At 35.0% G+C, this 144,179-nt stretch overlaps 10 protein-coding genes and 1 long non-coding RNA gene across 11 annotated transcripts; 7 read left to right on the forward strand and 4 right to left on the reverse strand.

The window, feature by feature from the left end:
* Positions 1-2,155: 2,155 nt before the first annotated feature.
* Positions 2,156-3,112, forward strand: LOC104892033 (pEARLI1-like lipid transfer protein 1). Its single transcript, XM_010677846.4, has one exon. The coding sequence runs from the start codon at positions 2,353-2,355 to the stop codon at positions 2,836-2,838; it is 486 nt and encodes a 161-aa protein (XP_010676148.1). The 5' UTR covers positions 2,156-2,352; the 3' UTR covers positions 2,839-3,112.
* A 3,584-nt stretch (positions 3,113-6,696) lies between these two features.
* On the forward strand, positions 6,697-7,484 carry LOC104892034 (14 kDa proline-rich protein DC2.15). Its single transcript, XM_010677848.3, has one exon. It carries the CDS (start codon positions 6,757-6,759, stop codon positions 7,207-7,209), a length of 453 nt encoding a protein of 150 aa, XP_010676150.1. The 5' UTR covers positions 6,697-6,756; the 3' UTR covers positions 7,210-7,484.
* A 9,698-nt stretch (positions 7,485-17,182) lies between these two features.
* LOC109134850 (putative lipid-binding protein AIR1B) lies at positions 17,183-17,551 on the reverse strand. Its single transcript, XM_019249215.2, has one exon. The coding sequence runs from the start codon at positions 17,549-17,551 to the stop codon at positions 17,183-17,185; it is 369 nt and encodes a 122-aa protein (XP_019104760.2).
* Positions 17,552-21,065: 3,514 nt separating this feature from the next.
* Positions 21,066-21,434, forward strand: LOC109134851 (putative lipid-binding protein AIR1). Its single transcript, XM_019249216.2, has one exon. It carries the CDS (start codon positions 21,066-21,068, stop codon positions 21,432-21,434), a length of 369 nt encoding a protein of 122 aa, XP_019104761.2.
* A 2,765-nt stretch (positions 21,435-24,199) lies between these two features.
* On the reverse strand, positions 24,200-24,568 carry LOC109134852 (putative lipid-binding protein AIR1). The gene has a single exon (XM_019249217.1). It carries the CDS (start codon positions 24,566-24,568, stop codon positions 24,200-24,202), a length of 369 nt encoding a protein of 122 aa, XP_019104762.1.
* Positions 24,569-26,988: 2,420 nt separating this feature from the next.
* LOC125497650 (uncharacterized) lies at positions 26,989-29,609 on the forward strand. Its single transcript, XR_007274675.2, has 2 exons — positions 26,989-27,952; positions 28,074-29,609. It is a non-coding gene; the product is annotated as an uncharacterized LOC125497650 (long non-coding RNA).
* A 5,857-nt stretch (positions 29,610-35,466) lies between these two features.
* LOC125497963 (putative lipid-binding protein AIR1) lies at positions 35,467-35,835 on the reverse strand. Its single transcript, XM_048645701.1, has one exon. It carries the CDS (start codon positions 35,833-35,835, stop codon positions 35,467-35,469), a length of 369 nt encoding a protein of 122 aa, XP_048501658.1.
* A 3,575-nt stretch (positions 35,836-39,410) lies between these two features.
* Positions 39,411-39,779, forward strand: LOC104892110 (putative lipid-binding protein AIR1). The gene has a single exon (XM_010677943.2). The coding sequence runs from the start codon at positions 39,411-39,413 to the stop codon at positions 39,777-39,779; it is 369 nt and encodes a 122-aa protein (XP_010676245.2).
* A 13,293-nt stretch (positions 39,780-53,072) lies between these two features.
* On the forward strand, positions 53,073-53,408 carry LOC104892112 (putative lipid-binding protein AIR1). The gene has a single exon (XM_010677944.2). The coding sequence runs from the start codon at positions 53,073-53,075 to the stop codon at positions 53,406-53,408; it is 336 nt and encodes a 111-aa protein (XP_010676246.2).
* Positions 53,409-107,976: 54,568 nt separating this feature from the next.
* On the reverse strand, positions 107,977-108,963 carry LOC104892036 (putative lipid-binding protein AIR1B). Its single transcript, XM_010677849.4, has one exon. It carries the CDS (start codon positions 108,904-108,906, stop codon positions 108,511-108,513), a length of 396 nt encoding a protein of 131 aa, XP_010676151.2. The 5' UTR covers positions 108,907-108,963; the 3' UTR covers positions 107,977-108,510.
* An 11,389-nt stretch (positions 108,964-120,352) lies between these two features.
* LOC104892038 (14 kDa proline-rich protein DC2.15) lies at positions 120,353-121,264 on the forward strand. The gene has a single exon (XM_010677850.3). It carries the CDS (start codon positions 120,428-120,430, stop codon positions 120,866-120,868), a length of 441 nt encoding a protein of 146 aa, XP_010676152.2. The 5' UTR covers positions 120,353-120,427; the 3' UTR covers positions 120,869-121,264.
* Positions 121,265-144,179: the final 22,915 nt, after the last annotated feature.

The following is a 144,179-nucleotide window of genomic DNA, read 5'->3' on the forward strand; positions in this document are numbered from 1 at the left end:
GCCCGGGAAAGTCCAAAATCGTGTATTATAACCTTCAATTTTGGCTGTTTTTGGAACATTTTTGGACTTCTCCGGGACTGGTCATATATTCTCCCGAAAACGTTACTAGGAAAGCCGATGTGACTTGTATTGTTACGCGGCTGCTTGACACCATTTGGTGTTGCATCGAAAAGCCTCTAAACACCCTATTTGTTCATTTCTTGCAAAATCCAAAATTGTCTCGAAATGAACATAAACGCATCCACATATTCGTTCTAAGTCACATCACTCCTTTCCTATGACGTCCCATGTCCCTAGGAGACATCCTGTGGCATTCAGAGCTCGATCCTTGGGAGAGTACGAAAGCGGGTATTATAACCTTTTAATTTTGGCTGATTTTGGGACATTTTTGGACTTCCGGACCTGTTCATATTTTCTCCAGAAGCATTCCGAGGAGTGCCAACGTGACTTGTAATGTTGCGCGGGAACTTGGCACCATTTGCATTGCTTTGAAAAGTCTGTGAACACCCCATTTGTTCATTTCTCGTGAAACCCAAATTTGCCTCGAAATGAACGTAAAAGCATCCACATATTTGTTCCAAGCCACATGACTCCTTTCCAATGACCTCCTATGTCCCTAGGAGGCATCCCGTGGCGTCTGTAGCTTAGGCCCTGGGAAACTCCGAAAGCGTGTATTATAACTTTCAATTTTGGCTGTTTTTGGGACATTTTTGGACTTCTCTGGACATGGTCATATTTTCTCCCGATATGTTCCTAGGAAAGTTGACGTGACTTGTAACTTTGTGCGGGTGTTTGGTACCATTTGTGTTGCCTTGAAAAGCCTCTGAACACCTCATTTGTTCATTTCTCGTAAAATCTAAAATTGTCTCGAAATGAGCATAAAGCCATCCTCATATTCGTTCCAAGCTACATGACTCCTTTTCAATAAGCTCCCATGTCCCTCGGATGCATGCTGTGGCGTCCGTAGCTCATGCACCGGGAAAGTCCGAAAACATGTATTATAACCTTCAATTTTAGTCCCACCACCCCACTCGGGTTTCTCTTCCTTGTTCGATCGTTTCTTCTTCCTCTGTGCGTCGACGCCTCAATTCTCAGTCCCAGTCGTCCTTTACTGTGGATTTGTCGGTCCCTCATCCGTAGTCCCCAGTCGGTTCCTTATTCCCTAGTCAGAGCCCCTGAGTGTCGAGTTTTACCCTCCCTTTTCCCCTCGTGGTGTTAGCTTTAGGCGGTTCCCTTCCCCTTCCTCACTTACGTGAGTTTTTTGTCTAGTTCGGTCTCACCTTTTCCTCTCGCCCCTGTTAGTATCGGGCTTTCCCCTTGGTTGTTGGGCGTTTAAACTAGTTATGTTTGATGTTAGTATGTTTGGGTTTTCTCTAAAAATGTGTGTTTACTCTCCGAATAATAGGAGTGCGTTGTTTTCGAGTTGTTAAAGATGTCTATGGTCGGTTGTGGCCATTGATAAGTGTTTGTAAGTTGGGTCGGGATTGGTGGTTCAAGGTTGTAATAGTAGATCATCATGTCAGTTTTTTGGAATTTATGCTGAGGGAAAAAGTGACTGATGAAGTTTGTGAGTATGGACGAGGCGACGATAATTCTTTATGGTTGGGACGTATGTTTTGGTTTTACTTATCTTTCTTTTAGATGGAATACACGAGCTCATAAAGGGATGCATATTATAAAAAATGAAGCATATACTATAAATATTATTTTGGTAAAATGGGGTTGTTTATCTCAAAGGAAAAAAAAACTCTCTCTTCGTCTACTTGCTTCCTTTTTAAAAAAAAAAAATATACTTTTACCCGATGAAATAAGTGAAACATTTTAAAAAAATAAAAAATAGAGAAGCGTTTTTTTCTTACTTGAAAACGTAAAGTATATAAAAGTACTATGTTAAGAATTTCATATCCCCTTAAGGAAAAGGGATGCATATTGATCAAAAGTAGATTTAAAAATGTTAATAGTGTTATCATATTAGAAGAGGATCCCTGCTCTGTTGATATACCTGTATTGCAGGGTACGAAAGGCTGATGGATGACTTAATTAAATTCAAGAACTTGTGACCAATTTGCTACATACTTCCAACCATGTCTCACAAAAGAACAAAAGTTTTGCCCACTTTTAGATATATATGTTCTGCCAGCTAAATTTTTCCAAGTTCACACATGGTAGAGATGCAACTCTCTCTTTTTATAACTTGAAATGAATAAACCTATTACAATACATTGTCCTTCCCTCTCATGCAAGCGAAGTATAAAATCCCACCTCATTATACCATTTTCTCCATCTCAAAATACTCCTAATCATACACATCTCTACTCTTGAACTACAATTAGTAGAGATTAAACAAAATAAATGGCAACTACCTTCTCCAAATCCCTAGTCCTTTTCCTCGTCCTCAACCTTCTCTTTTTCTCCCTCGTTTCAGCATGCGGCGAGTGCGGAAGTGGTGGTAAGCCAACGCCCAAACCCAGGCACAGCACACCGTATCCTGGAAGTGGATCCCCCCGTGGTGGTTACCCGGGTTCCGGAAGCACCCCCTCGACTGGAGGTACCCCTTCCACCGGAGGCTCATCATCCGGGGCTTGCCCAATTGATGCCCTTAAATTCGGTGTGTGTGCCAATGTGCTCACTGATTTGCTCAACCTTAACCTCGGTACTCCACCAAAGACACCTTGCTGCCCCCTCATTGCAGGGCTTGTCGATCTTGAGGCTGCGGTGTGCCTTTGCACTGCCATTAAGGCTAACATCTTGGGTATTAACTTGAACATCCCACTCTCTCTTAGCTTGCTTGTTAACTACTGTGGTACAAAAGTCCCTCGTGGATTCCAGTGTGCCTAAGCCATATTTTCGCAGACCAATATATTCTTGATTTGCGCACGTTTAGCTTGATGGACCGACTAGTTGACGTCAAAAAATAAGTGTGCGCGGCATATGGTGAACAACTTGTTTCCTGTTGCCATAATGTTTTTTTAATTGGACGTTTATATTATGTACTAGTATGAATTGTTTTGATGAGTGAATCTTTTCCTGCCTGACGCTATTTAATTAATTGGTGTTCTATGTAACGTGAGTTTTATAGACAATGTTACTTACCTTACATCAGCTTGGTTTTTATTAATTGGTGTTCTAAGATTGTGTTCGAATATTCACTTTTATTGATTTTAACGCTGTTAAGGCTGATCAATCGCATGGAATTTGAGGTTACTTTAAGTCATTCTCTTTTGTTTTATTTTATTTTCTATCTAGAACAAAGAGTTTTACTTGACGGAAACAAAAAGTTATTGATGATTCTTCGTTTCAACTTTTTATCATTCGTCGGCCCCGATTTCTCTACCATATATACAATAGACCTATTAGTTTTACTCCAAAGAAAACATGAACTTGTTAATGATAGTTTTTAGAGTAGAGAGGAGATTGAATAAAATATGGAGAAGTTTTGCATTAAACTTTCTCAATTAATCTCAATACAATATAAGTGCCTTTTATAGGCTTACAATAAAAAGTAACTAACCTAAAAGTTAGCCACACTACTAAGTAGTGGAAAACATGTCCTATACCATATCCTCCATAACTACTATTCACTAATCACATTTTAATTATAAAATAAATTACCCACTAACTTACTATTAGCCACTAATCCAAATTGTTAGGAAAATCATTTGACTACTTTTGGAGCATAATCCAACACCCCTTTGCTCCAAAAGTTGTAGCAGCCATTTGTAACATCCTATTTTGCCTCATATCGAACCCACTTTGTCAACATTTCAATATGTTGATGCGCATTATCACCAACATTTTTACTTTTTTTTGTTGATGCACATTATCGCCAACTTCACAGTTTTGATGCACTTCTCACCAACGTCACATTTTCGGAGCACTTCTCTCACCACGACCTTGTGAAGCACTTCTCTTCACCACGACTTTGTGAAGCGCTTCTCTTCACCACGACCTTGTGAAGCACTTCTCTTCACCACGACTTTGTGAAGCACTTCTCTTCACCACGACTTTGTGAAGCACTTCTCTTCACCACTTTGCATAGAATCACAAATATATTTTTTTTTTCAACCACTCTTGCCATGGTGGTTTGCCTTAAATTTTTTTTTCACTCATAAAACAGAAGATGGCCTGCAGTGGCTTACTTCTTACTCTCTCTCTTTTTTTTTTTTTTTGTTTTTTTTTTGCTTCATCTCTTTCCCTTTTCCGGATCTAACCTGGAGCTCTGATACCATGATAGTTTTTAGAGTAGAGAGGAGATTGAATAAAATATGGAGAAGTTTTGCATTAAACTTTCTCAATTAATCTCAATACAATAAGTGCCTTTTATAGGCTTACAATAAAAAGTAACTAACCTAAAAGTTAGCCACACTACTAAGTAGTGGAAAACATGTCCTATACCATATCCTCCATAACTACTATTCACTAATCACATTTTAATTATAAAATAAATTACCCACTAACTTACTACTAGCCACTAATCCAAATTGTTAGGAAAATCATTTGACTACTTTTGGAGCATAATCCAACAGTTAATAGTAAGGAGATAGTAGTTACTTTAGTCTCTTTTTATTTTCTTCTCTAACTATGAAGACATTCATGATAATATATATACAAAGCAGCGAACCTGCTAAGTACTCCGAATTTTGATGCATCTCTTAGTGACTTGTTTAATTTGGTAGGGAATTGGGGTGAGCAAAGTTAGATACTTATTTTCGTTTTACAAAAACAAGAACAAATATCCGATATATTCCAATAATAACAAAAATATAATTAGTTTGCTGTTTGACTTTTCAGAAATATGATTTTAAGTAGGGATGTTCAGAAAATTCGATCCGATTAATTCGATATGTGATCCGGTCTATCCGATCCTATTGAGGTTTTGGACTTTTCGGATTGGATATTCGAAAAAATGGGACTCCATATAGATTAGAATTTTTTTATTTAGGATATCCAAAACTTTTTAAATTATTAAATTTTGTTTTCTTAAAGTTTAAAAAACTATAACTTTTGGTATCCTCAACAACAACTTAACTATTCAACCACTTTCCGCTCTTCAGCAACCACTTTCACACAGACAGCCATCAATAAGTCCACAATATATCACCGGCCACCAAAGCACTGCCTAACATGGCCAGAGAGTATAATTAATTCATCTTAATATTCGGTATCGAATCATTCAATAAATAGTCGCATCAATTGATAGAACTAATGCGAAAGCGTAGTAACAAGACAACAATTCCTCCAAAATAAAATAAACGCAACAAATAAATATTTATACCTTACAAATAATACCCATTTATTACACTTATTATGTCACGTAGGAAGTCTAAATAAATCTAAAGAGCAAACATTAAAGTAAAGACAAGTGCGTATTTAACGTGGAAAAATCTTTCCCTAATAACAGAAGGGTCAACCACCAAAGTTTCACTAATCTTCAAATGAATGTTAGCAAACCCCAAACTGTAAAAAAAAAAAAAAAAAAAAAAAAACGAAAAAACATGCAAAACCCCAAGGAGGCGGGTTTCACCCACGAGCATAAACTTGCTAATTCGTCTAATTTTTTTCTCGAACTAACACCCTTTTAGTAAAGCTAACAAGAGCCAGCCACATATGGTATGTCAAGTACTGTACGTAGGGGTGTCAAAAAAAACCCGGCCCATGAGTCCATCTGTATCCAATCTGTTCCGATCCAATTTAATCAAATTTCCCAGCCTATCCATTCCCATCCGGAATCAACCCAACCTAGTTATATTCGAGCATATCAAAATTCAGACCAATCTGTTTCCGACCCAAACTTAATCCAAACCCATTTAGGTCCGTGCCAAAATATGAACTCAATTTGCATCCGAACTAAAGTCAGCCCGAATTTAAGTGGATCCGAGAAAATACATTTAGACCCAACCCATTGTAACTCGGCCCATGTCAATCCAGCCCATTACAGACGCGACATTGTCAATCAAATATGTTTTGGTCATAACTTTATTTTATGTTCTTATAAATACTTCTATATAAGATAATATTAAAAAATTATTATTAATAAAATCTCTTGACATATTTGATAATATGAATATATCGATATCGATAATGACTTGCAACGAACGGACTCAAACATGTATTGGATCATTCCAACTCCGTCCGAATCCAACTTGAGCTATCCCAAGTCCATCCGAACACGACCTGAGCCGACCTAAGTTAATCCGAATCCAACATGATCTGCACAAATCCATTTAGAACCTGACTTATGTCCACCTAAAATCAATTTGAGCCGAGTCGAAATGGTCTGACCCATACCCAATCCGCACCCGAGTATACGTTGGTCGGTCTTAAACCGACCTAAGTGGCTCCGACCCAACCCACACTCGATCCAAGAAAAGATTGGATCAGATACGATTTGACCCAAACACATTCGACCCACCTCGGGCCAACCCAAACCTACCCGATAACCCAAATGGACACCCATGTACGTTGGGCTCATAGACTCACAGGCTATCCATGACTCTAATTGAGCAATTTGTTCAATAATTCACCCGATACCCAAAAAGGTCCAAAAGTTTGCCATATCTAGACATGACCGCCAGCTAAAAATCTCAAGTTTACACATGGAGTACATTCATGCATGTCTCGAAAACTACTAATATGGACATTATCCTGTCCTTCCCATGTGACCATGCAACCTATAAAAACTCATCCCGATTTCACTTTCTTTTCATCTTCAATTCTTTCAAAACTCTTATACTACGTACTACTAGAGTTCCAAGCATGGCTTCGAAGCTGTTCAAGTCCCTTGCACTCTTCCTAGTCCTAAACCTTTTCTTTGTTTCACTTGTCTCCGCATGCGGAGAATGTGGAAGTGGTACTAGCCCAAACCCCAAGCCAAAACCCAAGCCTAAGCCTAGGCCTACCCCTGGATATTCAGGCTCCCCCTCAACCGGAGGTTCGACCTCATCTTCAGGAACTTGCCCCATTGATGCCCTTAAGTTAGGGGTTTGTGCAAATGTCCTAAATGGTTTGCTCGACCTTACCATCGGTACTCCTCCTAAGAGCCCTTGCTGCCCCCTCATCCAAGGCCTCATCGACGCCGAGGCTGCTGTCTGCCTTTGTACTGCCATTAAGGCTAATGTTTTAGGCATTAACTTGGAGATCCCGCTCTCTATTAGCTTACTCGTTAACTACTGTGGATGCCAACTCCCCCATGGGTTCCAGTGTCCCTAAACCATGGCAGTGCAGCATGTCAACTTTTTTTTTTTCTCTTGATTCTTGATTTTCTTTATATTCAGCTATGAGATGGTCAACTTATTGTTTAATTTTGTCAATTTGTCATATTGATTTTTAAGTGCATTATTGTTCTTCTTGTTTACTAACTAAAAGGATTATTTCTCAGAAAAGTCTCGGGTAGGAGGCTTGTTAATAATCGTGTTCCATGAAGTTTGGTTGTGGCCTATTTATTGATTATGTGAAATGAATATTTACTTGTCTTTAAATTGTTACTCAACTTTCGTTCAAACTATTGTAAGATTTTCTGCTATGAAACGAGCAAGATTAGTGATAATTTTTCTTTTCAAGGGACATGGTTGCATAGAAGTGATCTCTTAGGCTATGTTTGAGGACATAAGTTGAAATAGAGCTGAAACTGATAGCTGAAAGGAGCTGAACTGATAAGTTAGCTGAATTTCAGCACCTGTATTTGACATGCTATATTTGATAGCAACTCAATTTTAGTCAATTTTTCAACTTAAATTCTAGTTAATCTCTTATCCCAAATATGACTATATATTTTAGGTGATTTAAATTTTTTACACCTACTCATAGTGACTCAAATGTATTGCCCAAAAGTTAGTGTGTATAATTATTAATAGCTAGCACTAGTGCCTTTTCATGATCGTCAATTTCAGCCATTTTGAACCATTATATCATTGTGTATTAACAGATTTATAAAATCCAATAATTTCAAGATACACGATGAAGCAAATTTGACAAGGTACATAAGGAAAAACACACACATACATGCATGCATACATACATACATACATGTATAATAATTACTATTATCGTTACTGTTATTGTTATTATTATTATTATTATTAAAAAAAATTAAATACGCCCAGAATCCAAAGGCTTTCATTAAAGTTCTCGTGAATGTCATGAATGAAAAACGTCATATATCTTAATTATGTATTTCTATCAGTGCCTCGAAATCAACAGTTTTTTGGGATTTTGTTATGTACATTCATTTGAAAATGTATATTAAAAATATATTAACTTTTTATTGTATATATATAGTACTTATGTAAGAATTAAGGTTTTCCTAGTTGGTTTGGAAAACTTCCCTTCACTTTTTTTCAGAATTTGGAGAAAAGGGGAATTTCATTTTGCAAAGAGCAAAAATCGAACTCCTTTAATTTCACATGAATAAATAAATAAATATATATATATATATATATATATATGAGAACGTATTGTGTCGGACTCGTCCGACCATAATCTTTGGTCGGACGACTTTCAGGTGGTTCCAATTTTTTTTCAGTTAGTCTTAATTTTTTTCAGGTAGTCTTAATTTTTTTTCAGGTAGTCTTCATTTTTTTTCAGGTAGTCTTCATTTTGTTTTCAGTTAGTCTTCTTTTTTTTCAGTTGGTTTTTGTACTTCAGTTAGACTTACTTTGGGTTTCAGTTGGTCTTTATTCTTTTTCAGGTAGTCTTCATTTTTTTTCAGGTAGTCTTCATTCTTTTTCAGGTAGTCTTCGTTTTTTTTTCAGGTAGTCCAACTGAAAAAAAACAAAGTCCAACTGAAACAAAACAAAGTCCAACTGAAAGAAAACAAAGTCCAACTGAAAGAAAATAAAGTCCAACTGAAACAAAACAAAGTCCAACTGAAAGAAAACAAAGTCCAACTAAAGAAAACAAAGTCCAACTGAAAAGAAAACAAAACACTAACCTCTGCTTTCTCTCACTTTCTCCTTCTTCTTCATTCCTCTTCTTACCCCTAAATTGCAGAAGAGATGTTGTATTAATAATGACAACAAAATCAATTCATCACCATTTACGATCATCATCACCAATTCATCGTCATCAATCTCATTATCATATATTCATATGGATTAAATCTCTTCTTAAAACTCCAATGTTTTGCGCACCTTTCACTTCTCTTTCTCTTCCTTTGTTCTTCAATCTCAATCTGGTTACCAATGACCTTCAACATCCATGGTAGATACTTGAAAGCCATTGTTAGAGGCTACAGATCTAGATGTCCCATTTTCGCGAGTAGTTGTGTTGGACGCGAACACTTGAACTCCATGGTTCCCAAAATCTGACAGTTGAGCAACTGAGAAATTTGCATCAATTTATGGTGTTATGGTGTTTACGGTGTTATGGTGTTCCATTTCTTTTAGGAACTGAGTTGGGTTATGATGTTTATGGCAGAGCAAAAGTGTAAACCAATAAGTGGATTATGTAAAGAAAGCTGAACAAGAGTTTTTTGTTGGAATGGAAGAAGGAGAGGAGAGAGAAATGAAGGTTGATGATGAGAAATCAGAATAGTTAGAGAGAGGTAGGAAAGGGGAAGGGATGAACAGAAAGAGAGGAGTGGTCGTCCGACAAATGTATTGTGTCAGACGGTCTGACACAATACTTTCACTATATTATAATATATATATATTATATATATATATATATATATATATATATATATATAATAATGCAGAAGTTGTATTTTGTAGATTGTGTAGAAAGCAGATCGCAAATTGTATTATTGTGCCCAGAAAATATTAGTATTTTTTTAAAAAGAACAATAATCAAAATTAAAAATAAAATACTGATCGGAGTGCATACACAACATGGGACGTATGAGGAAATTGTCTTGGGACATAGCCCATGCTTGGGCACTTTTTTTAAATTGAAACTAGTTTGAAAGCCCATGCTATTCCCCGATTATCTATAACTTTCATTAATTAATATTTTACTTTAAAATGGTATCACAAAATATCATTTGGTTTAGTTGTTAACACTTTAGTATATAAACTTGACGCCACAGGATCAAATCCTATACAATGCATTTATTGTTTTTTTTGTTGTATACTCCCTCCGTGTGTCCTAAAGATCTTCCCTCTTTCCATTTAAGTGCGTTTCCAAAAGATCTTCCCTCTTTTACTTTATTCCTTATTTGGAATTTTTTTCCCTTTTTACCCTCTCATGTCCCTATCATATGGTCCACCATTACATTATTAATTCAATTTTACTTCTTCTCTCTCCTACTTTAACCAGTGGCGTATCCAGGATTCGAACCCTATGGGTTCGGAGCCGGTAAAAAAAAAATACATTCAATCAGATGATTTTTGTGACTTGTTTCCCGCGCGATCCTATGGGTTCTTGTATGGGTTCTTGTATTGGGTTCTTATATTGGATTTAGAGGTTCTCTTGAACTAGGAGAAGAACAAGCGGATGATTTTTGTGACTTGTTTCCCGCACGATCTTTCCGAAAAAATTCTAAACCCTTCATAGTCACAATACAATCTACACAATAACACAAGTAAGAAATTTCAACTCCATGACTCTAGACACTACAAAGTTCAATCACATTAATCATTCATTTATCCACAATCCACAATCCACATTCCACAATCCACATTCATTCATTGAAAATTTATTCAACATTCACAAATCACAATCCAAACTCCAAAGTCCACAATCCACATTCATTCATTCAACATTTAAATCTTAAATTCATAAAGCAACAAATTCATTCTATGAGTAAAAGACTAAACACTAAAATCTGAAATAGACAAATACATATTTCTAATTTTTAATCATCTAATGTGTAAAAGACTAAAATCTGAAATAGTAAAATTCATATTTAAAATTGAAGAATTGGGTTTGGGCTTTACCTTTCGGCTTTCAAACGGCCGGAAAAGTTGCTGCCGCCTGCCTTCTGGTTCGCCGTCGGCCGTCGCGGTGGGGAAGAAGGTCTCACGCCGTCACGGTGGCCTATGGCCGTCGCAGCGTCGCTAGCTTTGGCTCGTTGCTAGGGAGTTAGTAGTTAGGGTTTTGGTTTGGGAGAAAACCGAAAAATGTTGGCTGGGTTGTGGGGGAAAAGAAATGAGAAGGTTTAAAAAAAAAAAACAGGTTTATGAGGTTTCGAACCCCAGACCTTCTGGTCCCGCGGCCCGCGCACATGTGTAGAGATACAAAATCACTGGGACACATGCTTGTTTAATGTTTTATTTTGCATACATATAGTATATATCTGATATTTAAAATATTTTAAATTTTTTTTTAAAAAAAACCGGGCAATTTTTTTTCAAAAATCACTGGGTTCACCTGAACCCAGTGAACCCATAGTAAATCCGCCCCTGACTTTAACCCCTTTTTATTTGATTATTTATCTTAACCCCTTTCTCTCTTCCACTTTACCCATCCCACACCCCGGCTACACAAATGGATCCTCCTTGGTATATGTAGGAACGGTAACAAGGAAGTTTTTTAGAAAAAGGAGGGAGTATGGATCAAGTATACTAAAACACTCAAAGGAGAGCGTCATGTAGCGATGTTACTTGGATAATAACACCTTTTAATATATTAGTATAAATGTTTTTTATGATCTCCGTTCAAAAGAGCTGGCCACCTTGACCATATGTCCATATTAGTCAACCTTTTAGATTTATATTTTATTCATTATATCCTTGTAAAAGTTGCTAAAACACAATCTTAAGAGGATATGATATTATGAATCTAACAATATTATTTTCACACTTTACAAGTTACGACTATTCTAAATAATTTTTTTTTTATTAAATGCGTGTGGTGAAATAATTGATATTGCAACTAAATTGAAATTTGCTTTTGCAATGGATTCATTTTTCAGAATCTTAATTATCGTCACTTACGCTTTAAAGGGTTACGAAAAAAGAAAACAGCTGTAAAATATAAAACAACTAAGAGATTAATAACTAAGTCACATTTGCTCTAAACAACAGTCAAATGATGAGAGATTAATAAAAATAACCAACGCCATATGTGTCCATAGTCTAATAACATATGGAGTCGTACTTCCTCCGTCTTTTTACCCGTTTTGACTTTTAACACTATTCACATATATAACTTTGACTACTTTTGTGATTTGTACTTTAGAAAAATATAGTCATGTGAGATCTTATTAAATTTGTCTCAACGTATATTTTCATAATATCAACTTTTTGTAATTTTTGCTTATTGGTAATTAGAAATATAAAGGTTTAAAATAATGCACTATCATGTGTTGCCAAGAGAAACGGACTAATTAGAAAAACTATATTATTACCAATAATTTCCAACAACTACACTAAATACAAACGAGGAAGCTAAGTAAAATGGTAAATAAAATTTAGAGCTTGTTTGGTAACCGGTATTAAATGATGATAAGATAACATTTCAAGAAGTAATATTATGAACAAAATCTCATATCATAATATTTGGCAATCCTTGTCCATCACCTAATAAACCTCCTTATCACAATTTTCATTTTTGTCTATTACCACTCAATTCATAACATGCATTATGGACTCTAGAGTGGTAATAGAAAAATACGAAGTAAATTTTAATGTTTGGATATGAAGTTATATTATCGGGTTTCATTTTAAATGCAACAAAAGGATATTTTTGTGAGATATAAAATATTTCTTTGTTGTATTTAAAACGAAACAGAGAAAGTATAAACGAATTATGTTGTCATTATCATGCATATCTATTACCGATCACCAAGCAGGTCATTTGTGATTTACCTTCATGGAAAGAGTAAGAATAAAGAAGAACAATAATGCAAGAAGAAGAAATGATTTAGGGAGGGCTTTAAGGGCATTCAAAGCCACGAGGGAGCTTGTATCCACAATAGTTAACAAGAGCTGTAAGATTAACATCGAGGCTTAGGGCAAGATAGCCTAGAATGTCGGTATGAATAGCGGTGCAAATGCACGCAGCAGCATCAAGCTTAAGGAGGTTACGTACAAGGCTGCAGCACGACGATTTTTTTGGAGATCCAACGCGAAGATGAACAAGATCAAGCACATCCGCGCACACATTTAACTTAAGGGCATCTGGGGGGCATGTTTCAAGAGGTCGGGCTACATACGAAGTGAAGACGAGGTTAAATAAAACAAGGTTTAAAACAAGAAAGAGAGCAACTGTGGCTGTGTTTTTTTGGGCCATTTCTAATAACCTTGATTATTTAGCTCAAAACAATTGATTATGTAATTGTTAGTGGTGTATACTGGAAAGTTACGTTATTTATAGCTAGATTGCAAGGTCGTATAATATTCTGAGACACTGAGCTGGATGTGTTAGATTTAGGAACAACTTGGAAGGGTCATATAAGGTTCAGCACATTGCGGGTTCGCACATGGTTGGAACGTTGAACCATCGAGATCCCAAATCCAATAAATTTGTATATTCTGCATGAGAGATACACATCTCAAGCAAATAGCAATAATCAATGGCCTTATCTGCATGTTGTCATTAACAATCAACTTAAAAGGTGACAACTGAACATTGTCATTATGATGAGTATGTAAGTTAATGTATGGTACACAGCTCTAGTTTAAAACAATTTACAAGTTTTTGTGTTAGTTCCAACGTAATATTTTCTTTTTAAAGTATGAAATTTACCATAGTTGTTTAATATTATTACATTATTCATAATAAGGTGCGCATTCAGTGTGAAAATGATATGCTGATAATTGGGAATTCAAAACTATTTCTTGCTAATAACATTGACTAGTGCTTAAGTTAGTGGTGTATAGTCAAAGAAGTCAACACAAGTAATAAAGTTATTGTTTGTGTTAGATACTTAGATGCTATACTCTCACTGAATATGTCATCTATTATTGGTCTGTTCGGAAAGGTTTATTTAATAATATGGTTGATCATTAGCTGTTGGAGATAGCCAACGGGACTATTTTTATTGGGTGTAAGTCTTATTGACAATTAAATTTAATCTACTTGTTTTTTAATTATTCATTTACCTTCACACTAGCAATTTACAATTTTTTTTACCATTTATATCTTTTATTACCAATTACTGAATTTTTTTTCAAAAAGTTAATACTACAAAAATATACATTTAGAAATACAAATAATCAAATAACATATTTTAATTAAATGTCTTTGGTGAAAAATAAGGTCAAAGTGAGATTTGCAAATAGTGCAAATATTACAATGGAGCAACTTAATAAAAACGAAAAGTCTTTAAAAAGGAAAATTATATATCTATCTGTGATAAAAAGTTACAGAACAACTAAATAAAAAGAGAACATATTGAAAATATGGCATGTGTAATTTTTTTTTTTTTTTTTGAGATTTAGAGAGAAATCATACACCAATTTGCACTAGGCTACAATGAGACCTTTGAGAGGGATCAATAATGGCGTACACACAAGACATTGGCGTATGAAGCTACATTCAATATAATCATACGCCTTTTTAAGATCGAATTTTAATGCATATCGTCCCACTTCCCTTTTTTCTTATGTATAGAGTAAAGGACGCATTGACCTCTATTATAATAATTAATGGAAGGAAATCTGATAAGTTAAATCATTCAAGGGGTTTGCATCAGGGTAATTCCATGTCATCTTACCTTTCAACATATGTTTGTAAGCTCTCTGTTGTCAAATGATCCACAAGGAATGTGGGGACACTCTTTTTGGGTTGGATGGAAAAAAGTTCATGTGTCACACCTTATATTTGCAGATGACCTTATTGTTTTTTTATCGAATTGCTGAATCTACAACCTTCTCGGTAAGACAACCCATGGAGAAGTTTTGTGCTATGTTTGCCAAAAGAATGATGAAAGTAAGAGTAAGTTAACCTTTTCGCACAATACCCCGATATACCTTCGTGCTCTTTTTCAGGATACCCTAAATGTTAAGAAAGTGAGGATTTAGGTTATACTTATGTTTACCCATATCCTATAAGAGGCCTACGAGAACTCAAGTGCAATTTGTAGTGTTAAAAGATTGGGCGAGATTACAATTTTTTTTTCGATTTTGAAAAACTTGCTATATAAAAAACTTCATATTTTTCCAAGGCAGGTTGATTGTGCTTAAAAAATTCTACCCTCTCTTCAAAGAGACTATGTTTCTCCCTAAGAATCATGGAGGTATAGGCATCCATGATCAAGGTAGAATGAACATGGGTTATATGGCAAAGTTAGGATGGAGAATGTTTCAAGATTCGTCCAATCTTGGTCAGGACTGTATCAGATTGAAGTATATCCAAATTGACCCTGTCAAACTGATAAAAAAAAATGGGTCTGTCACGTGACAAAATATTCGAAAAGGGTTGGACCTACTACAGAAAAATTGCAATTGGAACATGAAAAATAGGAAATTTGTTATGGTCTGGTATGATAATTGGTTAATGAGTCACTCACCCTTCACCAGGCTATTGAGGCCCCTTCGACTTCGGAGGAGGAAAAGCTTGTGGTAGCAGCCCTAGTCACCTTTGATACTTGGGATCTTTTGCGTTTATCCTTTAATTTTACTCAAACAACATGTGATAAAAGGTTTGCCCTCTCCTTGCCTACCAAGCGCAGCTCCCCGCCGTGGACACTTTGCCTAACCTCGAGTGAATTTGGAGAGGATGCATGTATGGAACCAAAAAATTAAGTTCTTTATGTTTTGCTCTTTTGGCATGATAGACTCCCGCAAGCTCCTCACTCAAAGGCACCTCACTAACTCTAGCCTCAACCCTAGATGTTCGGCCTAAGAAGAAGATTTGACCTATATAATCAGATTTTGCCCGTACTCCATGCGTATATGGACTCTGGTGGACATCCCTCCATTGATTCACCTTGGCTTTATCCCTTGGGTTCAGGACAACCTAACCTCGAACGTAGAGTTTAGAGGACTTAGATGGCGAGAGCTATGTTCATATTTATGTCATGAGATCTAAAAATAACGAAATGAGTGTGTGTTTCATAGCAGTGCTCCAATCCCTCTTGCTTCTAGTATTGCCAAAGCTCGCTTTCTAACGAGTATCCTATGTAATGAGTCAGGAAAGACTTTGACCAAAAACCAACCCACCAGAGGTACTAGTCTGGTTTGCAAATCACTCGCATTCCAACCATTTGACTTTTTCTTTTACAACTTAATTACATGTTCTTGTGGATTTTGTAATGAATGTTTATTCTTAATACAATGTTAAGATGATTAGCAAAAATTAGATGACCTTTAGTTGGAAAAAATGGCAAGTATAATTAAAACTTCAAATGGGCATCACTTTGCGCATAAATTTTTAGATATGCGCAAATTTTGATTGAGCATAACTTGATGCACTTCTTGGATCATAAATATCTTTAATAGCGTACAAGTAAAAATTATACAAAATTGATATTTGAAAAATATACATTGAGATGAATCTAACAAGAAACCCACTTAACTTTTTTTTTTATTATATATAAAAGTGAGTTAATAGATTCAAAATTAGCTAGTGAATAGTGTTATCACTTAACGTGTAACACTTATCTAAAAACGAAGATAGTATATTAAAAGAAAATTCCAAAAATTATAGAATTGTACGAGAAAGAGTAGTAGAACATAACAAGTGAAGGAATGTTTATTATAAGGGTAAAAACTGAAGTTCAATAAATATTTAATGTTAAATACACTAATTTAGGACAACGTTTAGCAACCCACTATATAAAACAAACAACTAAGGCCTCGTTCATTATCATTTTTCCTATTCAGTTTTCAAGTTCTTTTAAAAAAACCAAAAACAAAATATGGAAACCAGAAAAACTAGTTTTCTATTTTCAAAATTGTAATGTTTAATATAAGTATGACTAATTTTAAGATTATTATGATATCATATAACTTTTGTATTCATAAAACCAAAAACTGAAAACTAACAGTAATGCTGAACGGACCCTAGCTGAGTGAATTTGCTCCGACAATAAGAGAACTTATTGCTAGGTGTACGGAGTACAATGAGAACTTATCAAGAGTAACCAATGCAATGTCTAGTGGAATACAAGCTAAGTATACAACAAGACAATGGTATATTAAATTTTTATTATGAACGTGGTATTACTACACAATCAAATACAGTTTATAAAGAATTGAAACATGAATGAAATGAACTCAACACCGAAAGCGTGCATGACCGAGGAAAAACAGGATTGGAAAGCGCAAAACAATAATGCACAAAATCAAGCACATATAAATTAAGCACGGCGTGGAGGGCATTGGAAGCCAGCGGGGAGTTCACATCCACATTGATTGACAAGAGCAGTAAGATCAACATTGACGTTGAGGTTAAGAAGGCCTAAGATATCGACATGAACCGCGGTGCAGAGGCAAGCGGCGGCGTCAAGGTTGATGAGGTTACCTATAAGGCTGCAGCACTGCTGTTTTTTAGGAGATCCAACGCGAAGATGAACAAGATCAAGCACATCCGCGCACACATTTAACTTAAGAGTATCAGGAGGGCATGTCTTAAGAGGACGGGCTACATATGAAGAGAAGGCAAGGTTGAACAACACAAGGTTCAATGCAAGAAAGAGAGCAATTGAGGCTGTGTTTTTTGGGGCCATTGCTAATTATAACTTATCACTAATGCTTAATTTCTGTGATATATGTTGAAAGCTATCAACACAAGTAATTTAGTAGATGGATTGTGTTTGATGGTGAAAAGTAACACGAAGGTTGAGCTATTTATAGGTCGCAAGCATGTTGATGATATGAAAAAATATCCTGAGACATTTAGCTGGATGAACATGAATTATGAAATGATTAGATAATAATGTTCAGCACATGGTTGGTATATGGAGTTAGTAGTTTGCGAGATCGGAAATCTAAATATATCATTGTTTTGCTTGATCATTGTAAATAAATTTTTTGTCATATAATGCAAATGGGAGCTATACTATCATGGTTTTATGAAAATGATAATAAAAGCATTTAGCTTTCATATGATTTTCCAAGTCAATAAGCTGCAAGTAGAAATGGTAATCAGTTGGGTTTAGTGTGGTCCATTAAGACCTAAAACAAGCTAAGACTTGTATCTTTTGAAGTGGAACTAAACGCAACCCATACCACTGGATCTAGAAATTTTGAACCTTGCCCAGATCCGCTTGGTCTAGGAGGTCCTCAATCCTTAAGATACTTTTCTTTTTTTTACCATCCATTGATCCTTAATGTATACGTTTTTTCCTTCTAAATTTATGAACATATAACAAAGTTAACCTGGAGCACAACTACTACTAAGTGAATGAATGAATAAAAGTACTTCATCTCTAGAAAAAAACTATTTAAAGTTCAATTTAAAAGTTTAGTTCACAAGACTATTAATATCCATAGTACGAAATGCTTACCTAAGTATATCATATACTTCATTACATAATAAGAATATTAAAAAAATTCATTTGATCGTTCTCTTCCAATTCTTCATTGATTTTATTTATTTTAGAGAATTAATTAAGACTACTGGTGGGCATGTAAGTTATATTAATTACGAAATTTCAATATATTTATTTCTGAAAAAAAAAATTATAAATGGGTTCATGGGTCGAATTTTGAGATTCTCTGGTACCAAAATCATTGAAACACGTACCCTGATACGACAAAAGAACTTTTACATCTAGATTCAACCTAGATTTATTAAGTTTGAAAAGCATATGTTGACCTCGACCCTTATAAACGGGTGGGTCTAATAGGATCTGGATATGTTATTAGGATTTGAAACATCATTAGATATTGGTTTAGCTGATTGTTAAGAATTTCGATTGTCGTCATTTTTAATGTCAAAACCGCACGATTACACGGAGTGTCATGATCGGATTATTAGGGATGTCCTAAATAATAGGAAGAAATTATTCGAATTATAAAAGGCATATGAAAAGTAGTTTGGGGACCCTAAAATTTTGTGAATTCTATAATGTCACCCATATTAGACATGCTACATGTCGCCTGTGGTCGAGACTACGCATCCAACAGTTTGTGTTAAGGTTGTGTTTGGCAACACATTTAAGTAACTTTAAATGAGTAGGTGCTAAAAGTTTAAGTCAACTAAAATAAACAGTTGTGTTTATTTAAACTCAAAATTGACTGAAATTGAATTGCTATAAAATATAACATCTCAATGTAAGGTGTTGAAATTTTCAACTATCTTATAATTTCAGCTCTATTTCAACTTATGTTCTCAAACATAACGTGAGTTGCTTATTTTTCACTTGCAATTATAAGTTGACCATGCATAATTCATCGATGATTCATGAGATCCCGCCTATGCCGGGATCATCCCTACTATTTTACTTTTTTTAGTATGGCGAGAGATGACTTTGGGGTGATGATTTCATGCACGACACATTTTTTAACTTTCTGCGTGCACCGCCTGCTTCATATTGTATGACGAGGATGATCCACTACTATTAAATTTGGGTATAGTCATCAATGCACTACTTGATCTCTACGACACAAAACATTCTACCTAGTATTTTTTTTTTATTACCCACATTATAGTCCCTTCCTTTGACACCGTAATAATGCAGTCAATGCACCAAAATGTTAATAATGTAGAACAGCTCATTTTGGAAGGTAAGAGAATCTTAAAATCTTTGAAACTATATATTCTTCCTCCGTCCTATAATATAGTACTTACATTTTAGTTTGGGTGTCCTAAGATATTGTGCCTAATTCATTTTTTATCATTTTGATTTAAGTAAATTATCCTCAATTTTTACACAAACTATCCAAAATGTTCATATACTTCTTTCAAAATATGCTCTTGTGAAAAGAAAGAAATAAGCACTATATTATGGGACGGAAGGAGTATGATACAAAAGCCTAAAATGATTGGTCCAAGTTAGCATGTAAATTAAAAACTTATACTTCTGTGTTCTTCTATTACTTGCATCTTTTATCATTTTTGGCGATTCTCTATTATTTGCATTGTTTCCATTTTTTGACAATATATTCTCTCGTTTTCTCTCCTGACATATGGTGTTCCTTTTTTTTTATCTTTCTCTATCTGTCTCCTCAACTTGTTCCATGTGCAAAAGAAAATGATGCAAATAATAAAAAATTTGAAGAAGTATTTCAACAATTTAATTTGAAACCTATGGTTTTCATATCGTAAATCGGGCGGATTTGAATTTGCAAATTAAAACCCGGAAAACTCATGTTGGCTTTACAAGTTCAATTAGACTTATTACAATTCAAGCAAACACTTTTTTTTTAAGATTCAAACAGACACTTAGGCCTTAGCAGTAGTCTTTTAAACCAATCACTATCAAATGCCTAATTTTCTTTGGCTTTATAGTTTATACTATCTAATTTTGTATATTACGGCATGGTTAATTCTTTCATCAAAATTATGCACACAAGAAATTTAGTAATTTCATAACACTTCATCATTATGTATTTATGTCATATGGCCGAGTCAATGAAAGTTGTAGTGTGCTGGTTATAACCACCTGCTTTCTCAATTTAGAGTTCTTATTTCTGTTTCTCACGGCCTCTCTTCACTCAATCTTGTACTCTTGTGTCATCGTCCATGAGAGCTTCATACGTCTCCATATAAGAATTTCACATATAGTTCCATTATGCTGTAGTATAATGTTACAAGTTATAACTAATCAATACAATGCATTTCAGATGAATTTAATGCTACTTAACGATTAGAGTATACTTGATCACATAATACAACACTAGTTTTTGGGCTAAGCATATAAATCTACCTTTTTTTTTTTTTTACCATACAATCAATCAAAGCTCCCATTTGCTATATATGCATAAATATATATAGATGTCATACTTTATGACTTGTTAAGATTTGAGATCTTGCAGGCCGCCAGCTAGCTCAACCTACCAGCCATGTGCTTGACATTATTAGTTAATTATTTCATAATTCATATTCATCCGGGTAAGATAAATGTATCGACATATGATTCCTTCATATCATCAACATCCTTGCAACCTATAAATAGCTCAATCTTCCTGTTACTTTTCACCATCAAACACAGACCATTTATTGAATTCTCTGTATGTGTTGAGCTCTTTTTGCATATAACACAGCAATTAAGCATTACTTAAAAAAAATTATCAGCAATGGCCCCAAAAAACACAGCCTCAGTTGCTCTCTTTCTTGCATTGAACCTTGTTTTATTTAACCTCGCCTTCTCTTCATATGTAGCCCGACCTCTTAAGACATGCCCTCCTGATACCCTTAAGTTGAATGTGTGCGCGGATGTGCTTGATCTTGTTCATCTTCGCATTGGATCTCCTAAAAAACAGCAGTGCTGCAGCCTTATAGGTAACCTCATTAACCTTGATGCTGCCGCTTGCCTTTGCACCGCGGTTCATGCCAATATTCTAGGCCTTCTTAACCTCAACCTCAATGTTGATCTTACTGCTCTTGTCAATCAATGTGGATGCGAACTCCCCGCTGGCTTCCAATGCCCTCCACGCCGTGCTTAATTTTACCTTCTTATCTGATAACTGTTGTATCATTTGATATACGTATTATCTCCATGTATGGTTCATTTAACTCCTGTTTTAAAATTCTTTCTATTCTCTGTATTTGGTTATATTGTGCGAGATTGATAATAAAATAACATGTTTTTGTTTAATGGCAATATCTTTATACGGAGTTGATCAATTTCTCATCATTAGTTTCACTTGCGATTGTAAGTTGACCATGCATAATTCGTCCATGATTCATGAGAAATCACCTATGCTGGGATCATCACTACTATTATTACTTTCTTAGTATGGCGAGAGATGACTTTCGCGTGATAACTTCATGCACGACACGTATCCTTAATTTCTGCACCGCTTGTTGGGTCAGATCATTGGTGGAGCCAGGATTATCAATTAGGGATAGCATTAAAAACTACTAAATAGTGGTTCATGATACCAAAACATAATTCACGTTAAACACTTATAACCCTCTTTTGAAAAAAATGGTACGACACTATAATCTATTATAGAAAATTATTTCCGATTACTTGAATTTGGTCCATTTACAACTTTGACACCCCATATTTAACATTTTACTGATGATATCGTAAATACCATGAACTAGTTATTAATAAGGGTTAGCTTATGTTAATTAATGTCATTAGCAGCACCCAACAAGGGAAAAAAACTACAATATAATTGATATCCTATCTAAACTACTACTCCCTCCGTTTCATTTTGATCTACACATTACACTTTTCACGCATGCCTATGCAAAACTTTGACATATATCTTAAGTTTTGTATTTGTAAAAATTAGAAAAAGTACATATTAATAAAATACATGTTATGATGAATCTAACAAGATCTCACATGACTATATTTTCATCCGCGTATAAATCACAAATGATGGTCAAAGTAAAATTTGTGAATAGTGTAAAATATCAAAGTGCAACAATTAAAATGAAACGGAGGGAATATAAATTTCCTCCATGTTTAATTCCTACCCTCATATTTTATACTAGTAATGGGTAAAAAAAAAGAACAACAAGAACTAGAGACACACTTGCTACGCGAAATAGTCGAACCTAGAGTGTTGCAATTCAATAAATACATCTTGTACAAGAAACCCACCACTGCGCCACGCGAATTGCTCAAGCACTATAGTGGAAAAAAAAGCTCTTTTGCTACATTACAAATGCTACAGTGTTAATAAAAACGAATCATTTTGAATTATAAAAATAACGAAATTAAAAAAAAACGTAAAATGAGCCAAATTCTCCTGTTAACCGTGTAGCATTTGAGTCATTTAACCGATTGAAATAAAAACCCAAAAGATAATGAATCCGAATTTGAAACTGGATTTATCTCTAAATCACTCATTCTCTTCTCTTCATTGTTGATTCCAGTTTTCTCTTCGTCGAACCTCCCCCCAAAGACAACTCTAATTTCGTCGAAAAAAACACCAAATTCGAGATGTAATAGGGGTTTTTACACACGCGATTGAGAAGGAAAAAAGAATCGAAAATAAAAATGCAGGAAATAAATGAGAAGAATGATTGAGGGTCGTATTGATGAGGAGAGAAAATGTAAGGAGGAGTTGGAGAGAAGGGATGTGAGTTATTAGGGATTTGAGGGTTTTCAATGGGTGAAGAACAGTTGCGAGAGAGGGTTGATTTAAGAAGAGAGTATGTGGGATGCGGGGGAGTTTGGAAGAATACCCGGCCTAGGGGCTAGGGGTTGCTTTTTATTTCAAGCTGTTAAATGACTCAAATGATATGGTTAACTAGAGCATTTAACTCATTTTACATTTTTTTAAATTTTGTATTTTTATAATTCCAAGTACTCCGTTTTTATTAAAACCATAGAATTTATAATGTAGCAAAAGAGTTTTTTCCACTAGTGCTCGTGTAGTTCGTGTCTCGCAATGGTGGGTTTCTTTTACAAGATGTATTTATTGAATTGCAACTGCCTAGGTTCGATTATTCCGCGTAGTAAGTTTATCGCTAGTTCTTGTTGTTATTTTTTATTTATCCATTACTACTATAAAATATAAGGGTAGCAATTAAACATGGAGGAAATTAATAGTAATTTAGATAGGATATCAATTTTAGTTTTTTTCCTTTGTTGATTGCTGCTAATGACATTAGTTAACATAACCTAGCCCTTATTAATAAATGATTCATGGTAGTTACGATGTCATCAGTAAAATGTTAATATGGAGTGTCAAAGCTGTAAATGGACCAAATTCAAGTCATCGAAAATAATTTTCTTTAATAGTTTATAGAGTGTCGCACCATTTTTTTGAAAGAGGGTTATAAGTGTTCAACATGAATTATGTTTCTATATCATGAATAGCTATTTAGTAGTTTTTAATGCTATCCCTAATTGATAATCCTGACTCCGCCACTAATCTGAACCAGCAAGAGGTGCAGAATTTAAGGATACATGTCGTGCATGAAATTATCACCCGAAAGTCATCTCTCGCCACACTAAGAAAGTAATAATAGTAGTGATGATCCCAGCATAGGTGATATCTCATGAATCATCGACGAATTATGCATGGTCAACTTACAATCGCAAGTGAAAACTTCCGATGAGAAATTGATCAACTCCGTATAAAGATATTGCCATTAAACAAAAACATGTTATTTTATTATCAATCTCGCACAACATAACCAAATACAGAGCATAGAAAGAATTTCAAACAGGCGTTAAATGAGCCATACATGGAGATAATACGTATATCAAATAATACAACAGTTATCAGATAAGAAGGTAAAATTAAGCACGGCGTGGAGGGCATTGGAACCCAGTAGGTAGCGTGCATCCACATTGATTGACAAGAGCAGTAAGATCAACATTGAGGTTGAGGTTAAGAAGGCCTAGAATATTGGCATGAACCGCGGTGCAAAGGCAAGCGGCAGCATCAAGGTTAATGAGGTTACCTATAAGGCTGCAGCACTGCTGTTTTTTAGGAGATCCAATGCGAAGATGAACAAGATCAAGCACATCCGCGCACACATTCAACTTAAGGGTATCAGGAGGGCATGTCTTAAGAGGTCGGGCTACATATGAAGAGAAGGCGAGGTTAAACAAAACAAGGTTCAATGCAAGAAAGAGAGCAACTGAGGCTGTGTTTTTTGGGGCCATTGCTAGTTATAACTTATCACTAATGCTTAATTTCTGTGATATATTCTAAAAGAGACCAACACAAATAAATCAGTAAGTGTATGTTTGTGTTTGATGGTGAAAAGTACAGGAAGTTTGAGCTATTTATAGGTTGCAAGGATGTGATAATGTGAAGGAATATCCTGCGATATTTAGCTGGATGAACATGAATGATGATATTATTAACTAATAATGCTCAGCACATGGTTGGTATATTGAGCTAGCAGCCCGCGGGATCCGAATTGAAAGCAAAATAAACCATTGTTTTGCTTGATAAATGTATAGATTTTTTCAGTCATATATGCAAATGGGAGCTATGCTATCATTTTTTTATGAAAATGATAACAAAAGCATTTAGTTTTTATATGATATTCCAAGTCAATCAATTTGCGTTTGTAAGATTTCAACCAAGATGCATGGAAACTCTACTCTATATAATATCTAAGAGCTTGTTCGTTATTGTTTTATATTTTCATTTTTCAGTTTTTTTTAAACTAAAAACCAAAAACAGGAAATTAGAAAAAGTGGTTTTTACTTTTCAGTTATCAGTTTTGAAAATCATCATATTCCCAATAAATTAGATTTTTTTTTTCATTATTGGATATATATATGATGATTTTGAAAATCAAAAAACCAAAAAATAAAAAACCACAGTAATACCGAACGGGCCCTAAGCTGCTCATTTCCACAAAAAAAAAAAAAAACATCTTGACCCATAGCAAGCTGCAAGTAGGGATGGTAATCTGTATGGTTCATTGTGATCCAGCAAGATTTTATAAACCAAGACCGAATTTTTTTGTAGTAGAACAAAACCAACCCCATATCACTTAGTTTGCGGTAGCGGATCCAGGAATTTGTGTATGGTTGGTCACAGTGACACAAATCCGCAATACAACCAATGACCAATACAATAAAGAAAACCTTGATAGAAGTTCAATTTTAAAGCAGTAACTATTATATTACAAACATGACCATGATATTAAACAAATCAATTTTTAAAACTATGATATTAGAGAAATGATAATTATTCAATCAATTTTCAAATCATATAACATGCTAGTTGCTCTCTAAACCAAATTTCTCCAATTTTCATTCCAATATTTATTCATTCAAATCAATCATTCATAGCCAAGCTTTTAAGCTGCTTTTATAAATGAAAAGTTATTATAATTGTTAGTTCAAATTAAAATTTTTACATTTATCTTGGCATTACTGAGCTTAATAATAGAACTATGATTGAAACAAAATTAAATTTTTAACTGATGCCTTGAAACTACAAAACAGCCCCTATCATTTCTTCTTCTTAAGAAAAAAGACATAGAGAACTTCAAGAACTCTCTAAGATTTTCGATTAGAACCACAAACTAATTAAGTTACTTAGTTTCACTTGCGATTATAAGTTGACCATGCATAATTCATTGATGATTCATGAGATCCCGCCAATGCCGGGATCATCACAACTATTATTACTATTTTAGTATGGCGAGAGATGACTTTTGGGTGATGATTTCATGCACGACACATATTCTAACTTTCTGCGTGCACCGCCTGCTTCAGATTGTATGACGACGAATTAAGATTTGCTCTTTAGCATTGATCCACTATATTAAATTTGGGGTACAAGTCATTAATGCACAACTTGATCACTACGACACAAACCATTCTACTTATTTTTTTGATTACTCGCAGTTTAGTCTCTTCCTTTGACACCGTAATAATACAGTCAATGCACCAAAATATTAATAATGTACGACAGCACATTTTGGAAGGTAGGAGAATCTTAAAATCTTTGAGAATACATATGATACAAAAGCCTAAAATGATTGATCCAAGTTATGCATGTAAAACTTATACTTCCGTGGTATTTTATTTCTCGCATCTTTTACCAATTTTGGCAATTCCTTATTATTTGCATTTTTTCTATTTTTGACAATATATTCTCTCGTTCTCTCTTCTAGCAGATGGGGTCTCTTTTTTAATCTCTCTATCTGTCTCCTCAACTTGATTCTTGTGCAAAAGAAAACTATGTAAATAATAAATGAACTAAAAAAGTATTTCAAAAGTTTTATTTGAAACCTAAAGGTTTTCATATCGTAAATCATCTAGAAGACTTGAATTTGTAAAACGCGGAAAACTCATGTTGGCTTGATAGGCCAATGTAGACTTATTACAATTCAAACAAACAATTAGCAGTAGTCCTTCAAACCAATCACTATCAAATGCAACAATGCAGGAAGATATAGCATTTCAAGGTGTCAATCAGAACAACAAATTAGAGTTGATTCGGGTCCCCCATTATTTTTAGATAGAATTTATTTGAAGACGTTGTAGATGTGGCCATGTCACGCTTTGTCCCCCAGTTCTTTGTATTGTTTGAGGTCTTATCTCTCATTTTGCAACAACATAAAATACTTAATTTTCTTTGGCTTTATAGTTTATAATACTATCAAATTTTGTATATTACGGCATGGTTAATTCTTTCATCAAAATTATGCACACAAGCAATTTAGTGATTTCATAACACTTCATTATTATGTCATATAGTCAATGAAAGATATAGCGTGCTCTCCATAATCACCTGCTTTCTCAATCTAGAGTTCTTACTTTCTTTCTGACGACCCCTCTTCACTCAAAGGCATCTTGTGCCAAGTTCCATGAGAGCTTCATATGTCTCCATATAAGAATTTCACATATAGTTCCATCAGGGCCGGCCAATGGCCTGCGCAAACAGACCATTAGCACAGGGCCCCAAATATTTGAGGACCCAATTCTCAAATATTGCAGCCCAGCTTTTAAAAAAAAAAATCTTACAGTTCTCTGTCTTCCTTCTTCCATCTCGGCGTGTAAACTGCAAACATGAAATAAACCACGTTCTTCTCTAACTTTCCCTAATTTCTCTTTCCAATTTTCAGAAATTGGTTATCTTTTAAAAATCTTCTAAATTCTTAAATTCTCAATTTCTCTTAACAACTTTCCAAAATTCCCTAACTCATTCCTTATTAACCGTAACCTGTGAAAATATCAATTCTAATTTCTCCATTTAATCTTCAATTAACAACTTTTTTTTTTTACTCTTTATATATTTCTAACTCATTTATATTGTTTCATTAATTATCAATTAGTTATGAGACAAAAGAAATTGAAATTCATACCTTCAAAATTTTGTTATTTTTTGATTTCTAGAAATTTGGGAAGGAGAAGAAACCAGATTCGTGAAGTCGTAATTTGTGAAGAACTGAATATACCTTTTGTTTCTAAATATTCGTGAAATTTGAGGTCGAACTGAAGAACTGAAGATTCGTGAAATTTGCGGTCGACCGTCGAACTTCGAAGAAATTGAAGCAGAGAGATAAAAGTATGAGACAGGTAAATCCTAAATTCTAAATATCTACACTAATTATCATTCACTAGGTATTCGATTGTTTTTATCAATTATCAATTTTTTGTGTTTAATTTTTGGTTTGAAATGGTTAGAATTTTCTTACAGTAACTCATGGACATTTGCTTCATATGAACTTGTTGAAGGAAGAACACGATTAGTACTGTTACTACTGTACAGCTGTACTAGTCTACTAGATGTGGCTCCCCTCAAAAATAAAAATAAAAAAGTCTGCTAGATGTGGCATGTGGCATAGTGGCAGCACCGTAGCAGTTATGACCATATGAATTGTTACTCACATAGTGTCTTAGTGGCTTTATAGTTTTATATTTTCAGTATATGTTATTTGTACTATAAGAGTAGAAGTAGTATTATAATTTGCTTCAAAAAGCATTAGAACAATAGCTTCTTTTATGTAGGAGGTTAATAATAGTTTTAAGTTGTATTGAGATTTTATTTACAAGGTTAATAAAGTAGTTTAAGTTTTCGTGGATTCAATTTGTAAAAATATAATCGTATTTTGATAATTTTTTTAATACATATTTTTTTATTAAGAAAATAAAAATTTTCTAAATATAAGGGGCCCAATTTTTAAGATTAGAACAGGGCCTCTAAAATGTTTAAGACGGTCCTAAGTTCCATTATGATGTACTATATATTATGTTATAATTAATCAATATCGATGCATTTCAGACGAAGCTAATGCTTAGAGTATATTTGATCGATCACATAATAAAACACTACTATTTGGGCTAAACTTAATTATAGATGTACCAAATTCTTTTACCTTACAATCAATCAAAGCTCCCATTTACTTATTTAGATTTGAGATCTTGCCGGCCGCAAGCTAGCTCAACCTACCGGCCATGTGCTGGACAGTATTACTTAATCATTTCATAATTCATATTCATCCAGCTAAATGTCTCAACATAGAATTATTCCTTCACATCATCAACATGCTTGCAACCTATAAATATCTCAATCTTCCTGTTACTTTTCACCATCAAACACAAACTATTAATTGAATTCTCTGTGTTGAGCTCTTTTTGCATATAACACAGAAATTAAGCATTACTAAAAACAAATTATCAGCAATGGCCCCAAAAAACACAGCCTCAGTTGCTCTCTTTCTTGCATTGAACCTTGTTTTGTTTAACCTTGCCTTCTCTTCATATGTAGCCCGACCTCTTAAGACATGCCCTCCTGATACCCTTAAGTTGAATGTGTGTGCGGATGTGCTTGATCTTGTTCATCTTCGCATTGGATCTCCTAAAAAACAGCAGTGCTGCAGCCTTATAGGTAACCTCATTAACCTTGATGCTGCCGCTTGCCTTTGCACCGCGGTTCATGCCAATATTCTAGGCCTTCTTAACCTCAACCTCAATGTTGATCTTACTGCTCTTGTCAATCAATGTGGATGCACGCTACCTACTGGGTTCCAATGCCCTCCACGCCGTGCTTAATTTTACCTTAGCTTCTTATCTGATAACTGTTGTATTATTTGATATATGGGCTTCCGGTTCCTTTTATTCGCGTATTATCTCCATGTATGGTTCATTTAACTCCAGTTTTAAAATTTTTTCTATTTTCTGTATTTGTTTATGTTGTGCGAGATTGATAATAAAATTACTTGTTTTTGTTTAATGGCAATATCTTTATACGGAGTTGATCAATTTCTCATCGTTAGTTTTCACTTGCGATTGTAAGTTGACCATGCATAATTCGTCGATGATTCATGAGATATCATCTATGCTGGGATCATCACTACTATTATTACTTTCTTATAGTGTGGCGAGAGATGACTTTCGGGTGATAATTTCATGCACGACATGTATCCTTAATTTCTGCACCTCTTGCTGGTTCAGATTAGTGGTGGAGTCAGAATTATTAATTAGGGATAGCATTAAAAACTACTAAATAACGATTCATGATACTGAAACATAATTCACGTTAAACACTTATAACCCTCTTTTAAAAAATTGGTGCGACACTCTATAAACTATTATAGAAAATTATTTCCGATGACTTAAATTTGGTCCATTTACAACTTTGACATCCCATATTTAACATTTTACTGATGACATTGTAACTACCATGAACCATTTTTTAATAAGGGTTAGGTTATGTTAACTAATTTCATTAGCAGCAACCAACAAGGGAAACAAAACTAAAATTAATATCCTATCTAAACTACTATAATTTCCTCCATGTTTAATTGTTACCCGTATATTTTATAGTAGTAATAATGGATAAATAAAAAAGTACAACAAGAACTAGCAATAAACTTGCTACGCGGAATAATCGAACCTAGGCTGCTGCAACTCAATAAATACATCTTGTAAAATAAACCCACCACTGCGACACAAGAACTGCACGAGCACTAGTGAAAAAAAAACTCTTTTGCTACATTTCAAATGCTACGGTTTAAATAAAAACGGAGTACTTGGAATTATAAAAATAACAAAATTTAAAAAAATGTAAAATGAGTCAAATGCTCCAGTTAACCATAGCATTTGAGTCATTTAACAACTTGAAATAAAAAGCAACCCCTAGCCCCTGGGCCGGCTATTCTTCCAAACTTCCCCGCATCCCCAAATTTCTCTCTTCTTAAATCGACCCTCTCTCTCAACCGTTCTTCACCCACTGAAAACCCTCAAATCCCTAATATCTCACCTCCCTTCTCTCCAACGGCTCGCTTACATTTTCTCTCCTCAATACGACTCTCAATCATTCTTCTCATTTATTTCCTGCATTTTTATTTTCGATTCTTTTTTCCTTCTCAATCGCATGCGTAAAAACCCCTATTTTTCATCTCGCATTTGGTGTTTTTTTTTCGATGAAATTAGAGTGTTAATGGCTTACATTTGTGCTGCTGATTGTGACAAATTTGTGGAAAATGTGTGCAAGAATCAAAATGTGGAGCTTTGGAAATATGTCATTTGCTCGGAGACTCACTTTGAAAAATTCAGTGTTAATGGCTTTGCAAACCTATTGGGATGATTTTACCCAAAAGTGTTTTCAAGAAGATAAATAGTATATGACCCACGACATTTGATGCACGGGTCCCGTGGACGTCTAAAATCGTGACATATAGCCTTCAATTTTGACCGTTTTAGCGCTACTCTGGGCCCGATCATATTTTTTGCCGAAAACCTTCCTATTGGGTGGGGGAGGCCTTATAATGCATCCCGAGTTTTTCGCACCATCTGAATTGCGCCGGAATGCCACCAAACGACCCATTTATTATTTTGTCGTGCAACCATGGAATGACCCCGAAACGGTGGTAAAATACGTTTTTCTGCCCGTTCAAAGCCGTGGGAGTCCTTAATATATCACATGTCCCCTTGAGGCATCCCACGACATTTGGTGCACGGGTCTCGTGGACGTCTAATAGCGTGACTTATAGCATTCAGTATTGACTGTTTTAAGGCTCCTCCCGGACCGGTCATATTTTTCGCCAAAAACCTTCATATGGGGTGCGGCACGACTTATCATGCATTTTGGCTGTTTCACACCATCTGAATTACCCCAGAATGCCACCAAGCGACCCATTTATTATTTTGTCGTGCAACCACGAAATGACCCAAAAATGGTCGTAAAAGTTATTTTTATTCTCGTTCCTAGACGTAGTAGTCCTTAACATACCATCCCATGTCCCATCAAGGCATCCCACAAAATTTGGTGCACGGGTCCCGTTGACGTCTAAAAGCGTGACTTATAGCATTTAATTTTGACCGTTTGAGGCCTCCTCCGGACCCGATAATATTTTTCTTTGATAACCTTCCTATGGGGGTGCGACATGACTTATAATTCATCCCGGGTGCTTCACATATCTGAAATCCGCCAGAATGTCATCAAATCACCCATTTATGCCCTTTCAAAGTCATGAAAATCCTTAATAGAACATCCAATGTCTCCTCGAGGCATCCCACGGCATTCGGTGCACAAGTCTTGGAGACGTCTAAAAGCGTGATTTATAGCCTTCAATTTTGACCGTTTTAGTGCTCCTCCAGGCCCGGTCATATTTTTCTCCGAAAACCTTCTTATTGGGTGAGGCACGACTTATAATGCATCTCAGGCGCTTTGCAACATCTGAATTGCCTCAAAAAGCCACTAAACGACCCATTTATTGTTTTGTTGTACAGCCACGGAATAACTCCGAAGCGGTCGTAAAAGTTGCACTTATGCCCATTAAAACCGTGGGAGTCCTTAATATATCATCCCATGTCCTATCGAGTTATCCCACGGCATTTGGTGCACGGGTCCCGTGGACGTCTAAAAGCGTAACTTATAGCCTTCAATTTTGATCGTTTTAGGGCTTCTCTAGGACCGTTCATATTTTTCGCCGAAAACCTTACAATGGGTTGGAGCACGACTTATAATGCATCCAGGGTTTTTGGAACCACCTGAATTGCACCGGAATGCTACCAAAAACGACCCATTTATTATTTTGTCGTGCACTCACATAATGACTCTGAAACGGTCGTAAAAAAATGTATTCTTATGCCCGTTCAAAGCCATGGGAATCCTAAATATATACTAGCTCATGTCCCCTCGAGGCATCCCATGACATTCAACGCATGGGTCCCGTGGATGTCTAAAAGCGTGCTTCATCGCCTTCAATTTTGATTGTTTTAGGGCTCCTTTGGTCCCGGTCATATTTGTCGCCGAAAACCTTCCTGTGGGATGCGGCATGACTTATAATGCATCTTGGGGGCTTTGCACCATTTAAATTTTCCCAGAATGCCATCAAACATCCCATTTATGATTTTGTTGTGCAGCCACGGAATGACGCCGAAACGGTCGTCGACGTTGTTGTTATGCCCTTTCAAAGGCATGGAAGTTTTTATTATACCATTCAATGTTTTCTCAAGGCATCCCACGGCATTTGGTGCACGGGTCCCGGGGACGTCTAAAAACGTGACTTATAGCCTTCAGTTTTGACCGTTTTAGTGCTTCTCGGGTCCGGTCATATATTTCACCCAAAGTGCTTTGCACCATCTGAATTGCTCAGAATGCCACCAAAGGAATCATTTATTATTTTTTCCTCCAGCCACGGAATGACCCCGAAACGGTAGTAAAAGTTGTTCTCATGCCCGTTCAAAGTCGAGGGAGTCCTAAATATACCATCCTATGTCCCGCGAGACATCTCACGACTTTCAGTGCACGGGTCCCGTGGACGTCGAAAAGCCTTACTTATATAGCCTTCGATTTTGACTGTTTTAGGACTCCTTCGGGTCTGGTCATATTTTCCCCCAAAAACCTTTCTATGGGGTGCAACATGACTTTTAATGCATCGCGGGTGCTTTGCACCATCTGAATTGCCTCCAAATGCCACAAAACAACTCATTTATTATTTTGTCTTAAAGCCATGGAATGACCTCAAAACGGTCGTAAAATTTGTTCCAATACTCGTTCAAAGCCGTGGAAGTCCTTAATATACCGTCCCATGTCCCCTCGAGACATCCCACGTAATGCAAGAGATTCTTATAGAGTGGCAGGGCTGATTCAGGTTGTCCTGGGAAGGTGGCTTGTAAGGAAATTTGCAAGTCTAAAAAAGAGGGAGGGATTGGCATTAATAATCTTCAAATGTGAAACATGGCTGCCATGCAAAAGCATGTATGTATGATAGCTACAAAAAAAGAGAATTTGCGGGTTAAATGGATTCACTCCATCTATTTGAAGGACCATAATTGGTGGGATTACTGACCAAAAAGTGGAGATAGTTGGTATTAGAGAGCCATTTGCAAGGTGAAAGAGATAATAAAAAACATGGCCCAATATGCAATCAAACTTAGCTACAGAAGCTTAGTTAATGCTAACAGAGGGCAAAGGTTGTTTTGTGTAGACTAGGAATACCCAAACACAGATTCATACTCTAGTTGGCTGTTTGGGAGAGATTGAATACAAAGGAAAGATTGTTGAAAATAGGTACTTCCCAAGATGTTAAGTGTCTGCTTTGTGGTATGGAAAAGGAAAGCGCCAACACCTATTTTTCAACTGTCATTTCAGCAAGAGATGTATTGAGAGGGTGTCTAACTCGCTGGACATGGATAAGAATCCAAAGACCATTTCAGAGATGACGAGAAGTTTACAGAGGAAGCAAACAAGAAAATTCAAAAGGGGTGTTCATTATACAACCTTATTGTGTATAGTATACCATATATGGCATGAAAGAAATATTTTTTTTTGGAACTATCAAGGAGATGTATAGATCGAGTCACATGTAGTATAAAACATGTATATAATAGAGTATGTAGCATCGTTTCTACAAGTATAAGTCATAGTGATCATAGCTGGTTTGTAAATCTCAAAGAGAGATAGGTGTATTTGGCTACTACTAACTCGTTTGTTTCTGATGTGTTCTGGCTTTGGTTTCAAAGCTTGAACTCCAGTGGTTCTGTTTTTTTGATGCAATAGTATCTTACCTTGTCTATCAAAAAAATATGACTTTACTTTTATAAACAAAGTGAGAAACTAATCAACTCACTCTTATATACGAATAGGATTACTCTTATAATTAAATACATGTGGTTAATTTTGTGAATAATAAGGGATACTTGTGTGATTAAATGAAGTTACTGGTATGAATAAATGAGGTTTTTTTTTATGATTGACATTACTCATATAATTAAACAATTGTACTCCATAAAATAATTAAAGGGTTACTCTAAAAAAAATAGGGTAAATTACTCGATCATATAATATTTTAAGGTTAGGCAAAACTATAAATGGGGTTCTCTTATAAACAAAATGAGGTTAATTTTATAAACAAAGTTAGAAGCTAATCAATTCACTTTTATGAATACATGCAGTTAATTTTTTGAACAATTTGAGTTACTTGTAAAATAAACGAGGTTATTATGATATGAAAAAATGAGGTTTTTCTAATGTTTAGATAGAATTACTCATAAGATTAAACATGGTTACTCATATGATTAAACAAGATTACTCATATGAGGACTATTATTGTATACCTTAATAGTGATTCTAATTCTAAGAATACTCACATGTGAGGAGGAGTGCTGAACCCATATTTGTTGTGCACATGTAAGTTGTCCCGCATTGGAGAAAGAAAAAAGAAAGTACCACAATATAAGCTAGAAGAGTTACTCTGAACTCTCCTCCTTATTTGATTGCCCAAACCCATTTTCACTTCTACTAGATTTAGAGAAACCGTGATCATGGAGGAGGGGCATGGTGGTTGGGAGTTTGGCAAGAAGAGAGAGAAATAATGTTCGATGATGAGGAATTTACGCCTGGATTTTAATTTATAGGTGTGGCAGGAATATACAAGAGTTTGCGTAAATCCAACGAAAAATTGATAAAATTTCGGTGTAACAATAGTGGCAAACAAAAACACGTTATTTTATTTTCAATCTCGTACAACATAACCAAATACTGAGAATAGAAAGAATTTTAAAACAGGAGTTAAATGAACCATACATGGAGATAATACGTATATCAAATAATACAACAGTTATCAGATAAGAAGGTAAAATTAAGCACGGCGTGGAGGGCATTGGAACCCAGTAGGTAGCGTGCATCCACATTGATTGACAAGAGCAGTAAGATCAACATTGAGGTTGAGGTTAAGAAGGCCTAGAATATTGGCATGAACCGCGGTGCAAAGGCAAGCGGCAGCATCAAGGTTAATGAGGTTACCTATAAGGCTGCAGCACTGCTGTTTTTTAGGAGATCCAATGCGAAGATGAACAAGATCAAGCACATCCGCGCACACATTCAACTTAAGGGTATCAGGAGGACATGTCTTAAGAGGTCGGGCTACATATGAAGAGAAGGCGAGGTTAAACAAAACAAGGTTCAATGCAAGAAAGAGAGCAACTGAGGCTGTGTTTTTTGGGGCCATTGCTGATAATTTGTTTTTAGTAATGCTTAATTTCTGTGTTATATGCAAAAAGAGCTTAACACAGAGAATTCAATAAATAGTTTGTGTTTGATGGTGAAAAGTAACAGGAAGATTGAGATATTTATAGGTTGCAAGCATGTTGATGATGTGAAGGAATAATTCTATGTTGTGACATTTAGCTGGATGAATATGAATTATGAAATGATTAACTAATACTGTCCAGCACATGGCCGGTAGGTTCAGCTAGCTTGCGGCCGGCAAGATCTCAAATCTAAATAAGTAAATGTGAGCTTGGATTGATTGTAAGGTAAAAGAATTTGGTACATCTATAATTAAGTTTAGCCCAAATACTAGTGTTTTATTATGTGATCGATCAAATATACTCTAAGCATTAGCCTCGTCTGAAATGCATTGATATTGATTAATTATAACATAATATATAGTACGTCATAATGGAACTATATGTGAAATTCTTATATGGAGACATATGAAGCTCTCATGGAACTTGGCACAAGATGCCTTTGAGTGAAGAGGGGTCGTCAGAAAGAAAGTAAGAACTCTAGATTGAGAAAGCAGGTGATTATGGAGAGCACGCTATAACTTTCATTGACTATATGACATAGTAATGAAGTGTTATGAAATCACTAAATTCCTTGTGTGCATAAATTTTGATGAAAGAATTAACCATGCCGTAATACACAAAATGACGCAGTCGGAAACTATGGAGATTAGCAAGCACTAATCTCGAATTAAGAACAAGCAGATTCACAAGCGATGAATCTGTAAAAACTCCGGAATCCACCAGAAAGAGTATAAACTCTGTGATATTATTAAAAGTCAAAAACTGCCTCCAAACATTGACCTAATAATGTTTAAATACGTTAAGCAAAACCCTAAAACGAAATTAAGGAAATAATTAAATTCGAAAATAATTAAAAAGCTGATTTCGGGCCTTAAACGGACCCGGATGGCCTAAAACGCCTGTACATCACAGCATAGCAACGAGTTTGACTCGTTGGGCCGTTCCGCTTCCGAAAAGGTATTATAATAGTCAATCGGACTCCGTCGGCCCATTTTCCGCAAAACAGTTCAGGCCTTTTTCCGCAAATCCTTTTCGAACTTTTCCGCTAGTCTGCCTACGTCACAAAATTTGATAGTATTATAAACTATAAGGGCAAAGAAAACAAAGTATTTTATGTTGTTGCAAAATGAGAGATAAGACCTCAGACAAGACAAAGAACTGGGGGACAAAGCGTGACATGGCCACATTTACAACGTCTTCAAATAAATTCTACCTAAAAATAATGGGGGACTCGAATCAACTCTAATTTGTTGTTCTGATTGACACCTTGAGATGCTACGATCTTCCAGCATTGTTGCATTTGATAGTGATTGGTTTGAAGGACTACTGCTGAGTGTTTGTTTGAATTGTAATATGTCTACATTGGCCTATCAAGCCAACATGAGTTTTCCGCATTTTAGAAATTCAAGTCTTCTAGATGATTTACGATATGAAAACCTTTAGGTTTCAAATAAAACTTTTGAAATACTTTTTTAGTTCTTTTATTATTTACATAGTTTTCTTTTGCACAAGAATCAATTTGAGGAGACGGATAGAGAGATTAAAAAAGAGACCCGATCTGCTAGAAGAGAGAACGAGAGAATATATTGTCAAAAATAGAAAAATTGCAAATAATAAGGAATTGCCAAAATTGGTAAAAGATGCGAGTAATAAATTACCACGGAAGTATAAGTTTTACATGCATAAACTTGGATCGATCATTTTAGGCTTCTGTATCATATGTATTTTCAAAAAATTTAAGATTCTCCTACCTTCCAAAATGTGCTGTCGTACATTATTAATATTTTGGTGCATTGACTGTATTATTACGGTGTCAAAGGAAGAGACTAAACTGCGAGTAAGCAAAAAAATAAATAGAATGTTTTGTGTCGTAGTGATCAAGTTGTGCATTAATGACTTGTACCCCACATTTAATATAGTGGATCAATGCTAAAGAGAAATCTTAATTCGTCGTCATACAATCTGAAGCAGGCGGTGCACGCATAAAGTTAGAATATGTGTCGTGCATGAAATCATCACCAAAATGTCATCTCTCGCCATACTAAAATAGTAATAATAGTTGTGATGATCCCGGCATAGGCGGGATCTCATGAATCATCAATGAATTATGCATGGTCAACTTATAATCGCAAGTGAAAACTAAGAAATTTAATTAGTTTGTGGTTCTAATCGAAAATCTTAGAGAGTTCTTGAAGTTCTCTATGTCTTTTTTCTTAAGAAGAAGAAATGATAGGGGCTGTTTTGTAGTTTCAAGGCATCAGTTAAAAATTTAATGTTGTTTCCAATCATAGTTCTATTATTAAGCTCAGTAATGCCAAGATAAATGTAAAATTTTAATTTGAAGTAACAATCATAATAACTTTTCATTTATAAAAGCAGCTTAAAATCTTGGCTATGAATGATCGATTTGAGTGAATGAATATTGTAATGAAAATTGGAGAAACTTGGTTTGGAGTGCAACTAGCATGTTATATGATTTGAAAATTGATTGAATAATTATCATTTCTCTAATATTACAAACATAATATTTACTGCTTTAAAATTGAACTTCTATCAAGGTTTTCTTTATTGTATTGGTCATTGGTTGTATTGCAGATTTGTGTCACTGTGACCAACCATACACAAATTCCTGGATCCGCTACCGCAAACTAAGTTATATGGGGTTGGTTTTGTTCCACTTCAAAAAAATTCAGTCTTGGTTTATTAAATCTTGCTGGATCACAATACACCACACAGATTACCATCCCTAGCTACTTGCAGCTTGCTATGGGTCAAGATGTTTTTTTTGGTGGAAATGAGCAGCTTACGGCCCGTTCGGTATTACTGTGATTTTCTATTTTTTGGTTTTTTGATTTTCAAAGTCATATAATATATGTCCAATAAATAAAAAAAAATTAATCAAATTTATTGGGAATATGATTATTTTTAAAACTAATAACTGAAAAGTGAAAACCATTTTTTAAATTTCCTGTTTTTGGTTTTTAGTTTAAAAAAAACTGAAAAATGAAAATAAAAAACAATAACGAACGGGCCCTTAGATATTATATAGAGTAGAGTTTCCATGCATCTTGGTCGAAATGTTACAAACGCAAATTGATTGACTTGGAATATCATATCAAAACTGAATGCTTTTGTTATCATTTTTGAAAATGATAACATAGCTCCCATTTGCATGTATGACTAAAAAAATCTATACATTTATCAAGCAAAACAATGGTTTATTTCGATTTCAATTCGGATCCCGCGGGCTGCTAGCTCAATATACCAACCATGTGCTGAGCATTATTAGTTAATAATATCATAATTCATGTTCATCCAGCTAAATATCGCAGGATATTCCTTCACATTATCACATCCTTGCAACCTATAAATAGCTCAAACTTCCTGTACTTTTCACCATCAAACCCAAACATACATTTACTGATTTATTTGTGTTGGTTTCTTGTAGAATATATCACAGAAATTAAGCATTAGTGATAAGTTATAACTAGCAATGGCCCCAAAAAACACAGCCTCAGTTGCTCTCTTTCTTGCATTGAACCTTGTTTTGTTTAACCTCGCCTTCTCTTCATATGTAGCCCGACCTCTTAAGACATGCCCCTCTGATACCCTTAAGTTGAATGTGTGCGCGGATGTGCTTGATCTTGTTCATCTTCGCATTGGATCTCCTAAAAAACAGCAGTGCTGCAGCCTTATAGGTAACCTCATTAACCTTGATGCTGCCGCTTGCCTTTGCACCGCGGTTCATGCCAATATTCTAGGCCTTCTTAACCTCAACCTCAATGTTGATCTTACTGCTCTTGTCAATCAATGTGGATGCACGCTACCTACTGGGTTCCAATGCCCTCCACGCCGTGCTTAATTTTACCTTCTTATCTGATAACTGTTGTATTATTTGATATACGTATTATCTCCATGTATGGTTCATTTAATTCCTGTTTTGAAATTCTTTCTATTTTCTGTATTTGGTTATGTTGTACCGTTGTACGAGATTGATAATAAAATAACATGTTGTTAGGAAATCGGTGTGGTAGTTTGATTAATGCGGAACAGAAAATCAATGAAATAATGAAGCTATAAGGTGAGAAAACTATAAAGATGAACAAACAAATAACACAAGGATTTTCGTGGTTCAGTCAAATTTGACCTACATCCACAGGTGGGGGATTAGAGCTTCTTCACTATAATGGAGAAAATCAGAGAGAATAATACAGGGAGTCCTAAATCTAGAGGCTAAAAGTGTTTCATAAGTTGTGTTAATAATAATGAACACTAGGAAGCCCTTTTATAATATAAGGAACCTCGTACAAACCCTAAAAGATAACTTTAAAACGAAAAATATATCGAAAAACGCGTTCAGCGCTCAAAACCGCGCACCGCCTGACCGGGTCGGGCGAAATCCGCCCGGTCGGGCCCGGGACGAAACAGTTTCGTTAGTTCTTCGTAAAACAGTCATAACTTTCTCGTTTCTCATCGAAATTGGGCATATGACCTATCGTTGGAAAGCTCTTTGAACAAGATATCACCTCCAATTTGAATCACATAAAAATCATTTATAGATTTAGAGATATGTGCATTCAAAGTTAACCTTATGTCATTCACAAGATTTCAAGTCATAATTAACACATGTTTTTGTTTGCCATTATTGTTACACCGAAATTTTATCGATTTTTCATTGGATGTATGCAAACTCTTATACCTTCCCGCCACACCTATAAATTAAAAACCAGGCGTAAATTCCTCATCATCGAACATTATTTCTCTCTCTTCTTGCCAAACTCCCAACCACCATGCCCATCTCCTCCATGATCACGCTTTCTCTAAATCTAGTAGGAGTGAAAATGGGTTTGGGCAATCAAATAAGGAGGAGAGTTCAAAGTAACTCTTCTCGCTTATTTCTCTTTTCTTTCTCCAATGTGGGATAACTTACATGTGCACAACAAATATGGGTTCAGCACTCCTCCTCACATGTGAGTGTACTTAGAATTAGAATCACTATTGAGGTACACAATAATAGACCTCATATCAGTAATCTTGTTTGATCATATGAGTAACCTTGTTTAATCTTATGAGTAACTCTATCTGATTAGCTTTTGTTTCTTGAGCTGCAATATATCCGCAAACGCTTCTCTATTGTATTTCTTTGAATCCCCTTTTTGTATTTTCCGCTTTTACACCAGTTGATACATCTTAGTTATTTTGTCTCCAAGCTTGAGTCACAATCTCCATGTATTGAGGAGTTGTTTGCCACATCTTGAAAAACTTGAAAGGCTTCTTACCTGCTACTATCTCTGGGTAAATAGAGATTACAGCTAGACAATGGTCAAAGTGACCTTCATTTTTAAAGCACACCTCAGTGGTAGGGTAATTTGTACTCCATGATTTATTCACAGGCACCCTGTCAAGCTTAGAAAAAAAAACCTAAGATTTTCATACGGTTTGTTGTTCCAAGTATAGGAATTGCCACAAATTTTAGCATCCTCCACATCACAAGTATTCACACATTGCTGAATCTCATGAAGCCTTACATCACTTCCAATTCTATCTTATGTGTTCAAGACACTGTTGAAGTCCCCTATTAATATCCAGGACCTTTTAATACCAGTAGCCAATCTACACAAATCCTCCAATAAAACTTTCCTGTCATTATGCAAATTATGAGCATAAATGAAGGAACAGTCAAATTATTTACCATGTTTGGGGAAAATCTTATAATGCATCAATTGACTTGAGCACAAGTATGGACTGACTTGGAACTCAGAAGGATTCTAAGCAAGAACTATTCTTCCACCAGGATAATACATGCTATTTGAGGTCAAAGCCCACCCACTAAACAATCCAAGTACAAGGCCCCTAAGTTTTTGGACTTGACTTTAGTTTCAAGGAGACAAACAAGACGACATTTATTGTTTTTCAAAAATAAATTTAGATCCTTCTGTTTATCAGTCTTGTTTATCCGCCTGACACTCCAAAAAATCATCCTATCCATCAATGTCAGTCCTGTTTACAAGTATATGCGCATTATTGCTTCTTCGCTGATGTGTCGTATTTTATATAGGTTTTAGATGCATTTAGGTTGCATTCTAGGAGCATTTAGGTGCGTTGTAGTTCAAAATTGCATGCTATTAATTAATCTGCGAAATATTATTCCTCTTATGCGTTTATGGTATTCTTTAAATTTCAGGCATCGAGAACATAATTGGAGTATTATTGGACAAGCTTGATTACTTAGGAGCAATTGTAAGAAAGATACATTGATAAGGATCATTTTGGATGTATTTCAGTGCAAATTGGAGCTAAATTGGAGTTGGAATTCATTGATAGAATTGTGAAAATTGAGTCAAGTTCACTCTTTTATCCATAACTTCTGACTTGATGTTGATATTGGGTTGATTTCAATGGCTTTGTAAAGTAGGCTTGAATAGCTTTTTAACGATAGGTCGCATGGCCCAAGGCGAGTTGTATTTTGAGAGATATGGGCTTTAAAAGTTGGCCTAGTCTGCTAGAAACTTCTTACGCACACGCGATTTTAATAATTTTGGCCGTTTAATGATTTATTTGGCTTCCTTATCTTGTAATTTGGTTCCTTACTAGTATTAGGAGCTATAACTATATATTAGAGGTTTTCTAATTAGGGTAGGACATCCATTTTTACTCATTTTCAATATCACATTATTTTTCCTATCTACTTTTCTCTCTAATTTATGCCCTAGTTTATTTTCTATGACTACTTTGGAGATTCAAGATTCAAGCTTTCATATTCATCTTCAATTCAATCAAGTTTAGTCTCTCATTTTCTCTTTATATATTATTGTTTTAATAATTATGTTTTCTATTATGTTTATTGTCAAAACGTACCCGGAAAGGTCTAAAAAAAGTAGTCCAAATAAGTAGATAAACTTTTTCTTTTACTACTTGAACTTTCTCTATTTTGGGGCCCTCACAATTTAGCATGTTCAACATGTTCCATGGAACAGGGACCCTTAATTGTGAGGACCCCAAAATAGAGAAAGTTCAAGTAGTAAAAGAAAAAGTTTATCTACTTAATTGGACTACTTTTTTTTCATAATATGATTATGTGAAGTATGGATGAGCTATTACATTATTGAATTTTTCAAATACGAGATCGCGCAGGGCCTCTATATAGTTCGAGACGGGCCTGCTTGCCTCATGAATGTTCTTGAAAGTTGTTAAGAAATATACTCCAAAATAAAATACTTTGAAGAAAGATACAACAAGATCGCATAATAGTGCTCGTAGTGGAAATACTTCTTTTGTCTTTTACGATACAAACGAAACGTAAGGTTGTTTCTAATTAAAAAAGAAGTGAGGCTGTTTCTTAAACATTGTCAACCATGCTTAGCGATCCCGTTTTGATGTTCGCATTTAAATTTGTAAAATATAGAGCTTCAATGAAGTTAAGTTAATCGAGCTTGTGGAACCCAATGGATAATAAGCCTTTACGTGTCGCCTCTCTGGCTCTCTCCCGCTCAAGCACTTAAATATATGGATTGTACGTCAAACCACCGAATGAACCGTAAAGTTGAGTAATCTACAATTTATTTTCTTGATAAAAGATCATAAAAGTTGAAAACACATGTAAGGCGAAGAAGGAGCACATAATGAACAACAGTGTAAGGTAACTCATAATCCCAATTCGCATCGCTAGCAATTAGAGTATGTCAATATCTTACGCTCAAGTCGCAACAAATAAGGCTAGCAATTTTATTTATATGTCTTTCACCCGTTCAGAATTGAGAGAAAGACAAAACACAATCAAAATTCGAACAAATAGACAAATGAAAAAAAAAAAAATATCCTAAATAACATTAAATTTAAGAGTTTTTTTTGGAGATATACCAGGGTAATAGGACATTTTATGGGGATATACCTCTCTACTTTTTTGTGGGGATATATCAAATTTAATTTAAGTTATGTTAAAAGGTACGAAAACACGATTTCTGGCGAAAAAGTCAAGTTTTCGGCATTTGACTTGATAGGAACTCGCAAATGAGTCACAAAAGTGAATATGATGAAGTTGGAGGAAAATTAATGTAATAAAAGCAATTGCATATCACACTCTATACAAAGAGTGATTAAGCAAGTCAAAGGCTGAAAATTTGACTTTCTCGTCGAAAATTGTGTTTTTGGTACCCTTTAACATAACTTAAATTTAGGTTGGTATATCCCCACAAAAAAAAATCTGTGAAGTATATATTCCCACAAAATGTCCTATTACCCTAGTATATCCTCGCAAAAAACAGTAAATTTAACGCACCAAAATAATTTAGGGCGTTCCCCCGAATAAGCAAAACAAGTATATAACTAAAGCACGTGAGAAAAATTGTAATACTCCATGTGTTACACTCTCTCAAGTCTCAACCATTAACATAAAGCCATATCATCATTAATATGGCATGGGTCAATCTACTTAGTGACCTGTAGAGAAGGCCACTAGTGCGAGTTAGTCAGGCCAGTTCTTGGGCTTTAGTGAGTTGCTGAGATTTCATGGCCTAGGATCGGATCGTGAAATTTACGATTTGGGCGGGCTGGTCCATGAGATGAAAAAACTTGGCCCACACCGGTTTGTTACCAGTTTTCATGGTTCGGGGACCTAACGGGCTGGACCGTGTGGTGGTCCTGCATAGAATTTGTTTCAAAATTATTGGATCATTGAAATTATTCATTATTGTTACATAAAACCTTTAAAACTAATTAAAAAAAATTATATAATTATTAAAATGAATGATTTGATTATTTTTGAATTTGATTGTTTGGTTAAAATATATGCAATTTGATTAAAATATATACAATTTGATTAAAATATACACAATTTGGTTGAATACTTACTTGGGCTGGACTATTCCGGTTCATGGGGTGGACTGGACTGATTTTATATATGGACCAAACTAGGAGGTTTTAGTAGTGGGCTCTCGTGGGTTGGACTCAAAAAAGCGACCTACAATCCACCCATCAATGTCACGTTTCGAGGCAAATTGGAACAGGCTCGATCCACATGTCCCACAAGATAGGCTAGGCTGGATTGGCCCACATTGTTGGTCATCTCGAGTGACCTGAGTGGCACAGCACCCCCAAATTACTTTTTTCCTGCGTCAAATTAACTTCGGAAGTTTAAAGACGTCTCCGTGTTCCGTTGTTGGTTATCATGAGGTAGCCCAATAGTTATTTCCCCTACAATAGATATACCGTGAGGTCTTGTGTTCGACTTTGGATGCTGCCATACTTGCTTTCTACGTATACTTTTTTCCATTTCGTCAAATTGATACTGCTACCCAATTGAAAATTCAATAGACTATGATACTTTAACCTTCTCCCCTTTTCCTCCTTTTTTGATTTCTTTCCCCTAAAGTTACACTACCAGTTTCGGTCCTTTGCAATAAACGCGACTATTGTATGTAGTTTTATTCTATTGTCCAACTCTAGTCTCCAGCAATTACTCTTTTCTTTTTTCCTAAAACAAATACAAAATTGACTTTAAAAATTATCCATACATACTTCTCGCATTCTAATTTACTCATCACATATTGATTTTTATGTTTTCCAATGCATAACATTATTAACAATTAATATCTTTTATATATTATCTATAAGCAAAATTATTAAACTTAATATTTTAAAAGTATACATCAAAACGAATCAAACACCATGTTACATGATTATGTTTAAGCTTATATATTAATCATACTAGATAAAAGGAGTAGTAGTATGTACTAAGTTTTGATTAAGTTTTGTTTAGAAATAAATAAAAATAATGTTATTATGAAAAGATATTGTGATTGTCTTCATGTATGTCCTACAAATGTTAACTTGATAATTTCTGCTAATGAACAATTAAAGACACTAATGATTAAGTTTGTGTATTTAAAATACCTTCCCTATGGGGTGCGACACGAATTATAATGCAGCCCGAGTGCTACGCAACATCTAAACTGCCCTAGAATGCCACCAAACAACCAAGTTATATTTTGTTGTGCAGCAACAGAATGCCTCCGAAACGGTCGTAAAAACTATTCATATTCCCATTCAAAGTAGTGGGAGTACTTAACATACTCTTACATGTCCCATCGAGGCATCCCACGACAATTGGCGCACATGTCCCGGGACCGTCCAAAAGCTTGACTTATAGCCTTCAATAATTTCGACCGTTTCAGGGATCCTCTGGACCTGGTTCTATTTTCGCCAAAAACCTTCCTATGAGGTGTAGCACTACTTATAATGCAACCTGGGTGCTTCGCACCATCTGAATTGCCCCATAATGCCACCAAACAACCCATTTATGATTTTGTGGTGCAGCCACGGAATATGACCGAAACAGTCGTAAAAGTTGTTTTATGCCCGTTCAAAGTTGTGGGAGTCCTTTATATACCCTCCCATGTCCCCATGAGACATCTCACAAAATTCTATGCCCCGGCGCTGGGGACGTCCAAAAGCGTGACTTATAGCCTTCAATTTCGACCGTTTTAGAGCTCCTCCAGGCTCGGTCAAATTTTTCGCCAAAAACCTTCCTATAGGGTGCGACATGACTTATAATGCATCGCGGGTGCTTATCATCATTCGCGTTGCCCAAGAATGCCACCAAACGACCCATTTACGATTTTGTGGTGCAACCACGGAATGGCCTGGAAACAGTCGTAAAAGCTGTTCTTATCCCCGTTCAAAGTCATGGGAGTCCTTAATATACCCTCCCATGTTCCCTGGAAGCACGTTACGACATTCGGTGCATGGGTCTCGGGGCCGTCAAAAAGCGTGAGTTATAGCCTTCAATTTCGATCGTTTTAGGGTTTCTCCGGGCCCCGGACATATTTTCCCCGAAAACCTTCTTATACTGTGCGGCACGACCTATAGTACAACTCGAGGGATTCGCATCATCTGAATTGCCTCAGAATACCACCAAACGACCCATTTATGATTTTTTGATACAGCCACATAATGGCCCCGAAACGTTCGTAAAAGTCGTTTTTATGCCCGTTCAAAGTTGTGGGAGTCCTTAATATTCCCTCCCATATCCCCACGAGGCATTCCACAACATTCAGTGCACAGGCCCGGAGATGTCTAAAAGCGTGACTTATAACCTTCAATCTCGACCATTTTAGGGCTCCTTCGGGCCCGGTCAAATTTTTTGCCGAAAACCTTTCTATGGGATGCAGCACGACATATAATGCATCCCTGGTACTTCTCACAATTTGCATTGCCCCGGAAAGCCACCAAAAGACCCATTTATTATTTTGTGGTGCAACCACGGAATGGGACCGACACGGTCGTAAAAGCCGTTTTTAATCTCGTTCAAAGCCGTGGTAGTCTTTAATATACCCTCCCATATCCCCTTGAGGCATCCCATAATATTTGGTGCACGGACCCCCAGGACGTCCAGAAGTGTGACTTATAGCTTTCATTTTCGTTAGTTTTGTCGCCAAAAACCTTACTATGGTGTGCAACACGACTTATAAAGAATCCCGGGTGCTTCGAGGTATTACTTTGTGAGATAATACTAAAAAAATGTAGGGTCGTTTTTTTTAAAAATCTGTTTGGACACATTAATTATTCTTTTGAAAATTGATTTAGATAGACCATTAGAAAATTAATTAAAATAGAATAGAGGAAATATTCTATGCATTTAATACTGCATTATAATGTACTACTTCCTTAGTTCTCTAAGTGAAACACTATGATTATACATTATTCATATATCTCATTTTGATCACAATATTTTACTAGTTATATAAAGAGTGATAATATGTTGTTAGATTTATTTCAATGAATATTTTCATAGATTTTTTTTTTATATAATTTTAACAAATATGTAATCAAAAATATTACTGGCCAAATTTATGCATTGAAATGCATGAAGTTCAAAGAGTGATTCTTCTTTTTGAGGAAAAGGGGAAGTATTATATGGTGCGGCACCTAAGGTCTGTTTGGTTTGGTGGAAAACATAGTCCATGACAAATATTTTTGGTGGAATGGATATTAGTTTCCTTTGTTTGGAACTTTGGAATGATGGAAAACTATTAAGCTAACAAGAGCAAAATGGAGATATTGAGAATGAAACCGTTGAGGACATTATTTTCGTTTAAATTTTGGAGTAAAATGTTTGCAAAACGATGAAAAACTCTTCCATCTTAGTTATCCTTCTATATCAAATCAACGTTCAACCAAATAATGAAAAATGGGAATATCAATTTTCATATAGAACTTTTTTTCCAAAACAAACGGAATCCTAATCCAGAATATGCTAAAAAGTACATGTCAAAAAAAAAAGAATATGCTAAAAAAACTCAGCGGATTGGCTCTATTTTATTTTTTTGGACAGGCGGATATTGGCTCGTTTCATACTTTGCGTCAGACTCGTGTTCGAGTAGGTAACACTTCTGCACAGCCAATAAAAACACATTAGCTTGCTTAATAAAATTCTAATTAGTATTTCAATCCGAACAATGTTCCTATTTAGTTACAATTATCAAATATATTATCATTCGTAAATCCTATAATTGATTTTATTACGTTTTCGTAATATTTTTTATACTGTGAAATTGAAAATTGGACGTTATTGCATGATAATTTGTTTCAAAAACTTTTAAGGAATTTAAGTATAAAAATTAAATAACAATCTCAATGAAATTAAGGTAAGATAATGTAATTACTTAATAAAAGTGTTAGAGTTCAAAACGCATGTCTATGTCTTTATAATTGCATATAAGCATTCAAAATGTAGTGGATTAGTTGTTAACCTATCACATTTATACAATCATGTGTTCAAATCTTAATAATTACATATTGTTATTATTATTTAATAAAACTATAAACATGTTTATTAAAAAATTGAGCATAATGTCATGTTACACCATTCTCTTTGATAGGTACTTTTAATATATTTGCATAGGTTATAGTAGGATTAGTAGCTAATCTGCATAGCCAGGTCAATGGTTCCGTTTTAAAAAACGTACGGTAATCACTTATCACAATTCCCCCATATCTCGATAGTTAATTGTTTGCAATAAATGAATCCTTATCCCCTAGATTGTCAATTTTATTTGCTAAAGCTTCTACACTTTGAATTTACATTTTGAATAGAGTATTACGCAGGAAATACATGTCAAACAATGAAACAATTTTGTCTTGTTTCTCTTAGAAACGTCACAAAGTTTGAATTTTAAGATAATTTCATATTGGTAGGTTTTTGTTGATTGCAAAAAGGGTAACTAATGACAAGTTAATCAATTACTCACTTTGTGTCAAAAACATGTCTTCTATTTGGCATCTTGTTACAATCAGAAGTTGAGGGAATCTTCATAATTATTTTAAATTATAAGAGAAAACATAGCCATTTCGTGGAGTGTGTTTTTAGGTGCAACATGTTACATTATAACTTATTGTGTAACAACATGTCACATGTTGAGGGAATCTTCAGAAGTTGAGGAAATCTTCATATTTTTTTTAAATTACAAGAGAAAACATAGTCATTTAATGGAGTGCGTTTTTAGGTGTAACATGTTACACTATAACGTATTGTATAACAACATGTCACGTGTGCGAACTTATATAACTACTTTATGTCATTATGAAACTCTTTCACGATATTATTGGTACGGAGGGAGTACTCGGTATAAACACAAATTTTAGGAAATCAATTTTCTTTCCACCATATTGAATTTTCTTTAGAATACAGGATCGCCATGGAAAATCTACTATAGCATACAATTTACTATATCATACAAACTGCTAATCAGATCATGATTCATTCATATCTCATAAGTTATACCATACTTGGACCACATTATATTGAGATTGTACGCCCATATATACCTTTAAGTTATGAGTCTATTGTTATTTCTTTAGGGCATATGCTCAAACATATCGACCACTTAATATTTTACGAACCCAAAGCCAACATATCAAGTCCCTTGTTCAAACAATAAGCTGAGACAAAATCATGCTGCAACCCAATTTCGCGGCCCATATATATTTAAAATGGTTCTTGTAGGATTTTAAGTTATATCTTATTAGTTTGGGTTTTACTTCGATCAGATAAATGCTCTTGCTTTTGTGGTAAATTATGGTAAATGGAAATGGTTTTTTCAATATGAGGTCAAAGGATCAAACTATTGTAAACATTAAATTGGAATTTTTTTTACTAAGCTTCTAGAATTGAAGAAGTTGTATAGTTCTTGTGTAATTGCATTCAACCGGCAGCTACTTTACCCATCCTCGTACTCTTTTTCTTTTTCCATTTATCTTTTTTATTTTTTCCCATTAATTTCTACAATTGTACGATACTTCCTTCCTTCTCAAAATCAGGTATGTATGACCAACTATCGTCTTTTGTTCTTCATTTATGATTTATTGCCCCTGCTTTGTGCTTTCAATCTTTCTACCTCTTAAATTCACTTTTTTTATTTGTTTTTGACTTTTTTACTGAATACATTAAGAAGTTTCTATCTAAACACTTTATTTGTCTTTTGTTAGTTGTTGATGGTTTGATTTGGTAATTACTATTATTTGATTTGTTAATTGATTTTCACTCCAAAAAATTTGTTAATTGCTTTATATATATATTAATTATATATATATATATATATATATATTATATATATATATATATATAAATAATAATTTTGTCTTAAAATATTCTTGACCCCATTAAATTTCAATTACTGGCTTCGTCCTTGAACATACAGGAAAATAAACAACATTCTTTCCTTAAAACCGAATATGCTTATATCATTTCATTTGATATGATACCATGATGGAAAATAAAGAATTGCAAAAGATAAAGAGAAGAACAAGTCCGATACTACTCAAACTCTTACTATATTAAAGACTTGCGTACAAAATAGAAGTAAGAATATTACCTTAAATAACAAAACACTAACATACTATTATCCTACTAACTCCACTAAATAAATCAACATAAACTCCTAATAATATGTCACTAATGGCTCAATCCAACAAATCATCATAAGCTGCTAACGGAATACATCACATTTTCATAAACTATAGAACTAATTTTGAAGTAAGAAACTTATATGGATTTGGGGCCTGTTCTCCCCAATTTATTTTTAGTTCAGTTCAGTTTAATTCAGTTCAGTTCAATTATTTAGTTCTCTGATAATAAAACAATGATAATTATTATTATTATCATTATTATCATTACTATTATTATTATAAATATTAATATCATGATTACAATTATTATTATTATTATTATATTATTATTATTGTTATTATTACTCCTATTACTATTGCTTTTAAAAATAACGTGCGTATATTTATATATTTTGGTGAAAGAAAAAAAATAACCTAATACTTATTCGATTAGGATTATTTTTCCGAGTCCAAAATCTCAACTAATATAAAGCGTAAAGACGCATAACTGTAGAAAAATAAAAATCTAACACAATCAAAGCAACCGATCAACGACAAAGCAAAAAGATTTGAAAAAAAAGGAAAGCTTTTGAGCTCTTTGCAAAATTACAGTAAAAAAATATGGAAAATAATGTACTCATCCTATTAAATTTGTAACATTCTTTTTAAGCATTGGGTGATAAAGTATATTATGTATTTCAATATTCAAATTTTTGTCGTCAAGTTATTAGTTTATCTGTTTATTACAGACTAATCCATCTATCTCACAATAATTTATTATAATTTAATAATTTATTAAAATAATTTATCATTATTTTATCTAATAACTTATTATTAATAATAAATCATTATTATAAATTTATTATTAATTAAATAATATTATATTATATTATTATCACTACTATTAGTTATAATTTAATTCAGTTCAGTTCAGTTCATTTTAGTTCAGTTCAATTCAATTCAGCTGTTTTATGCCGAAGAGAACAGGCCCTTGGCCCACACTAAATTAGAGTGGACCTAATGCTAATTCATGTGATTTATGAAAAAAAAGGATCACTATATAAATATATATATATATATATATATATATATTATATATTAAATATATATATATATATATATATATATATAATATATATTATATATATAATATATATATATATATATATATATATAAAAGATGAATATATCTAAATTATGAACTTTAACTATAAAAAAAAAAGGTTATTATGTTACAAAGTAAAAATTTCATCATGATAAACTGATGTGAGAAAGAGTTACTATATATAAAAAAACAGATACAATAGTAGATAATAACTGTATAATGTAACTTAAAAATTAAAAAGTTCATTATATGGAAAAAAGGGGTCACTATATAAAATAAGTGATTTTGGTCCACAATAATATTATTGTAAATCAGGTCAACGCAAGACTATTGGATGCACACTAATTAGTGTTTATGAGGTTCATACGAGTTTTTTTTACAATTCAATTTTAAACTGTTCTGAGTGTTGTTTTTGGTTTTATGCTGTAAAATGACACTTCTTCGGTAATAGTTGTTTTCCTTACCCTTTTTGCTCAATTTGTAATTAAGGACCCAGGTTATAAACGGTTACAAGTATAAAATATCACTTACTCTTATCAAATAAAATAATGGTCTAATTTCAATTACATATACTTCCTTAATTCTATAGGTATAGTAGGTTTGTTTGCTTGTGTTTATTTTAACATGAACTAAGCTTAACACTCTAATGGCGGCGAGCCGGCAATGACCCTTCTTCACCGCCACTGCCTATTATGTGAACGTATACTGCGCCAGGGTCCAGTGATGGTACTAGGTCTGTTTTCTTCGGCATAAAACAGTTGAATTGAACTGAATTAAATTGAACTGAACTGAACTAAACTAAACTAAACTAATAATAAGTTGGGGAGGACAGGCCTAAGGGAGAAAGAGAGAGAGTACAGTGTGACAAATAAGATGATGATTTTAACATTACTGTACGAGTGATGTTTTAATTATCTTGTAAATAAAGTCCACAATTAGCACATGGATGCGATTCCATGCAAGTCATAGGAGAAATTTCTATTGTAGCTGAATCAAGTTGTAACGTATTACCCCAAACTTAATAGTATTCTTGAATTACGTTTTTACCCTCCATGCAGCCTATAAATACTACATCATCTTCCCTTCAACCTTCATCACAACCAAAACAAACCCTTCTCTTTTTAGCTAAAAAAAACCATCTTGAAAAACACCTCCTTGTCGAAAGCCATGGCTTCAAAGAGCTCTACACCTCTTGCATTGATCCTCGCATTTAACCTTGTTTTATGTAATTTTGCCTCAGCTGCCAACACACCCTCCTGCTCTGTCAACGGTGGCTACCCTGCATTAAGTGTGTGTGTTGGTCTGCTGAATGGATTACCCCTCGGCAAACAATCTTGCTGCCCACTCATTGCTGGCATTGTTGATCTTGAGGCTGCAGTGTGCCTATGCCTTGCTCTTAAGGCTAATCTTTTGGGCATCGTCGTCGACGTCGATGCTGCCTTGACCTTGCTTCTTAACCAGTGTGGACACGCCTACCCAGCTGGTTACAGATGCAGCCTCTAATTTATATACCATCTTTAATGTTGATCAATTCCTTGATCATAAGATTATCATCAAATTCCATCTATTAGGGTAATATATAAGTAACCCCATGAATAAGAAGATGGTATATGCATGTAATGTGATGTTTTAGTTGCTTTGATCGAGCTCCAATAAATAATACAGGCACTTTAGCTTGACTAGTCAATGCTAATTTGCTTTAATGGAGTTCATAAGTTTTATTTCAGTGTCGCTTTAATTATAGTGTGTGTGTGATGTTGTAATGTTATTTAGATTTCATGTAATGGATGAGATTCTAGTGCATAACCTTATTTTAAGAATTTATTGAGTTTCTCTTCCTACGTTCAGCGTAATGTTTGTAAACTTGAACTAACGACATTAGGATAAGGTTAATGCAGATTTAACAATTGGTGAAGTACTACTTCGATGGGTAGAAATTACAAAAGTAGTAAAACTTTGAGCAAATTTAAACAGAACCGTGAACCAAATACCAACTAACCCATGCATGGCACACTGGTGCCAATTAAATTAAGCTTAAATTTGCTTTGCTGCATGATCGTATAACCAAACCTACACATAGGTATGACTCAATTTCTATAGCTCCAATATTCCTCAGTAGTGGTATTACTGGTTTTCTGATTAAAATTCAGCCACTTTTCACCAAAGATAAAATTTTAAAGCTCCTATATGCTCTGATCATTGATTCTAATAAACAGTTAAATCAACTCCACTCCAATCAAAACTTTTGGACATTTCTTGAAGGGTCAAAGTATTGAATTCCATGTACGTAGCTTAGTTGTTTCACATCGAAGAAGAGAGAGTAACTAACGACTTAACAAAAAATTTAAGAAATAATTGATAGAGGATAAATTTATTCTTGGGCTCCAACCATCAGCCTAAGCTTTTGGTTGAGTTGGTCCTTTGACATGGTATCGAAGCCAGCGTGACATAAATGTCATGGGGTTCAAATCTCATACACCCCTCATTTCTAAGTGGAATATTTAGCGCCAGGTATAAGGGAGGCATGTGCTGCATCCACACTTCAAGCCCAATGAGCTCTCACGTGAGGGGGAGTGATAGAGTATAAATCTATTCTTGAGACTCCAACCATCAGCTTAAACTTTTGGTTGGGTTGGTCTTTTGACCATAATTCCTTCCCGTGTCGAGTGGTTTTTAAATTAGCCTCTTTGGATTTATAATGGTCAAATACATCCTCTTGTCCTTCTTAGGTAGGGTTTATTTGGGGAAGTATTTTAATTGCCTAAAATAATAAGGTGCTAAAATATTCAGGTGTTAGAATTAATTACAATGTTTGGGAACACCTAAAATAAAACTTTAAGCGGTTAAAATGATTGAAATTGAAAGATATGATCAAATCAATTAAAGAGTTTACATCAAAATCTTTTTGCGAGCAGCTTTTCAATGTACATTACGAAAATATCACTAAGAAAATCATCCTCCATTCGCATCCGAAGTAATTAACAAATTTGTTTGAGTGAAAAGCAATTAATAAATTAAACAATCAATAATTAAATTAAACAATCAACAATTAACAAAAGACAAAAAAAGTGCTAATGTATTAAACAAAAAGTCAAAAACAAATAAAAGTGAGTTTGAGAGGTAGAATGATTGAAAGCAGAAAGCAGGAGCAATAAATCATAAACAAAGAATAAAAGAAGATGAAAAAGTTGGTCGTACATGTTGGGTATATGGTAGTATATGGAGCTCATGAAGGTGTATGGGTGTGGAGATGAGGTTGCGTAAAGGAAAAACGTCATATTGTGCATAAGGCTAACTTTGAATGGTCATATCTTTCAATATATAAATGATTTTGAGGTGATTCAAAGTGGAGGTGATAGCTTGTTCCGAGAGTTTTCCAACGATAGGTCATATGTTCAATTCCGGTGAGAAACGAGAAAGTTGTGACTGTTTTACGAAGAACTGACGAAGCTGACGGCAGAAGACTCAGGTGCGCCCGCACCTGAGGCCTGGTGCGCCCGCACCTGAGGCCTGGTGCGCCCGCACCAAAGGCTGGTGCGCCCGCACCAAGGGATGGTGTGCCCGCACCTATCGAGGACGCGTGTTTTTTCCGGTTTTTCTTAATGAGGGTATAAATAGGTGCCCTAATTACGATTAATGTATTCTTCATCTTTAAACACAGATTAGAGAAAAAGTTATAGAGAGAATTCTTGAGTGCTTTTGTAATCTTTCTTGAATATTCATCGATTCCTAGTGCATATTCGTGGTTTTTCTCCCAGTTCTTGGGTTTCCACGTAAAATTTCTGGTGTGTTCTTTCCTGCTTTATTATTTGATATTCTATTATTGTTTGCTATTATTTCTAGATTGATAGTCAATAGAACTTACAGTACATACCTGAATTGGGGAAGGACGACACAAGTAGAATTGTACTTCCTTCATTTCTTTTTAAGTGACACATTTCTTGTTTTCACGTTTGCCAATGTATTATTTTAACCATTAATATCTTCAATTATTAATAAGTAAAAATTATAAAAAGTTGATATTAAAAAAATTCACATTCAGACGAATCTAACAAGATCCCACATGATTATGTTTTTCCTAAAATGTAAATCAGCAAAGCTAATTAAAGTTTAAACTGTGAATAGCAGACACTATGCAAATGTGTCACTTAAAAAGAAACGATGGAAGTACGAATTAAGGGGAAAAAATAAAAAAGAAAAAGAGAATGCATGAGGAAACTTAACAAATGTCAAAAGGTAGGAGTAGAATTGTAGAACTACCATAGAAGTTAAACTCATAAAGAAAATGGGTGTTGCCAGTTGGATGCAATTACACGAGAACTATACGTCTATACAGTAGTTTTCTCTAAAAGCTTGGTAAAAAAAAAACCTAAAATTTAATGTCTATCATGATTTGATCCTTCGATCTCATATTCAAAAACGTAGTTCCATTTATCATACTTTACCACTAAGACACGATCATTTATTTGATATAAAGCCTAAACTAATAAGGTATAACTTAAATCCTACACGAGTCACGTTAAAAATATATGGGTGGCAAAGTGGCTGCATGCAGGGGTCAGGTCCCTCCCCCCAGCTTCACCCATACCAATATATTATGTTATTTGATTAAGGTTATTTTCAATTAAACATATTTTCAAATATCTTTCTTTTTAATGAATTTACTACCATAATACTATAATTATTCATACTATATAGCTTTTAGATATAAATATATAACTACAATAATTGATCCATATTATAAATAATTATTTCACTAATACATATTATAAATAATTATTTCACTAATACATATTATAAATAATTATTTCACTAATACACACAAATTGATATTGCTTGGACAATTGCTATTACAATATTGCTAAAAGCTAGCCCTAGCTAATATTGAACTTTAATCTTTCAGTTAAGTAACTAAATTTCCTTAATGCAATCTGCAGCATAAATACAAATATATATGATACGAAATAGTTTATACTTATATTTGTTACTATCTAAATGAACTCTTTGAGGTCATAACAGAAAAGATAACAAGTGTTCATCATGATTCCCGAGGTGTTCACCGTTCAGTTATGGGCGAAATGTTTTCCTATTTTAACAAGCGTAGTGCGTGCGAGGTTCTTAATTATTGTCAAGTCAACCGTGCTTAGTGTTCCCGGCCGTTTTGATGTTCCCTAAATTTTGCATATGGGGTAATTATGGAATTAAAAAAAACTCAAAGGAATCCGGTGTATATAGAGGTGGGCATGGGCCGGGTCGGGCCTGCTTACGAGCTTGGCCCGCAAGCTTGAGTAAATGGCGGGCCGGGCCCATGAGTTCTACAGAGATATAGTGAACCTATATACAATATAGTAATATTTTATTAATGTAAAACATAATGTGAAATTATATACAATAATACAATGAAGGAATTAATTAAAATATTTTAACATACAGGAAGATCTAAGTTGCGTAGTATATATCATGATACGTGCTCTAACATATAGAATGATTTAGTTTTTGCATGATGTAGCGATTGTCTAAATGATATAGTTAATTTCTGCTTGATATAGAACGTTTTAATGATATAGTGAGTTTGTGCATGATATAGTGTGTGTTTGAATGATATAGTGAGTTTCTGTATGATATAGTGTGTGTAAATGATATATATTCCCTCCGTTTCATTTTAATCTACACACTTACACTTTTCACGCATGCCAATGCAAAACTTTGAGGACATATGTCTTTAGTTTTGTATTTGTAAAAATTATAAAAAATATATATTAATAAAATACATGTTATGATGAATCTAACAAGATCCAACATGACTATATTTTCATCCACGTATAAATTACAAATGATGGTCAAGGTGAAATTTGTGAATAGTGTAAAATATCAAAGTATAACAATTAAAATAAAATGGAGAGAGTAGTAAGTTTATGTTTATGTATGATATAGTGTGTGTGTTTGGATGATATAGTGAGTGTGTCTCAATAATATATTGAGTTTCTGCATGATATAGTGTGGGTGTGAATGATACAGTGGGTTTTTGCATAATATAGTGAGTTTCCACGTGAATTGTTCATTAATGATACATTGTTTTACCGGGTGCAAACTAATGTTAATGTGAACCGGGTCCACACAAATTAGGTTGGAATAGAATAAAGGAAGTGATTAATAAATAAAGTTATTGGAGACAAGTGGGCCGCATCAGATGTAACATATAGATAGATTTGATATTCATCAGAACAATGAATTTATGAAAATGAATTAATAGAGTCAGGATAATGTAAAACTACTATATTTAGTTGTATTTCCGTATTATCTATAAACTCAGATTGGCTGCATTCAGGCACAATTGTAGCAAAAGGTTGCGTCAGAATCGTGTTAAACACTTCAGCAATCGCCAATGAAAATGCAACAGCTCAGTGATTAAGCTCTAATTATAGTAGCTATATTTTCATAGTCAGGTCAACGATTTCGTTTCCAAAATGTACGGTCATCCCCTGGGCGGCTCGCTATACTGTCCTCTAGAGTCTAGATTGTTAATTTGCTTAAGCCATCTATTCACCTCTTTAGGTGAAGTACTGCAGGAATTATAGTGGAATAACTATCAAATGAAGAAATTATGTCATCGAGTTTAATGCAATTATTATGTATAACATCGATTATATTATGGAGATAATAGATTCATTAAATTGGATCGTCTATATGTGTTGTTAGAAAATACTATAAAATTTCAAGTTTACTAAATAATAAACCCGAAGTCTAATTAGATGGATCCTACGAGGTCACAGTTACACAATCTGGATCTACAATAGAAAGACCTAGAACCCATGAAGGACTCTTGGGTAGCCGGCCAAAGAGAAAGAAAAGGAGAGGATTCCTAACTTAATTTGTTCCTATAATTAGGTGGAGGAATTACAAAATAACGTAGTCAGTATTCTTCCAATATTTTCTCTCTCTTCAAAAGCTACATAATACTGCTCCAAGAAATAGAGAGTCCCTCTTCCTTCCCATCAGCATTGGTGGAGCGTTGATTTGAATTGATGGACTTAGTAGAGGAATCTCAATTGCGGTTCTATCTCCGGATCTCAAAGAGCTTTGTGGAAATAATCACGCTTCAAAGGTTAATTCTAAACTATTATGTGATCCTTGAATGTATATGCATGTAATCCTATTTAAGTGTTTATATATTGATTCATCATGAAATTCCGCTTATAGTACTTAAATTCCTACATCAAACACAATCACGCATAATCTATTCATGTGTGGGAGTCTCTTATAGTAAGTTAGGGTCTTTTTAACTTATACACTGGATTAGTGTCAAATGTCCACCATCTTTTACATTTATACTTTCAACTAACACAAAAACAATTATAACTTCTCCTATTTATTGATTTTTTTTAAAAAAATTATAAAATTATCACGTTATTCAGCTTTTAGGAATCAGGCATATGCTTAAAAGTCAGCGGATTGGCTCGATATCTTTTTCTTGTTATTTTTCGGACTGAGGGATTGGCCGATTGACTCGATTCATGGCGTATAGCCGCATACATCGCAATCTTTGCGTCAAACTCGTGCTTAACTAAGTAATACTTGATTACTTGTACAACAGCACAGTCACAATCCATGAAAACACATTAGCTCGCTTATTAGAATCAAAATAAATATAGAAGCAAAAGCTCCAGAAGATATCCGATCTCTTCCACCGTTTATAGACAAGTCAATGGTTTCTTTTTCAAAATGTATGGTCATCCTCTAGTACGTCGATTTTTTTTTTGCGATAATTGATCGATTGCAATTATGAATACTTATGGTAAGGATTGATACGAAAGTTAGTAGTAAGAAAATAATATAATATGGATAAATTTAAAATGGAGTATTGCAGGAAATACATTTCAAACAAAGAAACAGTTTTGCGATGTTTTTCCTAGAAGTGTCTCAAAATTTAAATTTAAATATTATTTCTTATTGGTAGGTTTTAGTTAAGTATAAAAAAGGTTCACAAATGTAAATTTGATTATCTATAAGATAACACAAGGTTATCTTAAAAGTTATAGCTACAAAATATACAATAATTCCTAAAAAGATAATAAGGAAAGATATATAGAATGACTCATAGCATTAGAATGTGCATCGGTGCTCTAGTGTGTTTCTTTTCTCTTATGAGAAATCCAACCTAGCTAGTTTTTGGTTTGCTCAAAGTGAAAAGACCTTAGATTATATCCTTTATTGGTTAGAAATATATTTCCTTACTGATAAAAAAGAAAAGAAATTATTTTTTTCGACCATGTATGTTGAAATATCTAGGATACAGGCATACATACGTCAAAATTTTATGTATCCCATTCCCATACCAACTGAATCTATTCATATTTTCATAGTATGTATTTGGAGATTTATATTGTTATAACAAACTTGAACCTCATTATTGAGATTATAAGTCGGTGTATACTTTATGAGTTATGAGTATACTGTTATGTCTTTAGGGCATATGCTCTGTCAAACAATTGAAACCGTTGTTGGATTATGTTTCAAAAGTAATCAAATGATTTTCTTAACAATTTGGATTAGTGGCTAGTAGTAAGTTAGTGGGTAATTTATTTTATAATTAAAATGTGATTAGTGAATAGTAGTTATGGAGGATATGGTATAGGACATGTTTTCCACTACTTAGTAGTGTGGCTAACTTTTAGGTTAGTTACTTTTTATTATAAGCATATAAAAGGCACTTATTGTATTGAGATTAATTGAGCAAGTTTAATGCAAAACTTCTCCATATTTTATTCAATCTCCTCTCTACTCTAAAAACTATCAACCGTGTCCTTATGAGCATTCATGTTTATTGGGCTCAAATCTTTATTCTCCCTCAACGAGTCATACATGATGTTGAGAATGTGTGTAGAGCCTTCTTGTGGACTGGAAATTACTTTAGTTCTAAAGGGGGATATGTGGCTTGGCAGGAACTTTGCAAGAGCAAATGCATAGGTGGTTTGGGTTTCAGAGATGTGAAAAAAAGTTGGAATAGAGCGAGCCTGGGTAAATATGTGTGAACAGTAGCCAACAAAAAGGACAATATGTAGGTGAAGTGGGTGCACAATGTGTATATAAAGGAAGCAGATTGGTGGGATTACTAGTCATCTAGTGGTAGCAGTTGGTACTGGAAAAGAGTGTGAGAATATAGAGCAGATCAAGCTTTCGTGTAGCATGCAGGAGATCCAAAGGCTTTAAGAGTACTCTATTAAAGAGGTGTATCAACAGTTGATTGATCCTAGAGAAAGTGTTCATTGGGATGCTTTTGTGTGGAATAGACTTAATATTCCCAAGCATAATTTCATTAGCTGGTTGGCAATGAGAGGGAGATTACACACATAAGATAGAATAGTTGTGTATGAAAGCAACACTTAGACTGATTGTTGGCTATGTGGAGTGATGCCTGAGACTCATGGGCATTTGTTGTTCCAATGCTGTTACAACAAACCAATTTTGAAAGACATCAAGCACTAGATGGGCATGGATACTTAGTTGGAGGATATTAACACACTATTAAGATGGATAGTAAACCGTATGAGAAAACTTCAGTGAGCAACATGGAATGCAACAGTTGTTAAAATTGAGAGGTTAACGAGGGAAGAAGAAGAAAAGAGTAGCCATTGTTGTTGAGCTTTGAACAAAGAGAGGAGAGAGAAAGGGAAAAATACAGAGATTCTATTATTCTGATGTATATTGAAATGAGTACAAATACATGTATTTATAACTACTAATCTAATAACAAACTAACTGAAATCAAGGAAACTAACTAACAAACTTATACTAAACTATATATTCCAACATTTCCCTTCAAACTGGAAATGGTTGACAATCATTTCCAGTTTGAAGTATAAGAACTCTTGTTGCGATATTGTCGGGAAGAACACAACATACAACGGACAATGTAGCAGCAGCAGGAAACACCTCTCAAAAATGCATCAACAAGAACGCAAATCCCAGAAACACCACAATGATGCACCACCACCTCTTGTCTCATTTACTAGCTTTTGAACGGCTAGAAGGAACGAGTAGAATAGGAACTCATCAATTGCTAAAATTTTTCTTCTGACTGTCGAAGTAGAATTCCATAATACTTTGTCAAGTACCATTCCAATCACACCAATTATACCGATACTAATCCAAGTCCAGATACCACCAAAATATTATACAACTTACAATCCTCCAACTACACCAATTGGGCCAACCACTAAACAAAAAATGCACAGGATCCAAAAACTGATCATATGATCCAAATTAAAATTGGGAGGAGATGAAGGAAAATGAAAAAGGAAGATCAAGAGGAAGGATGAAAAAGAGATAGAACAAAGAGAAATGTGATATGATTCTTATGGAGTATCACGATATCAACAATGACCACTATGGGTCACAGCAAAGATCACTATGGATCACAATAAAAGCCTCTATGGGCAACAAACCACTATGGGCAACAAACAAGCCTCTAAGGGCACAAAACACACCCTATGGGTGAAAAACAAAGAAAATAACCACTATGGGTTGGAGGTTAAAGTCATAAGACTATCAAAGATCACTAAGGATCACAGTGAAAAGTGTTGAGATATTTTAGGAAACTAAATCTCCTTGATGTAACCTACTACTATTGTATCATATATATTCTTGTGAAAGCAATGAGAAAGTCAACACAAAATTAAACCTAAATAATTCTACATGGTATCAGGCTTGGTTTAGCCGCCTACCTTTCGTCGCTCACCATGACTGGTGAAGCTTCCCCAAACACTACACCACCGCCGCCCTTAATTATTCCTCCCACCTCTCCTTTTTACCTCGGCCCCCAGGACAGGCCCGGTGACTTTATTACTCCGTCCCGTCTTACTACATACAATTATGATCATTGGGCGTCGGATGTTCAAATGGCGCTCGAAGCTCGCCGGAAGTGGGTGTTTCTTGACGGCACCATCACTTCTCCTTCTCCTCCGTGTACTTCATCCGATTGGAGTACTCTTCAAGCCATGCTTATTTCTTGGATCATGAATACGATCTCCCCGGAGGTTAAAGGTACGCTTTCAAAGTATCGTGATGCTAAAAAATTATGGGACTCTTTAAAGTCTCGCTTTGCTATGGCTAACGGCCCTCGTATCCATCAACTAAAGTCTTCCCTCGCTCGTTGTGAGCAAACCAAAACGATGACTGTCGCCGTATATTTCGGTAAGTTATCTGCTTTGTGGGAAGAGCTTCATAATCATGAGCCCCTCATTGAAGGGTGTTCTGCGTGCTCGGCAGGCCAACTTCATGAGGCACGTCGTGAAAACGGCAAATTACATGGATTTTTAATGGGGCTTTATTCTGATTATTATGCCACGGTTCGATCTAATATTCTCTCCCAGGAGCCTTTACCTTCTCTTGATAGGGCCTACCAATTGGTTGTGCAAGCGGAACGTGTCCGTTTGGCTAGGGCCGTGGCAGATGAACCACCGGATGTGGTCAGTTTCGCGTTGAGGGCTGCTCCTCGTGGCAGCACCTCCACGTCTTCTTCTACTACTCGTCCTCGCCCTCGTGAGGATAAGTCCCATCTTCAGTGCACACATTGCCATAAGTCAGGTCACGAGGTCACTCAATGCTTCGAATTACATGGTTACCCAGCTTGGTGGGAAGAGCGCAAAGCTGCTGCTGCAGGTCGTGGGGGTGGCCGAGCCCCTACCACTTCTACAGCTCGCCCCCGCGAGCCTGTCCGCGCCCATGCCACTGCCGTCGTCCCTGCTGCAGGTCCGCATGCTGTTATTGGCACTGCTAATGCCTCCTCCTTGTTTACTGCTGATCAATGGAAAGCATTAGCAGGTCTCATTGGTAACACTAAAATTTCTGATGACCGGTTGCATGGTATGTTTACTCTTACTGATTGGATCATTGATACTGGGGCCTCCAATCATGTTACTGGTGATATTTCTTTATTATCTGACATTACTTGCATTCCTGATTGTCCTGTCGGCTTGCCTAATGGTGCTATTGTTATGGCTCAGCAAGAGGGCTCTGTTCATTTATCGGACTCTCTCACTCTTACTCATGTTCTTTTTGTGCCACATTTACATTGTAATTTACTTTCAGTTTCTCAGTTAACTGCGGCAATGAATTGTGTTGTTAAATTCGATTCTGATGTTTGTGCTATACAGGACCCGTCGAGGAATCTGATTGGAACAGCGGTTAGGAGGAATGGACTCTACTACTTTCAAGGTGGCTCTTCTGTTCATCATGTTTCGGTTGGTGATGTTGTGCCTTCTTTGGAGCTTTGGCATCAACGCATGGGTCATCCTTCAGAAAAGATTATCAAGTTACTTCCTCCTGTTATTCATTTACAGGGTAGTTTGAATAAGGGTTGTGAGGTGTGTTTTCGTGCTAAACATCCTCGTACTAAATTTCCCATTAGTGAACATAAAGCTAGTCGCATCTTTGAAAAGGTTCATTGTGATTTATGGGGCCCATATAGACATGTATCTTCTTGTGGTGCTCGATATTTTTTGACTTTAGTGGATGATTATTCTAGAGCAGTTTGGGTTTATTTGTTGGTTGATAAAACTGAGGTTTTTTCCATGTTTATGGCGTTTGTTGCTATGATTGATCGTCAATTTTCTCAAACTATTAAGATTGTGCAAAGTGATAATGGCACTGAATTCAATTGTCTTAAAGAATATTTTACTGCTGTTGGTATTCTTTTTCAAACCTCTTGTACTCACACTCCACAACAAAATGGGCGGGTTGAGCGTAAACATCAACATATCTTAAATGTGGGTCGGGCTCTCCGTTTTCAGGCCAATCTTCCTATTTATTTTTGGGGAGAAAGTGTTCTCACAGCTGCTCATCTCATTAACCGCACTCCTACCCCCTTACTTAATAACAAAACTCCCTATGAACTGTTGTTTGGCCATTCTCCCTCCTATGAGGCTATTAAAGTTTTTGGTTCATTATGCTTTGCTTATAATCATCGATCTAAAGGCGATAAGTTTGCTAGTAGGAGTCGAAAATGTATGTTTGTGGGTTATCCTCTCGGTAAGAAGGGTTGGAAATTATTTGATCTTGATACTCAGGAGTTTTTTGTGTCTCGTGATGTGAAATTTTTTGAGGGCACCTATCCTTTTTCTGACCCCGAAGCTGCCAACATCGACCCATTTACCATTGTCCCTCAATCTGACGATGTACATCTGGATTTTGCTGAATCTCCTACGCCACATACTGCCCAGCCCACCTTATCTACCCAGCCCGCATCCTCTACTACATTTACCTTCTCTTCGTCCCCACAAACTGCCCAGCCCACATCATCTAACCCCCCTTCTCCTACTAACTCCCAGCCCACTCCTACCACTCACATAATGGAGCCCCCTCCTATATTATCCTCTCCCGCGCCCCATTCTCCTGACCAGGCCCACATTACATCTCCCTCCCAGCCCACTACTCCAACTCCCCCTGACGCGGACTCCGCGCTTCCTACCTCTCCTCGGCCCAACTCCACAAACCCGGACCTCTCGTCCTCTCCGCCCACTACTGCTACCATCTCTGACCCGCCAGCTGAGCCCACTGCCTTGGGCCGCGGATTACGCACGCGGGTTCCTTCGGTCCGATTGCGTGACTATGTTACTAATTCTATTACAGTAGAGAGTCCATCTCCGCCTTCTTCTGTTCCTCCGCCTTCCTCCGGTACGCCTTATCCTATAGCTCATTACATTAATTGTCACAGTTTTTCTGATAAATATCGAAAGTTTATTGCTAATGTTACTTCTCTTAAAGAGCCCACATCTTTTAAAGAGGCAATGCATGATGCAGGTTGGCGCCAGTCTATGCATGATGAGATCCGTGCTTTGGAAGATAATGGTACGTGGACTATGGAGCCTTTACCCCCTGGTAAACGCGCTCTTGGTAGTCAGTGGGTTTTTCGTAACAAATTTGATTCTGCAGGCAACTTAGATCGACAAAAATCTCGTTTGGTGATTCTTGGCAACCATCAAAAAGAAGGCATTGATTACACTGACACATTTGCTCCTGTGGCCAAAATGGTCACTGTTCGTGCTTTTCTTGCTATTGCGGCTGCTAAAAATTGGGAACTCCATCAGATGGATGTTCATAATGCTTTCTTACATGGTGATCTGGAGGAAGAGGTTTATATGAAGCTACCTCCTGGGTTTGAGGCTTCACAGCCGAACATGGTTTGCCGTCTGCGCAAGTCTCTTTATGGTCTCAAACAGGCTCCTCGTTGCTGGTTTGCCAAACTCGTCTCTGCATTGAAGGGGTACGGCTTTCTTCAATCTTACTCCGATTACTCCCTGTTCACTCTCACACAGGGTGCCATTCAGATTAATGTCCTGGTATACGTGGATGATCTCATTGTTGCTGGTAACGATTCCGCTGCTTTGAAGGCTTTTAAGGCCTATTTGTCTGATTGTTTTAAAATGAAGGACTTGGGTCCTTTGAAATATTTTCTGGGCATCGAGGTAGCTCGTAGTGCCTCTGGATTGTTTTTGTGTCAGCGCAAGTATACTTTGGATATCATTTCCGAAGCTGGATTATTGGGTTCTAAGCCTGCTGGCTTTCCTATTGAGCAGAATCACAAGCTTGCTCTTGCTACTGGTGCCCATCTTGAGGATCCTGAGCCCTATAGACGCCTTGTTGGTCGTCTCATTTATTTAGCTGTCACTCGTCCTGATCTGGCTTATTCTGTTCATGTTCTTTCTCAGTTTATGCAGGCTCCGCGCATTGATCATTGGGATGCTGCTTTACGTGTCATTCGTTACTTGAAAGGCACTCCTGGTCAGGGCATCCTCTTACGTGCCGATTGTGATTTGACTCTTTCTGGTTGGTGTGACTCGGATTGGGCGGCATGTCCCATTACCCGTCGCTCTCTCACTGGTTGGCTTGTCTTTCTTGGTGCTTCCCCTATTTCTTGGAAGACCAAAAAGCAACCAACCGTGTCTCGATCATCGGCTGAGGCCGAATACCGCTCTATGGCGGCCATTACCTGTGAGCTGAAATGGCTCAAGGGCTTACTCCTGAGTTTAGGGGTTCATCATCCTGCAGCTATTCGTCTATTTTGTGATAGCCAGTCTGCACTTCATCTTGCCAAAAACCCGGTTTTCCATGAGCGCACCAAACACATTGAGGTGGATTGTCACTTTGTTCGTGACGCTATTACTGATGGTCTCATTGCTCCTTCATATGTTCATACTACAGATCAGCTTGCCGACATTTTCACTAAGGCTCTTGGCAAGCAACAGTTTGATCTTCTTCTTCGCAAGTTGGGCATTCATGATCCCCATGTCCAACTTGAGGGGGGGTGTTGAGATATTTTAGGAAACTAAATCTCCTTGATGTAACCTACTACTATTGTATCATATATATTCTTGTGAAAGCAATGAGAAAGTCAACACAAAATTAAACCTAAATAATTCTACAAAAAGACCTCTAATAGGTCATAAGAAAGCCTCTAATGGGCACAACAAAGGACCAACTATGGGTCTTATCACAAAACATAGAGATGTGTATAGAAGTTTGGTTGGAAACAACATCAAACAAATCAGAAGTTTTAGTAACTAACAAGGTAAACTAAGAGATTTAGAGAAAAAAAAATGGAGGGATTTATGAGATTAGAAAAGGAATAAAGAATGGATATCAAATAGAGGAGACATAATAACATCACATAACAACAAGCATCACCAATGAAACTAACCACCAACTACCAAATTAACTAACCACCAAATTCACACCAACAACATACATCAAACATCATCATAAGAAAAATACCGAGATTACTGCAAGTATACACCAAATTTCAAAACAATAAACCCACACTCCAGTCCAATGGGAAAAAAATGAAAGAATAAAGCTTCCATATGTACCTCTCACAAGAACCCAACAATGTCATTTATTTGGAGAAACCTCTGTTACTTCTGCCCAAACACATTTCAAACCCAGCTAACAAGCACAAGTCACGAAAATCCATCAATAAATCCAAGAAGCAGAAACTCAATTACCCGGACAACTTAGACAAGATTTTTTTTGCTTCCATATCAATTTAAGAGAGTTAAATGTTTGCGGTAGAAAACTATTAAACCCATATCAATGTAGCAACACCAAGAAGTTAACTCACAAACTAATTTGTGGGAAGCTTGAATAAGAATACCCACAAATCTTGAAGCCACGATATTAGTCGACCAAATTGAAGAGAAGAATGTGAGAAAGACTGATGTCAAAGATCATCAATCAGAGGCGAAGAATTCCGAGTGAAAACAACAATCATAGATCAAACTACCACCAAAATGCCAGTAATTCAAAGAAATTCGAAAGAAAACGAATTATCAGAATCAATTAGACAAATATGATGCTTTTAGGTACGCGAATCAGCAATTATCGCAAAAGAACCCTAGAAATCGGGGAAACCCTCAAGAATCGATAAATTGTTCGATTCGAGGTTCGAAAAGATGATTTGTGAACGAAATTAGATGATAAATGGGAAAATCGAATCCTAATTGCTTAATTATGAGCATGAATTCAGAAAACTTCTAATAGAAAAATTTTGGGGAAAATGATGATGAATTAGGGATTTGATTTGAACAAGAATTTGTGCGAAATTTACGAGCTAGGATCATTCCCGCTCTGATACCATGTTAAAATTGAGAGGTTAAGGAGGGAAGAAGAAGAAAAGAGTAGCCAATGTTGTTGAACTTTGAACAAAGAGAGGAGAGAGAAAGGAAAAAATACAGAGATTCTATTATTCTGATGTATATTGAAATGAGTACAAATACATGTATTTATAACTACTAATCTAATAACAAACTAACTGAAATTAAGGAAACTAACTAACAAACTTATACTAAACTATATATTCCAACAGGTATGTGTAGTGTACGGGGTTTGGCATGCAAGAAATGACGGCAAATGGAATCACAAGGTACCAACTGTTCAATATTAATTTGTTTAACTGGCTTAGAGATAATATTAGGAGAAGTATCTTTTTAGTGATGCCTAAGAAAACTTCTAGGAATGATATAAATTGGTTTAATATTTTGTAAGTAATTGTTTGGTGGTGGTTAGTAGAGGCATGTCTCTGTGTTGTTTTGCTTGTCTTGGGTGTGAGGGGTCCAACCTAATTGGTTTGCTTTCTCCTTGATTGGCTTTAGGTTGTAAATTTGGGTTTGATTTTAATATACTTAATTACTTAGCAAAAAAAAAAGCCCCAATGCCAAAATATCAAGTCCCTTGTTCAAATAATGAGCTGAGCGAGCTGCTGAGACAGTGAGACATAATGTATATTACTTGATAATAGACGACATGGTTAGATAATATGTTGGTTTGATTGTTGTTTGGTCTCTTCCAGATAGTTTAGGTTGTAAATCATTTTTGAAAGTTAATATACAACTCTCTTACTTAAGGAAAAAAAAAATTCATTTTTTAGAATTCTCTTAAGTATACGTTCCCTTAGCTTTTTATGGTCAATAAGTATTTCACAATTTTCAGTTCATTTTGACCATGAATACTTTAAGTTCAAATTAGGAAAAAGTTAATATTACAACACGACAAATGATATCAAGGTTTTAGATCACTTAGGGGACATTTGGTTCATATAGTGGTATGTGTTTGGGATTAGAAATGAAATCGAGGTGGTATAAGTTGGAACTTGATACATAACACCATGTGTTTGGTTTTATACTTTTATTTAGGAATGAAATTTTTCTCTTTTTTATTTGATACCTAGAGGTATTGGTATGAGTCATACCCACCTCCTCCATTGAGTTTCTAATCCCCATATATTAAGGGTTTGAGATATAAGTTTAAGATCTATCAGTTTATTATATAAAAACTAAATACGTATTTTGCTCCTTCGAAACTCATATCTCATATCAGAATCATTTGAATCTGATAGAGTATAAATCTATTCTTGAGGTCTCAACCATCAGTTTAATCTTTTGGTTGAGTTGGTCCTTTGACATGATATAGGAGCCAACGTGACATAAAGGTCACGGGTTCAAATCTCATCCACTCCCTCCTTTCTAAGAGGAATATTTAGCGCCATGTATGAGGGAGACATGTGCTACATCTACACTTCAAGCCTAATAGACTCTTGCTTGAGGAGGCGTGATAGAGTATTAAACTATTCCTGGGACTCCAATATTAACTTAAACTAATGGTTAAGGCCTAGGCTTTATACTCTATCAACGAAGTCAACCATTAGCACATGGATGCAATTCCATGCTCGGGAGCTCCTTAGCTTCCAAGCAAGTCATAGGCGAATTTTCTATTATAGCTGAATCAAGTTGTAAGTTTGTAACGTGTTACCCCAAGCTTAGTACCACTGTCGAATTACGTGTATACCCTCCATGCAGCCTATAAATACTACATCTTCCTTGAACCTTTATCACAACCAAAACAAACAAAAACCCCTCTCTTTTTAGCTACAAATTCATCGCAAAATACACTTCTTGAAAGCCATGGCTTCAAAGAGCTCCGCACCTCTTGCTTTGGTCCTGCATTTAGCCTTCTTTTATGTAATTTTGCCTCAGCTAACAACACACCCACCTGCTCTATCAATGGTGGCTACTCTTCATTAAGTGTGTGTGTTGGTTTGTTGAATGGATTACCCCTTGGCAAACTATCTTGCTGCCCACTCATTGCTGGCATTGCTGATCTTGAAGCTGCAGTTTGCCTATGCCTTGCCCTTAAGGGTAATATTTTGGGCACCATCGTCGACCTCGATGCTGCCTTGATCTTGCTTCTTAACCAGTGTGGACACGGCTACCCAGCTGGTTACAAATGCATCTAATCTATATACATACCATCTTTCAATATTGATCACTCACTTGATCATTCCACCTACCCCATGAATATGCATGTAATGTGATGTTTTATTTGCTTTGATCGAGCTCCAACAAATAATACAGGCACTTTAGCTTGACTAGTCAATGCTAATTTGCTTTAATGGAGCTCAAAATTTTATTTTATATGTCGTTTTAATTATAGTGTAATGTTGTAATGTTATTTGGATTTCGTGTGATGGATGAAATTCTAGTGCATGTTTTGCTTATAACCTTATTTAAGAAATTATTGAACTTCTGTTTATACATTGAGCGTAATGCCAACCCATGCATGGCACACTGGTGCCAATTTAAGCTCGATTTTGTCTAGCTGCATGATCATATAAGCAAACCTGGCCTACATATATATGCCTCAATTTCTATAGCTACAACACTCAGTAGTGGTAATACTGGTTTTCTGATTGAATCTCAGCCACATTTCACCAAAGAAAATTATCAAGCTCCTATATGCTTTGATCATTGACCCTAAACACTTAAATCAACCCCACCCCAATCAAAACTTTTGGACATTTCTTGAAAGGTCAAAGTGTTAAATTCAATATAGTAGTTGTTCCACGTTGAAGAATAGATAATAACTAACATATTAACAAAAAAATTTAAGGAATAATTGCTCATAGTGTCAAGTGATTTTCAACTTAGTCTCTTTGGAATTCTAATGATCAAAAACACCCCCTTATCTTTCTTAGGTAATCTAAGCCTAATTTTTCTTGTTCTGAATTTTACATGGTACCAAAAGCTAGAACCTTACCATGTGTTGGGTGTTTGATAAATGAGCATTCACCAAATATTTCAATAATAGGGCCATAAAATATTGAAAGTTCATTCCCATTGTGGAATAATATTATGTTGTGCCTTGCTAATATACTCTAACTCTAAATAAATACACTTGCGTATGAAGAGTAGTTTTAAACTCCTTAGTTTCTATAAGTATGAGTAGGTACTCCTGCCATATTCAATTAGTTCTAGAATAATATTTCTTTGTTATGTGGTCCAATTAAGAGACAGTTGTAAATTATGTTAAAGGTAAAATATCGTAGTGCCAATTTTAGAAGTCTTACGGAAGTATTCAGGGTAATGAAAGTTTGTTGTCACTTCCTTCAAGATATCTTCCCAACGGGTAATAATATGTAATGAAAATTTAGAAATAAATAATTGTTTCGGGATACCGTTTCCTTACCATAGATATGGACATGATAATTGATATTATAAGTTTACACTAAATAAATTATCGTATCACCATTTATATCCGCATATAAAACATCCCATTAAGGCTTCGAAATGGTCCCTTCTCTAATTTCTTAAATTGTGCAGTGCTATTTTTTTTATGCTATTTAGGATTTAAGTAATACCCCAAAGTTCAAAAAAACTTGCATTCTGACTTCTATGAAAGTTGTTACAAAAAAATACTTAAGAAATTTAAAAAATTTGAAGAAAAAATTCATTTGTAGAATATAAAAAAAAATGAATTCAGTCACTAAAATTATATATATATATATATTGCAACATACATCGTGCCTTAACTGAAGTAGAGATTTCAAAATTGAGTTGGAACACATGCATAAACGAACAATAAATAGCAAAGGAAATACACTAGAACTCTAATGTGGTTCAATCGCTCTTCAGAGCGAGATTTATGTCTACCAAACCCACTAATGGTAAATTCCCTATTACCTCACTCAAGGTACCATTTTCCACTACTAACTCAAATAGTGCTCCCCAACACTTTGCTATAAATGTTGCTCAGTTCAATCACATATACACTCATGTATCCAACCCCATGCTATATGTAATTATGCAAAATTCGGAAAAGATTTTTCAGCCGATGTACATCTCAAGATATTCTAAGCAATAGGCCCATTGACCAAATTGATAAAACAAATTTACACTAGCGACAAATTGGAAAAAAAAAAAAAAAATCAGCTCCGGCAACATTTAGGGCACATTTTTTCTATAATTTTCTAATTTGATCAAAACGTGTATTTTGCAAGATTTTATTTCGAATTGGGTAAATAATGTGTAGTAACAAGAGAAGTTAACTAGATAAAAACACGAAAAATATATAAATGCATGTACGTATTGAATGTTGATCAAAAAAACGGAAATGATAGAAATTAAAATATGGCTAAATTGTCGATAGGAATCCATTTTATTTATTAAATTGTTGTTAAAACTCATTTTATTTATTTAAATGTTGTCTGAGCTCATTTTTTTTACCAACTTGTCGTTGGAGCCAAATTTTTTATACCAATGTATCGTTAGAGAAAGTTTGTTTTACCAAATTATCGTTGAGAGTCACTATTTTAATCAATTTGATCAATTGGCCCTAAGCAATAATCATGTTTGCGACCTCCAATCTTTAACATTGTGTACATTTTGGATTTTCTCTTTAAAAGTTCTAATCACAATATGGAAGCTGAAATATTTTAATTACCGGAGCATACCTTTATGGTCTTAGCAAGTTGAAATCTTATAGTCTTGTTGAAAGATATGATCAAATCATACAAGACAATATGAAAATCTTTTCAATGAAAAATTTCTTTTTTTTAACAAATAAAAATCTGTCCTTTCTTGAGTTCATACTTTTCCCAATATTGCGAAGCCACAAATTAAAAGTTAACAGGGCCAAAAATATTCAAAGCAAAATTATAATTCTCTCAATTTAAATGTCAATTAAGCAACATCAAATAAAATCTATTTAAATTGCACCCTACGTACTTTCAAACTAGCGAAATCATCAATGAAAGAGTCTACATCAAATCTTTGCACACTACTAAAAAATCGCTAAGAAAATCATTCTCCACTACATATTTTTTTGAGTTAAAAGCAGTAGACAAATTAGACAATCAATAATTAACAAATTAAACAATCAACAATTAACAAAAAAATGTTTTATATACATAGAAAAATTGCTAATGTATTCAACAAAATTCAAAAACAAATAAAAAGTGAATGTGAGAGGTAGAAAGATTGAAAGCAGAAAACAGGGGTAATAAATCATAAATGAAGAACAGAAGAAGATGAAAAAGTTGGTCATACATAACTGATTTTGGGAAGGAAGGAAGGAAGTAGTAGAATTGTACAATTTAAGGGGGGGAAAAGATTTTTTTTTAAAAAAAGGATGAGGAAACTTAACTGACGTAGAAAGGTAGAAATAAAATTATAGAACTACAATAGAAGTGAAAATGACAAAGAGAATGGCTAAAGTAGCTGCCAGTTGGATGCAATAATTACACGAGAACTCTACAGCTTACTCTAGAAGCTTGGTAAAAAAAAAGAAAAAAAACTCAATTTAATGTTTACCATGGTTTGTTCCTTTGACCTCATATTGAAAAACTATTTTCATTTATCATACTTTACCACTAAAGCAAGATTATTTATTTGACGTAAAGCTTATAAACTAATAAGATATAACTTAAAATCCTGCAAGGGTCATGTTAAAATTTATATGAGCCCTTAGGGGTTCTAACCAGGGAGTGCGCAAATCCCAAAAACGCATAGTTTCTCCCCCAAAAATCTCTTCTCCAGTCGGAGAACACATTAGGTACTTACCTAAACCGGTAGGTCCTTGAGCGGATCCTACGTTATTCCTGAGACGCTGGTCTCTAACTAAAAAAGTAAATGCTTGAACTTGAAAAGCTTCTTGTCCAGTGGGCCCGTAAAACTCACTAGGATAAGCAGTATTATTGAACCAGATAAAGCAACAAGCAATGACACCAGAGACAGATAAAACAGCCAAACTATAAGATAAATATGCCTCCCCTGACCAGACAAGTACGAAGTTGGACTACAGGGGTTAGGTCCTTGCCAGCCCCCTTGTAGCTTCCCATGCCAATATATTATATTATTTTCAATTAAACATATATATATTCAAATAAAAATCAATAAATTACTACCATAATATAACTATGCATACTATATAGCTATTAGATACAAATATGTTACTATAATAATTAAGCATATTATAAATAACTATTACCTCTGTTTTATTTAGTTGCAACGTTTTGACTTTCACGCTTGCCAATGTACAATTTCAAATCGTTTTATCTCTAATTGTATGTAAGTAAAAATTATAAAAACTTGATATTATGAAAGCTTACATCGAAACGAATCAAACAAGACCCCACATGACTATATTTTGTTTAACATATAAATCAATAAATGTGGTCAAATAAGAGAACATGAATAGTGCAATTTGTCAAACGTTGCAACTAAAAAAGAACGGAGGTATTATTTCTCTAATACACACAAAGTGATAATGCTAGGATAGTTACTACTACGATATTGCTAATAGATAGTCCTAGCTACTATTGAACTTTAATCCTTCAATTAAATAATTAAATTTCCTTAATACAATCCATCTAGGGGTGTAAGTTATTTGGTTAAAAACCGAAAACCAAACCAAACCAAACCGAATTAGTAATTTGGTTTGGTTTTTTTTGAAATTCGGTTTGGTTTGGATTCAAAAAAATTATTTTTTCGGTTTTTCGGTTTGGATTGGTTTTGGTTTTGGAAAACCGAAAAAACCGAATTATTGTCTATAATTTTTTTGTGTTTCTTTTTTTTAATATTAATTACGAAAATACAAAAATATTGTCACTTAAAATACAAATTATCAGAAAGTTTGGTTTAAATTCGGTTTGGTTTTTATCTTGGTTTGATTTAATTTCATTTCGGTTTGGTTTGGATTTTGGAATATGAAAAAAATTGGTTTGTTTTGGTTTGGATTTTGAAAGATAAAAAAATCTGGTTTGGTTTGGTTTGGTTTTTGGTTTCATATTTTGGTTTGGTTTGGTTTGGATTGAGTCGAATTTCGGTTTGGATTTGGTTTGGAAATTTCAAAACCGAATTTATTTCGGTTTGGTTTGGTTTTGACCTAAAACCAAACCAAAAACCGAACTTACACCCCTAAATCCATCATAAAAGTATACAAATATATATGAAATATGAAACAAAATAGTTTACATTTAATTTGTTACTATCTAATTAAACTCTTTTAGGTCATAACAGAAAAAGATAAGTCGTTTTTTAACAACAACTAGTATACAGGCGTAGTGCGCCATGCGTGTGAGGTTCTTAGCGATCAAGTCAACTGTACGTGCTCCCGTTTTGATGTTCCCCGAATTAGCAATATGGGGGTAATTATAAAATAAAGAAAGTGATTAATAAATCAAGGTATTGGAGACAATTTAGCCGCATCAGATGTAAATTATAGATAGATTTGATATGGATCGAAACAACAAACCCATGAAAATGAATTAATAAAGAGTCAGAATAATGTAAAACTACTATATTTAGTATTTTATTTTCGTATTATCTAAAAACTCAGCGGATTGGCTGCATTCATGGCACAATTATGGCAAAAGGTTGCGTCAGACTTTTGCTTAACAATTCAGCAATCGCCAATGAAAACCCAACAGCTCAGTGATTAAGCTCTAATTATAGTAGCTAATCTTCATATCTAGGTCAACGATTTCGTTTCCAAAAATGTACGGTCATCCCGTGGGTGGCTCGCATATACCATCCCCTACATTGTGGGATGGTAATTCAACGAGACGGTGTAGAGGATGGTTTCTCTACACCCGCACCTGCATAAAGTTTTAATCTTCGTTCTCGTCCCAACATCCATTGTCGAGGAAAATTCTAGACACATCCCCGCCTCAGCGAATACGTATTTAAACTTAATATCGTCCTACCACTCGTATGGATACCCGCACCGCTTTGTACACGCGTCGTACCAACTTCATCCCTGCCTCACCACCCACATAGGAACTAGCACTCGCTTCATACTCACGTCATATCCACAAATTTATATTTTGCAAGAAAAATTATTAAAATATACGTATATAAATAGGATTTTAATAAAACAAATTCGGGGAGGGTGGGTATTGGGAAGGCCGGCGGGGTAGGTGGAGATGGAGTGGGTATAACATAAAATCCACACCCGCTCCACTATCCATTACGGGAATGATTTTAATCCCCATTCCCACCAAACCTAGACCCATCCCCTCCCTAATTGGGCGAGGATAGGGCGGGTCTCCTACTTGACCCGTCCCACTACCATCCCTACCTAGATTGTTAATCCTTTACTTAATTTATATATTCACTTCTTTAAGTGAAGTACTGCCGGAATTGTGGAATATCTAAATACAGTCACACATACTGTATTCATGTGTGAGAGTCTCTTATAGTTAATTGAGGGTCTTTTTAACCTATGCACTAAATGCATACGATAAATTATTTGTTTTTATATTTGCTCAACAAAACTGATATATACTTCATCCGTTTCATAATAAGTGAAACACTTCTCTAAAAAAGCTCTCACATAAAAGAGAGAAGTGTTTCACTTATTATGGAACGGAGGAAATATATCCAACTAAAAATATCCAACTAATAATTAATGTTAAGAAATAGGGAACAAGATGAGAAATCCGTATAAGGAATTATATATCAATTATGAGAATAATATCCTCAAGTAACTCATTTTTTTAGTTTCTTTTAGCAAGGTAAAAACTAGAGATGGCCAACAGTGCAGACCAATCCAGCCCAGCCCACCTCGTGGGCTGTGTGGGCTGGGCTAGCAAAAAGCCCGGTTCAGCCCAACTCGAACTATGAAATTGGTGGGTGGGCCGTGGGCCAGGTTTCTTGAGCCCATCCCACTACTTAATCTGCCCAGCCCGGACCATGAAACCGGTCCAACCTGACCCATGAACCAGACCAGCCCAATTCAAGTAAATATTGAACCAAATTGCGTATATTTTGATCAAATTGTATATTTTTTAATTAAATTACATATATTATATTTGAATTAAATTTAAAAATAATGAAATTATTCATTAATATTAATATTTGTATATATTTTTAATTCATTTTAAAGATTTTAGTAACAATAATGAATAATTTCAATGAATAAAAAATTTTGAAAAAAAAAAAATTCTCATGCCGGCCCGTCAGCCCGGTCCAGCCCACCAGACCCACGAACCGTAAAAATCGGTAACAAACCGATGCGGGCCAAGATTTTTCAGCCCGCGAACCAGCCCGCCCAAACCATGAATTTCACGGTCCGATCCTTGGCCGTGAAATCTCAGCCCAGCCCACTACGGCCGACGGTCTGGCCTGCCCAGCCCGCACCAGTGGCCATCACTAGTAAAAACAATAGCTAAACCTCACCAAGTATGTAGGTTAGAAAAACTCATTGTAAGACCACCTGACTGTTTGTCATTAAAAAATCAGTTTTTGTTACATAAAATCACTTTTTAATTTAAAAGAGTCACTTTTAAATAAGGTTCACATTTTATCTTAGAGGGGCCACTTATAATATAAATGACCCTTTTACGTCAAAAGTTACACCTGTTATATGTAATACGGTCTTATTATATAATATTTTCTAATTTTCAAGTGTCTCAAAATCCAAAATAAAAAATTATTTACTTCATATTGGTAGATCGATTACAGTTGTCAGTAAAAAGGATCACTGATGAAGTAAGTTTTAAAGGGTTAGGCCCTAATGTCACAACCAATTCTCACATGTTAAATTATTATAATATGGTAGATTGATTAAATGGTTCTCACTGATTTTGGATTAGATTGTATTGATGGTGATTGGATTAGAAAATTCAAAATAACCGAATAGTAATTAGGCCCTATATTTTATATTTATGATTTGGCTTAAGTGATTTCCAATAACTCTGTTCCCTCCCCTAAAAGTTATCCCCTAACTTGGTGCTCTAAAGTTGAACATGCTGTGTAGTTGACATGTTGTTATCATTATTGTTGAACCTTCTATTAATGAATTGTTAATGAATTATAATTTGTTATTAGATTTTTAATGAGTTTTTGCCGAATTGTACAAATTACCTATATTATCGAACACTTTATCTTGGTACTCGCGCCAAATTTATTTCATCCAAAAATGAAAGTTCAGAAAAATTGGATAATATGGATCACAAATCCAATCTAGTGCCTAAAAATTCGAATTTGATTGGTTAGGACTCAAACTTCAATTGGTTTGGATTTGGATTGGAAATTAAAATTATAATATTGTTCGGATCAGATTGAATCAGGACTATTTTAGAACTGTACACCGAACTTTCAACCTTACCATGAACCACCATTCGTCCAGTCCCATCGTCCCACCACCGCCAAATGATAAAATAAAATGTAGTGTTCTAAAAAGATATTCAGTATGAAAACAATATTTTTTTTATATAAATAGATTAAAACAGACAGTTGAAAATTTACAATAGAATAGAGGAAACACAATGAGAGTGTTTGAGAATTAGAGTTTTGGAGCAAAAACGGAGTTTTGGACCACTTTTAGAGTTTTGACTAGTCAAAAAACTCTAATAGTGGTGTTTGGTAAAAGAGAGTTTTAGAGAGAGTTTTGGAATAAAAACTCTCAAAATGAAAAAGCTCCTATTAGGAGCTTTTTGTTTAGAGAATTAGGTAAGAATATGTTCAGATACTTTTTTGCCTTTAATTATAATACTACACATATATATTAAAATGCTTATAAAAGTCATTTCACATAAACAAATGACAATAAACTTATAACAATCAGTAAATTTTTGCCTAACACATATATAAAAAAAAAAGTTGTCAAAGTAACAGTCAAATTGACTGAACAAAAAGTTAAAACTCTAACATCAAACTCTAAACACTAACATCTAAACTCTAAACTCTAAACTCTAAACTCTAAACTCTATTTTTCAAAAAAAAAGCCTATATTTATCGTACAAACGGTTGGTAATTTAAAATTAGTATGGCGGGGTACCTTAATACGAATATTCTTAAAAGTCAGCGGATTCGCTCGATATATAATTTTTTGTTATATTTTGGACGGAGGGATTGGCTCAACTCATGGCGTATAGCCGCATATATAGCAAACCTTGCGTCAGACTTGTATTTAACTAAACACCTGTGCAACAGCACAGTCAATGAAAACACATAAGCACTTATTACAATCTAAATAAATATAGTAGCAAAAGTTCAAGAAGATATGGTCAATGGTTTCCTTTTACAAAAGGGGTCATCCTCCAATACGTCTGTTACCAAACAATATATTGTAGTTTGATTAATGTGGAACAGAAAATCAATGAAATAATAAAGATGAGAAAACAATAAAAATGAGCAAATAAAAAACATAAGAATTTAGGTGGTTTAGCCAAATTTGACCTACGTTCACATATGGGTGATTAGAGCTTCTTCACAATCGAGGAAAAACCAGAAAGAATAATACAAGGAATCCTAAAAATACTAAAGCCTAAAAATACTAGAGCCTAAAAGTGTTTCTAAAGTTGTGTGTTAAATAATGAACACCAGGAAGCCCTTTTATAACATAAGGAACCCCATCCAAAACCCTAAAAGATAAATCAAAAAACCGGAAATAAGTCAAAATGCATACCCGCTAAGATACCTGATTGGGTCGGGCGACATCCGCCCGGTCGGGCGGTCAACTTCTCCAAATTTGCTAACGTCTCGGGCCTGATCGGGAACGTCCATCCGGTCGTAATTCGTGGCGGACGCCTGATCGGGCCTACCCGCCCGATCGGATCGGGCGAGCCTGCGAAAATAGAATACTAACGAATTCAAGACACCAAACTTTAACAAATCTCCACCTTGACCTGAAGTCGATCAAACAAGGTGATTCCACCTTAAACCAAGTAATGCTCACCCAAAAACCATAGAACCTCCACATTAAACAAAATTCCATAAACCTACCCATTGTAGGCAATCCAGAAAACGGACATCTTCTATAATTGTGAATCGATGCGTCTTCGAATACAAAATTCGTATACAAAACCATCAAATGGCCTAGATCGAGAGTATAAAGTCACCAATGCCAAGCATACTTCCTCAAATCGACCAAACTCTCTTCAAACACTTCTTCATCTCAACAACAAACTCAAAAGGCAATTCTAGAAAACTGAATGACAACAATAATTTCAAAATTGCAATTGCACTTAATAAACACAAAAGTACCAAATTTGAGATAAGAAATAGCATAGGCAAAACAAAAAACTAACGCATAACCAAAATTGCTAATATATTACAAACTCAAATGCAATATATCGTAGACTCCAAAAAAGAAAGTCCATACGGTTTCTCGTTTTACCAAGAGAGATCTCAAGAGGGTACCAAACATAAAGAGATTGTAGAAATTGCAGCCCCAAACCTTGTAACCCTAAAGTGCAAGATCATCATCAAGAACAGCGTCGGCAATATTTGCATACTGATCCTCATTGGACCTTTCTAAATTTTTCATGACAATAGCCATATAACAATAGTTACAACACTTAGATTTCCAACACTCAGATTTAATCTCCCTTCACATGACAATAGTTACAGATTTTGCTAGAATTCTTTCCACCACGAGCAACCAAAGCATTTGTGTGAGAAAAATTATTAGATTTATTAACCAATTTATTGTCAATTAAAACTCTATAAGTTAAGGCCTCCTTAACATCCTACAAACTCAAATCATCTTTACCATATAATAAGGTATCTCGAAAGTGCTTATATAAAGGTGGTAAAGAGCACAACAACCTAATAGCCATATCTTCATCATTGATCTCAACATCGATGTTTTGCAAATCCATAATTAAAATGAGACTCAAGCGATTTACCTTCTTCTAGGATGAGTTCATGAAGTCTAGATTTTAGTAGTAAACGGTTGGTCATAGACTTTGTCAAATAAAGTGACTCCAACTTCAACCAAAAACCCGCAGCAGTCGTCTCTGATAACCTCTCTAAAAAATTCATTAGACAGACTTAAATGAATCGCTGAGAGTGCCTTCAAATCTATCTCCTGCCACTTGTCATCAGTCATACCTAGGGTAGGATCCTCTAGGATCCAAATCCGTTTTTTAGGCAAGGATCCAGATTCTACCCGGATCCGCTGGGTAATGAAATCGAGGATCCAGATCCAACGGATCCAACGGATCCGGGTCCAAAATGGATCCTAATTTATTTTTCTTCAAACGACCCTAAATTACATTATAACATGAAAACATAGTTTAACCAAAGTTCAATAACAAGTTAACAACGCCATTTGTCCATCCAAGCATTCACTAAAATTAAGTTTAACAAATCCAACATCAATAATATTAAGAGTTCAACAAAATTCAATAATGCTACAATTCTTAACAAGCTACAATGTTACATCTTCCCTTCTTCACTTGGTCCATCTATCAAGACTCCAAGAGGACTATTCTTCATCACTACTAACATCATCAACATCCTAAAACAAAGAAAAAAACAACACAATAACCAAGCAACCAAATACGAATATTAGTTAAAAAATTATATACAAATATAAAACAAACAACAAAATGATGACACACTATCTTTAAATGACATTTTACCATCCATAATTATGATTTACAAACAACCCTAATTTGAAAAAACACAACAAAAGAAATCAGCATACAAACTAGAATATGAAATCGAGCAAACAAGCAAGAAAAAGAAGCCAACAACAACCCAGCAAACAAGCAAAAAAATCGAGCAAACAAGATAAAATCGAGCAAATAAGTAAATAAATTTCGAGCAAACAAGTAAATAATCGAGCAAACAAGTAGAAAATCGAGTAAAGAAGCAAAAAATCGAGTAAATTCGAGCAACAATTGGTTAAGATGAAAAACAAAAACATCACAACCCAAAAAAATGAAAACCCCGATAAAATCACCACTCAAAAAAATGAAAAACTAAAACAAAACAGAGAGCGAGAGAAACGAAAGAATGAAGACTAACCTGATTTTCGGCGAGCAAACAAGCTAAGTAGAAAATCGAGTAAAGAAGCAAAAAATCCAACAAATTCCAGCAAAAGTTCCGACTGATAATGAAAACCCCGAATTAATCACAACCCAAATAAATGAAAAACAAAAACAAAACAGAGAACGAAAGAATGAGAGAAAAATAGAAGACTAAATCGAAATTTCCGACTGATTTTTGGCGCTGGCGGCTCCTCTTGCACGATGAAAAATGAAGACTAAAGAGAAACAAAGTTCTGACTGATTTCAGTCACTGAAGACTGAAGAGAAATGAAGGAATAGAAATGGCTGGGGTGAAAAAATGAAACAAAGGGTTTTAGGGTTTTCATTTTCACCCCTTTATTTTATATTTTAATTTTTTTTTTTTAAAAAGCGGGTAAACAAATCCGGATCCGGGTAATAACTCACGACCCGATCCAGATCCGTATTTTAAACAAAGGATCTGGATCCTTCCCGGATCCGTTGGGTCCAAAAAAAGAGGATCCAGATCCGTTAAAAACGGATCTGGGTCCATTACCCATTGTCATCCCTAGTCATACCCAAAGGCATTTTGGGTGCACCTTCAAGAGCCTTCTGACAGCCACTTTGAACTAGGACGTCTTTCGTCTTTAATTGCCATAGGCCAAATTTTACTTGCCTATCAAATTTCTCAATAACGAATTTCATTGAAGTAATAAAAAAATCAAACTCGTTTTATAAACACCTAAGATCTTAAATAATCAATCTCTGATAAAGCTGTTTAGGAAACAGGGTGATTTACGTAGTTTGATTAATGCAGAACAGAAAATCAATGAAATAATAAAGGTGAAAAAATAATAAAGATGAACAAACAAAAATTACAAGGATTTATGTGGTTCAGCCAAATTTGGCCTACGTCCACAGATGAGGGATTAGAGCTTCTTCAATATGGAGGAAAAACCAGAGAGAATAATACAAGGAGTCCTAAACACTAGACGCTAAAAGTGTTTCTAAAGTTGTGTATTAAATAATGAACATCAGGAAGCCCTTTTATAATATAAGGAACCCCATTTAAAACCCTAAAAGATAAATCAGAAATTGGAATAAGTCAAAACATGTAGCCGCCAGATCGAGTCGGGAAACATCCTCCCGATCGGGCAGTCAACTTCTCCAAATCTGCTAACGTCTCGGACCCGATTGGGCGACGTCCTCCCAGTTGTAATTCGCGACAACCTCCCGATCGAGTGTACCCGCCCGATCAGGTTGGGCAGGCCTACGAAAACTAAATATGACGAGTTCACGGCACCAAACTTTAACAACGTTGATAATTGATTGAACGTAATTCTGAATACTTACTGTAAGGGTTATTGATACAGGATTTAGTAGTAAAAAAAAATAAGGAAAATTCTACATGGTGGCATTTAAGTTTAGATTTTTCTATGTGGTGGCAAGGAAAAAAAATATTACACAAAGTGATACTATATTATGACTAATTAAATTTAATGACCTTAATCCACTTAAAACTAACTAACCCATTACTAAAACCTAATTTAGTAACCTACCCTCCTAGTTAATTACCCATTTTCAAAACCTCTCCCATCAGTGGTGAGTTTTGATCACATTAACTCCTCAATTTTCCCTGTCAATCACATCTGATCTCCTTCCATTCATCATCTCTGCAACTCTTCTTTTCGCTCCGTTCTCCATAATTGAGATTGCATTGCCATGTTTTAATATTCATTGTTGATAATACACAGTAACTAGATACGAGTGTGCAAGGTATGTTCTAATTACCTTGTAATGAAGTCAACCATTAGCACATGGATGCAATTCCATGCTCGGGAGCTCCTTAGCTTCCAAGCAAGTCATAGGCGAATTTTCTATTATAGCTGAATCAAGTTGTAAGTTTGTAACGTGTTACCCCAAGCTTAGTACTAGTGTTGAATGACGTTTATACCCTCCATGCAGCCTATAAATACTACATCTTCCTTGAACCTTTATCACAACCAAAACAAACAAAAACCCCTCTCTTTTTAGCTACAAATTCATCGCAAAATACACTTCTTGAAAGCCATGGCTTCAAAGAGCTCCGCACCTCTTGCTTTGGTCCTCGCATTTAGCCTTCTTTTATGTAATTTTGCCTCAGCTAACAACACACCCACCTGCTCTATCAATGGTGGCTACTCTTCATTAAGTGTGTGTGTTGGTTTGTTGAATGGATTACCCCTTGGCAAACTATCTTGCTGCCCACTCATTGCTGGCATTGCTGATCTTGAAGCTGCAGTTTGCCTATGCCTTGCCCTTAAGGGTAATATTTTGGGCACCATCGTCGACCTCGATGCTGCCTTGATCTTGCTTCTTAACCAGTGTGGACACGGCTACCCAGCTGGTTACAAATGCATCTAATCTATATACATACCATCTTTCAATATTGATCACTCACTTGATCATTCCACCTACCCCATGAATATGCATGTAATGTGATGTTTTATTTGCTTTGATCGAGCTCCAACAAATAATACCGGCACTTTAGCTTGACTAGTCAATGCTAATTTGCTTTAATGGAGCTCCTTTAGTGTCGTTTTAATTATAGTGTAATGTTGTAATGTTATTTGGATTTCGTGTAATGGATGAAATTCTAGTGCATGTTTTGCTTATAACCTTATTTAAGAAATTATTGAATTCCTCTTTATACGTTCAGCTTAATGTATGTAAATTGAAACTAACTGAAACTAACATTAGGATAAAGTTAAGGCAAATTTAACAATTAGTGAAGTACTACTTCTATGGGTAGAAATTACAAAAACAGTAAAACTTTGAGCAAATTTAAACAGAACCGTAACCAAATACCCTATAAGTACAATAAGCAAAACATCGTCATAAACTTGCAGAAAATTAAACTTTGATAAGGAACTGAGTCAATAATTGATAAATTAGAGAGGAGGCTGAATTGTCTTGTTCATTATTCATCAAAGGTAAGGTATTAATACAACCTAAGATTAACTAAAGATGGGAAACAATCTTCCCACCATATATCCTAACATAAATACTAAGATATGATTACTAAGGGCCTGTTCTCTTCGGCATAAAACAGCTGAACTGAACTGAACTGAACTTATCGGAGCTGAACTGAACTGAACTGAACTTATCAGAGCTGAACTGAACTGAACTGAACTGAACTGAACTGAACTGAACTGAACTGAACTGAACTGAATTGAATTGAATTGAATTATATTACATTGAAATAAATTGAATGTAATAAAATATAAATAATATTTTAAACAATAATAATATGAATATTAAATAATAATTATAATGATAAGTAATAATAATGAATAATAATAATAGTAATATTTTGAATATTTTTAAATGATAGTTATAAATAAATAATATTAATAATCATAAATTAATAATAATAATAATAATTAATGATAGTAATGATAATTAATAATAATTATTTTATATTATTTGTATTAATATATTAATACTTGACGATGATATATAATAACAATAATATCTAAGAAGTAAATTAATATTACTATTTTAATAATTATATTTAATAACTTAAAAATATTTAGTAATAAAAATAATGATTGGGTTGGACCGCGAAAATTATACAATAAACCGTCTTGACGCGATTTGATTGGTTTATGGGCTAAAAAAGGTGGGTTTATTTGTGCTTTGACCTAAACCATGTTCCTCCTAATAATAATAGTAATAATAATTAGTATAGCTACAATAAAAAAAATATATAGAAACAACAATAATAATAATAATAATACTTAATAGTAATGATATATATTTAAATAATAATAATAATAATAGTAATTAGTAAAATAAATTATACCAACATAATAATAATAATATTTAACAAAATGGTTATAAAAAAATAGAGCTGAACTGAACTGAACTGAACTGAACTGAACTGAACTGATCTGAACTGAACTGAACTTATTGGAGCTGAACTGAACTGAACTGAACTTATTGGAGCTGAACTGAACTGAACTGAACTTATTAGAGCTGAACTGAACTGAACTAAACTGAAAATAAGCTGGGGAGAACAGGCCCTAAATCACATCAATACGGAAAACCATACTAGAACTTTTCTCCAATGCTCAAAAACAATCAACATGAATAGCATTCCTGTAACCCCGGGTCAGCTTAGTAACCATACACCGTCGGGGTGGATGATGCTTAATACAGATGCATCCTTCCTGAATGCGAGAGAAGAGAGCGGGATAGCAGGGGTAATTAGGGACCATAGGGGCAATTGGATGGTAGGGTTTAAGAGATACTCCTTTGTGAGAGATGCATTATTAGCGGAGTTGTTAGGAATTTGGGAAGGCCTTCAATTAGCTATCAGCCATAGATTTCAAAGATTGGTCCTTTTCTCGATTGTAAAGTGGCAGTGTACCTCGTGTCCAACGGTAGTTCTCAGACTAACCAATATTCTCATATCATTGATATTTGCAGGGAGTTACGACAGATGTTCCAGGAGATCAAGATTATGCACTGCAGTAGAGATCTAAACAGCATAGCGGATTGTATGGCCCGGCGACGGGATGATGATTTATATGGTTGTAACAATGTAACTAGGCTTTTTCCCTTCCCCCCTAGTTATTGTATGGATTTATATCGTGCAGAATGTATTCCAGGGCCGGATGTGAGTATGGACCATAATGGTATGTAATGTTTTAACTAAGTAATTTAAGACCCTTTTCACCAAAAAAAAAAAATACGGAAAATATATCATACAGATATATTTTTCCTCATTAACATTATTCTTACCTTAAGAATAATAGTATGTGTAATGTGTCTATGTCCATCAATGATTAAATTCAATTAACATGCACCAAGATGTCGAGTGGCATGGTAGAGGTAAAACGCTAAAAGCTGATCTTGAACTTCCAGATTACGTAAACAATAGAGAGGAACTGGTAATGCCAACCCATGCATGGCACAGTACTGGTGCCAATTTAAGCTCGATTTGGCCTAGCTGCATGATCGTATAAGCAAACCTGGCCTACACATATATATGCCTCATTTTCGATAGCTCCAACACTCAGTAGTGCTAATATTGGTTTTCTGATTGAATTTCAGCCACATTTCACCAAAGAAAATTATTAAGCTTCTATATGCTCTGATCATTGGCCCTAAACACTTAAAACAACCCCACCCCAATCAAAACTTTTGGCCATTTCTTGAAAGGTCAAGGTGTTGAATTTAATGTACGTAATGTAGTTGCTCTACATTGAAGAATAGATAATAACAAACACATTAACAAAAAAAATTTAAGGAACAATTCCTCCCATGGCTCCCAGTGTCAAGTGATTTTCAAATTAATTACCTCTTTCGAATTCTAATGGTAAAAACACCCCCTTATCTTTCTTAGGTAATCTAAGCCTAATTTTTTTGGTACTGAATTTTACATGGTACCAAAATCTAGAACCTTACCCATGTGTTGGGTGTTTGATAAATGAGCATTCACCAAATATTTGAATAATAGGGGCATAATATATTGAAAGTTCGTTCCCATTGTGGAATAATATTATAGCGTGCCTTGCTAATATACTCTAACTCTAAATAAATACGCTTGCGTATGAAGAGTAGTTTTAAACTCCTTAATTTTTATAAGTACTAGCCTTCATATGCACGCGATGCGTGCGTTAATTTCAAAATTTGTTATTCTATTAGATACTCCATTCGTACTTTATTTATGATTAAACTTAAATGTGAATAATTCAATAGTTAGATGAATTTAGATATATTAATTCCCTAATGTAAAAAAATAAAAAGGTTGTGAGTGATTGTTAACATTAATTTTTTGTGAATGAATATTGAACAGAAAGAACAAAAATAATGAGTTGGTTTAACTGAATTAAAGAGCATCAAAGGTAGTGAATGTTCAGAATTTTTCATGTGCACGACGTTATGTATGCCATCTTTTTTTATAAGGTATAAATATTTTGTCCATTTAATTTTTGATTAAAGTATTTGATGCATATACCATTTTAAACTTGTTTTAAATGGCAAGTTGGAATGAGAATTTTTAAATGATTTGCTTTTGTATTATTTTTCATTCTATTAATTAGATCATTAAGGGTATTTTAGTCACTTCAAAAGAGGACACCACACCTCCTCCCTTGGCTTATATAATAGAGATGAGTAGGTACTCCTGCCATATTCAATTAGTTCTAGAATAGAATTTCTTTGTTATGTGGTCCAATTAAGAGACAGTTGTAAATTATGTTAAAGGTAAAAAATTGTAGTGCCAATTTTAGAAGTCTTACGGAAATATTCAGGGTAATAAAATTTTCTTGTCAGATCACTTCTTTCAAAATATTTTTTGACAACTTAATACTATCTTCCTAACTGGTAATAGTATGTAATGAAATTTTAGAAATAAATAATTGTTTGGGGATGCAGGTCCCTTACCTTAGATATGGCCATGATAATTGAATTATTCCATTATAAGTTTACACTATATCCGCATATGTTCCCATTAGGGCTTCGAAATGGTCTCTTCTCTAATTTCTTAAATAGTGCAGTGCTATTTTTTTCATGCTATTTAGGATTTAACCCCAAAGTTCCAAAAAACTTGCATTCTGAATTCTATGAAAGCTGTTACAAAAAAATACTTAACAAATTAAAAAAATTGAAGAAAAAATTCATTTGTAGAATATAAAATAAAAAAGAAAATGAATTCAGTGTAAGTTCTATTGACTATCAATCTAGAAATAATATCAAACAATAATAGAATATCAAATAATAAAGCAGGAAAGAACACACCAGAAATTTTACGTGGAAACCCAAGAACTGGGAGAAAAACCACGAATCTGCACTAGGAATCGATGAATGTTTGATAGAGATTACAAAAGCACTCAAGAGCTCTCTCTAAAGCTTTCTCTCTCTCAAACTATGTGTTTAAAGATGATGAATAATGAATAAACATAATTAGGGTTTATATTTATACCCTCATTAATACCAAAAACCGGAAAAAACTAGGCTTTGCGGTTCGACACCCCGCGGCCGCGCTCGACAACCCGCGGGCGGACAGAACCCGTCAGTTTTGTCAGTTCTTCGTAAAATCATCATAACTTTCTCGTTTCTCACCGGAATTGGACGTATGACCTATCATTGGAAAGCTCTCGGAACAAGACTATCACCTCCACTTTGAATCACCTCAAAATCATTTATAGATTGAAAGATATACCATTCAAAGTTAGCCTTATGTCCCAAATGACGTTTTCCTTCTACGCAACCTCATCTCCACACCCATACACCTCCATGAGCTTCATATCTGCCATATACCCAACAATCTCCCACTTGGAGATAGGTGTAAGTGAAGAAAACTTCATACCTTCATCATCCTCTCATTCATCTCAACTCCTTACACAACTCCCACTGCAAAAGCAATCTCTAGTTGTGCCCAAACCATGACATACATCAAGCATCCCATGACAACACATCTCCTCTACACCAAGGAAAATAACATTGAAGTTTGCACCAACTCCAATACAAAGACATCAAAATCTACACCGATTTTAGTTCTTAATGACTAAACTCCAAATCATTGCACCATCACTCCATGAACCTACACACCCTCCTACCCGGAGGTCGGATCACCTTAGAGACAAGCACAACCAAATGAAGATCCCTTCCTCACCAACTAAAGAAGACAATCACTTCCTCTCCAACCAAAGAAGCACATTGAAGTCTCATCAAACTTCAATAAAACCAATTACACCTAAGCCAAAGAAGCTTCTCATTGTTCTAAAACAAACTCACATTGCTCCCACTCGAACAATACACCCTTTGTTCCACTTAGGATTTCCGGCACATCATGCTTGTGTGCCGTCTTCACCTTGTTCGCTTACCGGTCAATTTGCCACCGGGATACCGCTTCACCACGGTTCTCATCCCTTAGCCCACTATCGATAGTTTTCCGACCAAACGACACTTACATGAAGTTCTCATCCCAATCCCGGACCCTTTATTGTGCTCCCCATGGTGTAAAGTGTTCCACTCCTTGCCCACGAGCTATGATCATTGCTCCCTTGACAATTTTCCAAGAACCACCATCAAACACAACCTTGTAACCCGATGTAGCAAGTTGGGCTACGATATCAAGCTTTTCTTCAACCTTGGGATAAACTTGACATTCTTCAACTCCAACGAGCCACCATGAGTGAGTTTCACACTCACATCACCTTTCCCCATGACTTCCACTGCCTTGCCATCCGCAAGGTAGACCTTTTCAAGTTTTCCGGGTTTGAAATTCCGAAACAACTCCTTGCATGGTGAGGAATGATGAGAAGAACCCGAATCCAAGACCCATGATCCCGAGCACCCAACCAACTCTTCCTGATCATCCATGCTTACCATCAAAGCATCGGAATCGTACTCAGAAATCAAGTTAGTTGATGCTTCTTCTTCATCATCACTTTCTTGAACCTTCTTCTTCCCTTTCCCATTCACTTTCTTAGGACAATCTCTCTTTAAATGTCCTTCATTACCACACCCCAGCAAGTAACACTAGCTCTGCCTTTTGACTTACTCCGGTCCCCCTTTGACTCCGATTTTCCCTGAAAGTTCCTCCCTTTTCCCCTCCCTCTACCTTCTGCACTGTATGCTCCAGATGATTCTCCACTCTCCTTCCTTCGAATGCTCTCACTCAAAATCAGATCACGGACAACATCATAAACCAATTTCTCTTTACCAGAGGAATTACTAACAGCAGTTACAACAGTTTCCCAAGCAGTAGGTAAAGAGGACAACAAAATTAGGGCTTTCACTTCATCCTCAAAGGCAATATTAACCGAAGATAACTGACTTATTAATGAATTAAATTCATTAATATGTTCAGCAGCAGAACTACCATTATTCATCTCTAAACCAAACAAACGGCGCATCAGATATACCTTATTCATTGCGAGGGCTTTTCATACATATCTGACAGTGCTTTGATCAACTCAGCCGTTGTTTTGATATCCTTGACATTGAACGCCACAGTCCGAGCCAATGTCAAACGCACCACCGCTAGTGCCTGTCTGTCCAGTACTTTCCACTTAGCCTCCTCCATCTCAGCAGGCTTTTCAGACAAAGGTTGATACAGATTTTTCTGATATAAGATGTCCTCTATTTGCATCTTCCAATATCCAAAATCTGTCCCATCAAACTTCTCAATTCTAATCTTTGAATCCTCCATTGTTAATTATTCTAGATCTAGACAATAATCAAACCTAGCTCTTGATACCACTTGTAAGTTCTATTGACTATCAATCTAGAAATAATATCAAACAATAATAGAATATCAAATAATAAAGCAGGAAAGAACACACCAGAAATTTTACGTGGAAACCCAAGAACTGGGAGAAAAACCACGAATCTGCACTAGGAATCGATGAATGTTTGATAGAGATTACAAAAGCACTCAAGAGCTCTCTCTAAAGCTTTCTCTCTCTCAAACTATGTGTTTAAAGATGATGAATAATGAATAAACATAATTAGGGTTTATATTTATACCCTCATTAATACCAAAAACCGGAAAAAACTAGGCTTTGCGGTTCGACACCCCGCGGCCGCGCTCGACAACCCGCGGCCGGACAGAACCCCGTCAGTTTTGTCAGTTCTTCGTAAAATCATCATAACTTTCTCGTTTCTCACCGGAATTGGACGTATGACCTATCATTGGAAAGCTCTCGGAACAAGATATCACCTCCACTTTGAATCACCTCAAAATCATTTATAGATTGAAAGATATACCCATTCAAAGTTAGCCTTATGTCCCAAATGACGTTTTCCTTCTACGCAACCTCATCTCCACACCCATACACCTCCATGAGCTTCATATCATGCCATATACCCAACATTCAGTCACTAAAACTATCTATATATATAGACATCGCAACATACATCGCGTCTTAACTGAAGTAGAGATTTCAAAATTGAGTTGGAACACATGCATAAACGAACAATAAATAGCAAAAGAGATGCATTAGAACTCTAATGTGGTTGAATCGCTCTTCAGAGATTTAGGTCTACCAAACCAACTAATAGTAAATTCCCTATTACCTCACTCAAGGTACCAGTTTCCACTACTAGCTCAAGCACTTAATTTTTTAGTTACCGGAGCATACCTTTATGGTCTTAGCAAGTTCAAATCTTCTTCTCTTGTTGAAAGATATGATCAAATCATACAACATAATATGAAAATCTTTTCAATGAAAATTTTCTTTTTTTAACAAATATGATAAAATGTATACACAAAATCTATCCGTTTTTGAGTTCATACTTTTCCCAATATTGCGAAGCCGCAAATTAAAAGTTAACGGGCCAAGAATATTTAAAGCAAAATTATAATTCTCTTAATTTAAATGTCAACTAAGCAACATCAAATAAAATCTATTTAAATTGCACCCTACATACTTCCAAACAAGCGAAATCATCAATTAAATAGTCTACATCAAATCTTGTACACTACTAGAATATCGCTAAGAAAATCATTCTCCACTACATATTTTTTTGAGTTAAAAGCAGTAGACAAATTAGACAATCAATAATTAACAAATTAAAGAATCAACAATTAACAAAAAGAAGTGTTAAATAGGGAAATTGCTAATGTATTCAACAAAATTTAAAAACAAATAAAAAGTGAATTCGAGAGGTAAAAAGATTGAAAGCAGAAAGCAGGGATAATAAATCAGAAATGAAGAACAAAAGAAGATGAAAAAATTGGTAGTACAAAACTGATTTCGGGAAGGAAGGAAGTAGTAGAATTGTACAAATTAAGGGGGGAAAAAGATTTTAAAAAAAAGAGGATGAGGAAACTTAAAAGACGTAGAAAGGTAGAAATAAAATTATAGGACTATAATAGACGTGAAAATGACAAAGAAAATGGCTAAAGTAGCTGCCAGTTGGATGCAATAATTACACGAGAATTCTACAGCTTACTCTAGAAGCTTGGTAAAAAAAAAAACTCAATTTAATGTTTACCATGGTTTGATTCCTTGACCTCATATTGAAAAACTATTTTCATTTATTATACTTTACCACTAAAGAAAGATTGTTCATTTGACGTAGAGCCTATAAACTAATAAGATATAACTTGAAATCCTGCAGGGGTCATGTTAATATATATACGAGCCCTTAGGGTTTCTAACTAGGGAGTACACAAATCCCAAAAATGCATAGTTTCTCCCCCAAAAATCACTTAGCTTCTCCAGTTGGAGAACGCATTAGGTGCTTACCTAAATCGGTAGGTCCTTGAGCGGATCTCACGTTATCCCCAAGACGTTGGTCTCTAACTAAAAAATTAAGTGCTTGAGCTTGAGAAGCTTCTGGTTCAGTGGGCCCATAAAACTCAATAGGATAAGAGGTATTATTGAAGCAGACAAAGCAACAAGCAATGAAACCAGAGACAGATAAAGCAGCCAAACTATAAGACAAATAAGCTTGTCCTAACCAGACAAGTAAGAAGTTGGGCTACAGGGGTCGGGTCCCATCCAGCCCCTTGTAGCTTCGCCCTTGCAAATATATTATGTTATTTCATTAAGATTGTTTTCAATTAAACATATTTTCAAAACAAATCAATAAATTACTACCATAATATAATTATGCATACTATATAGCTATTAGATATTGTTAAATTTTCAGATTATATGAAAATGGGCCTGGGTAACCCAATAAGGAGGAGGAGAGTTTAGCCCACTTACAAGCTAGGAGGTTCCATCCGAAAACCAATTGGTGATAGGAGGAGTAACTCCTAATCTTATAAAGTAGTTTTATTCTCTCCTCTTTCTCCAATGTGGGACACTCACAAGTGGGCATTTCATGGGTTTCAACACACCCCCTCACTTGTGAGTGTCTTTAGAATTTAGAGCTAACTGGAAAGGTAATCAGAAATAATCCTCTTTTAGGGGCTGGACATCTTGTCGAGGTAAACACTTATCCAGTAGCGATCAAATACCCAGTTTAGACGAGACCCGCAACCCAGGCTCTGATACCATGTTAAATTTTCAGATGATATGAAAATGAGCCTGGGTAACCCAATAAGGAGGAGGAGAGTTTAGCCCACTTACAAGTCAGGAGGTTCCATCCTAAAACCAATTGGTGATAGGAGGGGTAACTCCTAATCTTATAAAGTAGTTTCATTCTCTTCTCTTTCTCCAATGTAGGACACTCACAAGTGGGCATTTCATGGGTTTCAACAAATATAAATATATAACTATAATAATTAAGCATATTATACATAACTATTTCACTAATTAATACACACAAATTGATAATGCTAGGATAGTTACTATTACGATATTGCTAAAAGATAATCCTAGCTACTATTGAACTTTAATCCTTCAATTAAATAACTAAATTTCCTTAATACAATCTGCATCATAAGAGTATACAAATGTATATGAAATATGAAACAAAATAGTTTATATTTAATTTGTTACTATCTAATTAAACTCTTTGAGGTCATAACAGAAAAAGATAAGTCGTATTGGTGTTCACTATTCACTTATGGAAATGATTTCTTTTTTTAACGACAACTAGTATACAAGCGTAGTGCGCCATGCGTGTGCGGTTCCTAGCTATTATCAAGTCAACTGTACGTGTTCCCGTTTTGATGTTCCCCGAATTAGCAATATGGGGGTATTTATAGATTAAAGAAAGTGATTGATAAATCAAGTTATTGGAGACAATTGAGCCGCATCAGATGTAAATTATACATAGATTTGATATGGATCGAAACAACAAACCTATGAAAATGAATTAATAAAGAGTCAGAATAATGTAAAACTACTATATTTAGTATTTTATTTTCGTATTATCTAGAAACTCAGCGGATTGGCTGCATTCATGGCACAATTATGGCAAAAGGTTGCGTCAGACTTGTGTTTAACAATTCAGCAGTCGCCAATGAAAACACAACAGCTCAGTGATTAAGCTCTAATTATAGTAGCTAATCTTCATATCTAGGTCAACTATTTCGTTTCCAAAAATTTACTGTCATCCCGTGGGTGGCCCGCATATACCATCCCCTACATTTAGGATGCCAATTCAACGGGACGGTTGTAGAGGATGGTCTCTCCACACCCGCACTTGCGTAAAGTTCTAATCTTCATTTTCATCCTACCATCCATTGTCGAGGTAAATTCTAGACATATCTCCGCCTTAGCGGATACGTATTTACACTTTATCCCTTCCTACCACCTGTATGGGTACTCACACCGCTTTGTACACGCGTCTACCAACTTCATCCCTGCCTCACCACCCACATATGTACTAGCACTCGCTTCATACCCACGTTAGATTAAACCCATAAATTTATATTTTGCAAGAAAATTTATTAAAATATATGTATATAAATAGGATTTTAATAATACAAATTCGGAGCCGGCGGGTATAGGGCAGGCTGGGCGAGGTAGGTGGAGACGGGGCGGCTATAACATAAAATCCACACCCGCTCCACCACCATTGCGGGTATGATATAATCCCCATTCCGTCAAAACTAGACCCATCCCCGTCCCAGTTGGGCGAGGATGGGGCAGGGCACCTACTTGACCCGTCCTACTGCCATCCCTACCTAGATGGTTAATTTACTTAAGCCATATATTCACTTCTTTAAGTGAAATACTGCAGGAATTGTGGAATACCTAAGCACAATCACAGAATGTATTCATTTGTGAGAGTCTCTTATAGTTAAGTGAGGGTCTTTTTAACCTATGCACTAAATGCATACGATAAATTATTTGTTTTCATATTTTCTCAACAAAACTGATTATATATATATGTGGTATAGTTAATTAAAGATATCTAGCTAATAATTAATGGTTAAGAAATAGGGAACAAGATGAGAAATTCGTATAAGAAATTAGATATTAATTATGAGAACAATATCCTTAATTAACTTATTTTTTAGTTTTTTTAGCAAAGGTAAAAACAATAGCCAAACCTCACCAAGTATGTAGGTTAGAAAAACTCATTGTAGGACCACCTCACTGTTTGTCATTAAAAAATCAGTTTTTGTTGAAAAAAATCACTTTTTAATTTAAAAGAATCACTTTTAAATAAGGTTCACATTTTACCTTAGAGGATCACTTATAATATAAATGACCCTTTTATGTCAAAAGTTACACCTGTTAAATTATTATAATACGGTCTTATTATATAATATTTTCCTGTTTCTAAGTCTCAAAGTCTAAAATAATGAATTATTTACTTCATTACTGGTAGATCGATTTCAGCTAACAGTAAAAAGGATCAATGATGAAGTAAGTTTTAGAGGATTAGGCCCTGATGTCACAACCAATTCTCACATGTTAAATTATTATAATATGGTAGATCGATTAAATGGTTCTCACTGTTTTCGGATTAGATTGGATTAATGGTGATTGCATCAGAAAATTCAAAATAATCAAATAGTAATTAGGCCTTATATTTTATATTTATGATTTGGCTTAAGTGATTTTCAGTAACTTTGTTCCCTTCCCCTAAAAGGTATCCCCTAACTTGGTGCTTTAAAGTTGAACATATTGTGTAGTTGACATGTTGTTATCGTTGTTGTTGAACCTTCTATTATTATAATGAATTTATGAATTGTTAACGAATTATTAGTTGTTATTAGATTATTAATGAGTTTTTACAGGATTGTACAAATTACTTATATTATCGAACACTTTATCTTGGTACTCGCGCCAAATTTCTTTCATCCAAAAATGAAAGTTAAAAAAAAATTGGATAATTTGGACCAGATATAATCTAATGTTTAAAAATTTGAATTTGATTGGTTTGGACTCAAACTTCAATTGGTTTGGATTTGGATTGGAAGTTAAAATTCAAATATTATTCGGATCAGATTGAATTAGGACTAAATTAAAACTGTACACCGAACTTTCAACCCTACCATCAACCACCAATCGTCCACTCCCACTATCCCACCACCGCCAAATGATAAAAAAAAACGTAGTGTTCTAAAAAGAAGTACAATTGAATAGAGGAAACACTATGAGGGTGTTTGACAATTAGATTTTTGGAGCAAAAGGAAGTTTTGGGCCACTTTTAAAGTTTTGACTAGTCAAAATTTCTAAAAGGGGTGTTTGATAAAAGAGAGTTTTATAGAGAGTTTTGGAATAAAACTCTCAAAATTAAAAAACTCCTATTAGGAGCTTTTTCTTTAGAGAATTAGGTAAGAATATGTTCAAAGACTTTTTTGCCTCTAATAATAATACTAAACATATGTATTAAAATGTTTATAAAAGTCATTTCACATAAACAAATGGCAATAAACTTATAGCAATCAGTTAATTTTTGCCTAACAAATTTATATAAAAAAAGCTGTCAAATCAACAGTCAGATCGAATAAACAAAAAATTATAACTCTAACAACAAATTCTAAACTCTAAACTCTATTTTGTCAAATAGCCATATTTATCATACATAGTACAAACAGTTGGAAATTTAAAATAGTATGGCGGGGTACCTTAATACGAATATGCTTAAAAGTTAAAAGTCAGCGGATTGGCTCGATATGTTTTTTTTGTTATTTTCTGGACAGAGGGATTGGCTATTTGGCTCAATTCATGGCGTATAGCCGCATATATAGCAAACCTTGCGTCAGACTTGTATTTAACTAACACCTGTGCAACAGCACAGTCAATGAACACACATTTAGCTCTTATTAGAATCTAAATAAATATAGTAGCAAAAGTTCAAGAAGATATGGTCAATGGTTTCCTTTTCAAAAACGTACGGTCATCCGCCAGTACGTATGTTAGGAACATGATGTTGTAGTTTTATTAACGCGGATCATAAAATCAATGAAATAATAAAGATGAGAAAACAATAAAAATGAACAAACAAAAAACACAAGGATTTATATAGTTCAGTCAAATTTGACTTACGTCCACATATGAGGGATTAAAGCTTATTCACTATGGAGGAAAATCAGAGAGAATAATACAAGGAATCGTAAAAATACTAGAGGCTAAAAGTGTTTCTAAAGTTGTATGTTAAATAATGAATCGGGAAGCCCTTCATAACATAAGGAACCCCATACTAAACCCTAAAAGATAAATCAAAATGCGTAGACGCCCGATCGGGTCGAGCGACATCCGCCGGATCGGGCGGTCAACTTCTCCAAATCTGATAAACGTCTCGGGACCGATCGGGCAACGTCCACCCGGTCGTGATTTGCAACGGACGCCCGATCGGGCGGGTATCGGGGCTCCCGCTCGATCGGATCCGACGGGCATGCGAAAACATATCTGACGAATTTTGACGTGTTCAAGGCACCAAACTTTAACAAATCTTCACCTTGACTTGAACTCGATCAAACAAGGTAACTGCACCTTGAACCAAGAAGTAATGCTCACTCAAAAATCATAGAACCTCCACCTTAAAAAAAATTTCATAAAACTACCCATTGTAGGCAATCTAGAAAACGGACATCTTCTATAATTGTGAACCAATGCGTCTTTGAACACATAATCCGTATACAAAACCATCACATGGCCTAGATCGAGAGTATAAAGTCACCAATGCCAAGCATGCTTCCTCAAATCGACCAAACTCTCTTCAAACTTCTTCATCTCAACAACAAACTCAAAAGACAATTCTAGAAAATAGAATGACAACAAGAATTTCCAAAATGCAATTGTACTTAATAACAACAAAGTACCAAATTTGAGATAAGAAATAGCATAGTTAGAACAAAAAATCTAATGCATAACCAAAATTGCTAATTTATTACAAACTCAAAAGCAATCTATCATAGACTCCAAAAAAGAAAATCCATACAGCTTTTCGTTTTACCAAGAGATCTCAAGAGGGCACCAAAAATAAGGAGATCGTAGAAACTGCAACCTGAGATCTTGTAACCCTAAAGTGCAAGATCATCATTAAGAACAGCGTCGACAATTTTTACAGATTGATCCTCATTGGACCTTTCTCCATTTTTCTTCTTTAATTTCCAACACTCAGATTTAATATGTCTCTTCACATGACAATAGTTATAGATTTTGCCAGAATTCTTTCCATAGTATTTGTATGAGCAAAATTATTAGATTTATTAACCAATTCATTGTCAATTAAAATTCTCTAAGCTAAGGCCTCCTTACATCCTGCAAAGTCAAATCATCTTTACCATATAATAAGGTATCTCGAAAGTGCTTAAAGGTGATAAAAATACAACAACCTAATAGTAATATCCTCATCATCGATCTCAACATCGATGTTTTGCAAATTCATAATTATAGAGAATAATTCATCTAATTGAGATTCAAGTGGTATACCTTCTTCTAGGCTGAGATCATGAAGTCTAGATTGTAGTAGTAGACGGTTGATCACAGACTTTTTGGATGCACCTTCAAGAGCCTTGTGACAACCACTTTGAACTCGGACGTCTTTCATCTTTGATAACCATAAGCAAAATTTTACTTGCATATCCAATTTCTCAATATCAAATTTCATTGACATAATAAAAAAAACAGACTCGTTCTATAAACACCTAAGATCTTAAATAACCAAGCTCTAATATCAGTTGTTTAGGAAACAGGGTGTTGTAGTTTGATTATTACGTACGGAACAAAAAATCAATGAAATAATATAGGTGAAAAAACAATAAAGATGAACAAACATAAAACACAAAGATTTACGTGGTTCAGGCAAATTTGACCTACGTCTACAGATGGGGGATTAAAGCTTCTTGACTATGGAGGAAAAATCAGAGAGAATAATACAAGGAGTCCTAAATACTAGAGGCTAAAAGTGTTTCTAAAGTTGTATGTTAAATAATGAACACCAGGAAGCGCTTTTATAACATAAGGAACCTCATACAAAACCCTAAAAGATAAATCAGAAATTCTAAATAAGTCAAAATGTGTAGCCGCTAAGCCGCCAGATCGAGCCGAGTGACATCCTCCCGATCAGGCGGTCAACTTCTCCAAATCTGCTAACGTCACGGGCCCGATTGGGGGACGTCCGCTCGATTGTAATTCGCGACGGACTCCCGATCGGGCGTACCCGCACGATCAGATCGGGCGGGCCTGCAAAAACAGAATATGACGAATTTTGACGAGTTCAAGGCATCAAACTTTAACAACGTCGATAATTGATTGATTGCAATTCAGAATACTTACTAGGGTTATTGATACAAGAGTTAGTAGTAAAAAAAAACAAGGAAAATTCTACTTGGTAGCCTTCAAGTTTAGACTTTTCTATGTGATGGCAAGGCAAAAATAATATCATATAAAGTGATACTGTATTATGATTAATTATATTTAGTGACCTTAATCCACTTAAAACTGATTAACCCATTACTAAAACCTAATTTACTAACCTACCCTCCTAGTTAATTACCCATTTTCAAAACCCCTCCCGTCAATTGTAAGTTTTGATCACATTAACTCCTCAATTTCCCCCGTTAATCACATCTCCTTCCATTAGCACATGGATGCAATTCCATGCTCAGGAGTCAGGAGCTCCTTAGCTTCCAAGCAAGTCATAGGCGAATTTTCTATTATAGGTGAATCAAGTTGTAAGTTTGTAACGTGTTACCCCAAGCTTAGTACTAGTGTTGAATGACGTTTATACCCTCCATGCAGCCTATAAATACTACATCTTCCTTGAACCTTTATCACAACCAAAACAAACAAAACCCCCTCTCTTTTTAGCTACAAATTCATCGCAAAATACACTTCTTGAAAGCCATGGCTTCAAAGAGCTCCGCACCTCTTGCTTTGGTCCTCGCATTTAGCCTTCTTTTATGTAATTTTGCCTCAGCTAACAACACACCCACCTGCTCTATCAATGGTGGCTACCTCTTCATTAAGTGTGTGTGTTGGTTTGTTGAATGGATTACCCCTTGGCAAACTATCTTGCTGCCCACTCATTGCTGGCATTGCTGATCTTGAAGCTGCAGTTTGCCTATGCCTTGCCCTTAAGGGTAATATTTTGGGCACCATCGTCGACCTCGATGCTGCCTTGATCTTGCTTCTTAACCAGTGTGGACACGGCTACCCAGCTGGTTACAAATGCATCTAATCTATATACATACCATCTTTCAATATTGATCACTCATTGATCATTCCACCTACCCCATGAATATGCATGTAATGTGATGTTTTATTTGCTTTGATCGAGCTCCAACAAATAATACAGGCACTTTAGCTTGACTAGTCAATGCTAATTTGCTTTAATGGAGCTCAAAAGTTTTATTTTAATGTCGTTTTAATTATAGTGTAATGTTGTAATGTTATTTGGATTTCGTGTGATGGATGAAATTCTAGTGCATGTTTTGCTTATAACCTTATTTAAGAAATTATTGAACTTCTGTTTATACATTGAGCGTAATGTATGTAAACTGAAACTTCTAACTGAAACTAACATTAGGATAAGGTTAATAAAGAATGAATAATGCTACAGGTACTATAATGCCCAAAACTTCAAATTATGCAATTCTTGAAAGTTTAAATTCAAATTAGGAAAATCAATTTAGGTTACCAATGACAAATCGATCAAATATGTACATGTCAATTGTACATTTCCACTCATCATTTTTCTTTACTATTTCGGCTTCTTGTCATTATACTAGGGATGTTAGAGTATATTCTGTATGTCCAACCTGTTTTATTTATATTCTCAAGACTTAAGTATACTTCAAATAAATCTGAAAATTTTGGTAAAGTGTTAAGGATTACAGAAAGAGACATTCAAAAAGTCCACAAATATTGGAAAATATTCAAAAATTAAAGGAAATCTTGCAAAAGGTTAGAAATTTTATGGAACTAATAAAAGTTTAGATAAACAAGATAAGTTGAGGAAAATTAAGTTGAATTGAACAAACCCTTAATGCTAACTCACTTTATTGGACGGCTCAAATATCTCATGAGTCGATCAAACATACCTAAGTTTAACTCGATAATCTCGATCACGAATAGGTTCATATATAATGTATATTAGCTCTATAATGGTTTTATATAAAATTGAAAAAATTGATAGGAATAGTCCCAATTTTGGATTTTCCATCATTTTCGGTCCCAACTAAAAATTATTTTTGAGCGGTCCCAACTAGGCATCATTTTTGTCGAAACTTGTTCCAGGTGGTTGATTACCTGTTAAACAGGTTAAAAAAATTTCTTTTGAATTTCTTCACTCGGTTTCCTTTTTCTTTTTTCTCTCTCCAATCTGCTTCCACCCCACCCCCCCTCAGCCCCCCACCCTTCCCCAACCCCTCACCCCAACCCCTTCCCTCTCCCCTCCACCGCTGCAGCTCTCAACGTCGTCCCTCGCCAGCCCATCCCCCTCCCCTCCCCTTCGCCGCATCCCCCCTCCCCTTACCAGTATCACGAACGGAAAAGAGGAGCTCCAACAAACTGAAGTAACCCTCACCCATCCCCCTTCGAATTACCCCCTCACATGCTCCAAGTCTCTCTCTTTCTCGTCCTTGCGCCTTTCAATCTTCTTCTCTACACCTGTAGAATTTTAAAAATCATGGTTTTAGATCAATCGCTTGAGCTGCGAAAATTCGAGGAGGGGGTAATAGGAAGGGGAGCTGCGGAAATTTGTCAAGAACGGAATTTCGTGGAAGGGGGCTGTAGGATGCCGGCTGCGGAGGAGGGGGAGAGGGGTCGGGGTAGGCGAATTCGAAGAGGAGGGGTGGGGACTGCGAAATCGACAGTGAAGGGGTGGGAGAGGGGCTGGGGAAATCAATGAGGACGGGGTAGGGATAGGCTGGCTGGGGGAGGGGTGAGGGATGCGATGGTGGAGTGGAGGGGAGGGGGAGGGAGAGGGGTGGTGGTTTCTACAGTGGAGAGAGAAAGTGTTGGTGGTGTTGGGTGGTAGGGTGATGTGTTGAGTGGTGGCCGGGGTGATGTGTTGGGTGGTGGGATGATGTTGAATAGGTGGTGGTGAAAAAAAAAGAAAAAAAGTATTTTACCTGTTGTAGCAGGTCATAGGATCAATTTCGGCAAAAATGATGCATAATTGGGACCGAAAATGGCGGAACGCCCATATAATTAGAACTGTTCCTATTAATTTTTCCTATAGAATTAAACGAGAAAAAAAATTATATGAACTTGCACGTTACCAGTACAAATCCAATTAAGCTGGAAATATCTAATAATGTAAATATTATAACATGAATTTCAACTTAACTGAGTTAAGATTAGGCACACATAAAAAAATGAACAATACAAAAATTTCGGGACTCGTCTTGAGTTCAAGTGCAAGCTAGCGTCATGAGCCGACTCAAATCAAAAAACCATAAGCTCGGGCTCAGTTGGCCTATTAGAACATGTATAATTGGGTTCTCTAACTAGTTCTCCAACTAGCTTTTTAAGGAGAGAGAAAATGGAGAGCCACCTCTTCCTCAACATGATGGAGCTCTTAGGTTTGTCTTGGGTATCTCTCCATAAAGACACTTTACAAAGTGGCTCTTGGGGTAGATACCATTTAGATTGAAGGGGAGATCACTCTCCAATGTGTGAAGTCCACATACTATTGCAATTTCTTAATTTTTATTTTTCTTCTTGCAACCATTTATTGATCTTTTTTATAAAATAAAAAAGGTGGTAATTATTACTATCCCAAAACTATAAATTTTCTTTATCTATATAATGAGCCTAATATTGGATATAGTTCATACACAAAATCTACTATTTTTTAAATTTATGAAATTACATATTAGTATTAAAAATTAAGATTTAAAAAAAATACACAATGCATAAATTATAAAATAGATAATATTTTTTGTAATTACATTTAATTTACATGAATAACATTATTTAAATAACTTTGATCATAGTATGAAATGTATTGATATGAGGACCCCAAAACAATAAAAAGTTGAATAGAGAGCTCTTTGAAGAGTTTTATTGTTGTTGGCTATTTTTAGATATAACTAGTTATTAGGCCCAGGCTATGTCCCGGGTAAGAAAAATTTTCATTTATTAATATAATAATACTTTATGATAATAACACTAAATACAACTTAGCCTAGTGGTTAAGACTTTAGTATATGTACTTGAGATCTTGGGATCAAACCCTATACTATGCAATTTCTAAAAAAATTTATTGACATGGATTACATGAACTAAAACTCCCTAGGGAGAGTGCCACGGGGCACAATTTCTTATTTATGCACGTCTTTTAATATATTTGTATAGATTTTCGAGAGTAGCTTGAAAAGAGAATAGATGAGAGAAAGTGAAAAGCTAGTTGGAGAGTCATGTACCAATTAAAACCCTTTCTTGCCATAAAAAAGGAGGTACAATTGATTGATCTATCAAACAAAATCAATAATTATTGTTTACAATCCGCGGATAAGGTAAATTGTCAGAGTTGAGATCTCATGGTTTTTTAGTATCTCATCTTGTGTTGCAAATCCTTCTTATCTAACAAATTAAGAAATTTGGTGATATGTTAGAAGGGGTTGAGAAACAAGATAAGACACAAGAGGGAAAAAGGAAATTAATTGAAGAATTGTAACTTACAACATATCACATATTTTTATTTTAAGGAATATTATCACATTTTTCTCTACAGTAGGGGTGAGCAGAAAAATTAGGTATCCGGTTTCAAATTCAGAATCAGATGAATTAGGTGGGTCCAGAACTGAAACTGATCCTGCTAGGATCGAGTCTGGATTCAAGTTTGAGGACCCGTTGCAAGTGGTTCCAATTATGGGTAGTAAAATTTTGGACCCGATACCCACTGGGTACTCGGTAAATCTAGATACTTGACGAAACCAGGTCTTGGACTAAGTATCTAGTGGAATGTTTTATGTATGACGAATAATTTAGTCTTAAAAGTTATTAGCTCGTCAATAGAAGTTTGACCGAAATTATATCAAGGGATAACAATACATATATGCTACAGTTCTTATTTTAGTGTTTACTAAGCTTAACAATATGATAAAACAATTTATCTTTTGAATACCATTGGATACTGGATGCATGTCCAATACTAAAATCGGTTCCTATCGATTCCAAGACCAATTCTAGAAAGTCACCTTCAGTCAAAATCCACATTACATTACATAGAACCGAGTACCCGGTATTGGAACTGGTCCCAATTGTTTCGAAGACCAATTCCTGTAAATGAAGACTTGGTCCAACCAATTTCAATTATGATTCCAAATTTTAGGAATCGATTATGACTGAGTCAGGCTCCAATTCTCGAAATTTTTACTGGATACCCGGTTGTGCTCACCCCTATCTCCCTGTAGTATTCGATCGACATCATTATTTTCATACATTAACGAAAATAAAGATATATGTGGATAATTGTATTGAACCACATGTCACATTTTCCTCTTTACATAGCATTCTATCCATATAATTTTCATATATTAAAAAAATACAAACATTGTCAATGTGAAATTTTGAGTCCAAAACCTCAAACATGGAATGTAGAGATTTATCCCCTACTTCACTACACTCTATTGCTTCATTAACTTTATAAATGATGTTATCATGAATTTTTTGCGGAAACTAAGAGTTAAACAAAAATTTCAAAAAGGCATATCATGAACAAAAATGACTTATTTTCTTTTTTAATGTGTAAAATCTCTGTTTTTTCGGGAAAAATATGTGTAGTTTTTAATATGTTACTTCCTCCATCCCATTTTATAAATTTCGTTTTATTTTGGGCTCGGGAATTAAGAAAATAATTATTATTATGTACTTGCATTGGTAGTTGTTTTTTTTGGAATTATTGTCAAAAAAATGAAAAAGAATGAGAACATTAAATGGGCGAGCATGTGAAAAGAGGAGATAAAGAGTAAAAAATGCTTTTTGTTATATCAATCAATGAGAGTTAAGAAACATTAAATGAGGGTGTCAAAAACCATGTGAAAAGGTGGAGAGAAAGAGAGAGTAAAAAATCATGTTCAAAAATGAAAACAAGAAATGGAACAACATTTTGGGACACCCAAAATGAAATACGAAGACTATAAAATTCGACAAAGGGAGTATACTTTAATTTTTATGTTTACCAACTTAGAACTTTGACTATTAATCTAACAAGTTGTAAAGTATTTAACTACATTTGTCCTTTATACTCCCTCCGTCCTACTCTCTCCATCTCATAATATAGTGCTTGTTTCTTTTTTACACGGTTTCCAAAACGTTACTTTGGCCTTTAATATCTATAATTTTGTATTGATAAAAAATTGATATTATGAAACTTCACATTGAGACGAATCTAACAAGATCTCATGTGAATATGTTTTTTTATATATACAAATGATCGAGAATATTCGGTTAAACATTTTAAAGTTCGACCTACCAAAAATAAAGTAGGCACTATATTATTTATTTTGAGTACTAGTTTTATTTTGATGAAGTAGGTAAATGGGGAGTTCTAGGATTTCAAAAAAAAAAAAGAATTGATGAAGTGCTTTTTGAGTACTTATAAATTTTGGAACTATTTTTTAATATTATTATTTTCCTTTAAAAAAATATCAAAAAACAATAAATGTTACTTGGAATAGTGTAAAAAAATAAATAAGGGCACATATTTTGAAACAATTGTAGGAGTATTTTGGAAATTTTGTGTAAAAATCAAGTATAATTTAGTCCAAATAAATTGATAAAAAATAAAATAGGCACAACATTTTGAGACACCCAAAAAGGAATGTGAGCACTATATTATGGGACGGAGGTGTTTGACATATAGTCAATATGGCGCTCAATGTGGTGTACGGGTGTGGAGATGAGGTTACGTGAAGGAAGAAGCTCGTCCGAATGTTGTCCGTAGACTTCGCCTGATCGGGTCGGGCAAGTGCCGCACGATCGGACTCGAGACGAAGTGTACATCAGGGGAGAAGTAGGAGAGCCTGGTCGCATCGGGTAGGGTCGTCAGATCGAGAGTGATAGCGAACTACAACCGGACGAATCTTCGCTCGATCGGGCCCGAGACTGAAATCTATTTGGCGAATTGGCGCCCGATCGGGCGGTGGTTAATTTGACGCAAAAACGCGTTTTTCCGATTTGGGTTATAAATAGATTTAACCTAATGTGTTTATAAGTGTATAATTCAATATTATTCTCATATTGAAGAGAGAAAAAGGTGGAGAAAGATTTTTTAGAGAGCTTTTGTAATCTTTGTTGAACATTCATCGATTCCTAGTGCATATTAGTAGTCTTTCTCCTAATTCTTGGGTTTTCACATAAAAATTATCTTGTGTCTTTTATTGCTTTTGTTGTTTCGATGTTCTATTATTGTTTGATGTTATTTACTAGATTAATATTCAATAGGACTTACAGGAGGGAGTATCACAAATAACCCTTAAGTACAGAGGAATTGAAGTAGTATCTAAGTGGATAACCAGTTAATAAATTAATAGAGAAGTGAGCAATGGCACAAACAATTATAGCCGAGTAGACTTCGCTTTGCAAGTTGAAGCACATTAAATAGCATACCTTGAGAGGGTAAGGCCTAGTGAAGCACATAAGCAACTGTATTGTAAGAAAAAGATGATCAGTAAACAAAGAGATGTATCAATAATGTGATTTTCAAATTTCCTTTCCATTTTATTCTCAAGATTTTTTTATTTTTTTTTATTTTTTTTTTGAACCAGTAAGAAGAGAAATATATAAGCTCATCAATGCAAATACACACTACAACCTCCAAGCTCAGAACAAACCAACTAGGTTGGACTCTTCTTCACAAGGAGGCTAGAAATAAATAGTTACATCCATTACACACTACTACATAGGCTTTCCCACCATACACTATCTTTACTATTTATCTTAGTAACACTATGAGCTTTAATTCTACAGATTACATCTCTTCTGATTTTATTCTCAAGATTGTGTACGAAGAAACAATTCGGTTACCCTCATAGTTGAACGTGCACTCTCTTTGCATCCAAAAGTAACGTAACGCACCATTATCAAACCATACTCCAACCAACCACCTTACAACAAATCCAAACTTGCATTATACTAATGATAAATTGAACCACACACACTTTAAACTCATCGACACACCATTTGTAGATTAAATAGTGTATTAATTAGCTAACCATGTATACCTTAATTAAGGACACACGAAGCCTCTTGGAACTTGCCTCCCACATACGTTGAGAAGCAAGCTTAAATTAACAGGCAAATTAAGATTGATAAGGTCCAATACATTAGCTCTAATTACAGTACAAAGACAAACAGCAGCTTCAAGGTCCACAAGACCTTGAATCAAGGAGCAACATGGCTGAACTGGAGGGGTACCTATTTGGAGATGAAGAAGGTTGCCAAGTAAGTTGGCACATACACCTAATTTTAGGGTATCTATTGGACAAGTACCCCTAGACGAAGAACCCCCACCGCCTCCAGAAGGGACACTGGGTGTGTAAGGACTCCATGCATGGGTGGTCATGGTGGAGAAGAGGAGAAAAAGAAATAGCGCTAGTGTTGTGTTGGTCTTAGAGGAGGCCATTGTGTTTTGAGTAGGATTACGAGAGAGATGGATTGGGATGTTAAAAGGGGGAAGCTAAACAAGGCTTTTTATAGAGCTAATGATGCCGATGTTATAATGGTTATACCTAATGTTAAATTATAAGAAAACAATATGGAGTTCGAATGGTTTGCCAAATCATGTTGCCTAAACATTGCTTCACATTTTTGTGTGAGGAAGTGCAATTTTTTTTAAACTATAGAGTTCATACATCATTTACAATAATATATATATATATATATATATATATATATATATTCTTCGCTTTTATTTATTTGTTACCGTAAGAAAATGCACGATTTTTAAAGTTAAAGAAAAAGGCATAATGAGAAATGTACAAAAAAAACATTAAATAATCCCGTTGTAAAACTAAAACACATGGTCCCCATCACATACTTTGAATATCAAATAAAGCTAGATTTGTACTAGTTATAGGTGTGTAAAAATGTCTAAAAGTAATATTTTCTCCGCTTTAATTACTCGTATTGTCTCCGCTTTAAAGTCAATTCACTAAAAAAAGGTCATGGAGTAAGAATGAAAAATTATGACTAAATCACACCTATAAAGTTGAAGTTGCATTATTAGTAGAATTACGATAAACATGAAGATAAGATTTGTCTTATAAACTAGTTCTTGTCTCAGGAGATAAGCCCTATATATTTACCAACATGCATTTGAAGTCTTCAAAAATAGAAATATTATTGTCTTTAAATGATTTTTTCCCTTACAAAGACCAACATGAGTATTGTAGCGTAGTTGGTTAGTACGTTAGCATATCAAATGAGAGGTCATGGGTTCGAGTCTTGAAACATACATTTTTATTGCCTAATGTCTCATTTGATTGTATGGGGGAGGGAGAGAGTACATGTGGCAGCATGACATTTGTTTGTCTTGAGTTTTAGATATATATACAAATGTACATGGCAACCACCTAACAATTCCTTGACTATTAAATGGATAAAGAAAAACCGTTTCAACATCAAAAACAACAAAAACTAGAGCAAACATATCTCCACTCGGACCACTCCGCCTACTCAGCTTCTTGTATTTAAAGTGATTTGCGTATCTACTTCAATTATATTATTGTTGCATACCATTATGGACGAACGATATATCCAGCAACAAGAAGAAGGAAAAGGATTGAATAGAAGAACTCCCAAACATTTGGAGATCCCAAATGTGTCCATATCAATGGTGACTCATTATTTCAATGAATCGTTTCTTCGGACAAAAGAAGATTATGTAAACAAAGAAAAAAAGTGTTTTCTTTTTTGATGTTTTCTCGCATTTTCGATAAAACCTTCTCGTAAAAGTATTTTAACAATGTTTTCGATGATGATGGCAATTCTACACTTAGCGAGTTTTGTATGAAAGTAGATGCTTGAAGTTAACTTAATAGTAAGTATGATTTTAGGGAAGATTAGCTGACTTATTTGACTAATGGACGCTGACAGAATTCTTATTGGAGTTTTGTGAAGTTGGAACAAAACTCATCCAATCCATTATCCATGGATCGACGTAACGTCCAGATATAGACTACGTACGCGTTAGGTATATATATTGCTAGATGTTTATTTTAAAAAAGTAATTCTTTTTTCTTCTTCCAAAGAGCCCTCTATATCTTATTGTGACACTACAAAAAGTTTTTAAAAAATATAGTGATAATCTATTTACTCCCTCCATTACTGTATGAGCTTTCTATTGTAAATGTGAGAATAAATAAAGAAAAATCCACATTTTACCATCGATAATGCTTTTTGAAACTTATTCTCTCTTCATTTAGAACTTTATTCTTACCTTAGTATTTCTCTCACATTTTCATACTTTTCACGTACTTTTTGCTGTCGTAATAAACTGATATTTTCTTAGAAAGAACTTATTGAATCATCGTAATGGATAAACAAGAAAAGGACATATAAAGACAGAGGTAGTAACACATACCGTGTCCATATATTATATAGACAAAAACGAGTATCTAATTACTACTTTGACAAACAGAAAAAAAAAGGAATAATTTATTCTAATAATATAACCTTTCACCGATTAGTTTTTAATAAGTTAATCTTTTATTATTTTTGAATAATGCAACATTCCGGGAGATTTTGCTTTTAATGGGCTTTGTTGATAATCAGTTTGTTTGTTAAGTCACATTTACCAACTCGTCTATTTTTCCCTTCCCTTGCCTCTGGTGTTTACACACTTTTACCATTAAAGCCCAACTAAAAAAAGAGTAACTTCTGTGATTTGGAATGGGTTGTTTTGAAGAAAATAAAAATAACTTTAGCGAACTAAAGAATCGTAATTACAACTTATTTAATTTTTTCGAAAAAAAAATAAAAAAATATTTGTGCTGAAAGCTTTCTATTTGATTTTGTACGCATTACATACATATAAATCTAGTATTTATTTATGTAAAAAGATGTTCTAACATTGACCACATAACAAATGAATTTGTACTTTCTCTTTCACCCTTCTTATTTCAAGATCATTATTATTGGATCTCGATTCTTTATATGTATGCGCAAATAGATTTGTTTAGGAATTGATACTTGGTACCTCTTTCGAATACAAAGTGTTTCTACCTTATTTTGAAAACAATAACCTATGTAATTTATATCATGTACACATATATAACAAGTAGCTAGGAATCTTTAGATATTAAGTATAAGATTTGATATTAGATATCATATAAATTTTTTTCATATTTGATGAATCACATCAATAGATTTTAATAAGATAATACGGAACGTAGCTAAGATTACACATCTTACATTATATTATCATTCCCTAAAATTTATTTTTAAGAAAATTTTATAGTGTTTAATTACTTTTTACATGTTTTTTTTTATATATTTGAATTTATATTACCTCTTTTTTCGAAAAAGAGGTATGGTATTTTTAAAATAAAATAAAAAAAAAACAAAATTTGAGACATGTATGTAACACGAATCACATATATAGTGTATGTGCAGATTAATGTATATACATGCCGAACTTTTCGATGTATAAGTTTATAAGTACGTTTATATACATTGTCAAACATTTTGCAAACGATCATTGTGGAAATTAAACAAAACACGTTCATATAATTTATCTCATTGGTCGTTTGTAAACTATAGTAAAATTTCCTCATAGTAACATATAAGATATATACGTAGAATGGCAAAAGGTAGTTTTCTCCATACACTGCGACACTGCGTTCCCCACGCAGAAAATTCATATTGTAATTCACATCATTGTACGTGACGTTTGGCAATTAGCCTTTTAGGTAGGATCGATTGGTTCCATCTGTTTGGTGTTATTGCAACTATAGTTTTTTATGTAGCCTTTCATGTTTGATGTTTTATTGAAGCTATAATGAAGTTGTTGACTCTTTTTTTTTTAAGTGAAATAAACTAAATAATCGAGCAATGTCATCCACAAGTGTTTGGCATGTTGTTGAAGTCAAGTTGCTTGTTAAGCTGGACATGTCACGGCCTCACGGGCGTACTAACCCCATTTAAGATTTTGTGGTGGACCAACAGAATGGCCCCGAGACGATCTTAAAAGTCGTTTTTAACCCCGTCTAAAGCCATGAGAGTCCTTTATATACTCTCTCATGCTCCCCACGAGACATCCAGCAACATTGAATGCATGGCCCGAGGACGTCCAAAAGCGTGACTTATAACCTTCAATTTCGACCATTTTAGAGCTCATCTGGGCCCGACCAAATTTTTCGCCGAAAACCTTCCTATGCGGTGTGGCACGACTTATAATACATCCCAGGTGCTTTGTACCATTTGAATTTCTTAAGAATGCCACCAAAAGACCCATTTATGATTTTGTGGTGCGACCACGGAATGGTCCCGAAACGGTAGTAAAAGTCATTCTTATCCCAGTTCAAAGTCATGAGTGTCCTTAATACACCCTCCCATGTCCCCACGAGGCATCCCACAACATTTGGTGCAGGGGCCCGGGGACGCTCAAAAGCGTGACTTATAGCCTTCAATTTCAACCGTTTTAGGGCTCCTCCGGGACCGGTTATAGTTTTTCGCCGAAAACCTTTATATGGGGTGCGACACGACTTATAATGCAACCCGAGTGCTTCGCACCATCTTAATTGACCCAGAATGCCACCAAACGACCCATTTATGATTATGTGGTGCAACCACCGAATGTCCCAGAAACGGCCGTAAAAGTTGTTCTTATTCTCGTTCAAAGTTGTGGGAGTCCTCAATGTATCGTCCCATGTCACCATGAGGCATCCCACGACATTCGGTGCATGACCTCTAAGGAAGCCCAAAAGCGTGACTTATAGGCTTCAATTTCAAATGTTTTAGGGCTCCTCGAATCCTGGTCATATTTTTCATCGAAAATCTTCCTATGGGGTTCGAAACGAATTACAATGCAACCCGGGTGCTTCTCAACATCTAAACTTCCCCAAAATGCCACCAAACGACCAAGTTACGATTTTGTGGTGCAGCCACATAATATCCTCGAAATGGTCGTAAAAGCTATTCTTATTCCCAATTAAAGCCGTGGGAGTCCTTAATATACTATACCCTCCCATGTCCTATCAAGGCATCCCACTGCAATTGGTGCAAGGGTCCCACGGACGTTCAAAAGCTTGACTTATAGCCTTCCATTCCGACAGTTTTAGAGCTCCTCTGGACGCGGTCATATTTTCGCCAAAAACCTTCCTACGGGGTGTGGCACTACTTATGATGCTACCTAGGTGCTTCGCACCATTTGAGTTGCCCTAGAATGCCACCAAACAAACAATTTATGATTTTGTGGTGCAGCCACGGAATGGGATCGAAACGGTCGTTTTTATGCTCGCTAAAAGTTGTGGGACTCCTTTATATACCCTCACATGTCCCACGAGGCATCCCACAACAATCAATCCACGGGCCCCATGGACGTCCAAAAGTGTGAATTTCGACCGTTTTAGAGCTCCTCCGGGCCCAATCATATTTTTCGCCAAAAACCTTCCTATGGAGTGCGGTACGACTTATAATGCATACCGTGTGCTTTGCACCATTTTCATTGCCCAAGAATGCCACTAAATAACTCATTTATGATTTAATGGGGCGACCACGGAATGACTCCCAAACAGTCGTAAAAGTAGTCATTATCCCCGTTCAAGGCCGTGGGAGTCCTTAATATAACTTAACATGTCCCCGCGAAGAATCCCGCGACATTCGATGCACGGGTCTTGGGGCCGTCCAAAAGCGTGAGTTATAACCTTCAATTTCGACCGTTTTAGAGCACCTCCGGGGCCTGGACATATTTTTCGCCGAAAACCTTCTTATGCGGTGTGGCACGACTTATGATGCAACCCGGGTGCTTCACACTATCTAAATTTCCCCAGAATGCCACCAAACGACCCAATTATGATTTTTTGATGCAGCCATGGTATGTCCCCGAAACAGTTGTAAAAGTTGTTCTTATGCTCGTTCCAATCCGTGGGGTTCCTTAATATACCCTTCCATGTTTCCTCGAGTCATCCCACGACATTCAGTGCAGGACCCCGAGCACGTCCAAAAGCGTGATTTATAGCCTTCAATTTCGATTGTTTTTGGGCTCCTCCTGGCCGGTCATATTTTTCGCCGATAACCTTCCTATTGGGTGTGGCATGATTTATTATGCATTCCGAGTGTTTCGCACCATATGAATTTCCTAAGAATGCCGCGAAACGACCCATTTATGATTTTGTGGTGCAGCTATGGAATGCCCTCGAAACAGTGATAAAACCTAGTAACTAAATGGATTAAAAAAGTCACCGAAAGAAATTAACTCAGTCACTATTGATCTAATTATTTTTTAATATTAGGCTTATCATTGCCTAATTTTATTTTAAAAGTAGACGGTCTCTTACAAGAAAAACTCCATACATAAATATTAAGAAGGAAACGTGTGCATGTTCCCATATTCTTATGCTGATCATTATCCCATGATCTATAATAATGAGCTCACGAATCATTGGTTGTGTTGCTGGGTTATTCTAGGTATTTAATGAATGTGTGTGCATATACTATTTTACCAATTGATTATCAATTACTATTTTCGAATTCTAAAAGAGAAGTGCTTAGGGTATTGGTTAAAGAGAATTTCATGTATTTTTTTTAAGGAATTGTGCTTATATTAATTTAAAGACAAATAGTCAATTAACACATAAACGGCTACCTCCACAAAATAATGGAAAGCCCAACATTGCCCACTCAAAAAGGAACAATTCCAAAAGTAACTAGTTATAAACTTATTCATTCTAAGCCAATTTTATATAATAACTAATACTCCCTTAGTTTTTTATCAATCCGTCTAACTTTGAGTTTTGCATTATTTTCATAACTCGCTTTGACCTTTCTTTTGTAGTTAACATGTAAGAACAAATACTATTATGTAAGATATTGTTAGATGATTTTTTGCAATGTACATTTTTCACAATATCAAAATTTTTAATCAGACCGTAATTAGAGATATTAAAGATAAAAGATGTACATCATTAAATGTGAAAATAATAATGGTAATACTAGTTAAAATCAGATAAGTATATAAATTTGGCATAATCAATGACCCTTGAGTTCAATGGTATGACTTCCTAGCTCCTACATGGACGATCAAGGCTCAAATCTTAGTAGAAGCAAATATTTCAATATTGTTGGAAGGCTCTGAATGCATGACTGTGTGCGAAGACAACTCAGAAAAAATTCTTCTTACTACGAAGTTTCAGTTTTTTACAATGCAGCCTGGCTTTTCAGTTTTCAGCCCCTCCTAGTGGCCACCTCTATCTACTACCAGTCTGAAAGTCAGATAGATATAGTAATTGCTTATAAAGACAGTAAATGGGCTTACTATAGCCTAGTCACTCACTGTTGGGCGCTGGAAATTGAATGAGCATTTTCACATCTTTTGGATCGGGGGGAGGGGGAAGGGGATTGGAAAGGGCTGGCATATCCATGAAGTAGATATAGATATTTGCAGGCCCATGTGGAACTTTATAGCTTCTAAAAAGTTGGGTTACTTTGTACAGCCACAGAGACTGACCCAGTTTCGTCTTTCTACCAAAAAAACAAATAAAGAGCCTTTTTCAGTCTGTTCGATCCCCATGATCTTTCTTTTTCTTAGCTTTAAAAAAAATAGGATATAATGATTATATGAAGCAAACACAATTACTCCTTCAATATCTTATTGATCTATACAATTTGTAATTTGGCACTATTTATATATTTCACTTTAACCATAATTTGTGATAAGTTATAAGGAAAAATATAATCATATATATATATTTGAGATTCCGTTTGATTTGTCTCAATATAATGTTTTATAATATTATTTCTTTTAATAATGTTTACTTGTTAATGATTGAAGATATTAATGGTCAAAGTTCTGCATTGATAATCATGAAAGTCAAACGGGTGTAGATAAAAAAACAAGGGTAGTACTTATTACTCACCATGAAAATAAAACCACTCTCACCGTCAAATTGGTACTTATAAAAGAAATAGTTTAGATTTAAAAAAATGGTATCTTTCTCGTGTTTATCAATCAACTTTGTAAGTCTGACTCATTGGGGGTGATAGGAGAACAATAAGAAAAAGTCACCTCCAAAGAGCCATCTAATGGGGTTCGATCTCCAGTATTCTAAACTTATACCATTAGCTAGGTCAAAATTTTGCTTGGCGATTACTCTAATAGTAGACAAGTGACATGTATCATACATACTTGTTGTATAAAGGATATAATTGATAGCTAAATTATATAATATACTTAAAATTTTGAAATAAAGTAATTAATCAGATCACAAACAGTTCTTAAATAACGCAACAATTAATCCAACATATAAATAAATAATGGAAAGATTTTATTTGCATATGATTTGTATTATTAACTATACTTTCTATATAATTTGAGGGTTCCTGTTTAATTACTAAGATTACAAATAATATTATGAAAAAGATTATATATTGTTCCTATATTATAATTTATTTAGTTTCCTTAAGAAAGTAGGGACAATTCACATTTGAAATAGCTAAATATCGATTATTGATGAATCTATTGAGCTTAATTTATATTTATACTAGCTTATGTCTGTGCTAATGCACGAGATTAACCGATAGAGTAGGATTTGGATTTTGGAGTATTTTCAGAGGAGTAATTTTAGGTATCTAACCGGTGGTTATATTTAACAAAATTTATGTATGTAACAAATATATAAAAACTAATAGTGTTTGCGTTTGTAAAGTAGCGAAATCAGGGATAAATAACACAAACACTATCATTATGTACAAACACTGTTTTTTATACAGACACTACTTAATGTGTACACAAAACTTTTTTTAGATGCATCTAGCATTTAGATGATTATCATTCCTCATCTCAAGAGCATGCATAGAAACATGATACCCCAGCCCGTGCCCCGCAGCCGTATATTTTCTACTACATGATCACCTTTTTTTGCCCTATAATTTGACACAAGTATTTTATTAAAGGCAAAGTTGTTGTTATATGAGAGTAGAAAATTGTTATATATGAGAGTGAAATCCCAAACAGTGGGCAAGATAAAGTGGTTTTCTTAGTCGAACATTCACCAATATTAGATCTTCAAATGGTTTTCAATCACGGGACAACTTAACATAGATGTTGGAGCCGTATGAGTACAAAGTAGATAATGCCGAATACAAAGCTGGAAACAGCCTAATGACATTCCACAACTTTAGGTTGGAAAACCAACTAAAAGAAAATCTTTGTGCTCTTAATGTATAATATACTTACAATGATATACCAAGCAGCAGCAACACATGCTGGTGTACCCGAGTTACTGGTACGTTTATATTTAAGTTTCTAGTTTATCTGCTGGTGCGTCTTTAAAATGCAGCAATTGGATCAACAAGCATCTAACATAAATCTCTCCAGCGAGCAGAAAGTTTGATTTGACCCTAAATCTTAGACGATGACATAGGACAGAGTCAAAAATATACTATATTCTAATAATCTATAAGTGTTGTTGAAGTAATATAAGTATTTCAAGGATTTTAAGGAAACCAAAAGGAGTTAAATTCTTGAAAACTTTGGTGAAACTTTATCGAACATTATGATATTCCTAGGATCTTATGTAAAGAATAGGCAGTAGCATGAAACAACTGATTTGTTCCCTAAGATGAGGAACACAAGAGTTCCCCATGATCATATAAAGGAACAGTAGCTTATTGGAACGAACATTATGGCACGACCCTATGAGTAACAAGTTAAGAAATAAAACTAATTTAGGATGTCATTCAGTTAAGCATGATCACTATTGAGTAATTAAAAGATTTTATTTCTGTAAATACAAAAATAAAATCTTAGTTTTTATTAGTTTGTTGTTTTAGGATAATTTTTCTATTGGAAAATTATCTTTTCGTATTAAATGCTAATCAGTACATCTTTTTAGTTTGTTAATATCTTTAGGTTATCTTCACATTGTAATTGCTAGTATTTTAGCTACTATATATAAAGTTACGGCAGAAAGGAACAATGCGCTGTGGAATCAAAGTAATAGGGCAGTCTCATAAAATTAGGGGCCCTGTGCTAAATTAAATAATAAAAATTAAATTTTTTTGGTGAGTATGAAGAGATGGGAGGGTCATTAATGGTCTTTTTTGAAAAATAGGAGGAGAAGAAATACCAAATAAAAAAAATTTAAAATTTGCATGCAACATTATTACACTCTATAAAATTGGAAATGAATAGTTTGTAATTAGAGTTAGGTTTTTTTTTCCCTTTATGAGGACAACTAATAGAATTGGGCCCCTTATATTTTAGGGTGCCCTATGCAGTTGCTCACTCTGCACATGGCCTTAGCCGCCTATGCAAAGTATACATACTGTAGAGAAAATTATACTAGACATACAATATAATGTGAAGCATGGAGTAAATTCTTGACTGTCTAGACATATGACAGAAGGAGAGATTCAATGGTTGTATAGTTTGTGAGTCATGATGGTTGTATAGTTGTGTGGTGTTGCTCCTGTTTCAGTCCTAGGATGTGTTTTGATGTTATGGTTTTATATCTATTTTTTCTCCCCACTTTTTTGTTGAAATGCGTGCTAATAGTGTTCTTAGGAGCTGTGTTATACTAATATCTTCCATCTAGTTGTGGTTTTGTGTTTTATGATAGTCTTCAGGTTTTAGGGAATTATATCCCTATTTTCTGCTACTCTTGACGCCACAATGCATTGGAGAGAGTTTGGAGGCACGTATATGAGTTCCCGAGACCTGAAGCTGATTCCCAAAGCCTTCGGGTGAGAAGATATTTAAAGACTGGGCGTCAAATGCCAAAGGAGTCTTGTTTGAAGGGACGCCCGATCTGGTCGGGCAACATCCCCCCGATCAAGCGGTCATTTTCCTCAAATCAACTGAAGTCTCGGGCACGATCGAGCATTGATCTCCCGTTCACATTTCGCTGTTGGTGGCCGATCGGGGTGCCTTCCCAAGGCTGCTGGAGAAGTACATTGTTGGGGTCCTGCCCGATGGAATCGGACGCCCGATCGGGGCTGCCCACCCGGTCCGATCGGGTGCCTTGCCTTGCCTTCCCTAGCCTGCTGGAGAAGTACATTGTTGTAGTCCCGCCCGATGGAATCGGTCTCCCGGCGCCAGATCGGGCTCTTGACCCGTAAGCTAAATCCTGACTTTTTTATTTCCTTTTTTGATCTTCTTTTAGGAGTTAGTATAAATAGCTTTGTGAAATATTTTGCAAGGACCTTTTTCTGATTTTGATTTACATTCATTAGTTTTCCTAAACACTAGTTTTCTCTCTTTAGCCCTAATTATTGCACATTGGAGATTATTCAAGTTCTTACTTTTTTTCTTTCAATTGGTAATTGTCTCTTTCATAGTTCTTATTTACTTTTAAGTATTTGTGTCTTATAATTTTTTAATTGCTTCAAAGTACGAATATTTCAATAGTTATTGTTTTTGCTTTCTTTGCCATAAGTGAGTAGATTGATCTCTAGGGTTTAGTGAGGAAAGCACGCCTATGCCATGCTTATTTTTTTTTTATCATACCTAGTATATTATACTTCCTTTGTCTATACCTGCTTGCTATAATTTTTATGTCAATTTTCGATGGTACATTATTCAACAAAAAAATAGCGTATTTTATATTGAATTATAAATGTTATTTATTGATTAAAACATGCATGTAGTATCTAACATGCTACTGTTATTGTTGGTCTAAACAATTTATGTTCATGTCCAATATGAATTGATCAAAGCTCCTCTATAAACCCTCCAACCCCATCTTCTCCATATAAGGCCTTGTAATATTATATGATTAGGATTTAGTAATATAAAAAGAAGAGAGTACTACTGCAATTAACACCAATGTGTATTCTACTATTAACCACTGATTCAGTTAACTAACCCTAATTTTATAGTATGTAAATCCACACTATAAATACCCCAATAAACCTTATCCATATGCATGCACCTAAATAACCAAAAGAGTGTCAAAAGAAAACATCCACAGTAATAATAAGTAAACATGAAGAGCAAGAGCTCAGCTATTGCTATTCTTATTTTCTCCCTTAGCCTCCTCCTTTCATTTTCCTTGATTTCGAGTTGCGGCGTTTGTGGGCAGCCTCACACCCCAAATGTACCAGTTGTTAATAACCCAAACTACCCAACACCAACAATAGGGAGTGGTAATACTGATAGTGGTCGTCGTCACTGCCCTAGGGATGCCTTAAAACTTGGCATATGTGCCAAAGTTTTGGATGGTCCTGTCAATGCTGTGGTTGGTACACCACCAACTCTACCTTGTTGTAGTATCATTCATGGCCTTCTTGATTTAGAAGCTGCTGTTTGTTTATGCACTGCCATTAAGGCTAATATCCTTGGGATTAACCTTAATATTCCTATTGTTCTTAACCTTCTAATCAACGCTTGTGGCAAGTCTACTCCATCTGATTTCCTTTGCGGTTAACTCTAATCACATACGAGTAATGATAAATCAATCTCCGATAGTGGATCAAATTATCCACTATTTTTCGGATTTGATAAATTTCTCAATTAAAAGTTGGATAAGATTCAATTTTTAACTAATGATTCGTATTCTCGCCTAAGAGTGGATCATATTAAAGATTAATCGCATTCTTTGTCCTTTCTAATTCTCACTTTTGTTATATTTGTATTGTGGTGTTTTGTCTTAAGTCATTTTTAACTTTGATTCGGTTGTGTACTAATTCTCAGTTGTAACTCGGTAAGTTTTAGTTTCCTCCTATCGATGTAAGCATATTAGTCTGTTTTTATGCTTGCTTAGTGGCAAATGTACCCATGTAAGCTTTATCACATGCAGTAAAACTTAGTTGGTTTTGTTTAATATGTTCTATACTTGTTTATTGGTATTAAGTACAAGTTGTACGTTGTGTTATAGCCTTATAGGTATGACATAGAGGTATTATTATTAATTAGAAGCTCTCAAATCATATGAAATTCTAGGATTTTGCTATGTAAATTAGTCTACTCATCCCGTAGTAATTAGCATATGCTCTGGTAGTCTGGTGTTCGATTAATAAGAGCAGCATTGATTATATTACGTCATATAACCAGATTTGAATTTTTTTTTTATTGAAATAAGGAAAATTCTCACATAAAACCAAACATAAATATTAAAGTTATTACAATCCGAGATGTATACATTCACGCAAAAATTAGAAGGGAAAGGAGATTTGGATTTTAGAAACACTCATTTTGCCATCTACTGTATATATCAACTACAATTATCTATGCATATGAGCAAGAATTGCAGGTCGCCACGTGCCGTTCCGTTGCATGATGCAATTTCTTTTTTAAAAAAAACATAATTCATCACATAACACTTATAAATCAAAACTCTGATTTATGAAAAAATTTGAAATAAAAAATCTTTGAAAAGGTGAAAAGAATGGGTTTGGCAGAAAATAAATTTATTTGTTTTTTTAATTAGGAAAGATAAATGGCTTGAAGACCAACCCCTGCTAGACTACTAGCTAACCTGCAGGGCACACCAGTTCAGAGGCTAGGTTCAAGGCTAAACAACCCAGAAGATAATAGGCCTGAAGGCCCACAACCACCACATAATTAGTCCCTAGCAATAATATGTTGGGATGAGGATTCGAATACAGGAAGATGCCATGAAATTTCGGGTAGTCCAGTGAGCTACCACCTCTCTCTACACATAAATCTCGTTGTATTTGCACATGCATTAATATTTATAAATCCAACCTAGCCCAAATATATCGATATATATATATAGAACTTGTGGGAAAGGATTCCAGGTTGTCATGTGTCATCCTTCTGCGCACAAACGAATAATATTAATAGCAAAATAGTAGTTAAATGGGTTATCGTGTCGGATTCGGGTCAAAATAATCAACCGGCCCTAACCCAACCCGTTTGATAAAAGAGTCGTGTCGGGTTAACCCGCTTATTTACGGGATGATAACATTGACCCAAACCCGCTAATTTCGGGTCAGGATCGAGTCGAATTCGAGTCGGATTAGTGGGTCGTGCCAACTTTTACCACACCTCCATGATAATCGCATAAAACGTCTATTGTTACTATTGGGCCTTTGTGAACAATGTAGCCTCACAAAACCGGACTCTGAACTACAAAACCAATGGCTTTTGCTAAGTCTCAATCTTCTGATGGGCTCGTTAATGTGGGCCTTGAAATTTTTCCAGCCAATACTTTGTTAATTTGGTCAACGCTTTACAGCAACTTTGATTGAAAACGATCCTTTGAAAGAGTTGGTGAAGTTACATATCGAAGAAAATTCTTTTAGGCTATCTCTGTGAATCATGCATGTTCTTTACTCTCAACAAATATTCAATAATTTTCCCCATATATCAGGCTTAGAAGCTTTCAAAATTATATAAATGATTTATAAGAAATTAGGAGCTTAATGATTGAACTCTCACATTTAAGGTGTTGACTTTGTGATGGTGTGTTCAACTTTTTTTTATTCATAAGTTTATAGTTTGATATGGCGGTGGTAGTTGTTTCATCATAGGTGCTACAGAACCTCTACAAGTTGAACCGCTGAAATTTATTCGTTATGAGCTGATTTTGGGATTCCTACATGGATAAACTTGATGCTCCTTAACATAAAGTAATTGTTTTGAAAAACGTATACAATAATATTGGACATATAATTAATATGGGATCATGGTGTATGAGTGTGGAGAAGAGGTTGCATGAAGGAAGAAGCTCGTCAAAATGTTGTTCGTAGACCTCTTCCGATCGGGTCGGGAAAGTGCCGCCCGATCGAGCCCAAGACGAAGTGTACATCAGGGCAGAACCATGAGCGCTCGATCACATCGGGCAGAGTAGCCCAATCGGGCGTGATAGCGAACTACGACCAGGCAAACGACCGGGCGATCGAGCGCGAGACTGAAATCTGCTTGGCGAATTGGTCGCCCGATCGAGTGGTGGTTATTTTGACGCGGAAATGTGTTTTCTGAGTTGGGTTATATACAGATTTAACCTAATGCGTTTATACGTGTAATATTCATTATTATTCTCATTTTCAAGAGAGCAAAAGCTAGAGAAAGATGTTGGAAAGTTTTTGTAATCTTTTCTAGAACATTCATCGTTTCTTAGTGCATATTCGTAGTTTTAATTTTCTTCCAGTTCTTGGGTTTCCACGTAAAAGTTTTCTTGTGTCTTTTATTGCTTTTATTGTTTCATTGTTCTATTATTGTTTGATATTTCTTACTAGATTGATATTCAATAGGACTTACAAATAATGCCTAAAAAACAACAATTATATTTAACATACATATACATATAGTTATATACATTAAAAAATAATCGAGAAATTGTTCTAATAGTTACCCAATAAATCATAAACACAACTCCAAAATTAATGACACAAGCAGCCAAGGAGCAAAGCTGGCTAAATTATGTAGAGCTCCGTCTTGAAATTAGAGTCCGGATCCTCTAGAGTTTTAATGAAACTCTACAAGGTAAAGTTATATATGAGCCACACATTTTAAAATCAAGGGCTCATATTGGTGGAAGGGAAAGATTTAGGGGTGAATTTTGATGAGATAAAATAGGGGGATTTTGGAAAGAAAATATACGAACTATTGATTTTTAATTCAATGATTGATATTGCTCAAACTCTCCCTTGTAGAACTATTTTACAACTTTAGAGGATCCAAACACCTTGGAATTAATAGACAACCATGAGAATAGCTTATTATATACATTTAGGAGACTATTTTTTGTTTACCTTTTCCACATCAAACATAAGTCGTACATTTATTTATTTCTTCTCTCAACATATGACCAACATACAATAATGAAATTATAAACAAATTGATTAAGGTCATTCTAGTGGAGACCTATATGACGAATTGTTCATGGCTAGGCAGTGGTAGGATAAGGGATAAGTGGTTAATATGACAATTACTTGCAAGGTGGCTCATGGGATACTTCAAAGGGGACAGCCTATACAAATTACAATACTACATGTTGCCTTATCACACTGTTGAGTTGTTGACTTAAAATTTAAATGATCAACTCAAGCTAAGCACTTGGACTTCCCAACATTTTCTAACCACCAATCACCTAATATCAATTGTTCTAATGTTATTTATATACTCCTAAAAAGTTGAAAACTTTGTCAAATATATCTTGTCACTTTCTGTTTTATGCTTTAAGTAGATTGTCATTTTCGTATCTCTAGCATCATATATATTACTTGTGCAACATAATAATTTATCAAGTTCATAATTATTTATTTTTACCAAGTTGGACAATAGCCGATCACTAATTTACAAGCCATATGCATATGTACTCTAAAGCTTCCAAGGATTCCTAGCATTTTCAAATTGAACTAGTTATATCGGCTTAAATGATATGCCTATTGTTACATGTCTTACATTTTCGAAATTGGGAAAGTACAAGCTCAACTACTAGACCTAGCGAAATTTGATTCATAACTCAAGAAATGAGGGAGTCGGGTCAGATTTTTGACATGTCAAGGCATATATAATTATATATATAATACTCTCTTCGTTTCATTTCACAGTTTTCGTTTAATTTTGGACACAGTAATTAAGGAAATAATGTAATTTATGTGCTTGCATGGAGAGTTGTTTTTTTTTTTTGGAATTTTTGTCAAAAAAAATGAAAAAGAATGAGAACATGTGGGTGGACATGTGAAAAGAGGAGAGAGAATAAAACATGTTTTTGTTATACCCAACCAATAAGAGTTGAGTAACATTAAATAATGGTATCAAAAACTCGTGTGAAAAGGTGGAGAGAGAGAATAAAGTGATGTTTAAAAATGGAAACAAGAGAAATGGGAACAATATATTAGGACATCCAAAATAAAATACGGGAACTATAAAATGGGATGGAAGGAGTACTAAATGTTCATGTATAGATTAGAAGCGAAAACATTATTCTAAAAAGCTGCGCTTGAGTATTTCTAGACTTACTATCATGTTTGACTTATTTTAGAATATTCTACATATAACAATTTAGAATTATAAATATGTAATTTTGAAATATTAACTTTTTAAAATTTTAACAAATGCATTTTTAGAGATATTAAAGTTCAAAAATTTAGATTACCAAGTGTAAAAAGGTAAAATATAACTATTAAAAAGAAATGCAGGAAGTAAAACATAGAGTCATCAAACATGTAAGCAGAACACTTTTTCTTTGTATCTCACAATTTTTTCTACCTTTTCTCTCTCTTTACGTCTGTTGTCCTTAGAGAAAGAGGAAAAGGCATCTATGAAAAATATTAAAATTTCTATTACAGACGTATTAGAATCGTAGTCGGATATTCACATCACGTTAGTATCGAGGTCGTATATTCACGTCACACTATTATATTAAGCATGGTATTCTTTACCTTGTTTATTTGTTTCTTCACAAATCACAACTTTGTTAATATATAACGATTAATCATTACTCATTAGTATGTATTTATATAAGATTTTATCTTAGCCTACTCAATAATGATCACATTTGTGGCTTACGTATGTACATTGCAGTTGTATACTTGATTGTTGCTCCTTACACCGACGGCAAACATATCAACATCATCATCTGGAAGATGCCACGAATACAGTTGACTTACTTCCCCTAAGAAGAGTTGAGTATTTTGTATAATTTTATTATCATAGTAGTATACTCCCTCCGTTTTATTTTAATCTACACACTTTGCCATTTTACATTATTTACAAATTTCACTTTAACCATCATTTATGATTTATACGCGGATGAAAATATAGTCGTGTGGGATCTTGTTAGATTCATCATAACATGTATTTTATTAATATGTAACTTTTATAATTTTTACAAATACAAAACTAAAGATACATATCGTCAAAGTTTTGCATTGCATGCGTAAAAAGTTTAAGTGTGTACATTAAAATGAAACGGAGGGAGTACTTCATAGGGATAATTGAGACCATGAGACTAGGTATACGATCGAAATTTTAGTAACCGGTTAGTTAGGGTTTCTACATTTGAAACCAAAACATGCATTGGTCTAATCGAGTTCGAAAATTAAGGAATTAAGGGATTATTTGGTTCAAATATGAAATGTCAAGGGAATATACACAAATAAGAGGAAAATGGTAACGAAATGGTTATCTTTATTGAGTGTTTGGCTCAAGCTAAAGAAATAAAAATGAATAGTAACTATTACCAGTAAGCTAAGTAATGGATTTTGTTACTTGAGGGGGAGGGAAGGGAAAGGCAACAAATTGAAGGGATCCATGATCATCAAGTAATGGTAAGAGATTGATGAGTAGTTTAACCAAACAAGAAGAAATGAAAAAGTTTGAACCAAAAGACCCTGAACATGAACCCAAATGAAGTCAGTTGTGATTTCAGTTATCAAGTCGGTCAGCTCGTTAATTCTTTTACACAATAGTTTTTTCTAAAATAACTTGGAAATTTAATAGTTTCTCTGTTCCAATTTACTTGCAATATATATACTTTAACGCTTTTCATTGCATAACTTCAACAATTAATGTCTTCAATTATCAATAAAAAATATTTTTCCTTCCATCCCAAAATAATCTGAACACTTTGCTCTTCTGTTTGTTTGTTGAAAATTAGTTTGAACACTTTCATTTTTACATGTACCTATTATTATTATTATTACTATTATTATTATTACTACTACTATTATTATTATTATAATAATAATAATAATAATAATAATAATAATTATTATTATTATTATTATTGTTACTATTATTATTATTATTATTGTTATTATTATTATTATTACTACTACTACTACTACTACATCCGTTTCTAATAGTTACATTTTGACTTTTGACACTTTTCACAAGTTTATATTTGAATATCATTTGTGATTTATGGGTAAGGAAAAAAACATGATCATGTAGGATCTTGTTTGCTTCGTCTCAATATTTACTTTTAGAATATTAATTTTTTATAATTTTTACAAATACAAACTAGAGATATTAGTCATCAAAGTTTTATATTGGTATGTTTCAAAAGTGAAAGTGTAATCATTTGCCTCACACATATCTATCAATAGAAAAAAAATACCTAACTTTCTCTCTCGTAAATTTTGGTATAAAATACTCCACCAACTCCTATTACATTTGCTTTTTAATAAAATAACGTTTGATAACCACATTAGCTACAATTTATCACCTTAAATTATGTGTCTCAACAAGTGTTTAAATCTTTAAGAGACAAAGGTAGTATAAAATATTTATATATTAAAATTATATATCGAGATAAAATCTAACAAGATCACACATAATTATGGTGGCATATCGTATAGAAGTAGCAATAATGGCTCCATATAGTTCCCTCCTATTTATGGCTTTTTTTCTTTTCCAAATGAACAAAGGGGCCCATATAATGCCAAAGGAAAGGGCAAAAATTAATGAGATTTTATTTAATATGAAAAAGGCTGGCTTTGATTCATTCACTTGCCTTAAATGTCCTATTCCAACACTAGTACAAAGAATCTTTCCCTTAGCTCACGTCTCACTGTAGGATATTTGACTTAAGCACTCCAACCCCTTTGGGCCCAATTATAACGCTACATGTGGATTTCGCAATTAAACCAGTCATTTTAGACGACCTTAATTAGGGCTTAATTTCGAGTGGCACAAAAAATTAACTATCATGTGGCCTATCTACCTTTCACTTTACGTATGATACGAAGTTTTGAATTCCTTTTACCCTTTTATAATTATTTAAGTAGTATTCGAGTCTCTAAATAATTACTTGAAGTATCACAAAAGATTGAACCTATGGGCACACGGTGGTGTTGTTAGAGACCAGGATGGACCATAGGTTATGGGTTTCGGGAAACAAAGCTATGCTATAGACTTCCTTGTGTCTGAAATTAGTACAGTGTATGAAGGTTTAATTTTTGCTAATATTCACGGGTTCACGCACGCCAATATTTTTCTAATTGTCAACTTGGCGTTAATCTTATGATCTGTGGAATGACATTCTAACAAATATGTGAGCATTTTGAACTATTGCAGAAATCTGTTTGAAGAAGCTGTCGGGAGTGAAGATTGAGCACTATAGTAGGACTTATAACAGATGCGCGGATGCTATAGTTAAGCAGTGTCGTAAGATGGATTATAGTCGTAATGTACGTAACTAGAGTGTTTTCCCATCTCCCGGTTATTGTATGTATATTTATCTCAAGGATTGTAAGGACATGTTTTAAGTATTTATGAAGCTTGCTCTGTTCACCAAAAAAAAAAAACTTGAAGTCAAAGGTGAAGGGTATAACTCAATTTTCTAGTCTTGTTGTATATTGTTGACAGAAAGACGCTCCTTATGGCATTGAAAGTTTGTCTATGTTACTATTGGAGGTTATCTAACTGCACCTTCCAATATGACTATCTTATTACGACTTCACTCCAGTCACTAGTCCTACCTTAGAAGATACTAGTTACAAACTTACAATAGAAATATATCAACTTATATGATAATATTATTAATTCAACTAAATGTCTCGAACCCTACTAAGACATGAACTTAAATAATTTTTTCTGCATAAATTGGTTTGGTGTATGTTATTATTCGGGTAATGGACTATGCAGAGGGTACATAGTCCATTACCCCAATTATTATGGTTTTTTTGGGGGGGACGATCTAACTAATAATAATAGTTCGAAATTTATTAGCTGCTTATACCACTTATAGTCTGAGAGAGCTAATTAATAAGGCAATGGTTTTGATATCTCAAAAGCTCCCGCATTAATTGTTTTTCTACAATTACATCATTTTAGTGAGATCGAGACTATTAAAAAACATATAAGTCAGGATTTGTTGACGGATAAGGTGGCGAAAGAATGTCGACAAAGTTCCTTACAAAATGGTTAATTTTTCCCACTCCTCCTCCCCCTAGTTATTGTAAGGTGGACAAAAGTTCTTTGTATAATGCGAGTAATTTGAATGCATTTAATTAAATGGTTAATTTTGCATCCAAATATTCGATGCCCATAGGAAAAAGCTTGATAAACATCAGTCTAATGTTGATACACTAAGAATGTCATAGTAGCAGCAACCATATGTCTCTCTGTGTAACCTCAGCTCTTCTTTCATTCTTTGTGTAAAAGTTGCTTACAAATGTTCCTGATTACTGTATATATATTGATGGTAACATTTAGAATCCCTAGGTCACCACACTAACCACTAAAGATAAGACACCTACCTAGGAATAAAGCATAAGAAGACATAAACTAAGCTTTACATAGAGTTGGGACACCAATTGAGCCTGAGGCCTTACAACATACTCAATACATACTGGCTAGAATAATAGGGCTTCTCAACACTCCCCCTCCCTCTGAGATTGAAGAGTGAGACTGAAACCCAGCTTGGAGATAAGCCTGTTGTGATGTTGAGGGGCAGAGGTTTAGTGAACACATAAGCCAATCCACCTTGTAGTTGATGTCCTTGGTGAGTTTTTGGACTAAAAGCAAACCGTGGTTAAAGGTGGGGATATAAAGCACATTTCTCCACTTCAGACCACTATCAAGCCTCACATCTCCACTATGAGATATTAGACTAGTCTCACTAGTACGAAGATTTATCTTTTACTCTCTCCCACTCTAAGTAGGATTAGTGAGCACATCCATACTTTCACTCATATAGTCTGAAGTCCCTAAGTCTATTATCCACCCTTCTTATTCTGGACTTGCATAATTTCAGCTTACCATGTCTGCACAAGCATAATCCATCTCTTCCTCAGCGTCATAACCTCCACCTTTGGATGAAGTTGGAAGGAGCTTCATTAGTTGTTCCAATGGCTGAGCTATTATAGTGGTGCTGCTTCCAGCATAGAACTAGTTTCAGGGTTGTTGCTCTTAGCATTGGCAGGAATCCTACCTCCCTTAGAGTGCTTGCCACCTCTATTCCATCTTCCTCCTCTGCTAGAGGGTTCCATACTCTCTTGATTTTTCTTTCCCAACTTTGTTGTACCTAGGATATTTGGGTGGATAACCAACTATCCTCCAACATTTTTCTCTAGTGTGACCATACTTCCCACACTTACTGCGGGTGAGTTCTGTGTTTTTACGTACTCATCATTGCAAGGCTCTCACTTTCCTCCTTACTGGTTTCAACACCTCTGTGGCTCTCTTCTTGAATTAAGTAGCTACAAGCCACTTCCAGGTAAGGTAGGGGATTCATCATCAAAATATGGCTCCTCTGATCCCCCATATACTTCATCAAGTCCATTGAGGAATTGAAATAACCTTTTCCCTTGTTGAAAGGCATTTAGAGCTGTAATAAACTCATATATCTCAGTTGTCATTGTGGTGATAGGTGGTAGGTTATAGAGGGACTCCGGTTCCTCCCATAACACCCTCATTTGAGTGCAATATTCCGTGATACTCTTCCCTTCTTGCTTGGCTTCATAATTTAAACCTCCTTGTTCAACAATTGTATTTTTTTGAGTCATTGCTCATAGAAAATCTTTGTTTTTAAATTGTCTCTAGATCAAGTGAGAGCTAGTCCAAAACATGACAGACGTCTTAAGAGGCTCATTTACACTTGCTAGTATCCAGGATATAACCATATTGTTGCAGGTATCCCAAACCTCCTGCTTTACACCATCAATAGCTTCTCTTTTTACAGCTCCAGTCACAAAACCTTACTTCCTCTTGGATGCAAGGCTTATCTCCAGTGATCTTTTCCAGGATCTAAAGTTAGATGATCCTTGTAGTTTTTCGACCACAATGGAGTTACTACCATCATATGGGTGTAGATATAATGGGCTGGATGAGTCTATTCTAGGAATCATTTTTTATATTCACTCAAAGAGCTTTAAATAGAAGGGTGCACGCACTACTACTAGTAAGATAAAGATGAGATTTTTCTCTCCAGGTTTTTTACGAGAGCATAAAATAAAGTTACTATCTTTCGAATTAGGAAAGAAGGAATTTAATGAAGTTGAGCTGAACAAATAATATTAATTCTAACCAGGAAAGCTCTGATACCATGTTAATAAACTAAGAATGTCATAGCAGCAACCATATTTCTCTCTTTGCAACTTCAGCTCTTCTTTCATTCATTTGTGTAAAAGTTGCTTACAAATATTCCTACTTATAGTGTATATATTGATGGCAATAATTAGGACCCCTAGAATACCACACTGACCACTAAGGACAAGACTCCAACCTATGAATAAAGCATAAATAGACAAACTAAGCTTTCCATAAAGATGGGACACCAATTAGGCCTAAGGCCTTAAACAACAGACTCAATACATACTGGCTAGAATAATAGGGCTTCTCAACATCTAACCAAAGCCTGCTCTTATTTTGTTGCTTTATTTTTTCATGCTTGGGCATCTCAATATCATTAAAGTCTATATATCTTAATCTGAAGGAAACTTCTTAAAACATAATCCACACTCTTTCTTAAAATATTATAGCTAAATAGTTTGCAGGTCTTGGTTTGGGTCTAGTATGACTCGTCTCAGACCCGACCCATGTCCATCTCTAGGTTTAGATCATTAATTATCCAAAATAGCACATATTCTAGTTTCATAAACATAACATACCATAACTATATCATCACTCTAATAGATACATTTCATCTTCGTGTTTACATTGGAGCTTTAACTGGTTGAGGAAGATGTAATGTTTATTATGATGTCATATATTAAGATCTATTTACATGGATGGGCGCACCAAAACGGCAGAGTTGCAACTGGTTGTTAGTTGATCTTGAGTAAATTATTTTTGCACTTCTATCGTGAGTAGATGAGTCATGACCAACGAAAAATAAGAAAAGTGGATAAGACATGCGATATGTAAATTTGACTATTTATGTGTCTATATCAGGCATACTACCCAATGTTTGTCCAAATTATGAAATTATTATTCTGGTGCACACATAATCACGTAAGAAATGAACAACTCAAACCAAAAAAGCTAATTAAAAAAAACATCTCAATAATTAAATACAGATCTCCAATAAAATATGTAATGAAAGCCTATGATGAGTTCACTTGTCTTGTGGTAGCCGATGGAATCCCATTGCCTTTTGGATCTCCTCAAAGAACCACCAATGTGAATTTTTTTTTAGTAAATAATTTAATTTGCTCGATTCCCTTTGACTTTAATAAGAGTAATAGTACATTCATGGATGTCTCTTATGTTTCATCAATGAATTAATAACCTGTGCTCCCTCTTAGTTTTCTCATTTTAGACAGCAGAATCTTTCAATACTTCTCTTATAATTCGAATTGTTTGTGGATAATACAGGGTTTAACAGTTGTAACCCATCTAATCATTGGTGATATGATATTACGTAATTTCTTAGTAAGTGTTGCCAAGTTCTTTGATATGCGATTTTAGAAGGATGATATACTGAACAAATAGATAGAATTTTAATCTTTTTAGACACATAATAATCCAATTACCCCTCTTTATCGTTTTATCTTATGAACCCTCGCTTACTTGGAATATGTCGCATTAGAAAAATTCTAACCATAAAATATTACTACCTTTGTTTCTTAATTTGCAGCTTTTTTAAGTCTCAATCCGATAGAAATTACGAATCATTAAAAAAAATATAGGTTAGAGTGCGGTTTCTATTTTCGTAGATAATATAGAAAGAATTGTCTATAATGATAGGCAAATAAAAGACCTTTTCGGGAATTTCTTATATTGGTAGTCGCCCACTCCACTTTTGGTGGACTTACGCTGAAGATTATCGCTACCTGTTTCACTTCTCGAACAAGAGGTACTTCATTATTACCTTGGAATCATATGGATCCTTAATCGCTTATACCTGAGGTACTCCTCATAATTAATTGAGTCCGTTTTTGGAGAGACGGTCTCACGTTAGTGCCAACGTGAGACTGCTGATATCATGCTGACATCACGCACGTGCATCAAACAGCAGTAGAATTAGTTAAGCGCTTGCACCTATTAGTTATGCTAGCCTTAAATTGATTCTAGATTAATTAGTTAAGTGCTGAAGTATATTAGTTAAGCGCTCTAGTATGTTAGTTATATCATATATTCCAGATTATAATGCATTTTATTTACCCTAACTTCAGTATCACACATAAACATTCTCTCTTTCTTATCTAATCCATCGAGATGCTCTAAAACTTGTATTGTTTTCCTCATCCATTCTCTACATACAACCTGCATTGGAGGTTTAATTTGGATGTAAGCAAAATATTTGAGCACGAGTTTGCAATGACAATGTCCACAAACACTTACTTTGTTTTTTCACCTGGTAAGATGTTTATCATGTTTGAAGTGATTTGACACATATTCATCACAAAGGGTAATATATACTGCTCATTGTTAGATTATAACTTGCACTTTCAAAAACTTTGAAGAAACAGATCAGATCACCTTTGGTACCGAAAACTTAACTTTTGCATTTGAAAGTTTAACTTTTTATTTGAAAAACATAACTAATAGCTAAATGCTATTAGTTATTAATTTATTCGTAATAGCTAAATAAGTATATGCTGCTAGGATTGTTGTATTTTCATGCGTTGAGAATCATGCACATGCGTTCAATCACAAAATACTAAATAAGTATATGTGCAAAACATGGATTAGATATGTAAAGAAGAACGTGCGGAAAAGAAAAATGAATAAATAAACCAATGTAACCGCATAGCGATATGAAACCGCGAGAAAATTAGTTCTACAATCTCATTCGAAAAAGTCAAGATAATGAAGATGCAAGAAAGACACTCCAAAAAGTCTACGAAAATAACACTGCAATTATAAACAAAGTCTTAACTGCAAAACCAATCGTAGACGAACGATGCTCATCAAGTACAACTACATTGGTTAGTTTATACTCATATAGTTCAAAAACAAAGAGAGGAAGTGCAAGAAAGAAAAGTCATTTTGAGAAGACTAAAACAATATATTCCAAGAACCCAACTGAGAAATTGGTACAATAATTACTCCAAATGCTAGGTTGTTTTAAGTTATTTTTTCAGGTTGTCTTTTGTATTTGACATTTTATATTTGTAAAAAAGTTGTTCCTTCGTTTATATTAGTAACCAAAATAATACTCAATTAATCTTAACTAATTATAGAACAACACTAACTAGTGTATTGAATATGTTAACTAAAAAACAGTGGAAGTCTACATAAAGATTACCAGCTCTAAATTATTGTGCTAAAATAATTAACTAATTCGCCAAAATATTATCGTGAGAATTTCTGAGACGCGATCCGTTTTCTAAAAATATATATCTCTTGGGCTGATCAGGTCTCACGTTAAGACTAACGTGAGACCGTCTCTTTTTAAGACTTTGTGTAATTAATTACAATGCTGAAATAAAAACATTGAAATATGTAATAATTATAAGTCTGTCTGCTCTTTTGATTGTTCACGTCTAACAAATTACTACGTTTTTAACTTTTTTGGCATACAAATGACTCCTTTTTGTTTGTTTCAATTTGTCTTCCCCCTTTCCATTGTCTGCAAAGAATCTGAACTCATCAACGTAGTAGTTAGTCATATAAATATCGCCATCAGCAGCTAAGGGTCACTTAATCCGACCAATCAGAAATGTTAAATAATTCTTAAGTCCACAATATCGGATTATTCTACTGGACTGTTCAATTCAAAATCTCATGTTTGCTTTCTTTTACTATAAATTTGTGGTGGCAATTTTTTTGTGCCTTCTAATAATCTATAGGCCTTTGACATATGTCGAGTTGTGAAGGTCTGTGAGGCTTGAAACATTGAGACTTCAGCGTTTTTGGTCGTTAATTTACAGTCGCTGACGTAAAGGAGTACTCCCTATTAGAGTAATCGTATACTATATGTTCCTTTTTCATTATTTCGGCAATACATGGGGAATGTATCATGTATGACGATTCTTGCATTTGCAAAGATCAACGCTATATCATCTACACCTTATTTCATCATCTTACTACTCATTCTTGTTGAAAATAAATCATATTAAATTATATTCGAAAAATTCAAGCCAGATCTTCTTTTTGTTTATTGATTTGTTGCTATTGAGAACTAGTTTTTTTTATTATTCATTGGTAGATGACGTTATAATTTTAATTTGTTGTCATTTCAACAACAAATTACGACAACAAGTGTTTGATTTGTTATAATTAGAAATAAGTAATTTACTAATTTTTGCTAGATGACATCATATTTGTGTTTTGTTTCCATTTAGCAACAAATTACGAAACCAATATGTAATCTGTTGACATTAGAAATATTAATTTGGTATTTTTGCTATATGACTTCATTTTTTCAATTTGTTGCCATTCAACAACAAACTACGACAATCAAAATTTCATTTATTGACATTAGAAACAGTTAAAATAATTTTACTTTTTGTTGATACACTAGTTGAATAATTGTATATTGCTGCAATTTTTTAGGGTCATATTGCTGCATTTTTTCGACTGTCGCAATTCAAGGAGCAACAATAAGTAATCAATTGATGCGATTTTAAAACCACAACAACATTGTTTCACTAATGCTGCGGTTGTATCTAAACACCGCAGCAATTAGTGCACGTTTTTAATTTTTTTTGAAATTTAAATCATCATACTATTTTCAACTTTAAAATGCAATTAAAACCAAAAGTAACTAAAACTAACTAGTACACATTGAGTTCATGCATTGAGTAGAAAAGTAGAAGTAATGAAAATAAAAAAAAATTATAATATCTAAAAGATAAAATAAAAAAATCAGATAACCTAATGAGGAAATGGAAGTATAACCAAAGAACTAATTAAAACTAATTACATACAAAAATGAAAAAAATTATGTAAAAAATTTCATAAACACTTGAGAAAATCGAGCCACGAGCGACAGAGACCCACGAGCCACGAGTGACGGGTGACGACGTTGCAGGAGCCACGAGTTATGAGTGAATTTGAGGATGTGGCGTTGTGGGGCTGTTGTGTTTGCCCACTTGCGAGTTCGTGAGTGTTGGTACTAGTGTTTGGCCACCAACGACAATGAGCGTGGAGAGAGATTCTGAGGGGACAAAGGAGAAAGAGGTTGTGAGGAGAGAGTGAGGACGAGAGAAGGGCCGGGAGAAAGAGAAGAGAGAGGATGAGAGAGGAGAAAGAGGAGAGAGAGGCGTTGAGGTTTATTGAGTGAGGCATGAGAAGGATTATAAGTGCCGTGTGAAAAACTCGAAAACTTATTGCTGCAGTTCTCGTAAAATCCTCATCAATAGAATTTTTTTCCACACATTTTTAATTTTTATTGATGTTTATTGCTACGTATGAGTAAAATCGCGACAATTTAATAACAATAACATATAATTGTTTTACTAGTGATAAATGACCTTGTAAATTTGTTGTTAAAATGAAATAAAAAGTAAAATAGAACTGAATTTAGATTAGGAGAAATTCACAAGATAGGGTCCAACTATTACCCATTTTCTTTTATATATAGGTCCCAACTATGAATTATTCTTTGCAGGTCCCAAGTTTACCATATTGTGATTTTTATAAGTCCTGAATTAATTATAAACGGTTTAAAAGGTAATATTTTTAAATGTTCGCCGCATTTTATAGAACTTTGTCACTTGCTGAAAGTGTTCGAAGATGGTAAACATTTAAAAATCTTACCTTTTAAAGCGATTATAAGTAACTCAGGACCTATGAAAATCACAAGATAGTAAACTTGGGACCTGTAGAGAATAATCCATAGTTAGGACTTATAAAAGAAGACGGGTAATAGTTGAGCTCTCTCTTGTGAATTTTTCCTTTAGATTAAAGTAGCAAGATACATGCACGGATTCTATTTTAATAGCCATCAACTAGAATAATATGCTAAACGGGGAATGTCATAGGAAGCTAGCTAGGGGTTGATTTTTGCGAAAAGAAAAATGGACTAGCGTTCTTATTTGATGTTAAATAAATTATTAATGCGGTAAAACCTAACTTGGCATATACTACAGTACCTGACTAACACTAGGATAGGACGATAGGTGCAAAACCTAATTTGATCTCTAAATTCTTGATGTGATACTTAATAAGAATAAGAATGGTCAACTATCTCCATTATATAAGAAAAGAGGAGGAAAACTAAAAATTAGAAATTCCATCGGATCCTTAACTAACAAAATACAAATTTACTCCTCTTTCATCATCATACCCTCAATTAACAATCACATTTATAACATCTCTAATTTATTAATCTAAAGAAATTAAAGGAAGAAAATACAATGAATGTTATGAAAATTTTTTCATACATGCTATTACAAAATTGAGCTTTCTATTTGTTTTCGCACACCTAGCGTGCATATAAGGCTATTAATGATATGAAGGAAGTGTAATATATGTAGCTAGGCTCAATCCAAATAGTATGATAGCATGAGTTCACCATCTGAAAATTCGTATCATTACATCCTAAGTCTGAAAATTCGTCTTTGTTAGAATTTCAACTAAAGTATTGAAGGACGGTCATTTTCTGAATAAAAAGAAATGAAATAGATATAGATTATTGTGATGCTACTAATAGGTAGTTTGGGATGAATCAATTTGCTTATGAAACTTTACCAGCTATTATTAATATCGACGTAGAACTTCTCTTATATTTTATATTAAATTTTCATTATTATCGCTATTTATTACTCCCGCCGTCTCATAATATAGTGCTTATTTCTTTTTTACACGGTCTCCAAAATGTAACTTTGACTTTTAATATCTTCAATTTCGTATTAATAAAAAAATATAAAAAGTTGATATCATGAAACTACATTGGGACGAATATAACAAGATCACACGTGAATATGTATCTCATTTCAAATAAATTGTTCCTACACAATAGTATACTTCATTTTACATAAGTTAACCATCTCTAAGTTGTAGATCATCTTTCCAAAAGTTTAGCTAAATTTATTTATATTATATCATGCAAGAACATGCAGGCATAGCAATGTTGTGCATCATGATAAATGAAGCACCATGAGCGGTGCCTGAGGCCTAATTGATTGACCACCTTTTTATTACAGCGCGTACTTTCTGACTTTTCCTTCAGCCTCGGACGTTTGTGACCCCAATATGGAGGAGATTTCCAAAAGTTAATAAAGTTAGAATCGCTTTTCCAACACTAGTGGAGGAATAAATTAATTCCCGTATGTTTGCTAATTTTGAGGAATCTAAGAAATAGTGCCATTTGCTCCATATCTTTACTGCTTAGTAGAATCTTTTAATTTTATATTTTGTTCTTATTTTGATAGTTCCTTAATTTCAACTATATGCATCTAAAATCCCTTCAAAAAAAAAAAAAAAAACTATATGCATCTAAAATAGTATCTTACTATCTCTTTGGTGTAATCTATTTTGAGAGAAAAGGGAAACATGGAAACACCCTTCCTTAACTTTCTCTTATTTATCATTCTTCTCACACAATTCTTATGCTACAATCTACATAGTGATCATGTTATTAAAGATGGCTTATTAATACACGGAGCTGCTAACTTTCTCTCTCTAAAATATCTCTCGATGTGACTACATCATAGTCATGGCAAGAAATTTGAGAAGTCAAAAATCAGTTGTAAAACATGCAAAAGTAAAGGGGCCTAACATGCATTTTGTAGCGAAAAAGACAAAAACAATGGATGAGTTGCTTGGAATATCAGCTATGGAGATTGAACCTGTTATTCAATCTGAAGAGGATAACCAGAGACATTCAACACAATCAGCAAATTCATAGAATGTTCTCTAAGTGGTGAACTACGGTACATTTGTCTAGAAATAGAGGTGGTTCTCAGCAAGGGAGGATGAATTCATGTGCGGATCGGAGTGTTTGTAAAGTGGAACCTGTTCCCATCCTTCAATTTTTTGATCGTAAGGTGAGATATCTTTCTGATCATTCTGAAATTGAGAAATTTGATGAATTTGGTTGTAATAAGGTCATAATTGAGTTACTTACCAAAAAAAAGGTCAGAATTGAGTTAGATGATATCCAAACTGAGATAGATTTTTGGAATTATCCGGTGATTTGCTATGTTATTGGTGCTAATCCACCAAATCACGTTATGGATGGATTTATTCATCGAATTTGGAAGAGTCATGGTGTTGATGATAGAGTTGCAATGATTAAGAAGCGTGTCTAAATAGTCAGATTTTTTGCCATTGATAAAAGAGATGAAGTTTTAGCTAGTAGTATGACATTTTTTTTTATAACAAGTCGTTGATTGTTAAGTAGAGGTGGGCATGGGCCGGGTCGTGCCTGTTCACGGGCTCGGCCCGCGGGCTTGAGTAAATGGCGGGTCGGGCCGGGCCCGTGCCCATGATTGGCGGGTCGTGCTGGGCCGAGCTTGAAATTTTAAAATTTTGTCCATGGGCTCGCGGGCCGGCCCATGTTTTATGTTGTATTTTTGTATTTTTGACAGTTTTAGGGTAAAAAAACAAAGGAAAGGAGCGTTCGGCCCGCGGGCTCGTGCCGATGCGGGCCGGAAATAAAATTTCTTGACCGTGACAGGCCCGCGGCCCACGTAGCGGACAACGGGCTGGGCCTCGAGCGGGCTCGTGCCGTGTCGGGCCCATCCCCACCTCTATTGTTAAGGCTTGGGAGCCTGATACTGACTTTTATAAGGAAGATGGTAATGGGTTTCCTACTTGGATCCAATTGAATGTGGACTTTAAGTACTGGAATGTGAGATGTGTGGAGAAATTTGTTGCCTAGGTTGGTAAATTTGTTAAGGTTGATCAAGCTAGAGACGCGTGAGAAACTTCAATTTGCTAGGATTATGGTGGAATTGAAAATTAATTAGGATTTCCCTAATCAAATATCTTTTATAAATGAGAAAGGTGTGGATATGGTTATAGGTGTTAAGTATGAGTGGAAACCAATTTCTTGTTCTAAATGTAAGAAACTGGGGCATGGAAGTTATGAGTGTAGAATGAGACAAGAGAAGATTTTTTTAAGAAATTAGGGAATGGAAGTGCTGAAAATTTTCATGTTCCCAATTTCGGGTGACAAGTCCCCAGGATTTGGGACTTATTTTTTTGAGACGGCTTGGTCTACTTTTTTTTTTTGGTGAAATATGGATGCATAAATTAAGTAGTTTTGGCTTAATTAAGACTTAGTACAAAATCATCCCAAATGATTAGTATGTAACTTGGAGGGTTGGGGATAGGCTTAGTTACATTAAAGTCTCTAGAGTTTTTTCTCCCATCTTTTGCTAGTTTATCCGCGGCTTGATTAAGCTTCCTTGGGCACGATTGGACCTTCATCCTTTGGAAGACATGGCTTAGATCCCTGCACAACACAACAGTTTTTTCAATGAGTGGCTCAGCTTAATCGGGTTTGTTCAGTAATTGGGCTGCTCTCTCGCAATCTGTGAATATTTTTAGGTGCTCGGCGTTGAAATTTTGAGCGATGACCATCCCCCATTGGATACTTAATAATTCAGCGTGAAGTGATGAGTTTGCAAAGAGTGACCTCTGGAAACCGGTGACTCATTGACCTGCACAATCAATTAAAACACCCGCAATATTGGTCCTGACATCATTAATTGGAGCTATAGAATATTTCTTTAACTCTGGTAAGCTCTTGAAAGAATTGAACACTACCATTTTAACTTTGATCCCTAAAGTGAAATGTCTTAGTAGTGTCTCTAAATTTAGACCTATTGCCTGCTGCAATACTATCTATAAATGCATCACAAAAGTCATATGTGCTAGACTAAAACTAATTCTTCTTGTATCATTGCTGAGAACCAAGGAGCCTGCATTCAAGGAAGGTTTATTTATTGGTCACGACATAATAATCTGTCAGGATCTGGTTAGAAATTATGGTAAAAGAGTATAATTAGAAATTATGATAATTAAAATGGATATGGAAAAGGCCTATGACTCAATAAACTGGAACTTTATTGATCAATGTTGAGAGGTCTTAAGTTCCCTAGGAGATTTATTGATCCTATTCTTAAGTGTGTCTGCTCATCTAGATTCACTTTGATGATTAATGGCCATTGTTGTGGCTTTTTTTAGGGTAAAAGGGGGCTTAGACAGGGGGATCACATCTCCTCTCTGCTTTTTGTCATTTGTATTAGAGGTGATCATTTTGTCCCGACCCGCTTTTGGGTTGGGTTGCGGGCCGAATCGGGCCCGATCGTATTTTTTTTGGCTTTGGGCAAGCCGAAAACGACTTTTTAGTCTATTTTTTGGCTCGGTCCGTTTTGTGCGCAAAAGCCCGCTAATTTAGGCCCGAATTAGCGGGCTTTGGACACAAAAATTCGGCCCGAATTTAGGCCCGACCCGGCCCGACCAATGGGCAAAAGTTTTTGGCTGCGGCCCGGCCCGACCCATGATCACCTCTAATTTGTATGAAGTATCTGATCAGAACTCCAAGGATGGTGGGAGAAAAACACAATTTAAATTTCATCCTAGATGCTAAGGGGTAAGGCTGAATCATTTATGCTTTGTTGACCATATTATTCGTTGTAGTAAAGGGAACTTTATGTTTGTCTATTCCTTCCTTCAAGGCTTTAAACATTTTTCAGAAGTTTCAGGCCTTGAAGTTAATGAGAATAAAAATGAAATGTACACCTCTAGTATGAAAAATGATGTGACTCAAAGATTGGTGAATATTACCGGCTTTAAAGTGGGTTCTTTCCCTTTAATATTTAGGTGGCCAATCAGTTTCAAGAAAATGTTAGTGAAGGAATGTATGAACCTTGTTGAGAAAATCATTGCCAAAATAAGAAGTTGGAAGAGTAGAAATCTTGCATAGCACAGAAGGCTAGTGTTGGTGAATTCTATTCTTCTAAGTATTTAGGTTTACTGGTCACAAGTCTTTATCATTCCTAAGAAGGTGCTAAATGAAGTGTAAAGTATTTGTAGAGCTAACCTATGGACTGGTGAGTATTTTAGTGGAAAGCTTGACTATATGTTGATAGAGCGTGGATGACACAAATCACTCTTCAAGTTTGTAGTTAGTTGACCTAGCTTTGTTGGGGAACGTCTAACCTAGTTGGTTTGTCCCCCTCAAAGTCTAGTTTTTTTTTTTTTTTGGAAATAAAGATACCATTACTATATATTAATAGTTATTACAAAACAACATCCCCATGGAGTCCAGAAACAAAATGGCCTTCATCCAAGGCTCCCTCCGAAGCTCCCTCCGAAATGTTAGTGATCAAGTTTTGTTTGTCAGCTAAGAAAATTTCATTACACATTAGGGGGGGGGGGAGCTTAAAGTACAGAAAAATATTAAACCCATCCGATAATCCTTTAGCCTGCTTTGCCACGTTATCAGCAAGTTTGTTTGATCCCCTTCCCTCAAAAACCAGTTTGACGCCTCTGAGTTCTTGAAGCAACTCCCTGCAAGATGTAATCATTTCCGAGGAGATATCATTTAACACTTTATCCTGCAAGATGGTTAGTACTGCGCGAAGGCAATCCGAAGACAAAATAGTCTCCTTCCAGTTTTTCCTTTTAATCCAATTCAAAGCTAGTAGGATGGCATATATTTCTGCTTCCATGGCATTATTTGTTGCAGTTGACATTTTAAATCCCTCAACCCATTCGGTATTATGGTCACGACAAACTCCGCTTAAGGTGGCTTGTTTTGTATTGGCATAAAATGAGGCATCTGTGTTTACTTTGTGGTGGTTTAAAGGTGGTGGTTTCCATGTAGTGGTTTTGGGTGCTTTTCCCACCTTAGGTTGGTTCTGGGTGAAGAACCATTCAGTGGCGGCCCAAGTTGATTTTTTAATAAGGACATCAGATGTCACGTTTGTTTTAGAGAATACCCAAGCATTACGTCTTAGCCAAATATTCCAAGCTGTAAATATAAAAATTGCATTACAGGGAGTGTGAGACTTTGAAGATTGGTCTGAAATTTTGTTTTTAAACCAGGCTTTGAAAGGGATAACAGGTTGGATGTCCACTTTATTAGAAAGACTCCACACTTCCCTTGCACGTGGGCACACTCTAAGTATGTGATCCATATTTTCTACAACCCCTGGGCAGAAGGTACAGTAAGGGCTTATGTTTTTAATCCTCCAGTTCAGGTTTTCGTTCGTTGGCATCCTTCCCCACCAAGTTTGCCAAATGAAGAGGATTTGTTTTGGGTGACCCGGGGCCCTCCAAACCCAGTCCCAGCTCACGGCATCCAAAGTATTAGCGTTAGTTATATGAGAAGTGGCTAGTTTTGAGTTGAATTTATTAACATCCGTCCAGAGTGAATAAGTACTATCATCTTTTTCATTGAAATGTATGGCTCGTATTCTTTGTATTATGTGAGCCTCCATTGGAAACGAAATCAAATGGGTGATGTCTTTACTCTTTAACTCGTTTAGTTTAAGGTTTGCTTCATTAAAATTTGGAGGTCCAATAAGTAGTTCATTTAAGGATTGACCATTTAACCACAAATCACCCCATAAATTTATGTCATTACCATTACCAATCCTCCACGCAAGGCTTTTACTATACTCGCACCAACCCAGACCCACGTTTCTCCATATATGTGACCCTTTATTGAAGTTTGTAGGTGGGTTTTTGTTTCTAACATATTTTTCAAATAAAAAGTTTGCCGCCCACATTGTGCTATTATCCAGTTTCCAGCACAGGCGAGCAAGGCTAATTTTATTAAGGTTTTGGTTCGAGGTACAGCCAATCCCCCCTCCGACTTAGGCCTACACAGATTTTGCCATGACACACACGTTATTTTGCTAATTTCAGTATTACCATTCCAGAAAAATCTGTTGCATATTGAGTCCAGTTTGTTAGTGATAGTCTTTGGGAAGTGGAGTAGGTGCATGTAGTATCAAGGTATTGCCTGTAAA

This window comes from Beta vulgaris, chromosome 5 (genome assembly GCF_026745355.1).
Source record: "Beta vulgaris subsp. vulgaris cultivar EL10 chromosome 5, EL10.2, whole genome shotgun sequence".
NCBI classification, from domain to species: domain Eukaryota; kingdom Viridiplantae; phylum Streptophyta; class Magnoliopsida; order Caryophyllales; family Amaranthaceae; genus Beta; species Beta vulgaris.

Excerpts from the sequence above, each read along its gene's own strand:
- LOC104892033 (XM_010677846.4), top strand. The coding sequence starts at position 2,353 with ATGGCAACTACCTTCTCCAAATCCCTAGTCCTTTTCCTCGTCCTCAAC.
- LOC104892034 (XM_010677848.3), top strand. The coding sequence starts at position 6,757 with ATGGCTTCGAAGCTGTTCAAGTCCCTTGCACTCTTCCTAGTCCTAAAC.
- LOC109134850 (XM_019249215.2), bottom strand. The coding sequence starts at position 17,551 with ATGGCCCCAAAAAACACAGCCTCAATTGCTCTCTTTCTTGCATTGAAC.
- LOC109134851 (XM_019249216.2), top strand. The coding sequence starts at position 21,066 with ATGGCCCCAAAAAACACAGCCTCAGTTGCTCTCTTTCTTGCATTGAAC.
- LOC109134852 (XM_019249217.1), bottom strand. The coding sequence starts at position 24,568 with ATGGCCCCAAAAAACACAGCCTCAGTTGCTCTCTTTCTTGCATTGAAC.
- LOC125497963 (XM_048645701.1), bottom strand. The coding sequence starts at position 35,835 with ATGGCCCCAAAAAACACAGCCTCAGTTGCTCTCTTTCTTGCATTGAAC.
- LOC104892110 (XM_010677943.2), top strand. The coding sequence starts at position 39,411 with ATGGCCCCAAAAAACACAGCCTCAGTTGCTCTCTTTCTTGCATTGAAC.
- LOC104892112 (XM_010677944.2), top strand. The coding sequence starts at position 53,073 with ATGGCTTCAAAGAGCTCTACACCTCTTGCATTGATCCTCGCATTTAAC.
- LOC104892036 (XM_010677849.4), bottom strand. The coding sequence starts at position 108,906 with ATGGCCTCCTCTAAGACCAACACAACACTAGCGCTATTTCTTTTTCTC.
- LOC104892038 (XM_010677850.3), top strand. The coding sequence starts at position 120,428 with ATGAAGAGCAAGAGCTCAGCTATTGCTATTCTTATTTTCTCCCTTAGC.